Source organism: Heterodontus francisci, chromosome 1 (assembly GCF_036365525.1).
Source record: "Heterodontus francisci isolate sHetFra1 chromosome 1, sHetFra1.hap1, whole genome shotgun sequence".
In the NCBI taxonomy this organism is placed as follows: domain Eukaryota; kingdom Metazoa; phylum Chordata; class Chondrichthyes; order Heterodontiformes; family Heterodontidae; genus Heterodontus; species Heterodontus francisci.
This window is the reverse complement of record NC_090371.1, coordinates 273,585,736-273,702,934: the sequence shown is the minus strand read 5'-3', so window position 1 is coordinate 273,702,934 and position 117,199 is coordinate 273,585,736. Positions and strand designations below refer to the sequence as shown.

At 42.9% G+C, this 117,199-nt stretch overlaps 3 protein-coding genes across 4 annotated transcripts; all 3 read right to left on the bottom strand.

Moving 5' to 3' along the window:
- Nucleotides 1-20,215: 20,215 nt before the first annotated feature.
- Nucleotides 20,216-52,417, bottom strand: ppp2cb (protein phosphatase 2, catalytic subunit, beta isozyme). Of its 2 annotated transcripts, none has more exons than XM_068045295.1 (7): nucleotides 52,078-52,417; nucleotides 33,148-33,357; nucleotides 32,776-32,949; nucleotides 27,240-27,329; nucleotides 24,859-25,020; nucleotides 23,303-23,421; nucleotides 20,216-20,892 (listed from the first exon to the last, which is right to left on the bottom strand). In XM_068045295.1, the coding sequence occupies exons 1-7, from the start codon at nucleotides 52,177-52,179 to the stop codon at nucleotides 20,820-20,822; spliced, it is 930 nt and encodes a 309-aa protein (XP_067901396.1). In that variant the 5' UTR covers nucleotides 52,180-52,417; the 3' UTR covers nucleotides 20,216-20,819. The 2 variants fall into 2 exon arrangements, with proteins under 2 accessions (XP_067901396.1, XP_067901405.1); XM_068045304.1 differs by lacking the exon at nucleotides 52,078-52,417 and adding an exon at nucleotides 51,113-51,134.
- Nucleotides 52,418-58,225: 5,808 nt separating this feature from the next.
- On the bottom strand, nucleotides 58,226-76,870 carry LOC137376536 (serine-rich adhesin for platelets-like). The gene is made up of 2 exons (XM_068045281.1): nucleotides 72,746-76,870; nucleotides 58,226-58,306 (listed from the first exon to the last, which is right to left on the bottom strand). Exons 1-2 carry the CDS (start codon nucleotides 76,773-76,775, stop codon nucleotides 58,296-58,298), a joined length of 4,041 nt encoding a protein of 1,346 aa, XP_067901382.1. The 5' UTR covers nucleotides 76,776-76,870; the 3' UTR covers nucleotides 58,226-58,295.
- LOC137372743 (protein TASOR) lies at nucleotides 76,783-105,841 on the bottom strand. Its single transcript, XM_068036973.1, has 8 exons — nucleotides 105,692-105,841; nucleotides 86,860-86,979; nucleotides 84,694-84,859; nucleotides 83,323-83,560; nucleotides 80,772-80,918; nucleotides 79,479-79,638; nucleotides 76,905-77,050; nucleotides 76,783-76,788 (listed from the first exon to the last, which is right to left on the bottom strand). Exons 2-8 carry the CDS (start codon nucleotides 86,954-86,956, stop codon nucleotides 76,783-76,785), a joined length of 960 nt encoding a protein of 319 aa, XP_067893074.1. The 5' UTR covers nucleotides 86,957-86,979; nucleotides 105,692-105,841.
- Between the last annotated feature and the right edge of the window lie 11,358 nt (nucleotides 105,842-117,199).

Below are 117,199 nucleotides of genomic sequence, written 5' to 3'. Positions count from 1 at the left end.
AAACGGTGGCAATTCAGCTGAAAAATAATACACTCCAACCTTGCTTTTATTTGAAAATGCAACTAAGATTTACCAGGCCACTAGCCGGAATTTTACGCCCACCCCCAAAGAGCAGGCTGGGGGAGGGAGGAGGGTGCGTAAAATGGAGTGGGAGGCTCGGGTGGCCCTTCCCGACCTGCTTCTGCCTCCACCGCCACTTTATGCAGGGTGGCAGTGGCGGGAAACGTTCCACCCACCCCAGGCCAATTAAGACCCTTAAGTGGCCAATTAACAGCCACTTAAGGGCCTCTGCCTGCCACCACGAAGATACCATTGGCAAGCGGGCGGCCCAGGTTTGAGAAAAGCCGCCTGACCAAGGTAGGCGGCTTTCTGATGGGTTGGGCCCTCCTGATCAGACACCCTGTGCCCGACAGTGGGCCGCGCCCGATGCCCCAACCACCCCCAATGCCCAATACGCCCCCCCAATTGACTCCCCTTGCCTCGCCACTGCCGCTGGGACTAAGAGCTGCCTGCCTGCTGGTTGGCCAGCAACTCCATTAGGTGGAATTTGCTGCTTCAATGAGGTGGAAGTCCCGCCTAAGACCAATTAAGGGCCTGGGGACTGTAAACACTGGACTGGATCTCCTAGGTCCGGTGGAGGTGGGATCGTCACTGACTTTTCAGTCGGTGGATGACTCCCATCGCCATATAAAATATTCCAGCCAGTGTTTACATTAATGAAGTGAGATAGGTGCTACAATATTAGCCAGGGGCTCCCCAAGTCAAGGCTGGTGTGATTTCTACTTCAGATTTCATAAATTTTCCCCTCAGAATTAAATAGGATATTATGACAGCATTATGAAGCTTTGGAATTTGGAAATCAAGAGGTTAAATTTTACTCCTCACATAAATTAATGAATCCAAGTATTCTATGGCAATGTTTCCATTGTAGGTTCCAAAAAAGTGTCTGCGGAATTATAAGACCTTTTCTATGCCTTGAAAATTCACAGGTGTATGCAATGTGCCATAGCCTTTAAATGAACACAATAATTTAATGGTAAATACTAAAGAGAACTTGCATTTATATTGTGCCTTCTGTGCTCTCAAGCCATCCCAATATGCTTCACAGCAAAATAATTACTGTTGTAAGTGTACTTACTGATCTGTTGGAAAACGTGGCAACCGGTTTATTTGCAGCAAGGTTCCAGAAACAGCAATGAGATAAATGAACAAATGATCTGTATTTGGTAGTGTCAGTTGAGGAAGAAGCATTGGCCAAAACACCACACAATGGAGGTCCCTTTAACAGATCCTTATACTTAGCCTATGTGGGGGAAGAACAAGAGGCACGTTTGGATACCATGCAGGTGAAGTACCATTGGAGAGAAGGTGGACATCTAACCAGCCTTATCCAAAAGGACTAACTTATTGATTCAGCAGAATTTCTCTCAACCCTACAGAAGAGTAGTGCTTTCAAAGACTTGGATTTCCTACGGGGAGCTCTGCAATCTTTTGCAAGAGGATCTGCAGTGCACGCCAGCTCAGGCACTGCCGCAAATGCTAATTAAGGTACTGATTGTCTAAAATAATTTTGTGCCCCAGGATCCCGAGGGACCATTGGCAATATTAGTAACAAAAGTCATCAGGTGGGCATCATTGTATTCAAGAAGTGGCTAATGTCTTTCCTAAGGAGCCAACAATTAAATTGTTCCTCTCAGACTGCATGGAGCAAATACTGGACTTCCTCAAAGTGGCAAAATTCCAAAAAGTCCAGGGGATCTTCAGTACCAGCCATTTAGCCCTTAAGGCTCCTGCCAAAGGTGGTGCTCTGAAGCAGGTGTGTTTAACTTGTAGATTGAGTAGTACGGAAGAGTCACAGCAGCAGAGAAGACCCAGGAGATCAGATGGCAGCAGAGACACTACAGCGGAAGCAGCAGCTAGGTGCAGGATGGAGCAACAAGGATGTGTAATCATTATCACTAATGTTTTTCAGAGGGTTACTATTACTGTGGAATTCTGTTCTTTGTATAAGGCTACACACCTCCCTATTCTGTTTGACTTCGCAATGGTTTTATGTGCAAATGGTTTCCAACCATCAAATGTTCCTCCTTTGATCCTTCTTTCATGTTTATCCTGCTGCATTTAAAGTTGTGAATGTTTGAGAATAAAGTCCTATCCTGTCCTTCTCAAGTATTAGTACAGAAACATCAAAGATTTTAAATGTTTTTCTTTTTAAATTAAATATGCATGGCTGGTTTCCTGAGCAGTATTGCCATTTTCACTGTGTTTTCGAGGCCACGGGTAGGAATTGTGACATTTCATGTTCAGTCTTGGCTCCCATCTCTTTTCCCTACTCTCCTTTCTCTATATCCACACCCCTCATATCTAACTTTCTCCTCTTCTCTTTGGAAGGCATTGACTCTTTTTGGGCCACAATTCTGTGAGGACAGCTCCTGCTGCAATACAGCCCTAGCTATCTCCCCCTCCCCCATCTGACCCCACACTCGAAAGAAGAGATCCAGCACCATGAAATATGGAGGAGAATTATTTGACTTCTTAGCCCTCTAACCTCTGGGGAAGTACCTGATAGCTACATCCTCTTACACCCTCAATAAATTTGTCTGTTGAGGAACTCATCAATCAGAGACAATCGGGCTAGTCGGTTTCTTAGAATTTGAGCTGTTGCCTAGCACGCCCTGCTCTACTCCCACTGCTCTTATTCCCCTTCCCCTTAGTTCAGCCAGGTTGATTTGTTGGCCATGACATTAAATGCCTTGTGCATGTCAAGTTTCTTTAATAAGTTATCCCAGGGAACTTCTGTTTTGATCCATTTTGATCATTCTTTCCTGGCATTCATTTCGCTATTTTTCCTGTCAGTAAACAGCATCAAATTGTAATTTATTTTCTAGGGTTAACAGTATTCACTATGGACATGCCTAGACCCTTCTGGACTTTGGAGCACATCAAAGGAAACAGATGAAAATGCCAAACAGTTAACAAGGCCCCAGTCTTTGTTAAGGTATTAAAGTGTCATTGACATAGGTCAGGAATGGGTATTAGGTAATAACTGAGCCTTGTGGAACATCAGCCATTGGACAAAACCTGGTAAAAGTTGCTGAGCCTGCTCTGATGCCCAAGGTAAATTTTATCAGAATCCTATAAGGCCATCTGGCATCTGTGCCCAAATTCCTGATACACACTCTGGGCACAAATTTGTAAAATTTACCCTCTAGCTGTCTCTTTATCAGAAAACTAGGTATCCAGAAGATCAATTCACTGAAGACGTCAATCTGCAGAGTTGGATAGCACTGGCCTTTATGCCACCTCTCTTACCCAAGATACTTTGTGGGGTTTGTGTGTAAAATGGATGACATTGGATCATTACACATTACACATCTCTCACTGGAATAGAAAATGGGAAGAGATGTATAACGTGCAGCTGAGCCACTATAACCTAATTACAATTATGCCCAACATCAAAATTAACCCCTACTACTTCCAAGAAAACTGCAAGTGTGCACCCTTCAATTGAAACACACTCTAACAAATGGAGGTAGTTGTCACTTGTGCTTCTACTTTGCCTGAAATCTGCTAGCCTTGAATTGAGAAGGCTGAGATAATCAAGGTACTGTTGAAGATGGTAGGAGAAAGCTCTATCCAGGAGCTTTCCCAGACTGCTCTGTGAGTTGATGAAATTTTGGGCTCAGTATCTTTGTCGCCACTGCCAACTTCCAACAGCTGCAGATGTAGCCCAGCACTAGACTCTTTGTGAAGTCCTCAGCTAGCATGGTCGTAATCTGGTCAAGTTCTTTGCACAGACGTGTGCTTTCTAAAGCATGCTCCTTAGCATCAGCTGCAGTTCTGAGACAGTATTTTACTGAATTGTAGTGTTTACATGACCTTCTGCTTCAGATCTGCCTTGTTTGTGTGAGCTGTGTCTAAGCAGTTGGAACAGTTCTGGTTGGGTATTCACATGATCAGCTTCCCTTTCTCAGCAACTGTCATATTCTTTGTGGTTTGGTTCATTGTGAATGCTAGAGAGATAAATCTTTTTTTTAAGCCCTGCTTTCTGTGTGGTTATCACTGCAGTGTAGCCAAGGGTTTGTGTTATTGGTGTGCTTTGTTTTGGGCTCAGCCTGTGGCCTTGTGGTTTTGGTCAGGGACATTTCGGTTTCTTCTCTCTTTTCCACAAAAAGCGTTCACATTTTACAGATTCGATTTTTAAAGGTACAAGACCTTGGCTTGAAGGTAATTCATAGCCATTTATGTCTCTTTGAAACATTTTAAAATGGAATAATAATGTAGTTTGTATCAGCTTTATCAGGATATCACAGTACATGCTGTGGTATAGCCAGTGTTAGCCTTTTTGGCTCAGTGGTAGCACTCTCCTCTCTGAGTCAGAAGGTCGTGCGTTCATGCCCCACTCCAGACATGAGCACAGTCTAAGTTGACACTTCAGTAAGGTACTGAGAGAAGGCTGCACTGTCAAAGCTGCTATCTTTTGGATGAGATGTTAAAACAGAAGCCCTAGCCTAGAAATGTGCTGTTGCTGTGCCTGCTTTACCGCCTTAAAATGTCTACAGTGCCTGAGTGTCCAATAAAGATGGGCAATGAACATGTGCATTTTCTGTCCTGGAAGTGCACCAGTCACCATATTAGTAAAGGCTGAAATATGTATAATGTCTGTTCAAGGACCTCTTCCTGAAATTGGGCTGCATCAATTTAGCGGCGCCTGGCCAGTTGCGTTCAGGGTAACCAAGTCCACATGCAGTCTAACTGGTAAACCGAGAGCGTGGAGACAGGAGGAGCCAGAGTGCAGGCACAACAGTACAAAGACCATCCTGATGGTAAAGGTAGCAGTTCCAATGCAAAGGGTATCCAGTGTCAGATAGAAAGGAGGAACAGGTCCTCTCCTGATCACCGCTCCCTTCTAATCACCTCCCCGCCTCCCCAGGACCTACCAGGTGGCAGCTGCTGGCATTGGAGCATCCTGAAATTCACATCCACTTCATCGGCAAACTGGTTGGGGACACACTGTAGGCGTCTCATTTAAATTAGGGTGGAGGTCCAATATTAAGTGGGCCATGGGCCTACCTCCTCCAGTGCAGGGATCTTTCCCTGTGTCTAGTCCAGAGGTGCTATATAATTTCAGCCCCTCTGCCATCTGTGTCTCAGGTGGATCTCATATAACATTATTTGAAGAAAATCAGGATTTTCTGGGCAACGTTTATCCCTCATCAGCATCACTACCCGGTCATTTATTTAATTAGTTTATGGGATCTTGCTGTCCATAAATTTCCAACTATGCTGCTTACTTTATAACAGTGACTATGCTTCAAAAGTAATGTATTGGCTGTAAAGCACTTTGAGATTGTGAAAGGCACCATATAAATACAAGTTCTTCCTTTCTGTCATCACTGGTTCCATTGGCACTGCTACTTTCACTGCTAGGATGGACATGTTGGACAACCAATGGCTAGAGTGTGGTGGTGGGATGGTTGAGACGGGAAGACGTCTCGGAACACATCCAATCAGAGTTGTCAACCCTACTTGTATGACTTTGCCATGATGCAAACAAATGTCAGTATCCCTTTAAATGATATTGATAGCACTGGGAATTTATACAGCTAGTAACAATGAAGCTTGTTATAAATTCACCCCCTGTGCTCCACAATGAGATAGATGACCATTTAATATTTTACACACATTCTTTTCATATTATGGATGCATTTCAAACCTTGATCTCTCAACCTTTATTTTTGTATTTGCTGTAATTTAAGCAGTTGAACCGTTTTCTAACCATTTGCTACCAAAGTCTGCCATCATTATTTTATCCAGATTGGCTTTTTTTTTGCTTTACTGCACATCTCCCGGGTGCTAGAAGGGAGAGGCAGTCCTCTAGTGACTGGAAAGAGGAACTGCATTAATGTTTTACTATGTCCCAATTTTAATATTGTCACAAATTTATGCCTTGAATAATTTTGAAAAGTGTAGATGAACAGGGAGAGACCTTGGTGTCGACATATACAAATCCTTAAAGTTGGCAGGGCAAGTTGATAAGCTGGTTAAAAGAGGATTTGGGTTTCTTGGATTTATAATTAGAGGCATAGAATATATAAATGAAGAAATTATGCTAGAAGTTTATAATTTACTGGTTAGGCCTCAGCTGGTGTATTGCAGACCATTCTGGTCATCACACTTCAGGAAAGATGTAAAGGCCTTGGAAAGGTACAGAGGAGGTTTACCTGGGTGCTACCAGGGACAAGGGACTTCAGTTATGAGGAGAGGTTTGAAAAGTTAAGACTGTTCTCCTGGAACGAGAAGTTTAAGAGGTGACCTAATGGAAGACCAAGATAAAAAGAAGTTTTGATAGAGTAGATATAGAAAAACTATTCCCACGGGCGAGTGAGTCAATAACCAGAGGCATAGATTTAAAATCATTGACAAAAGATCTGGAGAGGAGATTCATTTCACTCAGTTAGCAGAATCTGGAATGCTTTACCTGAAAAGGTTATGGAAGCTGATTCCATAAATAATTTTAAAAGGGAGTTGGACAGGTGCTTGAGGATGAGAAATTTACAGGCTTATGGACAAAAAATGGAGGTGTGGGCTTAAGCATGACTGCTCTTTCAAAGCTCCAGCACAGGTACCGCAGGCCAAAGACCTCCTTCTGTACTGTACATTTCTATGATTCTATGAAGTTAGAAATATAATGTTATGATCAGATGAGGAGGGGTCACAAGGCTCCCTTCTTGTCCTTCCTCTTATTTGATCGCAACAGGGTTTATTCCTTTTTAAACAGTGGATGTACTTAGCACTTCAGTGAGTGTTTTACCTTTGTTGTGATTGTAAAATAACCAATCGGACAGGTTTTCTTGAGTTTAAACAAGAAAAAGAGGTGAGTTTATTACACTTAACAATCTAAATCAAATAATAAAATACGCAACTCATTCACACACACACTCACACGAGAATCATGCACACACAAGTAGACTACAAAGGGCTGAGGGGTAGATTTGTGGTTGGATTAGAATCCAGAAAAAATAAAAATTGATACACAGTCTGTGGGGTTGGATGATTCCGTTGTTTTCTGGCTGAAGTTATGTTCTTGACGTCTTTGGCTGGTAAATGTGCAGTTTGTGGCTGGCCCACCTGGTTCAGACTTTTCTTGTAGGCAGAATTGTAGGTGGCTTTCTTCCCCTGATGTCTTTGTCTGGGATCCAGAAACCAGCAGCTAGGCTTCGCACGAGGTCTTCTGGAGAGAGAGAGAGAGAGCTCCTGGCTTCTGCCCCGAATCAGTCGCTGGCTTGTCTCTTTTATCCAAGGGAAACCTCCCAGCTTTCACAGAGATGAACTAACGGTCACATGACTGTCTTGGTGTATTGCCTGGAAACATAGAAAATAGGGGCAGGAGTAGGCCATTCGGCCCTTCAGGCCTGCACCACCATTCAAAAAAGATCATGGCTGATCGTCTAATTCAGTACCCTGTTCCCGCTTTCTCCCCATATCCCTTGATACCTTTGGCATTAAGAAATATATCTATCTCCTTCATGAATATATTTAATGACTTGGCCTCCACTGCCTTCTGAAGTAGAGAATTCCACAGGTACACCACGCTCTGAGTGAAGAAATTTCTCCTCATCTTGGTTCTAAAAGGCATACCCTGTATCCTGAGACTGTGACCCCTGGTTCTGGACTCCCCAGCCATTGGGAACATCCTCCCTGCATCTAGCCTGTCTAGTCCTGTTAGAATTTTATAGGTTTCTATGAGATCCCCTCTCATTCTTCTAAACTCTAGTGAATATAGGCCTAGTTGACCCAATCTCTCCTCATTTGTCAATCCTGCCATCCCAGGAATCAGCCTAGTAAATCTTCATTGCACTCCCTCCAAGGCAAGAACGTCCTTCCTCAGATAAGGAGACCAAAACTGCACACAATATTCCAGATGTGGTCTCACCAAGGCCTTGTATAACTGCAAAACTGCAGTTCCTGCAAATCCTCTTGCAATGAAGGCCAACATACCATTCGCCTTCCTAATTGCTTGTTGCACCTGAATGCTTTCTTTCAGTGACTGGTGTACAAGGAGAACCCAGGTCTTGTTGCACCTCACCCTTTCCCAAACGACCACCATTCAGATAATAATGGCCTTTCTGTTTTTATAACCAAAGTGGATAACCTCACATTTATACACGTTATACTGCATCTGCCAAGCATTTGCCCACTCACCCAACTTGACCAAATCACATATTGGAGCCTCTTTGCATCCTCCTCACAGCTCACATTCCCCTCCAGCTTTGTGTTATCTGCAAACTTGGAAATGTTACATTTAGTTCCCTCACCCAAGTCATTAATATATATTGTGAATAGCTGGGACCCAAGCACTGATCCCTGCGGTACCCCACTAGTCACTGCCTGCCACTTGGAAAAAGACCCGTTTATTCCTACTCTCTGTTTCCTGTCTGTCAACCAATTCTCAATCCATGCAAGTATATTACCCCCAATCCCATGTGCTTTAATTTTGCACACTAACCTTTTATGTGAGACGTTATCAAAAGCCTTCTGAAAATCCAAATACACCACATCCACTGGTTCTCCCTTATCTATTCTACTAGTTACATCCTCAAAAAATTCCAGTAGATTTGTTAAGCATAATTTCCCTTTTGTAAACCCATGCTGACTTTGCCCAATCCCGTTTATGCTTTCTAGATGTTCTGCTATCACATCCTTTATAATAGACTCTTGCATTTTCCCCACTACTGATGTAAGGCTAACTGGTCAGTAGTTCCCTGTGTTTTCTCTCCCTCCTTTTTTAAATAGTGGGGTGACATTTGCCACCCTCCAATCTGTAAGAACTGCTTCAGAGTCTATAGAAATTTGGAAGCTGACCACCAATGCATCCACTATTTCCAGGGCCACTTCCTTTAGTACTCTGGGATATAGATTATCAGGCTCTGGGGATTTGTCAGCCTTTAACCCCATTAATTTCCCTAGCACTTTTTTTTTAATAATACTGATTTCCTTCAGTCCTCTCTCTCATTAGACCTCTGGTTCCCTAACATTTCTGGGAGGTTATTTGTGTCCTCCTTTGTGAAGACAGAACCAAAGTATGTGTTTAATTGTTCTGCCATTTCTTTGTTCCCCATTATAATTTCCCCCGTTTCTGACTGTAAGGGACTACATTTGTCTTCACTAATCTTTTTCTCTTCACATATTTATAGAAGCTTTTACAGTCAGTTTTTATGTTCCCCACAGGTTTACTCTCATACTCTATTTTCCTCAACTTAATGAACCTCTTTGTCCTCCTTTGCTGAATTCTAAACTGCTCCCAATCCTCAGACTTGCTGCTTTTTCTGGCAATTTTATATGCCTCCTCTTTGGATCTAATACTATCCCTAATTTCTTTTGCAAGCCACGTATGAGCCACCTTTCCGGTTTTATTTTTGCGCCAGACAAGAATGAATAATTGTTGTAATTCATGCACACATTCTTTAAATATTATCCATTGCCTATCTACCGTCAACCCTTTTAGTAAAGTTCCCCAATCTACCATAGCCAACTCGCGCCTCATACATTCGTAGTTTCCTTTATTTAGATTCAGGACCCTAGTTTTGGATTGAACTACTTCACTTTCCATCTTAATGAAGAATTCTATCATGTTATGGTCGCTCCTCCCCAAGGGATCCCACACAACAAGATTGTCAATTAATCCTTTCTCATTGCACAATACCCAGTCTAGAATAGACTGTTTTCTAGTTGGTTACTCAACATTTTGGTCTAAAAAACCATCAACAACACATTCCAGGAAATCCTCCTCCACAGTATTATTGTTAATTTGGTTTGACCAATCTATATGTAGTTTAAAATCACCCATGATTACAGTTGTACCCTTATTGCATGCATCTCTAATTTCCTGTTTAATGCCATCCCTTACATCTCCACTGCTGTTTGGGGGCCTATATACAACCCCCACCAAAGTTTTCTGCCCCTTGTTGTTTCTTGGCTCCACCCATACAGATTCCACATCATGATTTTCCAAGCCAATATCCTTCCTCACTATTGCATTGATTTTCTCTTTTACTAACAATGCTACCCTTCCTCCTTTCTCTTTTTGCCTGTCCTTCCTAAATACTGAATACCCCTGGATGTTCAGTTCCTGTCCTTGGTCACCTTGCAGCCATGTCTCCGTAATTGCTACTATATCATAACCGTTTATATCTATTTGCACTGTTAATTCATCTACCTTATTGCGAATGCTCCGCGCATTAAGACACAATGCCTTTAGACTTGTTTTTTTAACATTGTTAGTCATTTTAGCTTTATTTTGCACTGCAGCCCCATTTGTTTCTTGCCCTTGTTTTCTCTACCTTCCACTTTTGCTTCTTACCTTTCTGTCTTTCATTTCTAACCTTGTTTCCCTCTCCTCTGTCTCCCTGCTCAGATTCCCAAGCCTCTGCCATTCTAGTTTAACCCCTCCCCGACAGCACTAGCAGACAGACCCCCTCCCCCCGAGGAAATTGGTCCTGGTCCTGCCCAGGTGCAACCCGTCCAGCTTGTACTGGTTCCACCTTCCCCAGAACCAGTCCCAATGTCCCAGAAATCTGAATCCCTCCCCACTACACCATTTCTCCAGCCACGTATTCATCTGATATATCCTGCTATTTCTGCTTTCCCCAACACTGGAACCTTCTAATGAGATTCAAGTTTAAGAATTTCAGTCCCTTACGCCTCAGGATGTTAACGTTTACCGCTGGAAGCGTTGGCCCTTTCAAGGTTAATGTGCCACGAGGGCTTTGAATGTCCTGCTAATGAAGCAATCTCCTGTGGTTCACTCAATAGAGCAATCCATTGTCTTGGGTACAGCCTCATCAGACATGTGTCTCTTCTTTGAGACCTTGGAATGTGTAAGGCATTCAGATGCAAATTGTGGTGGCCACCTTGGCTGCCAGCAATTTTTTTTAAGTTAACTGTAGAATTCCAGCACTTTTTGTTTCATTAAAAGTTTAATGTAGGTTTCCAATCGATGAATTAAAAAAATCCCCCTTTGGCGTAGCAAGTTTTCTTGACAATAAGTAGTAGCAAGTAATGACAGAGCTGGTAAAACTGATTCTAACTATCTCAAAGAGATGGATGCTTAGTCTCTAAGTTGCATTTTATCTAAGGAATGTTTCAGCCTTTGCTTTTTCGCACATCACCACACACCATGCACCCTAGTTATAGATTTTATTTCTGCAAAGAAAGCATGTGAAGCCAAGCTCCAGATATCTGGGATAGTACTTCTGTACATTTTATCTTCCTAAAGCAATTGTTTCCTCCCAAATTCAGCCACGATTACACTTCTCTTCACCTTGCATGAGTTTTTGCACCCAATGGGGAACCAAGACCCACAGGCTGAGCAGAGTTTGATTTTAAAATCCTCATCCTTATTTTCAAATCCCTCCAAGGCTTGACTCCTCCCTATCTCTGTAACCTCCTGCAGCCCTACAATCCTTCAAGAACTTTTCATTCCCACAATTCTGGCCTCTTGGGTGCAATGGGTTCCTTATGTTGTCTGATGCAAAATAAATGAGATGTGTGGAGTCCAGTTGGTTGAAGATTGCAAACAGGTTTATTACAGCTAAACTATTATATACAGTACAGAGCTAACTATTTACAGAACCTTACTCTGGGTGTTACAGTTGCATAGTGACTCTGGCTTTGAGTCACATGACTATGTCCTGGTACTTTGCTCATTAGCATACTAAGATCTTAAAGGAACATCACTCTTAAAGGCAATCATACAACATTCGGCATCTCCAGCTCTCCATGCCATTGTTGGTGGCTGGGCTTTCAGCAACCTAGGCCCTACATTGTGTCCCTCCCTATACCTTGCTCCCCTCCTTTAAAGTGCTCCTTTAAACCTATATCTTAACTGTGCTGATGTCTCCTTCTTTGGCTCAGTGACAATTTGTCTGATTACGCTCCTGTGAGAACCTGGGGATGTTTTACTATGTTAAAGGTGCCATATAAATTCAAATTTTTGGTGCTGTTTCTCTTCCCAATACTAACTGGCCTTCTCTGTATTTCCAGTGTTTTATATTTTTTATTTTTCTCTCCACTAATTGAAGAACTGGTGCAGTAACCAGAAGCAACATGAAATCCTTTTGGACCACTGGACATCCTTATTGGCTGGACTATAGAAATCAAATTATTATTACACCTGTAAACAAAGTGATAGTCCTATCATAAAATATCAGATATAAAAGAAGTAATTTTGGTAATTTTGGATATGTATATATCATCACCCTCTATAAGAACAAGGGTGACCACGGTGACTGCAACAACTACCGTGGGATCTCCCTGCTCAACACAGTGGGGAAAGCCTTCACTCGAGTCATTTTAAACAGACTCCAGAAGCTGGCTAAGGGTGTTTACCCCGAGGCACAGTGCGTCTTTCGAGCAGAGAGATCCACCATTGACATGCTGTTCTCCCTTGGCCAGCTACAGGAGAAATGCCGAGAACAATGGATGCCCCTTTACGTTGCTTTCATAGTTCTCACCAAAGCCTTTGACCTCATCAGCAGACGTGGTCTCTTCAGGCTACTAGCAAAGATCGGATGTCCACCAAAGCTACTAAGTATCATCTCCTCATTCCATGACAATATGAAAGGCACAATTCAGCATAGCAGCGCCTCATCAGATCCCTTTACTATCCTGAGTGGCGTGAAACAGGGCTGTGTTCTCGCACCTTCACTGTTCGGGATTTTCTTCTCCCTGCTGCTCTCACATGTGTTCAACTCTTCAAAAGAAGGAATTTTCCTCCACACAAGATCAGATGGCAGGTTGTTCAACGTTGCCCGTCTTAGAGCGAAGACCAAAGTACGGAAAGTCCTCATCAGGGCACTCCTCTTTGCTGACACAGAAGAGTGTCTGCAGAGACTCATCGACAGGATTGCAGCTGTCTGCAACGAATTTGGCCTAACCATCAGCCTCAAGAAAACGAATATCATGGGACAGGACGTCAGAAATGCTCCATCCATCAATATCGGTGACCACGCTCTGGAAGTGGTTCAAGAGTTTACCTACCTAGGGTCAACTATCACCAGTAACCTGTCTCTCGATGCAGAAATCAACAAGCGCATGGGAAAGGCGTCCGCTGCTATGTCCAGACTGGCCAAGAGAGTGTGGGAAAATGGCGCACTGACACGGAACACAAAAGTCCGAGTGTTTCAAGCCTGTGTCCTCAGTACCTTGCTCTCCAGCGGCGAGGCCTGGACAACGTATGTCAGCCAAGAGCGACGTCTCAACTCATTCCATCTTCGCTGCCTCCAGAGAATCCTTGGCATCAGCTGGCAGGACCATATCTCCAACGCAGAAGTCCTCGAGGTGGCCAACATCCTCAGCATATATACCCTACAGAGCCAGTGGCGCTTGAGATGGCTTGGCCATGTGAGCCGCATGGAAGATGGCAGGATCCCCAAGGACGCATTGTACAGCGAGCTCGTCGCTGGTATCAGACCCACCGGCCATCCATGTCTCCGCTTTAAAGACGTCTGCAAACGCGATATGAAGTCCTGTGACATTGACCACAAGTCGTGGGAGTCAGTTGCCAGTGATCACCAGAGCTGGCGGACAGCCATAAAGGCAGGGCTAAAGAGTGGCGAGTCGAAGAGACTTAGTAGTTGGCAGGAAAAAAGACAAAAGTGCAAGGAGAGAGCCAACTGTGTAACAGCCCCGACAACCAATTTTGTCTGCAGCACCTGTGGAAGAGTCTGTCACTCTAGAATTAGACTTTATAGCCACTCCAGGCGCTGCTCCACAAACCACTGACCACCTCGAGGCGCTTACCCATTGTCTCTTGAGACAAGGAGGCCATATAAGAAGAATCTGTTATGAACTGTCTATGATTCCTTAACAAAATCCATGCAGTTTTGCAGTTTTAAAAACTGTTGGGGAAGACACAGTAAAAATTTAATATGTTTCAATGACCATGTTAGAAACAGTCATTAACTGATTTTGCTTTGCTGTAACTTGGATTAAATGACAAATTTTACAAGTATGTCAAATATCAGTAACTGCACTGTATGTCATTTACTATCCAGTTTGCAGACAGACAACCTGAGTGGCCAATGTCATTTGAAAGTTGTCTCTATCACATTACGTTAAAAGTGCACCTTTGCTAACAGTTAAGAGATTTGGCTTGGGCATAAATTGGTTAGTCTGGAGTACAATCCTACAGATATTGACTGAACATTTTGTAACTGATACATGCGGTAACAACTGCTCAACCTTTTGCAGGAAAGCTTTTTATTAATAATTATCTTGTCAGAGCTGAATCAGAATTTACAGTGATAGACTGAGATATAGACATAATTGAACTGAAGAGAATCATTTTATTGGAGGAACTGAAGGGTGCTTTTTATTTGTAATTGCGTTTACCTAATTTTGTCACTAGCTTTGGTGAGTATATGACATTTTGTCCGTGAGAGATGCAATTGTTGCTGTACTTTAGAATCTAGTTTAACAGCCTGTCCAGATGAATAAACTAGTCTTGGCTACCTACCGTTAATCTCTCTGTCCCTTCCTGTCCCACTATGCTTTTCTATTATACATGACTCTTCTGAAGTACAATCTGCTCCATCTTATAAAATTCTCCTGATTTGGAGATCACTGTCCTTTTGTTGGCTTCCCTGTCTTCAGACACATACTACAAGCAGGTGGAGAATTTGCACAAACATTGACCATCGTGGGTTAAATTGTCTTGTGACAACAGCAGAGTGAGAAATGGTCCATCTTCCTATTTCTTTTTTTTTTACTGCCTCACCTCAATAACCACAATCACAATCCTCTCCTTGAGTTTCATGGTTTAGTGGATGAATTTGCACTCCTGACACAATGTGAATCCACAAAATTCATCCGATAAGGTCCATCTATCACCCCATGACATGATGTAGTTAACTTTATTCTGTGAAAAAAAGCAATTCGCATTGGCATTGCGTATTATTTTGCTTGCTAGCTAGCTAATACAGTTGTGCTGCTCCCCATTGATGTTTGTAGACTTATCAGAATATCCATTATAAGCCCACTGACTCCCACAGCTACCTCAACTACACTTCTTCACACCCTGCCTCCTGTAAGGACTCCATTCCATTCTCCCAGTTTCTCCGTCTCCAATGCATCTGCTCTGATGATGCAACCTTCCATGACAGCGCTTCTGATATGTCTTCCTTTTTCCTCAACCGAGGATTCCCCCCAACTGTGGTTGACAGGGCCCTCAACCGTGTCCGGACCATTTCCCGCACCTCTACCCTCACCCTTTCCCCTCTCTCCCAGAAATGCAACAGGGTTCCCTTTATCCTCACTTTCCACCCCATCAGCCTCCATATCCAAAGGATCATCCTCCGCCATTTCCACCACCTCCAGCGTGATGCCACTACCAAATGCATCTTCCCCTCCCTTCCCCTGTCAGCATTCCGAAGGGATCATTCCCTCCATGACACCCTGGTCCACTCCTCCATTACCCCACCACCTCGTCCCCTTCCCATGGCACCTTCCCTTGCAATCGCAGGAGGTGAAAGACCTGCCTATTTACCGCCTCTCTCTTCACTATCTCAGGCCCCAAATACTCCTTTCAGGTGAAGCAGCGATTTACTTGTACTTCTTTCAATGTAGTGTACTGTATTCGCTGCTCACAATGTGGTCTCCTCTACATTGGGGAGACCAAACGCAGACTGGGTGACCCCTTTGTGGAACACCTCCGCTCAGTCCGCAAGCAGGACCCCGAGCTTCCGGTTGCTGGCCATTTCAACACTCCCCCCTACTCTCATGCTCACATCTCTGTCCTGGGATTGCTGCAGTGTTCCAATGAACATCAACACAAGCTCAAGGAACAGCATCTCATCTACCGATTAGGCACACTACAGCCTGCCGGACTGAAAATTGAGTTCAATAATTTCAGAGCATGATGGGCCCCCCATTTCACTTTTATTTTTAGTTATTTCTTTTCTTTTTCCTTTTTTTTATATATATTTTTTGTGTTTATTTTATTTTATTTCATCTTAGTTTGTTAAGTTTGCTTACCCACTGTTTTTTTCATGTTTGTACTTGCGGCTGTTCAATTTTCAGGCCATTAACACTTTATCTGTACTAATGCTTTGTCTTTCAACATACCATTAACATATTTTTTGCCTTTGCTCCACAACCTTCTGGTCAGCTATTCTGTGACCTTGTCCTATTTACACCTTCTCCTTTGTTATCTCTTGCCCCACCCCCGCTTTACTTGCTTATAACCTTTTACATTTCTAATATTTGATAGTTCTGAAGAAGGGTCACTGACCTGAAACGTTAACTCTGCTTCTCTCTCCACAGATGCTGCCAGACCTGCTGAGTATTTCCAGCATTTCTTGTTTTTATTTCAGATTTCCAGCATCCACAGTATTTTGCTTTTAGAGTCATAGAGAGATACAGCACTGAAACAGGCCCTTCGGCCCACCGAGTCTGTGCCGACCATCAACCACCCATTTATACTAATCCTACATTAATCTCATATTCCCTACCACATCCCCATCTTCCCTCAATTCTCCTACCACCTACCTACACTAGGGGCAATTTACAATGGTCAATTTACCTATCAACCTGCAAGTCTTATAGCTGTGGGAGGAAACCAGAGCACCCAGCAAAAACCCCACGGTCACAGGGAGAACTTGCAAACTCCACTGAACCCGGGTCGCTGGAGCTGTGAGGCTAACCACTGCGCCACTGTGCTGCCCTGCCAGTGCCAGTTTTATGTCAGTTTGCTTAATATCAGTCATAGGGAAAATGCTGGAATTTATTATTAAGGAGGATAAAGCAGGTAATTTAGAAAATCTCAATGCAATCAGGCAGAGTCAACATGGTTTTGTGAAAGAGAAATCGTGTTTGACTAATTTATTAGAGTTCTTTGAGGAAGTAACAAGCAATGTGGATAAAGGGGATTTCCAGAAGCATTTGACAAGATACTACTGCAAAGATTACTAAACAAAATAGCAGTCCATGGTACAGGGGATAACATATTAGCATGGATAGAGGATTGGTTAGCTAACAGGAAACAGGGACTAGGCATAAATGGGTAGTTTTCAGGTTGGCAAGCTGTAACTAGAGTGCCACAGGGATCAATGCTGATGCCACAACAATTCCAATTTTTATTAATGACTTGGATGAAGGGACAGAATGTATGGTTGCTAAATTTGCTGATGACACAAAGATAGGTAGGAGAATAAGTTGTGAAGAGGACATAAGGAGTTTGCAAAGGGATATAGATAGGTTAAATGAGTGGGCAAAGATTTGGCAGATGGCGTATAATGTGGGAAAGTGTGAATTTGTCCACTTTGGCCGGAAGAATAGAAAAACAACATATTATTTAAATAGATTGCAGAACTCTGAGATGCAGAGGGATCTGGGTATCCTAGTACACAAAACACAAAAAGTTAATAGGCAGGTACAGCAGGTGATTGAGGCAAATGCAATGTTGTTATTTATTACAAGGGGAATGGAATATAAAAGTAGAGATGTTTTGCTGCAATTGTACAGGGCATTGGTGAGACCACATCTATTGTGTACAGTTTTGATCTCCTTACTTAAGAAGGATATAATTGCATTGGAAGCAGTTCAAAGAAGGTTCACTCAACTGATTCCTGGGATGAGAGGATTATTTTATGAGGAAAGGTTGTACAGGTTGGGTCTATTCATTGTAATTTAGAAGGATGAGAGGTGATCTTATTGAAATATATAAGATCCTGAGGAGACTTGACAGGGTGGATGTTGAAAGGACGTTTCCTCTTGTGGGAGAGACTAAAACTAGGGGGCACTGTTTAAAAATAAGGGGTCTCCTATTTAAGAGAGAGGAGGAGAATTTTTTTCTCTGAAGGTCGTGAGTCTGTGGAACTCTTTTCCTGGAGAGCAGTGGAGGCAGGGTCATTGAATGTTTTTGAAGGCAGAGATAGACAGATTCTGGACAAACAAGGGAGTCAAAGGGTATCGGGGTAGGCAGAAAAGTGGAGTTAAGTCCACAGATTAGCTATGATCTGTTAGAATGGCAGAGCAGGCTCAAGGCGCTGAATAGCCTGTTCAGTCTTTCCATATGACCTTAACCTCTGTTCTTTTTTCATCCTCCTAAATCTTCTTTGCACCTTCACCAGTGCCTCTATATCCTTTTGTAAGATGGGAGACCAGAACTCTGCACAGTGTAATTGGGTCCTTGGTTTTTGTGTGTACTTATGAAGAAATTATGAAGCAACAGTGTGAGGAGCTTGAACAAACACAACCACCTAAATTAGTAATGACCAAAACATAGTATCCAACGACAAGGAAAACAGCAAAGCCCCAGATAAGGACACCACTTCACCTGTCAGTCAGCTTCTGTATGTCAGACAGTTCCCAACTAGAACAAATTGCAAATTGTCCCAGTTTTACCCAAGATCTCACTGGAAATCATTTAGCAGTACATAAGATACTTAACAGGATAAAGAAATAACTTGCATTTATATAGCTCCTTTCACAACCTCAGGATACCCCAAAGTGCTTCACAGCCAATAAAGTACATTTTGAAACAAATACAAGAAATGCTGGATTCACTCAGCAGGTCTGGCAGCATCTGTGGAAAGAGAAGCAGAATTAACGTTTCGGGTCAGTGACATTTTGAAGTTTAGTCACTGTTGTAATGTAGGAAACTAAAGGGCTTTCTTGATCTGATCCAATCTTGACACCTCAGTAATGGCATATGTTTCCACAGGTGCGGGTCGGTGTATGAAGGGTAGCGTTGGGCGATGTGGGCTGTCAGACAGAGTGTAATGTAAACAGGAAGGGACTTTTACAAGCAACAGCAATGTTTTCTTGCTTGCAATCTAGAAGAGTTGAACTAAGAGCAGCTGTTATCACACTCCAGGCCAAAGGCCAACATAAGGACTGATTTTAAATATGGCCACGAACAGGCCCTCAGGGCTGCAATTGGATCATTCAAGCAATATCATGGCCTATTGACTAAAGAGTTGGGATGAATGATCAGAAAAATTCCAGCCAACTCTGGACCCAAATGTTGATTTAACTACAGGAACTGAGGGAATATATGCTGAGCAGAGACTTGCACAAACCACATTCGCCAATGCTTTACTCACATTCATTTCATTGCTGTTCAAGGAGCATTTGTGGTTATGTTTACATCTCATATGTTCTGGCTAGGAACATTTGACAGACGTAGCCAAGTCATACTTCCAATTATGTCAGTAAACCTAAACATCGAGGTTGGGATATCTCAGTTGAGAGGCCCTTGTCTACTTCTGGTCTCCACTCCTGACCCATAGAATGTTATAGCACAGAAGGAGGCTATTGAGCCTGTTATGCCTGTGATAGTTGTTTGCAAGAGCCTCTGCTTCAAAACTTAAGCCAATTTAGTCTTAAAATTTGAAACCATCCTCTTCAGCAAAGCAATTTCTAACAATCCTGGGTAAAGCAAATTCTTAACAAGTGTAAGAGATTGAGGAGAAACATTACATGCTCATGTGAGTCCTATGAGAACTACAATAATTGTAGATTAGAAAGGTACGAAAATACAACAACTTGTTTTCCAACTCTCTTCCCCATCCACATAATCACCAATTGCATAGAGTATGGCAGGCTTTTACAATTATAAATATGAATTACAATAAATCCCAATACTGACCAAAGTACTTTAACTTTGGAAAGTCTTTAAAATAAGAAAAATTATTGCTTCTGGTTATTAAACACTAATTATTAGGCTTGATTCATCGATTTGCCTATTGATTCAGTCTATTGAGCAGCTTGGATAGACAGCCACAAAACCACATTTTATACCATTTTTAATGACTAACTTGAAAAGTGGAATGTTTCTGTAAAACAAATATAGACAGGGTAGAAAGTGAGGAATTTCATAAAAGAACAACCTTGAACTGATTCAAACTTAAGGATCTCTGTATTGGGAAGGGGGCAGAAATAGAAAATGATCCGAGAAGTTTCGGAAGCAGCAAGATTAAAAAAAAATCTGACTGGAAAGGTCAAAGTGTAAAATGTCTGGGAAAGAAAGGATGAGACCACATTAACCAGTCCAAGGTTTAAGTTTTATATTTTATTATTAGAGGAAGAAGAAATTCTAAGTGAAAAAAAATTAAGCAAGACATCAGAAAGTTTGTGTATGTTTACTCATAACAAATGGAGAGAAACAACTTTTTATTTCTTTATCTAAATTATCTTACGGAAACCCAGCGACTGATTATCTGAAGTAGTTTATTGTTCAAATACACCAAGTTAAGTTGCAAACACTTTGTCAATTATATACAGAAAAAGTACAGTAACAGAACAGTGATTCAAACATTGAAAAAGGGACATTTTCCTCTAACACTCCAGAAGGGGCATTGTGAGTCCCCTTCAAAAGTTCGTAGCATACATTCAGAACAAGTGTTGTGTGCCTCTTACTGAGAAAAAAAAAAGGACTGGAAAGCAATATATACCTGGTAAAACTACAACTAAAAATGTCATGACTGTTGCATTTGGACCTGTTTATTATACCATTTGTACATCAATACTTCACAGTCTCTGGGTAAAACAAAATGACAAGTAAAGCAGGCAAAATCTGACAGTTGGGACTGAATACCATATTTTCCATACTGAAACAAAAAATAATAATAAATCACTATTAAATTGTGCTCAATGCTCCAGGCATAAGACTGCCTTCAGTATGGCACATTTGGTCCATGTTAATGCTATTCAGTTGTGGCAAACAGAAGTAATTTTAGAAAAACATTTAAATTATTGTTGCTTTTTCTGTAGCAGGTGAACTGCTGGCGTGGTTGTAGTGTACAATTAAGAACTCTTTACAGGAAATAGTCTGGAGTACGGCGAGTGACATGAGGCTCTCCACGGCGAGGCGCTGGATCAAACTGAAGGCTGCGTGAGAGGAAAGGAATTGCATTTAGTACATGGAATCAAAAGAACACCAAAAGGCATCAAGATACAAATTTACTACTTGGCATCAAACAGGTCAATAGCGCTCAACAACAGTAAAACTGCAGTCACAAAAAAAACTATGAAAACTGCAGCCATAACTCATTAAATATCTGCTGCTATTCTAAGTGCTTTTGCTGGTTTTCAAAAGTTAATGTTTCATATCCTTCACATATTAGTTTCAATGAAAACTGAAAATCAAAAGTATTTTATATTCAATGCACTAGTTGTGAAATTTCTGCCGTGAAATCTTGGCTGGGTCAGTCTGCAGCATTCAACTCATCAGAAAAGGGAAGATCTTACAAGAAAAGAAAACAATTCTAAAACTAAAGTTACAAATGTACAAGGTTATTAAAGCAAAGAGGGTTTCCAAAATAGTACAGGACCAATAAAAGGAAGGAATCCGCCATTTCAGCAAAGTTTATAATATGGAGAGGGCAGCAAAGCCAGTCAGACCACTTACATTAGTATCTGTATCTACACAATTAACACTTATTTAAAAGTAAAATTAAATATCTAACTGAAGCTTAAAACCTAGTTTGATAATGTATTTAGAAACTGCAACAGTCAATAACCCTAAATTAAACAGGTTGATTTCAAGTTCAAGTCATGAGACGAAGACACATTAGAAACATGAGCAAGATTCATAATATTTGCAAGAAGCAGAGTTATTCAAAAATTATCCACCATGAAAATGCAGGCATGAACTGGTCAGTGTGAACTAAAAAGCACAAGATTCCTGATCTGAGCTGGTGCAGCAAGATGGGTAATCCATTTAGTTTCAGTTGTCCTGGACTACAAAAGCCAAAAGATTAGCAAGAGCACCTTGTCCAGCACACAGGGCAAGGTACTGCAAGCAGCCAATGCTTGGGGAACTGTAACCTAGCACAAGTCAGCCATCAACATTTTTTTTTTAAAAAAAGGAAAGCACTTGAGCTAATGTGTCTTTTGGCCCGGGGGGGGGGGGGGTGGGGTGGGTGGCAGGGGTAAAGACGAGGAGGGGGAAAAAAAAAAAAAAAAAGAGATGCATCTGGAATTTATGCACCTCCTCGCACTACAGGTCCCAGGAGAAAAGACAAGGTGGTAAATTATTCCCACTTTTTTCCTGTTACGGCATGTGGTGAAGCGTTTGGTGGCTTCCCTTGTTCAACTCCCACCTAACTGTAGCAAGTGTTTTTTTAAAAAAAGGGTTTAACCCCTTTGTGTTTTATTTGTAAAATATACAGACAGTGACAGTTTTTCTTGTAGGTTTAAAACAGAAAAATTGATCAATATGCCTTATCCCAAATTGTCACAACCGCACTTGCGCACACGCAAAGAGTCAGATAGAGAGGAAAAGGAATAAGTGCTTGTATGTGAGGTAACTATTGGGGGTCACGGCAAACCTGTTGAATTCTCTCCCTCTGGCTTGCTGGATTTCTCCCAATCCCTGAGCTGGAAACAAACTTCTTGCTGAGGCTTCTTCCTCAGTATCTCCCCCTCTCTCTTCAGGGATCTACCTTTAAGGTCAAAAATGATTTCACACCTTTGTCTCTGTTGGGTAATGTGGATCTCCCTCCCTGTGGTGACCAACAATGACCTAGGTTATGGCTACTTCACACCCATTCAATTCAAAAGTGTCTCTTGATGGGTTCAGGATGAGAATAATCAAGTGATGAGGTTTCCACTTTATACTTTTTGTTTCAGAAAATCCCATTCAATTCGGGAATGTTTCAGGGTGGGTGTAATTGACCCCTCCCAGCTCAAACATTTGTCCCTGTCAGACAGTTTGAATACAAAGGCTAGGGAGTTTTTAATAAAGGTAAAGTCAATTTTATAATGCTTCAGTTTTAGTTATTTTTTCCATCGTTGCTCTTCTTGTACACATGACACTTCTACATTACTCTGCCATTAGTTGCTTGGTGGTGCAGAGGAACTAAAAGGTGGCTACTCAATGACATTTACTCCCGCAGAGAAGTTCTGGACATGTCTGGTGTTGATCCAATGAGAAATGTAAACTTGAACATGCATCACATGTATGAAGGAGTATGACTCGATACATCCCTGGGCCATTGTGTAAAACGAAGTAAAAATGGGCACAAGTATCTAAAGGGCTCATGGGATTTACCTAGTTACCAGATATAAAAATGGGAAGCTTTTACTGCAAGAATATATGCTAAATATAGTGCTGAAAGATGCCAAGTTACACAGGAAGTCTGTTTAGATTTTCAAACCAAACTTTTTCAGCCTTTTGCTAAAACTGGACAAGTTTTATAGTGGGGGGGGGGGGGGGGGATCATTGATAATTAATGCACCGCCTGAAACACATGTGTATGTTAAAATATTCTTAAAATTTGGATTTCATTATACTTACAAGGAATACTTCAGTGTGTCATCTAGCTCCATAATAGCAGCTTGGTTACCACAGCGATAACAATAATTTGGAGCACTGAATATTGTTACCACATTTCGATCATGGCACCAGTTGTATCCCTGGGATTTAACAAATGGAAGATTTTTAACATTTTGCAGACACAATACACATAATTCCTTCTACAAATGATACAATAAAGTACCCCATTAAATGCTCAGAATTATCTCACTAAAGCTTTTCAGTTACAGGATCTGAATAATTCAGTGGATCTTTAAGAGTCCCATGATAACACTTCACCAGTCTGCTAAACCATGTCACGCATATAAAGTATTATGGGGGACACAAGAACAGCTATTAATAAGTCATTCATTTTATAAACAATTCGGCTAACTTTCCATAAAATACTAGGATCACACAAGGTACCCCTTGTAAATGGTAGTCTACCTACTACACAAGCCATCTAAATTGCACTGCTTTTCGAGAATACTCAGTTGTCTTAAGGCTAGAACGAACTCCATGTAAACGGTTTGCTATTACAAGACAAATGCAGCTTACTTTTCTCATATACGGACACTATGATGACAGTATGCACAGATGGATTTCTCAGTCTTAACCATCAATACTTTGCATTATGTACATTGTACAAGGATGTCAGTTTATTAAAAGATTTCAAAAATCTAAAGGAAGCATATTTTTCTCCCCTAAAACTCACTACTCTGTTTCATGGTTTAAATTATTAAACAAAATCACATTTAGATTGGTCAACAGTATTTATACACAGTGGGTTACACAGACTATGAAGAATCAATGAACTGTTCAATAAAGGCATCTGGTTCTCCTCTGATAAAAACAGACATTTCCTCTTCCTAAATTCAATGCCAACTCTGTGGCATTACTAACCAAGTCAACGGAGTCTGAACTCATGTTAGTTGGTGATTTCTGTAGTCCTATTTTAAAAATACATGAAGTAATATTGTTACATTTCATGAGTAATCTGGATTAAAGGGATGAATACAAGGTGTAGAGAATCCAAAAACCTTAGTCATAAGGATGACTGGAATTTTGCACACTATGTGTTCTATCTGCTCACAACACTTCAAATTATTTCATTAAGCTTTTATAATTTTTCAATTTGTAAGACCACACAACACATTTTTGGGTATTGTACCAGCTTTAAATTAATTCTAAAACAGAACCTTCAGAAGACAAAGATAAAAAGGAAAGCATTGAACATATTTAACTATATCAGCCAAATAGAGCTGCTCTCCTTTTTGAAGGAAAGATTTGATGCTTAGTTAATACAATTCCTATGATTTCAGCATTGATACAGAGCCAGACTAGCTGGAGTTAAATTACCAGGGCAATTATCTGTTTCCACTTTAAGATACATGGCTTTAAACCAAGTCTATACTGAAATAAGCTAGTTTTGAAACCAGTCCTTTGAGGTGCAGGATGCACAAATAGAATGCTAACCTACTTAAGTCTGAAAGCTACAGTTTGATTTGTTCCCATTTAAGCACACAGTACAATCTTAGTTTAGATATAGTTTCCCTCACCTCCATTACAAGTTGATGTGCCCGAGACACCAGAGTGAGCCCATTTGCATGGTTAAACGTTTCAGAAATATCTTGTCCAAATGTGTACCCCGCACCTCGTGGAGAAATCCCCCAACCGCCGCGGTCATCAGGATCCGACCACAGCAGATCGCACATTGGACCCTGATTGAATAGAGAACAGGACTCATACAGCCACAGTCTTACTAAAATCTTGTTGACAATATACACATTTGCTCTTCTGTGTAGCTTGTTAGCAAAAATCAGTTTTAAACTTGCATCTCTAAACAGTAAATGAGATGAAGTTAAGTGTAACTAATGTGAAATGCAAAAATACTTGGAGTTCACATTACAGCTGGAGGGTGTTACACTTGAAGCAATTTTCACATAGAGTGACAAGGTGAAAATCAATTTTAAAGCTCCTTGATGGCTCATTTGGTTGTCATCAGGTAATTAGCCATACACCGGGAAGATCACAGCTGCAATCCTTAGGCTGTGCAGAGTTAGCTGATATCAGAACTCCACAATTGGCTTGCGTCCGAGTTAGAAGGACAGTCATTCCTATACTTAGTGACCACTATACAGCGAGCTGCTGGAAGAGTATGGGCATTGTGCGTGGACATTGAATATAGGATTAAAGTTGGCTGTTTTGTCCCTTTTTAAAAAAAAAAGGGAGACCAAATGACACGTATAATGCCCACTTGGGCAAGTATCACAGTACACCTGGATGTGCATGCCAACAAAAGAGTCAAAGGAGGGAGGATGGAAATGTACTGAAGAGGAAGTTAAAAGCAAAGAAAAACCTGTAGAAAAAAAAAGGCATGAACAGAAGCAACAACACTGCTTTGCAGAAGAGGACCATCTTTTCTCAATAGCAGTCCCAGCATCTTTCAGGCTTGACAGAAGAAATCTCAAATAGCCTGGCTGGGGATCCTTGGTACATTTAATATATAATAACTTAAAAGGCATTTTAAGCAAATCTCCAAATTTGAAGATAACAATGAAGTGAAGGAAGGTTAAGTAATGAGCAATAATGCAACACTTATTTTAGATGACTGCTGTGGCAGATATAATTCAATGCAGATGAAGCTAGGTATGACAATGAACCAAACGTAAATGAAACCATTGTGCAATTTACAAAGCACAAGAGTTACAGTTACAGGGACAGTGCAGACTTTAATGAATGAGCTTAGCTCTAGTATTAAAACAAGGTCAATATAGTACCTAGTTATCTTTACAGATGGAAAAAGTTTAATCAAAGATATTGCTGCCTTTGAAAGGGTAGAGATGAGTGACAAAGATGATCTAAGTATTATAAGATAAAGAAAATTGGCTTCTTTTCTTTATAAAAGCAGGCCTCGAGGTGCTCACCTACTAGGTTTCAAACTTATGAAGGGAATTAAAATTGATCCAAACCAATAGCTTTCAGGACTTTAAAAAAAAAATCAATTAGGAACAGGAAAAATCATATGTAACTTTTTTTCAGCCAAATGGCAATAGATTTCGGGAATAAATTACAAGGTCAGGCAATATCAGCAATTAGAAGTGCCAGCTGGACAGGTTTCTGGGACTGAGGAATATGGTAAAAGCTGGGTTGGTGAGGTGGATCCATCAAAAAGATCATGTTATTGAGCCTAATAACCATTTCCTATTTATGATCACTATTGAAAATTCCATTAAATATAAATAACAGTGTCCACAATACAGGGAAGGTTATTCCCTTTCAAAGAAAAAGTGAAGCTTTTACTGCTGTGTTTCCTGTCAGCTAAACTCTACTGTGCAATAGTTTGTATTTTAATATGAGAGGAAATCCCACTACAAAACAAGACTTGGGGGATAATTTAAGTGATTTTCTTAATAGGAAAAACATTGTATTGCACTGGTATAATCCTGATATGTTTACATCAGTCTAAGCTTTGGCCTATCAGACAATATCTTTAAATATGATCAGAAAATTTATTTACACTGAGAAATTATTGTACAGCGACACTTTGATTTGACTACAGCAGAGGATACATTCAACATGGCCCAATTCAATAAACTGTTAAAAGTAAAATAGTTGCAAAGCATTGAGAGTTTGGACAGAACAATATGAAATGGAACATTGTTGAGTGTGGCTGCCCATACACACAGTGTTTGCAACATTCCAGAGAAAACAACAGTCCCTCCCCTTTCCTCCAAAAATGTGGCACTATCAAGTTAACACTTTCTCCACTGACTATAAAAGTGAATGTTGCCATCCATTACAATTGTAAGTTCTTAACACTGGGCCAAAGGCAATTAAGGAGGATGACTCAGTGCGCCAATCTTTCAATTTCTTGCAATAGTATTTTTTTTTGAGGTGGTGCATCAATGGCGACCAAACACCACCACAGGGAGCTCACCTCGTGAGGCACCTCCTGCAGACGATCCAAGGCTCGAATATGATCCAATGTGTCTATGGATGGAGAGAGGCCACCATGCAGACAGAATATCTGTGGATGCCAAATCATCAATAAGTGAACACAGTATTCATTTGAACAGGGTACACTGAAAACAAAATCCTATACAGAGCTGCAAAATAAAAATTTTCAAAAGTATACAAATTGTACTACACATACGGCCTTAATTTCCTATAAAGGCTGCAGAATGAACTGCTTTACCTACACCGTATTCAAATTAATTTTGATTGCAAGTTTGAAATTTCAAAAAGCTAGTCTTTTAATTGTCTTTTTTAAAAATCCTTCTTGGTTTTACTGCGTTTACAAGAACATAGAAAAAAACCTGTACAACAACTAGGCAAAGTTAAGCCTCTGGGCTCATTTACTCACTAAATGGAAACGAGAGTTGGGCACTGTTTCTTGGGCAACACCAAGCCGAAATGATGTTGAGGAGAACTTCTTCTTGAACCCACTTGTGCATGTAAACCTACCAGCCTACTTAAGACAGGGTGTTAGTTATTCTGTTGACTACTCCTTGAATGACACCTCCCAAATTCATATCCCTCTTTGCCTCCAATTAAAGTGCCAGCTGCCACCTCCATAACATCCCTTGCTTCTGCTCATATGCTGTTGAAACCATCACCCATGTCTTTGTCACCCCCAGATTCAAATATTCCAATGCTTCCCTTCCCCATCATCCACTTTTCAAACTCTGCAAAAAAAAGAAAACTGCTGTCCATATCCTATCTGACACCAAATCCTGCTCTAATATAGAAGCAAAATACTGCAGATGCTGGAAATCCTCAGCAAGTCTGGCAGCATCTATGGAGAGAGAAGCAGAGTTAACGTTTCAGGTCAGTGAACTGAGTTCTGATAAAAGGTCACTGACCCGAAACGTTAACTCTGCTTCTCTCTCCACAGACGCTGCCAGACCTGCTGAGTATTTCCAGCAGGTTTTGTTTTTATACCGAATCCTAGTCTCTCATCACCTGTCCTTGCTAACCGACACTGGCTCCAGGTCCCACAATGCCTCCAATTTAACGTTCTGATCCTAGTGTTTAAATCCCTTGTTGGGCTTTCCTCTCTATCAACCCCACACCACGCTCCCCTCCCCCCTAGAATCATAGAAAGTTTAAAGGCACAGAAGCAGCCACTTGACCCATTGTGGCTGTGCCAGCCATAAAACAACCCACCTATTCTAATCCCACCTTCCAGCATTTGGTCCGCAGCCCTGCAGATTACAGCACTTGAGGTGCATATCCAGACTTCTTTTGAATGAGTTGAGGGTTTCTGCCTCAACTACCCTTTCAGGCAGTGAGTTCCAGCCCCCCACCACCCTCTGGGTGAAAAAAACTGTTCCTCATCTCCCCTCTAATTTTTCTACCAATCACTTTAAATCTATGCCTCCTCGTCACAGACCTCTCTGCTAAGATGAATAGACCCTTCACCTCCACTCTATCCAGCCCCCTCAATATTTTGTACATTTCAATCAGATCTCCCCTCAGCCTTCTCTGTTCCAAGGAGAACAATCACAGCCTATCCAATCTTTCCTCATGGCTGCATTGTCCCAGTCCTGGCAGCAACCTCATAATTCTCCTCTGTATCCTCTCTAATGCAATTACATCCTTTCTGTAATGAGGTGACCAGAACTGCACACAGTACTCAATTGTGGCCTAACCAATGATTTATACAGTTCCAGCATAACCTCCCTGCTCTTATACTCTCTCTTGGTGAAAAAGGAAAAGATTCCATATGTCTTCTTAACCACCTTATCAACCTGTCCTGTTACCTTCAAGAATATGTGGACTTTCACTCTAAGGTCCCTCACTTCCTCTACACTTCTCAGTATTTTCCCATTAATTGTGTATTCCTTTGCCTTGTTTGACCTCCCCAATTGAATCACCTCACACTTCTCCAGGCTGAATTCCATTTGCCACTTTTCTACCCATCTGACCAGACCATCAATATCTTCCTGCAGCCTACAGCTATCCACCACATGGCCAATCTTTGTGTCATCTGCAAACTTCTTGTTCATGCCCCCTACATTAACCTTGCAAATTGTTAATATATACCACAAAAAGCAGGCAACACAGTACTGAACCCTGCGGAACGCCACTGGAAACAGCTCTCCAGTCACTAAAACACCAGTCAATTACCCTTTGTTTCTTGCCACTGAGCCAATTTTGTATCCACCTTGCTGCATTTCCCTGGATCCCATGGGATTTTTTTTTAAAAACCAGTCTGCCATGTGGTACCTTGTCAAAAGCCTTGCTAAAATCCATGTAGACCACATCAACTGCACTACCTTCATCTATCTTCCTTGTAACTTCTTCAGAAAATTCGATCATGTTGGTCAAACAAGATCTTCCCTTAACAAATCTATGCTGACCATCCTTGATTAACCTGTGCCTAAGTGACAGTTTATCCCATCTCTCAGAATAGATACCAATAATTTGCCACTACTGAGGTTAGACTGACTCACCTGTAATTATTCAGTCTATCCCTCACTCCCTTTTTAAACAGAGGTACAACATGAGCAGTTCTCGGCACACCTGTATCCAATGAGGGCTGGAAAATGATGGTCAGACCTTCTGCTACTTCCTCTCCCACTTCTTTTAACAGCCTAGGGTACATTTCATCTGGCCCTGGTGATTTATCAACTTTCAAGGATGCTAATCCCATTAATACTTCCTCTCTCCCTATGTTTATCACATCTAATACTTCACACTCCTCCTCAACTACAATATCTGCATCATCCCCCTCTTTTGTGAAGACAGATGCAAAGTATTCATTAAGAACCAAACCAACATCTTCCGCCCCTACATAAAGGTTACCTTTTACCCTCTGGAACTCCATGTTTCAGAGACCTTGCTGTCCTGTGTATCCTCCTCATTGGTGGCTACATCTTCAGCTGTCTAGGCTCTATGCTCTGGAATTCCCTCCCTAAACCCCTCCATCTCTCCTCTAAATAGACAGTTCTTAAAACCCACCTCCTTGACCAAGCCCTTTCTGGTGTCTCCTTCTTTGGCTTTGCATCTAGTTATCTGATTAAGCCTCTACAAGGTATTTTGGGACATCCCAAGTTAAATCCACTACATAAATCGAAGTGTTGCAAGGGAAGCGATTGGCTAAAATCCATATGATAAATTCACCTACTCTGAAAGCAAACAAAGGGCTTAGAAGAACTGTTTTCTTGTGAAAGCAAACATCCGCACCCTCCCGAGTAATTAGTTATACGGTACAGCTTAACCATTAAAGACATCAGAACAGTCTAGAACTATTTATTCCACGGCAGATGGTGAATTTTGAATTGGGGGTACTTAAAGTAATTAGGAGAGTGAAGAGGGGGCTGAAAAAACACTGGCGGGCAGGATAAAGGAAAATCCCAAGGCGTTTTATAAGTATATTAAGGGCAAGAGGATAACGAGGGCAAGAGTAGGGCCCAAAGTGGCAATCTGTGTGTGGAGCTGGAGGACGTAGGTGAGGTTTTAAATAATTACTTTTCATCTGTGTTCACTATGGAGAGGCATGATGTAGGTGTAGAGATCAGGGAGGGGGATTGTGATATACTAGAACAAGCTAGCATTGATAGGGAGGTGGTATTAGTGGGCTTAAAAGTGGATAAATCCCTGGGCCCAGATGAGATGTATCCCAGGCTGCTATGTGAAGCAAGGGAGGAGATTGCGGGGGCTCAGACACAAATTTTCAAATCCTCTCTGGCCACAGGAGAGGTGCCAGAGGATTGGAGGACAGCGAATGTGGTACCATTATTCAAGAAGGGTAGTAGGGATAAACCAGGTAATTACAGGCCAGCGAGTCTATCAGTAGTAGGGAAGCTATTGGAAAAACATCTGAGGGACAGGATTAAATCACCTGGAGAGGCAGGGATTAATCAAGGATAGTCAGCATGGCTTAGGGAAGAGGAGGAGGATGAGGATGATGAGATCATGTCGAACAAATTTGATCGAATTTTTCGAGGAGGTGACTAGGTGTGTAGATGAGAGTAAAGCAGTTGATGTCGTCTACATGGACTTCAGTAAGGCTTTTGATAAAGATCCCGCATGGGAGATTGGTCAAGAAGGTAAGAGCCCATGGGATCCAGGGCAATTTGGCAAATTGGATCCAAAATTGCCTTAGTGGCAGGAGGCAGAGGGTGATGGTCGAGGGGTTTTTTTTGCGAGTGGAAGCCTGTGACCAGTGGTCCACCGTAGGGATCGGTGCTGGGACACTTGCTGTTTGTAGTGTACATTAATGATTTAGACATGAATATGGGAGGTATGATCAGTAAGCTCGCAGATGACGAGAAATTTGGTGGTGTCGTAAATAGTGAGGAGGAAAGCCTTAGATTACAGGATATAAATGGACTGGTAAGATGGGCGGAGCAGTGGCAAATGGAATTTAATCCTGAGAAGTGAGGTGATGCAATTTGGGAGGACTAACAAGGCCAGGGAATATACAGTGGACGGTAGGGCCCTTGGAAGTAGAGGGTCAGAGGGACCTTGGTGTACTTGTCCATAGATCACTGAAGGCAGCAGCACAGGTAGATAAGGTGGTTAGGAAGGCATATGGGATATTTGCCTTTATTAGTCGAGGCATAGAATACGAGAGAAGGGAGGTTATGACAGAGCTGTATAAAATGTTAGTTAGGCCAGAGCTGGAGTACTGTGTACAGTTCTGGTCGCCACACTATAGGAAGGATGTGACTGCACTAGAGAGGGTGTAGAGGAGATTCACCAGGATGTTGCCTGGGCTAGAGCATTTCAGCTATGAAGAGAGACTGGATAGGCTAGGGTTGTTTACCTTACAGCAGAGAAGGATGAGGGGGGGGGGGGGGGAATCCTGATTGAGGTAAACAAAATTATGAGGGGCATAGATAGGAAGAAAAGTTTTCCCTTAGTGGAAGGGACAATAACCAGGGGGCATAGATTTAAAAGGCAAGGCACAGGGAGGTTTAGAGGGGATTTGAGGAAAAATCTTTTCACCCAGAGGTTGGAATCTGGAACATACTGCCTGCAGGGGTGGTAGAGGCAGGAACCCTCACAACATTTAAGTATTTAGATGAGCACTTGAAACGCCATAGCATACAAGGCTACGGGCCAAGTGCTGGAAAATGGGATTAGAATAAATAGGTGCTCGTTGGCCAGCATGGACACGATGGGTCGAAGGGCCTGTTTCTGTGCTATATAACTCTATGACTAAATAGTTAGGATAAAAACCTATCATTTAAAATTAAGCAGCATTTTAGGAGATTAGGACACCAACAAATGTACTGAATGAGCTGTCAGGCTAACTTAACAAGAATAGGAGGCACGTAACCAGATACCAAATCTCCAGACTCCCTTGAAAATCTATTTCATTACAGAGTCGTGGACCTTTATATTTGAATTTGTTATTGACAGTAGGAGAAAAGCACATCTGATTGTCACAGCATTCTCAAGGTAAAGCTACTTCATGAAACTTTTATGACAAATGGAAATGCACGAGAACAGATTTTACTCACTTGACCATCCACTAAGGCTGTCAAAGGGAGATAATCAAACAGATCTGTAAAGTATTTCCAAACGCTAGCATTTCCATATTTCCTTAGGCATTCATCGTAAAACCCATATACTTGTGTGATCTGTCTGCTTTCATGGTTCCCTCTTAATATTGTGATACGTTCCCGATAACGAACCTGTTTAAAGAAATGTAGTAATTAATTTTCAGCAATGTTCCCAGTGGCTGTATGTTAGAACAAGGTATAACTGAATATGAACAAGTTTTTAGTACTTCAAACAGGTCAGAGAATTCGCCAGGTGAGCACTAGGGAAGAGTCAACAAGTACAGAATACATAAGGCAGCCTACTGTAAGTAGGGAAAGGAAATATCATACCTTTAATGCTACAAGTAATGTGACAGTTTCAACTGAGTAATAACCTCTGTCAACATAATCTCCCATGAAAAGGTAATTGGTATCTGGGGATTTGCCCCCAATTCTGAACAGTTCCATGAGATCATGAAACTGTCCGTGGACATCACCACACACTGTGACGGGACATCGCACCTCCTGTACATTTGATTCTTTTGTAAGAATTTCTTTAGCCTATGGAAGCAAAAACAAGGAAGTTTCATTTACTAAAGCCAGGAAAACATCGAGTTATAAACTGTCTTATGTTAAAGCTAATTACTACAGCACATAAATAGTTTCTCTAGCACATCTCAAAGAACCACAAATCGAGTTGCTATTCCAATGAGGACCTTAGAGAATTATGCTTGATGTATTTCCTCTTCCGTGGAATCTAATAAACTAGCAACCCTTTTAAAAAAAAAGAGGGGAATAAACAGCTGTTGGTAGCATGAGAATACATTCACTTTTAACTACTTGCGAGTACAGCTGACATGAGTAACAATAAAAGTATCTGATCATCCAATATAAGCTAGTGTTAATCAAAACAATAGTTTAATGATTTTATGTTGTAACTTCTCCAATAAAGGTAGCCAAATGAAAAATCAATACAATCCTATTTAATTGCTATAAAATCAGCAGTGGACAACAAAGAGGAGCCATTTTAGAACTTGTACTGGATTTTAAAATCTCCCAATTTTTCCACTAGTTGTCAGCTCCATGTCTGCACCCTCGAGGGATATTATTGGGAGATGGACAAGGGCAGTCCTAGAAGCTGGTTTCTTCTGTGCAGCTCCGGAAGGCAACACAACAGACAAGGCCAGTAGGGGTGTGGGTACGAGGATGCAAGTGAACATGCTCCTTCCATTACATAGCTCAGGATGCTGATGTTCCAACAAGCCATCACACTTAAAACAGGATTTTGTATTGGGGCACGAGTGCTGGGGAAAATGGAAAACCTTCCATTCAAGGAAAATCGATGTCTGGTGTAGCAGTTAGGTGCAGTGTAAAGCTCCCTTGACTCTATCCAAATAATGCACCTTAGAGGGACCTCAAGAGTACCCCCACAATACTATATTTTTCTATTTTCTAAATCAGACAGCCTGTGGCTTGTAGGAGAAATGTTGCAAATCATGCACGGTTTTAACTGGTGAGTGCCCTAACCCATTTTGTAAGTTTTTTTAAAAATTCATTCATGGGATGTGGGTGTCACTGGCCAGGCCAACATTTATTGCCCACCCCTAATTGCCCTTGAGAAGATGGTGGTGAGCTGCCTTCTTGAACTGCTGCAGTCCATGTGGGGTAGGTGCACCCACAGTGCTGTTAGGAAGGGAGTTCCAGGATTTTGACCCAGCGACAGTGAAGGAATGATGATATAGTTCCAAATCAGGATGGTGTGTGACTTGGAGGGGAACTTGCAGGTGGTGGTGTTCCCATGCATTTGCTGCTCTTGTCCTTCTAGTCAGTAGAGGTTGCGGGTTTGGAAGGTGCTGTCTAAAGGAGCCTTGGTGCATTGCTGCAGTGCATCTTGTAGATGGTACACACTGCTGCCACTGTGCGTCGGTGATGGAGGGAGTGAATGTTTGTGGATGGGGTGCCAATCAAGCGGGCTGCCTTGTCCTGCATGGTGTCGAGCTTCTTGTGTTGTCGGAGCTGCACCCATCCAGACAAGTGGAGAGTATTCCATCACACTCCTGACTTGTGCCTTGTAGATGGACAGGCTTTGGGGAGTCAGGAGGTGAGTCACTCACTGCAGGATTCCTAGCCTCTGACCTGCTGTTGTAGCCCTGGTATTTATATGGCTACTCCAGTTCAGTTTCTGGTCAATGGTAGCCCCTAGGATGTTGATAGTGGGGGATTCAGCGTAGATTTAGATGAAGGACACTCAGCTCATTCATCCACATTACACCAAACACTGCATCCTGCTGGGTTTTTTTTTTAAAATAATGCAGACAAGGGTTTTTCCCCACATTCCATATGCTGTTTGTCCTGCATAAAAATGTTCCTTACATCAGTCCTAAATTTGGAGTTTACTGGTAAACCTGTCTGTCCTGGTCCAGCTGTCACAGTTTCGTTTAAAAGTAATATTTTGGAGTTTGTATTCTATACTGGTTATCATATTACACCTCTGTAAGGTCACCTTTCAAGGCTGAAATGGAAGGGAACTGGGATTAAAAAAAGACGACCATGAACAAGATGGTAGGGAAGACTTGAGGAGCTAAATGATTTAGTCCCATTCCAGAAGCCAAAGTTGCTCCAATCTTCACTCAATGCAGTTGTTGGACTCGAGGGATCAACAGACCAAAGGGATTTCCATCCCAACAGCCTAAATTGGATCTGAAACCAATATCCAGAGCTGAAAGGCCATTTTCTAAACCACCGTACCAAATAGCTCCATTAGCCTTATTTACAAGGATAATGATGTGCTCAACATATATTGCCTATATGTCACTAAGATTTCAATGAAGATTCAGGATGTTCATTTGAACTTTACTATGCTCACAAATCAGGGTAAAATACTGGCAAGCACTGAGGCTATATGCCCCTGACTGAGATCAGTTAACTGCGTTTAGACTGGGAGTAAACCAGTCACTGGTATTCACAGGGACAGGAGCAATTTGAGGTGGTGGATTAAGAATATTGCACTCTCAATGTATCAGTTGATTAAGGCAGTGAGTAGCAGAACCTGTGCTGTCAGACTGCTTGCCTGACATCCAGTCTTGGATGAAGTACACTTTCCTCCAACAACTTCTTCTTTGGCCTCCTTGTCTCAGGAGACAATGGGTGAGCGCCTGGAGGTGGTCAGTGGTTTGGGAGCAGCGCCTGGAGTGGCTAAAAGGCCAATACTAGAGTGACAGACTCTTCCACAGGTGCTGCAGAAAAAAAATTGGTTGTCGGGGATGTTACACAGTTGGCTCTCCCCTCGCGCTTCTGTCTTTTTTCGTGTCAACTGCTGTCTCTTCGACTCGCCACACTTTAGCCTTGCCTTTATGGCTGCCCGCCAGCTCTGGCGATCGCTGGCAACTGACTCCCACGACTTGTGATCGATGTCACAGGACCGCGTGTCGCATTTGCAGACGTCTTTAAAGCGGAGACATGGATGGCCGGTAGGTCTGATACCAGTGGCGAGCTCGCTGTACAATGTGTCCTTGGGGATCCTGCAATCTTCCAAGCGGCTCACATGGCCAAACCATCTCAAGCGCCGCTGACTCAGTAGTGTGTATAAGCTGGGGATGTTGGCCACCTCGAGGACTTGTGTTGGAGATACGGTCCTGCCACCTGATGCCAAGGATTCTCCGGAGGCAGTGGAGATGGAATGAATTGAGACGTCGCTCTTGGCTGACATACGTTGTCCAGACCTCGCTGCCGTACGGCAAGGTACTAAGGACACAGGCTTGATATACTCGGACTTTTGTGTTCAGTGTCAGTACACCATTTTCCCACACTCTCTTGGCCAGTCTGGACATAGCAGTGGAAGCTTTTCCCATGCGCTTGTTGATTTCTGCATCTAGAGACAGGTTACTGGTGATAGTTGAGCCTAGGTAGGTGAGCTCTTGAACCACTTGCAGAGCATGGTCGCCGATATTGATGAATGGAGCATTTCTGACGTCCTGTTCCACGATGTTAGTTTTCCTGAGGCTGATGGTTAGGCCAAATTCATTGCAGGCAGTCGCAATCCTGTCGATGAGACTCTGCAGACACTCGTCAGTGTGAGATGTTAATGCAGCGTCAAAGAAGAGTTCCCTGATGACGACTTTCCATACTTTGGTCTTCGCTCTTAGGTGGGCAAGGTCTTGTGTGGAGGAAAATTCCTTCTTCTGAAGACTTGAACGCGTGTGAGAGCAGCAGGGAGAAGAAAATCCCAAACAGTGTAGGTGCGAGAACACAGCCTTGTTTCACACCACTCAGTATAGGAAAGGGGTCTGATGAGGCGCCGCTATGCTGAATTGCGCCTTTCATGTTGTCATGGAATGAGGTGATGATACTTACTAGCTTTGGTGGACATCCGATCTTTTCTAGTAGTCTGAAGAGACCACGTCTGCTGATGAGGTCAAAGGCTTTGGTGAGATCAATGAAAGCAACGTAGCGGGGCAACTGTTGTTCACGGCATTTCTCCTGTAGCTGACGAAGGGAGAACAGCATGTCAATGGTCGATCTCTCTGCTCGAAAGTCACACTGTGCCTCAGGGCAGACACGCTCGGCCAGCTTCTGGAGCCTGTTTAAAGCGACTCGAGCAAAGACTTTCCCCACTATGCTGAGCAGGGAGATTCCACGGTAGTTGCAGTCACCGCGGTCACCCTTGTTTTTATAGAGGGTGATGATATTGGCATCGCGCATGTCCTGTGGTACTGCTCCCTCATCCCAGCACAGGCAAAGCAGGTCGTAGAGGGAGTGCTGAGAGTATGGCAGGCTTAGCACTCGATTATTTCAGGGGTAATGCCGTCCTTCCCAGGGGCTTTTCTGCTGGCTAGAGAATCAATGGCATCACTGAGTTCCGATTTTGTTGGCTCATCCAGCTCATCCATGACTGGCAGAGACTGGGCTGTATTGAGGGCGGTCTCAGTGACAACATTCTCCCTGGAGTACAGTTCTAGGTAGTGCTCAACCCAGCAGTCCATTTGCTTACGTTGGTCAGTGATTGTGTCCCCTGATTTAGATTTGAGGGGGGTGATCTGCTTGATGGTTGGCACAAAAGCTCTCCTAATGCCATCATACATTCCTCTGATGTTTCCGGTGACTGAGGCCAGCTGAATATGACTGCATAGGTGTTGCCAGTAGTCATTTGCGCAGCGCCTGGCTGTTCTTTGTGCAGCACTTCTGGCTGCTTTAAGTGCTACAGATGTTAACTCGCTAGGGGCTTTTTTGTAGTCCAGCAGTGCAATGCGCTTAGTGGCTATGACAGGTCCCAGCTCTTTAAAAAGTGAGATTGAAACCAGTCTGCATTCCGCTTCACACGTTTGCCATAGGTGGTCATGGCTGACTCATAGATGGTGTCTCTGATGTGGGCCCACTTGGTCTCTGCATCCCCTGTGGGAGTATTTTGAAGGGCATTTTCAAGTGAATTTAGAAATTTTTCTAACAGCTGTGGATAAGAAATTCTGCTCGTGTTGATGCGCGGGTGGCCCTTCTGCTTGGAGAACTAAACAGTTCCAAACAGAACTAAACTAAAAACAGTTGTTAAACCAAAGCTATTGTTCTTGGCCGCAACACAAAATCCATACCCTTGCTGCTGAATTCAGCCCACCTCCTCAGTCAGTCTCAGGCTAAACAATATTATCTGCAACCTAGCTTCCCATCTGACCCCATATCCTTTCAGCTCAAAAGATCACCTCCATTCATCACAGAAAGTTTACGGCACAGAAAAAGAGGCCACTTGGCCCATCGTGCTTGAGCCAGCCGAAAAACGTTCCACCCATTCTCATCCCACCTTCCAGCATTTGGTCCGTAGCCCTGAAGATTATGGCAACTGAGGTGCATATCCAGACTTCTTTTGAATGAGTTGAGGGTTTCTGCCTCAACTACCCTTTCAGGCAGTGAGTTCCAGACCCCCACCACCCTCTGGGTGAAAAAAACTGTTCCTCATCTCCCCTCTAATTTTTCTACCAATCACTTTAAATCTATGCCCCTCTAGTCACAGACCTCTCTGCTAAGGTAAATAGGCCCTTCACCTCCACTCTATCAAGGCCCCTCAATATTTTGTACATTTCAATCAAGTCACCACTCAGCCTTCTCCGTTCCAAGGAGAACAACCACAGCCTATCCAATCTTTCCTCATAGCTACATTTTTCCAGTCCCGGCAACATCCTCGTAAATCTTCTCTGTACCCTCGCTAATGCAATTACATCCTTTCTGTAATGAGGTGACCAGAACTGCACACAGTACTCAATTGTGGCCTAACCAATGATTTATACAGTTCCTGCATAACCGCCCTGCTCTTATATTCTATATGTTGGTGAATAAAGGAAAGGATTCCATATGCCTTCTTAACCACCTTATTGGCCTGTCCTGCTACCTTCAAGGATCCGTGGACATTCACTCCATGGTCCTTCATTTCCTCTACAACTCAGTATTATTCCATTAATCTTGTATTCCTTTGCCTTGTTTGACCTCCCCAAATGCATCACCTCGCACTTCTCTGGGTTGAATTCCATTTGCCACTTTCTGCCCATCTGACCAGACCAGACCATCAATATCTTCCTGTAGCCTACAGTTATCCTCACTATCTACCACACGGCCAATCTTTGTGTCATCTGCAAACTACTTGATCATGCCCCCCAAATTTACGTCCAAATCATTAATATACACCACAAAAAGCAGAGAACCCAGTACAGAGCCCTGCAGAATGCCATGGGAAACAGCCCTCCAGTCGATAAAACACCAGTCAACCATTACCCTTTGTTTCCTGCCACTGAGCCAATTTTGTATCCACCTTGCTGCATTTCCCTGGATCCCATGGGATTTTTTTTTTAAACTGCCTACCATGTGGGATGTTGTCAAAAGCCTTGCTAAAATCCATGTCGACCACATCAACTGCACTACCCTCATCTATCTTCCTTGTTACTTCTTCAAATTTTTTTGAAGTAACAAGTTGGTCAGACAAGATTTTCCCTTAACAAATCCATGCTGACATCCTTGATTAATCTGTGCCTAAGTGACAGCTAATCCTGTCTGAGAATAGATTCCAATAATTTGCCACTACTGAGGTTAGACTGACTGGCCTGTAATTATTCGGTCTATCCCTCGTTCCCTTTTTAAACAGAGGTACAACATTAACAAGTCTCCAATCCTCCAGCACCACACCTGTATCCAGTGAGGACTGGAAAATGATGGTCAGACCTTCCGCTATTTCATCTCTTGCTTCTTTTAACAGCCTAGGAAACATTTCAACTGGCCCTGGTGATTTATCAACTTTTAAGGATGCTAATCCCATTAATATTTCCTCTCTCCCCATGTTGATCACATCCAATACTTCACACCCCTCCTCCTTAACTGCAATATCTGCATCGGCCCCTTCTTTTGCAAAGACAGACGCAAAGTATGCATTAAGAACAATGCCAACACCTTCTGTCACAACACAGGTTACCTTTTTGGTCTTTCATGGGCCCTACTCTCTCCTTAGTTATTCTCTTACTCTTAATGTATTGATAAAACATCTTTGGGTTCACCTTGATTTTGCTTGCCAAAATTCTTTCATGCCCTCTCTTAGCTTTCCTAATTTTCTTTGATTTTACCCCTCCACTTTATATTCCTCTCGGCTTTCTGTAGTATGGAGTTCTGTGTGTCGGGCATAAGCTTTACTTTTCTGCCTTATCTTACCCTGCAAGCTCCTTGACATTCATGGGGCTCTAGATTAAGCTGTCCCACCCCTTTTCTTTGTGGGAACATGTTTATTCTGAACCCTTTGAATGTCTCCCACTGCTCTGACACTGATTTACCTTCAAGTAGTTATTTCCAGTCCACTTTGGCTAAAATCACTCCTCAGCTTAGTAAAATTGGCCTTGCCTCAGTTAAGAACTTTAACTCCTGTTCTATCCTTGTCCTTTTCCATAATTATGTTAAAACTAACTGAATTATGATAACTACCACTCCTTCCACCTGCCCATCTTAATTTCCCAAAATGAAGTCTAAAACTGCAACCTCTATTGTTGGACTTGCTACATACTGGGCAAAAAGATTCTCCTGAATGCACCTCAAGAATTCTGCTCCCACAATTTCTTTCACACTAAAACTATCCCAGCTAATATTGGGGTAGCTTAAATCCCCTACTTCTACTGCTCTATTATTCTTGCATTTCTCAGAGATTTGCCTACAAGAACTAGGAGCAGGAGTAGGCAATTCAGCCCCTTGAGCCTGCTCCGCCATTCAATAAGATCATGGCTGACCTCCTCTTGTCCTCAACTCCACTTTCCTGCCCATTCTCCATAACCCTTCAACCTATTTCTAATTAAAAATCTATCTCCTCCTTAAATTTACCCAATGTCCCGGCATCCACCGCACTCTGGGGTAGTGAATTCCACAGATTCACAACCCTTTGAGAGAAGTAATTTCTCCTCAGCTCTGTTTTAAATCTGCTACTCCTTATCCTAAAACTATGACCTCTCATTCTAGATTGCCCCACAAGAGGAAACATCCTCTTTATGTCTACTTTGTTAATCCCCTTAATCATCTTAGATACCTCAATTAGATCTCCTTTTATTCTTCTAAACTCGAGAGAGTAAAGGCCTAAACTGCTCATTCTCTCTTCATAAAACAAGCCTCCCCATCTCTGGAATCAATCTAGTGAACCTCCTCTGAACTGCCTCCAATGCAACTACATCCTTTCTCAAGTAAAGGGACCAAAACTGTAAGCAATGGTCCAGATGCGGTCTCACCAGTGCCTTGCACCGTTGCAGCAACACTTCCCTACTTTTATACTCTATTCTTTTAGCCAAAATTCCAGTTGCCTTCCTCATCACCTGCTGTACCTGCAGACTAGTTTTCTGCAACTCATGCACGAGGACACCCAGATCCCTCTGCACCGAAGCACTCTGAAGTTTTTCTCCATTTAGATAATAATTTGCCTTTCTATTCTTCCGGCCAAAATGGATAACCTCACACTTATCCATGTTAAAATCCATCTGCCAAATTTTGGCCCATTTATCTAATCTATCCATTTGTAGATTTCTTATTTCTTTATTGCAACTTACTGCCCCACCTATTTTAGTGTCATCTGCAAATTTGGCTATTGTACCTTCTATCCATGCATCCAAGTCATTTATATAGATTGTAAATAGTTGGGGCCCCGAGGAACGAACCCTGTGGCACCCCACTAGTTACATCTTGCCAACCTGAAAAACATCCATTTATCCCGACTGTTTTCTGTTGGTTAGCCAATCCTCTATCCAAGCAAATAAATTGCCCCTAACCCCATGTGAACTTACCTTGTGTATTAACCTTTTGAGCTGCACCTTATCAAATGCGTTCTGGAATTCCAGATAAACTACATATACAGGATCCCCATTATCCACTTTGCTTGTTACAGCTTTTAAGAACTCTAGCAAATTAGTCAATCGTCAATATCTGCTCTTCTATCTCTCTCTGTTTAGGGGTCTATAGTACACTCCCAGCAATGTGATTTTCCCTTTTTTGTTCCTTAGATCAATCCATATGGCCTCATTTGATGAGCCTTCCAACATACCATCCCTTGACACAGCTGTAACAGTGTCTTTGACCAAAATTGCCACTCCCCCTCTTTATCAGATCTGAAAACTCTATCCAGGAACGTTGAGCTGCCATTCCTGTCCCTCCTTAAGCCATGTTTCTGTAACAGCTATATCATACTGCCACATCTATCTGTGCCATAGAAACCCTATGCCCTCAGCTCATCTGCTATACTCCTTGCATTGAAATGGATACCCTTGAGCACTGCCAAACTTTATTTTCTAACCTTTGTTTCCTCGGTCTTCCAGACTCAGCCATTAATTTTCTACCTTCCATTTTAATTTTGTCCCAACTGAGTCTACTCTCGGGTCCCATCTCCCTGCCAAACTAGTTTAAACCCTCCCCAACAGCACTAGCAAAACATCCCAGCTCTGTTTAGATGCAACCTGTCCGGCCTGTACAGGCCCCATCTCCCCCAGAGCCAGTCCCAATGTTCCAAGAATCTAAAGCCCTCCCTCCTGCACCATCTTTCCAGTCATGCATTCATCTGTCTTATCCTTCTATTCTTGTACTCACTTGCATGTGGCACTGGGAGCAATCTAGAGATTACTACTTTTGAAGTCCTGCGTGCTAATTTCTTACCTAGCTCTCTAAATTCTGACTGCAGGACCACATCCCTCTTTCTAACTATGTCGTTGGTTCTGATGTGGACCACAACTGCTGGCTGTTCACCCCCACCCCCCACCTTTCAGGATGCTCTGCAGCTGCTCAGTGATATCCTTGAACCTGGCACCAAGGAGGCAACGCACCACCCTGGATTCACATCTTCGGCCACAGAAACACCTGTCTGTTCCCCTGACTACTGAATCCTGATCACTATGACTCTTCCAGTCTTCCCTATACCCCAATGTGCAGCTGAGCCACCTGTGGTGTTATGCACTTGGCTCCGGCTGCACTCCCCAGATGAACCATCACTCTCATCAGCATTCAGAATGGAACACCTGTTGGACAGCGAGATGCAATCGGGGGTCTCCTGCATTACCTGCATGTTTCTTTATGACTGCCTGGCGGTTGCACATTCCCTCTCCCTGCATAATCTTAAGCTGTGGGGTGACCACATCTATAAACATGCAATCCACATAGCTCTCATTCTCATGAATGCATTGCAGTGTCTCCAGCTGCCGCTCAAGTTCCAAAACCCAGAGCTCAAGCTGCTTTAATTGACGACACTTCCGCACAAATAGTTATCCTGGATATGGAAAGCATCCTGGAGCTCCCACATAGCACAGGAGGTGCACTCTCTAGGTTGAAGCAACCCCTGCCATAACTATTAGCTGACCCTTTGCCAATGCTAAAAAAAATTTCCCAATACTAAAACACCCGAGAACTATTAATAAAACCTTAGTAGGACTGATAAATCCTCCTACTAATCAATACAGTTCACTAGTTAAAATAAACTTTACTCAAAAAAAATACCAGCTATTCATCCGTTCCTATTAAGTAATTGTTTTCTCATTTTAGTCTGCCAGTTGTTGAGATGCAGTCCCTAAGCTGCAATACTCACCAGTCAATCACCTACCTGCTTCCCTGTGATGTCACACCTATTTGTTTTCTTTCCAAATGCGGCTCCGACTGGTTACAGGAGACAGTGAGCTCCGCTGATTCAGTGTTTAGAGTCCCGCTGCTCCGACTTGAGTGCAATCAAACTTACTCTATTAATTTATAGTTCCCCTCCTTACTGAACTCCCTCCTTCAGTCTGTGCCCAACAGTACTCATCTTCGTAACATCACCCACATCTATTGTAGCCCATCTGCTGCTGAAACCCTCATCCATGCTTTTGTCACCTCTAGATTTGATTATTCGAATAATCTCCTGGCCAGTCTCCCATCATCCACCTTTAGGAAGCTTCAGACTATTAAAGCTTCTGTTGCCCATATCAAATTCCACACAAAGCCTCAATTTAAAATTCTCATTCACGGATTTAAATCCCTTTATGATTTTGAGCTGCACACAAAGACGGGGTAGAACACCAAAGCGCTATTTCTCCAACTCTCACTCCCGAGTATAGCACCAGCAATTCCAGGTCTTATCCTCTTGGGCCACAGGTACTAGCAGTTACCCACTACCTCACCCAAGTGATAATTTTTCATGGGAGAGCTTATAATGAGTGTTGGCAGCCTATTTGAACACAGTGAATTAAGCCAAGTCTGTGATCCAGACCTCACAACGTCTGCAAACATATGTTTGGTGATTTTTTTTGTTCTTATTATAGCTATCACAAGAATTTGGAACACTGACCAAGTGTTCCAGTTTCTAGCTCAGAGGCACCAAGATCAATTACCATCTGTGATCGCCTGCCTCAGAAGATACTGCTAATTGAACCCAGGAACTTCTGGCCCATACGGTTTGTCACTATACCATTCATGGGAATTAGGAAACGTCATACCCATCGCTATACTATACAGAAATGCTGACATCACTGTGGCGCTCAATTATCACATTAATTCTGCACACTGACTGATAGAATGGAAGTTCCTTGACAGCAAGCTTGTTAAGTGAAGTTTGGATGGCCTGATTCCAGTTCCAATAAATGAGATTCCATAGCACAAATTGTTAATACCTCAAGATTAGCTGATAACCTTATTTACAAGAGCCACAAGGATGGGCGATTGGGGTGGGAGCAAATGTCACTCCAATGAAGACAGGGATGCACTTCAGAGATTGTGATCAAAAGATTTTTGGTCTCCTCTACATTGGTGAGACCAAATGCAGACTGGGTGACCACTTTGCAGAACATCTCCGCTCAGTCCGAAAGTATGACCCCGAGCTTCCGGTTACTGGCCATTTCAACACAGCCCCCTTCTCGGTCCTGGGATTGCTGCAGTGTTCCAGTGGGAGGTTTAAAGGGGATCAAAGGGGTAAATTTTTCACACAAAGAATAGTGGGTATCTGGAATGAGCTGCCAGAGGAGGTGGCGGAGGCAGTAACAGTAGCAACATTTAAGAGGCATCTGGACAGGTACTTGAATGAGCAAGGCATAGAGGGATATGAAATTAATGCAGGCAGGTAGGATTAGTATAGATAGGCATTATGGTCGGCATGGACGCGGTGGGCCGAAGGGCCTGTTTCTATGCTGTACGACTCTGACTCTATAATCAACACAAGCTCGAGGAACAGCACCTCATTTACCGATTAGGTATGCTACAGCCTGCCAGACTGAACATGGAGTTCAATAATTTCAGAGCATGACAGGCCCCCCTTTTTATTTTGTTATTTTTTCTTTATGTGTTTATTTTATTTTAGTTTGTTTCTACGGTGCCTACCCACTGGTTTTTTTTCCATGTTTGTGCTTGGGGCCAGGCACTCAGTTTTCTGTCCATTAACACCCCCTCTGTACTAATGCTTTGTCTTTCAGCACACCATTAGTCTTTGCTCCATGACCTTCTGGTCAGTTATTCTCGGTGACCTTGTCCTATCAACACCTTCTCTTTTGTTATCTCTTGCCCCACCCCCTGCTTTACTTGCTTAAAACCTTTTACATTTCTAATATCTTCCAGTTATGAAGGGTCTCTGACCGGAAACATTAACTCTGCTTCTCTCTTCACAGATACTGCCAGACCTGCTGAGTATTGTCAGCATTTCTTGTTTGTGTGTAATAGATTTTTGGGGCAGTTCAGAGGAAGCTATACTCTGCACAATTCACACAATGCAACCCAGGATCGGTTGATGCCAACACTGGGATACGAAGTAGAAAATATTCAACCCCGAGCATAAATATCCCCCCTCTTCACCCCCCCCAATGTTAAGTCAAAATATGACTGAAGTGGTTTTAAGAGACATCATAAACCCCAACTTCTAAATGAACAATTCTATAGACCTCAAAGGATTCACCAATTTTATTTATGATCCATCAAGCTGTGCTCTCATTTCTGGATACTGTTATGAAGTGACAAGAGACATAAGATGCTAGTCTTCTGCAGGTCAAGTTTATCCCAGTCTGAATCAAAATTCTTCACATGGAATAAATTTCCTTAGTCCCCCTCTGTCCACAGGAGTTAAACTAACAAGTGGTTGAGCTCTACCTATTTACAACAGATATGGGGAGAGGATCAATTTGAGTATAGCCAAATATATGGATTGCACCACTGGCCTCCATTTTCACCAACCCCCTTAATACTCGAACTCTACATTCAGCTCTGGATTCACCCCTAAGCAACTGCATCAGTAAGGTGACTGTGGAGTGCCAACCAGGCTACCATACCAGATATGAATATGAAATAGGACCCATCAGAAACTCTGTATATGCATGCTCTAGTCTATGAGATAATACTACACATAGCACATGAATTTAAATCTACTGTTGCCTCATCTGATGTATTCAGCATCTTTGAACAGATGCATGTATACCATGTTAAAATGTAAATGATACTGGTATCTCTACAGCAACATGCAAAGATGCGGAAACTGATCCTAATAACATCCCTAAATAAAGTTTTTTTGTTCCATAACTGAAATGATTAAGCATTTGAAACATTACACTCTAGTTCAGCATCTTTGCGTGTTGCTGTAGAGATAACCAGTATCATTTACATTTTAACATGGTATACATGCATCTGTTCAAAGATGTTGAACTAGAGTGTAATGTTTCAAATGCTTAATCATTTCAGTTATGGAACAAAAAAAAAAAAAAAAAAAAAATTTAGGGATGTTATTAGGATCAGTTTCCAGTCAATGTTGAGGCCACCATTCTGTCCACATGGTTCGTTCACCTCCCACTGCTTTTGGAAAGGAACTGTTGGCCACCATCCAGAAGTACCCTCCTACCAGGTAGGACACTCCACTGTAGGTGTTCCTGGACCATGTAAACTCAACTTTCTGCTGTATCAGACATTCAGCTCCATGGAATCAACTGAAAAGTACTTTAACCTGTCAGTAATTACACAAGCAAGCCACGTTCCCTGAAAAATGTAAACAAATTAATGGTTCATATGGCTGCCTGATTTAACCAGGATTTAGCTACAGCACGTTATGCTAAAGTCTTCCAGCTAGTCATGACTTGTTTTTAAGAAGGGTGTTTGTCCAGGTTTTAGGAAAGAGGTAGTGAGAAGATAGTATGCTGTGTCCTGAATGGATTTTTTAAAAAAAGGACCACATAATGGTTCAGAATGCTATGACTTACAAGCCCTGCAATTACAAACTCTAAAATTACTACTTTTGCTTTGTGTGCAGCTTTAAATAGCAGTTTAAGAACTGATAAAATTATAGGTTTTGCAGGAACCTTACTATGGGCGGCATAGTTTCAGCTTGGAGTGGAATGCAGTAATTCTAAAACAATGCAGTCAAACCAATCAAAAAGGTTCAAAGCAAGATACTCAGAATTTCTGTGTTGACACACACTGATGTTGATTCAAATCAAGAAGGCTTTGCTGCAATAAAAACAAAGCGCTGGAAAAACTCAGCAGGTCTGGCAGCATCTGTGGAGAGATAAGCAGAGTTAATTTTTCAGGTCAGTGACCTTTCATCACAACTGGCAAAGGTTAGTTTAGTTTAGAGATACAGCACTGAAACAGGCCCTTCGGCCCACCGAGTCTGTGCCGACCATCAACCACCCATTTATACTAACCCTACACTAATTCCATATTCCTACCACATCCCCACCTGTCCCTACCTATACTAGGGGCAATTTATAATGGCCAATTTACGTATCAACCTGCAAGTCTTTTGGTGGTGGGAGGAAAACAGAGTACCCGGAGAAAACCCACGCAGACACAGGGAGAACTTGCAAACTCCACACAGGCAGTACCCAGAATTGAACCCGGGTCGCTGGAGCTGTGAGGCTGCGGTGCTAACCACTGCGCCACTGTGCCGTTAGAAATGTAATAGATTTTAAACAAGTGGGGATGGTGGGGGGCGAGGCAGTGCAGTGCAGAAAGAGAACAAAAGGGATGATGTGTGATAGGACAGAGGGACAGGGACAAAGGCAAAGAGTGTGTGCTAATGGTGCGATGAAAGACAAAGCATTAGTGCAGAGGAAGTGTTAATGACAGAATAATGAGCAGTTCTAGCCAAAAGCACAAACATGAAAAATAGTAGGCAGGCACATGATTAAAAAACAAAATAAAATAAGGCTTTGCAGCATGTGTACACCTCCAGTTGGCATTTACTGATTGGCTTGTTAAAGAAATAGCTGACCAATGTGACCAATATAAATTAAATAGGTCCTTAGCACGTGCATAGATGCACCTAAACAGCTTTTTAGGAGTTACAGAAACAGGAGAAACTTACAATCACGTCCTGCTTGAGCATCTATCATGATTCCTTCTAGTATTTGTATTCTGTTATACAATTGCTCCCCTCTCCCCATACTGAAAATACAGTAAGAAACAGTGCCTTCTGGCTTAATAGTTATCTAGGTCAGTCTACAAAGCAGTTTTCACCACCAGAAATATCCTGTTCAATGCGATGCTATTTGATTTTTCTTGTGTAGTACCTTTAGCGAGTTAATTCTTTCTGGTACTGAATTGGGTTACAAGGCTCAGTTATAGTCTCCTGAGTGGATTAAGCTTTTTCCTTCTAAAGGTCACAAAACAAGGAAAAGCATTTTCTTCAGAAATACTGGCTTCTCACTGCAGTTGTGCCCGATTATAAATACTGGCTCTGAACACATTTCCTAAAGACCAAAAATAAACATCAATCTTGTCCTGCAGTATGATACCATAGCACACAGCCTGGATGATTGACAAACTAGCTGAACAGAGCAGTGAGGATTTACTGTCCCAGTTACATGAATGTTACTGCGATTGGTCTTAGCTGTATGTTATTTGGATAAATTTAATGTAAAAGCATGGGACAATAAATGATACAAAACATACCCCAAAATAAATGTCCAGAGACACAGATTAAGATTAAACTTGCGACAAAAAATCTTCTCCTTGGTAATGCCATCACCTAGTCGTTTACTAGAAACTGTGCATTCCTATTCAGACCAAAAAAAAAGTCAACACTATATGCCACTGCACCACGGAGTGATAATTTGCAGCTGCAATTTTCGACAGGATAGTCAGACCGATCAGAAATGCTGGATTAGTTTTTCTGCCCAGTGACCAGGATCAAGCAAAATTTACCATCTGATGCCTTCTCAGGTGAGGGGTTTTAAGAATAGCATCGCTCACAGAACTCCTAATGCGGAGTACAGAACTGCAAAGGGTTGGAAGCAAGTTATACAGCTACTGACTTGGTATTGGACAGTAAACCACCTAGCCAGAACTCTGAAATACTTTAAACACTAACTTAGTAAAAAAAAAAATTATTGCACATTGGATGAAACAAAATGCATCATTCTTCAGCAAAGCAAATTTAGTTGCCGAATAAAAGTGTATCAAAAGACAAAAACATAACAATGGAGTGCAGACATGGACTTATTCATATGGCCAAAATCCAGTCTCTGTGTTGCCTATAATTGAGGGTACCTGGGCAGGTCTGGAAGACTGCATAGCCCAGAGAACCAAATAGGAAAAAAAAAAAGTAGGGATAAAAGCTCCCCCAAATCAATGAAACAAGTATGGAAAAAGGGGAAGCACTGGTCAAACAGAAATAATGGTCGAGGGAATCGTAAGACCATTCTACCATCCAGTGATCAAACACACTGCAATTCAATATCCACATGAATACTTGTATTTTTGATGTTACAGAAACTGGAAAAACTGCTTTGCCTGTTTCTCACAGGCAGCACCTGGACAACATGTTCTTTAAAATATGTCTGGCTAAAACATCTGTCCTTTCACCTCTGGGTCCGATTCCAGGCCAGATTAATTGGATAGTGCTCCTTGCCATGTGCAAGGGTTCTTTATGGCCTATCTCAACTTAGTCCCCAGTAATGTGCACCTATGGCACAAAATTACCCATAATTTGACAATTTACCATCTGGGTCCAACTAACCTTTTGCTCTTCCCATGTCTCCTCCAATAGCTGTAGTTTATAGCCAGGTGTATTGTTACAAAGCATTTCCACCAATGAATGATTGATTCAGTGGATGGAAAATAATGTCAAAACATTAACAGAACAACAAGAAACTAGATACACAAAATAAATGATGCCACATGATTTGCAATTTTTATTTTCATTGGGCTTCAATAACAAATAACTTGTAAAAAAACTCCATAGTGCTTAGCAGAAAATAAACTTATTTGAGCTAAACTACAGCAATTCCAATCCATTAAAATCTCAATCCCAAGATGAAGGAAGCAATGATATATAATATAGCAACTACAGCTAAAATTAATTATAACTTTTCCTAGCAAAGGACAAATCAATGTCTGACTAACTGATGTTCTACCAACAATTGTAGGTTGCTGTTAAGAATAGGACAAATAGTGAAAACTATGGAAAAAATGTGCACTTCACTATAGAGAAATGATGGCACGAGACAAAAGATGATCAACCTGAAGCATTAACTTGTTTTCTCTCTGCAGATGCTGCCTGACCCCAGTAGTTCCAGCATTATTTGTTTTTATTTCAGATTTCCAGCATCCACAGTATTTTGCTTTAGCATTAACCGTTGATCTTTTAAATCGCTGATTAGCCCTCACAGAAGCTACAGAGGAGATTTACCAGAATGGTACTAGAGTTGACAGACTTCAGTTATTTGGAAAGACTAGAGAAACTTGGAAGAGGAGGTTAAAGGTAATTTAATTTTAAAATTTTTAAAAATCTGGAATTGAAAGCTAGTCTCAGTAATGGCACCATGAAACAATCATAGATTGGCATAAAAAAACAATCTGTCCTTTAGGGAAGGAAATCTGTCATCCTTACCTGGTCTGACCTGCATGTAACTCCAGACCCACAGCAATGTGGTTGATTCTTAACTGCCCTCTGAGATGGCCTAACAAGCAACTCAGTTATCAAGGTCAATTAGGGATGGACAACAAATGCTCGTCTTGCCATCAACACCCTCATCCCATGAAAGAATAAAGAAAATAACCAAAAGTTATTGGTGAAAGAATCAAAGGGGAGATGAGCATAAATCTTTTTAACACAGCAAGCTATGATCTGGAATACACTACCTTTAAGGGCAGTGGAAGTAAAATCAATAGTACCTTTCAAAAGGAAATTGGATATATATTTAAAGGAAAAAATTTGGTGAAAAAGCAGGGGAGTGGGATTAACTGGATAGATCTCTCCAGGGACCAGCACAGGTGCCATGGCTCGAACGGACTCCTATACTGTATCATCCTATGACTCTAAACAGCAGCAGATAAACATTAAAAAAGCAGATAGACATTGTATATTTAAATTGGTCTTCAAGAAGGTTAACAAACATGCAATGGAATGGGTAAAAAAAAAGGTTGTATTAGAGTTTGTACATAGCAAAGTCTACAATTTTCTTTAGAAGAGTCAGGTATGAGGAAGTAGCCCGGTACCGACATTAAAAATTCGCCAAGCAGCGAAGAAGGGTAGCACACAGAAAGATACAGCGGGCTGGGACTGGATTAAAGATCAGTTTCAGCCTCCCCACCCCCGCTTCCTGACAGGAGCGTCACAGGACCGGAAGTATCTCCCGCTAGACAGGGGGCGGGGCCAAGGAGAGCGGCGCGGCATCACACAATTTGGCAGCCGGAACCGGCAGGGCCCCGTCACCTAGTAGCGCAGTATTTGGCAATGCAAACGCGGCCTATCGGCCGGGTGTCATTTCGCACCGCGCACACAAACATTAAAACCGATAGAGACCGGGAGAAGCCTGGGCCTCGACTTCGTCCTCCCTTTGCCCATCCGCTCACCTTCTCGCACAGGGTCCGCACTTGGTTCTCGTTGAGTTGCTTGCACTCGTTTAGCTGCTCGATCCAATCGTCCAACTCCTTGGTGAACGCCTTACTGTCCATAACTGCCGGGCGCGGCTTTTTATCAAGAGGGGAGAATAGAAGGTGGGGGAGGGGTGAAGAAAATAAAAACCTTGGGGGGGAGGAGGGGGGTTTAAAATGTAATAATAAATAAGTTACATGGATTCAGAACCCCTAAGGAGCTCGGCACCACCCGTCACCGTACGTGTGGGGAAGGGAGAGGGCGGGCGAGATAACCAGTGCGCGCGGCCGTGGTATGCACGCGCTCGAGGCGCGTCGCTGGAGCGCGCTCATGCGGCGGCCCGTTGGGAGCGGATTTGAATGAGTGAGGGGTCGCGAGCGCGGTCCGTTTCGTTTGCCACGCCCCCAGCCTCGCACCTGACGTCACCGCTTCGGCCTTTGCTCCCCGCGTCCCTCACTCACAAAGACCCGCCCCCTCTTGCACCACGTGCACCGCCCCTCCCAACCTCCTGCGCCACCTTCAGGCTGGGAGGACGGTACAGCGCGCGTGCAGTTCCATTCAATCCTTCTCCCCTTCACTTTTTGAGAATCGTATAAGAACTGAAGGATTGGCTCTTTGAAAGAAGCAGGAGGATCCAGAACCAGAGAACACCGATTTAAAGTGATTGGCAAGAGAAGCAACAGTGGCAGGAGGAAAAACCTTATGCAGCGAGTTGTTAGGGTCTAGAATGCGCTGCCTGAGAGTGTGGTGCAGGCAGAGTCAATCAAGGCCTTCGAAAGAAAACTGGACAATTAATCTGAAGAGAAAAATTTTGCAGGGCTACAGGGAAAAGGCAGGAGAGTGAGACTTAGTGAGGTGCTCTTGCAGAGAGCTGGCAGGGATAAGACGGGCCGAATGGCCTCCTGCGTTGTATCATTCTATATATCTGATTCCCTTTTGAAATTTTCAAGCTTCCACTACCCTGTCACGTAGCGTGACCCTGATTATGACAACTTGCAGCAGAAAATAAATTCTCATCTCCCCTCTGGTTCTTTTGCCAATTACTTTAAATCTGAGTTTCCTGGTTAGCAGGCCTCCTGCCCAGTAGAAACAGTCCCTCTCTATTCACTCGATCAAAATGCCTAATTACGAATTTATATCAGGAAATTGTTCATCAGATTTTTGGATGATGTGCAAATCTTGTAACAAGGAAGTAAAAAATAGAATGAACTTGGCATTTATATAACACCTTTCATGACTTCAGAATGTCTCAAAGCATTTCACAATTATGTTTTCAAATATCAGTTTTGTAATGAAGCATGGAAGCCAATTTGTAGACAGCAAGATCCCACAAAAAGCAATGAGATAAATTACCAGGCAATCTGTTTTTGTGATGTTGGTTGAACTAAATAGAATATAGAATGAACAGCACAGAAATAGGCTATTCAGCCCAACCAGTCCATGCCAGCCTTTATGCTCCACTTGAACTCCCTCCCATCATTTCTCATCTAACTCTATCAGCATAATCTTCTGTTCGCTTCTCCCTCATATACTTGTCCAGCTTCCCCTTAAATGCATCTATACTATTCACTGCTAACACTCCCTGTGGTAGCGAGTTCCATATTCTCACCACTCACTAGGTAAAGAAGTCTCTTCTGAATTCCCTAATTGGTTTCTTGGTGACTATCTATTGTTTTGCTCTTCCCGACAAGTGGAAACACTCTCAGGGGAATTTTCACAGACAAGGGGAGGCGGGTTTGGGTGCGTGCAGAGGGTAAATCCCCTAAAAGTGACGTCAGGCCGGGATCACATTTACACTATTCACTATACTGTCCAACTTAGTTTTCTCAGCAAACTTGGACATGCGGCTGTCTATTCTTTCATCTAAGTTATTTATTGGTGAAGAGCTGAGTTCCCAGTACAGATCCCTGGGAGATACCACTAGTCACATCCTGCCAATGGAATACATGGCCATTATCCCTACTCTCTGCCTCCTACCTCCTAACCAATTCCCAACCTACATCAAAAAGTTGCCTCTAATTTCATTTTTCCTAACAGTCTCTTCTGTGGAACCTTATTGAATACCTTGCGGAAACCCATATAAATAGCATCCATAGATACTCTCCACTTGCCTGGATGGGTGCAGCTCCAACAACACTCAAGAAGCTCGACACTATCCAGGACAAAGCGGCCCGCTTGATTGGCACCCCATCTACAAACATTCACTCCCTCCACCACCGACACGCAGCGGCAGCAGTGTGTACCATTTACAAGATGCAGCAGCACACCAAGGCTCCTTAGACAGCACCTTCCAAACCCGCGACCTCTACCACCTAGAAGGACAAGGGCAGCAAATGCATGGGAACACCACCGCCTGCAAGTTCCCCTCCAAGCCACACACCATCCTGACTTGGAACTATATCACCGTTCCTTCACTGTCGCTGGGTCAAAATCCTGGAACTCCCTTCCTAACAGCACTGTGGGTATACCTACCTAACATGGACTGCAGCAGTTCAAGAAGGCAGCTCACCACTACCACCTTGTCAAGGGCAATTAGGGATGGGCAATAAATGCTGACCTAGCCAGTGATGCCCACATCCTATGAATGAATAGAAGAAAACTCCCTTATCTATCATGTTAGTGACCTCCAAAAATTCAACTTGTTTGGTCAGACTTGACTTACCCTTTAGAAGTCAATGCTGGCTTTCTCTATCAGCTCATATTTGTCCAATTGAACAGTAACGCTGCCCCTAAGAGATTCCAGTAACTTTCCCACAAATATTCCATGATCTTGACTCTCCTTGTGCAATGCAGTGGGAGATCGATAACAATGTATAAAGTATATCAACTCAGCATTGAAGAAAAACCGCATATGTAATTAAGCTGGTGTTCTTTATATGCAGAATTGATTTTACCAGACTACACAACTGAGTCATGACTTAACAATTAGCCAGTGAATCTTGTAAACCATAATGCAGCATAGGGTGGCGCAGTGGTTAGCACTGCAGCCTCACAGCTCCAGGGACCCGGGTTCAATTCTGGGTACTGTCTGTGTGGAGTTTGCAAGTTCTCTCTGTGACCGTGTGGGTTTTCGCCAGGTGCTCTGGTTTCCTCCCACTGCCAAAGATTTGTAGGTGATAGGTAAATTGGCCATTGTAAATTGCCCCTACTGTAGGTAGGTGGTAGGGAATATGGGATTACTGTAGGGTTAGTGTAAATGGGTGGTTCTTGGTCAGCATAGTCTCAGTGGGCTGAAGGGCCTGTTTCAGTGCTGTATCTCTTAAAAACAAATACAGCCAAGAAAAACAGCTGATTCTGTGCTTCAGTGAACTATCACAGTTCTATTCATAGAAATTAAGAGGCCCAATAGCCTTACAATTGAAAATACATTTGAATGTAAAGAGCTGAGTTACTAAATTAATAATGCTACTGAAAATTATCTCTTTTCATTATATTCCAGCCTTCCTCCCTCGTCAATATGAAGCCCAGATTGCAATGTGAGCTCAGAAGGTAATAACTAGGTCTGTCATAAAGAACTGCAACCACAGAAAGTCCTTAAATCTCAACCTGTCAGAAATTGTCAGTTTCTGAATTTATCTGGACATTAAAGAAAAAAACAAAAAGACTTGAATTTACATCTCCAGGTATCCAGTAAAGAACATACAATCTTGTGCAATTCATAGGAATTCTTTCGTGTTTTTGCAGTATATAGATTGTTCAGGGTCACCTTTTTGCATAGTGACTGATGCACTTATTTTCATTTCTGCAATGAAGCTGAAGACATGAAATGTTGGCATCTTACAGGAAGAATTAAGTTTGTAGTCACACAAAAGATGGATAATGTTTCAGTGTGCACAGAATAAAGAAACCCACCTGGTTCACATGGAATTCTTAGAAACAGTTCCTGAGATGCTGCAAAAGCTGACAGGTGTTAGCCATGGCTCATTCTCACCACTGAGGCTCTGGGGAAATGGTGGTGTAGTGTTAATGTCACTGGACTAGTAGTCTAGGCTGGCTCTCTGGCAGATGGTAAAATTTGAATTCAATTAATAAATTGGGAATTTTAAAGAAATGTTACTCTAATGGTGACCATGAAACCATTGTCGATTGTTGTAAAAACCCATCTGGTCCACTAATGTCCTTTAGGGCAGGAAATCTGGTCTGGCCTACATGTGACTCCAGTCCCACAGCAATGTGGTTGACTCTTAAATGGCTGAGTGAGCCACTCAGTTCATGGCCTAGCCAGTGACACATCCCATGAACAAATAAAAGAGTCATAAGCTCATGGCTTCAGGTGCCACTCCAGAGACTTGAGAACATAATCTAGGGGAACACTTCAGTGTAGTCTTGAGAGAGTGCTGCATTGTCAGAGGTGCCATCTTTCAGTTGAGATGTTAAACTGAAGCTGGTTGACATTTTGAAGAAGAGCAGGGGATTTTTCTAGGTGCCCTGGCTAATATTTAACTCTGAACTAACAGCACTAAAACAGATTATCTGGTTATTATCGCACTGGTGTTTGTGGGACATCAGTGTATGCAAATTGGCTGCCACTTTTCCTACATTGTAACAGGGACAACACTTAAAAAGTAGTTCATTGGCTGTGCAGTGCTTTGCAAAATCCTGAGTTTGTGAATGGTGCCATATAAATGCAAATTCTTTCTCTTTCAGTTTCAGGATTACGTAACTTCTTAAAATAGATATTCTAAGAATAGTTAAGTGTTCCTCACTGGTATAAATTAAATAATTTCTGCAGATCCTGTCTAAGGTGTGTATTTTACAGGCTTATGATAGACTTTCTCAGTCTGGACCCAATGAAATAATAGCTCCTGAATAACTTTGTGTTTGCTTTTCGAAAGGAGATTGTTTAATAAAGCACTTAACACAGGCACTATATCAAATGTGTATTTCCATCAAATGCAAAAACTTAGTAAAGTATAAAAATACACACCAACTCACATTTCTTATTGGTGGCATACATCACACTAATATGCACCACTAGAATCGTTAACAGTGACAATAGAATGAAAAAACTTATGCATCATTGCAACATCTTCACATTTATCTTGGAAACAGAAATATAATGAACACTCAAAAATGCAAATGGCCATGACAAGTATATCAGGAATTGTAATTTTCCCATGACTGGCATATACATGACACCATGTTTATTTTTGGCCTTTAAGAAATTAAAGAAAATTCAAGTGGGAACGGCAGACTTTTAAATGTCTTAGAAAGCTCTAGTGCACTTTTGCAAATGTCTGAAAAAAATGCCATTTTAGAATTTGTTCCCTCTCTCAGTTATAAAGAGAGGGAAGATCTGCTTGTTGAAAACATACCCTCAGACTGTTTGCAAATTCCAGCATCATGTTTCTTGAGAAACCACATTAGAAAAATCACCGCAAAATAAGTTTTGTCAAGATTTTTGGATTTTGTTTTCAAAGCCAACAAAAAAAGGAGCATTACATAATAAAATTAAACTCCAATAAATGTGGCAAAAGAAATCATGACATTTAAAATCCCTCTAAATTATAACATAAAACAGTACATCAGCAAAGAAATGTTCATGTTCCAGAGACTTAAACATCCTTTTGTGCTCAAGGAGTTGAGATTATTTCCTGTCGTCTTGCATCAAGTATACAGATTGCTACCAATTCCAAGACCTCTGCTATTCTTCAACAAAGAAACAGAATAAAATATTTTCTTACTAAAATAAATTAAAACCACTTTAACATATGGTAAATGCACTCCTAGTGAAACCAATGGAAAATTCAAAGCTGACATTTGCTGGACCTTTATCCACTCCTGTCTTTTATAAGACCTACTGGTATTATTTTAAGCCATGATTCCATTGATCAGACATTTATTTTGACCTGATACCAATTTTTCTGTTCATCTTTACGTGCTGTAATCTTTGCATTTATACACAAATATGAACCAATTTATACTAATTTTCACACATGCAGACTAACATGTAATTGGCTAGTTATTCACAGTGAAGAGCAAGTAAAACATGTAATGCTACTTCAAATATCAATCCATTTTACCAAGATTATGTTTGCTTGTTGGTTTATTTATTTATTTATCGTTAAAAAAAGTTCACCCTGCTACTTAGTTTCATGATAGTACTTGTCATTCCAATTTGATTACAGATCAGGAAGTGCACACAGCGGCTTGTAGTGTATGGGAGGATTTTCCACAGTCTGGATTCTTCAGGTTATTACCAGTGACCTGTAAATTTAAAAAGAATAGTTTATTTTGCAAAGTAAGGAAAACAATTTTAAAAATTGATTATGAAAGTAAGTACAGATCTGAGTTCATAGGGTCTAATCACGTTAACTATACTCACAGACCCCAAGGATGAATTTTAAAAACATGGGACATATTTTCCTTTTGTAATTGGGTTTCGAGGATAATTGGGGTTGAGGTGGGGGGCAATCATTATCTGTAAGAAGCATGCTCTATTTTCCTTCTATTCATCAAATCTTATGTCCCTGTGTCAGCTCTTTGAAACAGCTATCAAATTAGTCCCACTCCCCTGCTCTTTTATCTTATCTTAAATCTCTGTCCACCAGTTACCGCCCCTCCTGCTTGTAGAAGTAGTTTCTCCTTTTTTAACTCTATCAAAACCCCCTCATAATTCTGAACATTCCTAAAAGTCATCCCTGAACCTTTTCTGCTCTAAGGAGAACAATCCAAGTTTCACCAGTCTCTTCACTTTCAGCATTCATTTAAATGGGCCGAAAAGCAGATGGGCCGTTATGGGTGAGATCTATTCTGTTTGATTTTGTGCTAGGCACTCTGCTCTGGCAATCCCCTACGCCAAGTGCAATAAAAGTTCTGTAAACTCCCCAGTTCTCAATTTTCCCCTTTGGTGTCCCTGTATCATGACACCTTCCACCAAAAGAATGGACTTCAGACTTGCTCCAAGTACTGCCCTACATCCATGCCACTTTGATAGCAGCTTCCACTACTGAGAGGAACAAGAGCAGTAATGTCATGGCCCCACATAAACGAAGACAGATTTACCCACAGATTCCTCTTTGGCTGGACCGCCAGCTGATACTGGATGGAGCGCACACAACACACTTTGCCCAGTATTGTCCTTAAATGGCCCGACATATAGGGGACTACAGCCTGACTCAGCCACCCAGAGGTGGGTCCGAGGATTGCAGCGGTCTCAGCAGGACTGTGATTTTCGGGGTACCATTGCTCCGCTTCCATCAAATGGAAGACAATATTCAGGCCTGTTGAAATCAATAACCCACTAGCGCCCCAGATAGTGAAGCTAAATTAGAGGATCAGTCACCTTGGCTTATCTCATGCAACTTCTAGTAGCCTTTAATTTATTCTCGGGATGTGGGCATCACTGGCAAGGCCAGCATTTATTGTCCATTCCTAGTTGCTCTCAGAATGTAATGGTAGGCCTTCTTCTTGAATCACTGCAGTCCTTGTGGTAATGATCCCACAATAGTGTTAAGTAGATAATTCCAGAATATTGACCCAGTGACATTGAGGGAACAGTGGGGATATGCTCAAGTCAATTGGTGTGTGACTAGTGATTTCTATTGTCAGTATTAATTTCTGTACTTGTTGCTCAGTAACCCATTCAGACACCATACATTCTTAAATATAGTATCATGTCATGACAGTGTACAATCTTTTACGGCCTGTGAATATGAGGGAGTTTGCATTCTCAGGATTTTGAGGCCTCAAAGAGGGGAAGAAAGAAAAAGCATATTAAGTTTACATCCACACTTATATCTCACTTTGTGCTTGTGGCAGTCAATCAATATCTCATAGGACAGCCCACAAGATGGATTCCTTCATAGTTGCCTGCTCTCAGGGTCCAGAGCTGGCAATCTGTGAGTGTGATTGGCTTTTATGAACTGGAGGACCTGTGCTTTGCTTACTCGATGTCCTTATTAAAATCTTGATCCCCAATATTCTTACTGAGGTAACAGGGTTAATATATACTTATTTCCAAAGAGAAAGTTTGCAAACCATCTTTGGAAAATCTTTCATAAAGTTACTTCGCATTGGAGGTTTTTAATCTTGACATTTACACTTTATTCTTTAAACGTTATTTTTCTTGTTAATTTTTCCAGAGAATTTCATACAAATTACAATATGGAAACAGGCCATTTAGTTCAACCAGTCTGTGTTGGTGTTTATCATCCACAGTGAAATTCTACTTGAATAGTATGTAATTGAGCACCAGAAGGTTCCTTGGTGAGAGCAAACATACTGTAGTGTTTATCCTCCAGTGCCTCCTCTTATATTAAATATTATATCCAGAGAAAATGTTCCAGATAATCTGAAATAAAAGCAACCATTATATTACCACATCAGCTTGACCATTTAATTGAATGTAAAACAAACAAGCAGTAGTCCTAATCCCATGTTCCCACCTTGTTCCTATATCCCTTTATTCCCCTTTGTTTCAATCACCTGTCAAATGTTGACCTGGTCTCTGCTTCAACCACTTATGTAGAGCATTCCACAACCTCAATAAAGCAGTCTCTCCTTTCTGTCTGAAATCTCTTACATAATTAAATGTATCTATGTCCCCATTGGTCTAGGCAAAGCAAGAACTGGACACAATCTGTTCCTATCTCCCCTGTCCCATTCCTTCTGAATTTTAAGCACCCCAATCAAACAACCCCTTAATCTGTTCTAATTTTTAAAAAGCCTCAATTTATTCAATCTTTCTTTATATTTATATTTCCTCATATCAGGCAGTTTTCTGGTGAATTGTGCTGTACTCTCTATTGCTTCAACATCCTTCCAGTCGTGAGGAACCCAAAACTGCACGCTGTACTCCAACTGTGAAAGCAAATTACCCACATTCTTCCGCGTGCTTGGGCTCAATGCTGCTGCTACCGAAGGGATCGACGGATGGACCTGTTTCCAGCTCTTGGCCACTCATCTCCTTGATCAGCTGGTAGGAAGTTCACACCTCCACTGAGGAAATGTCCTCTGAAAGCTGGGCTCCATTCCACAAGAGAACACGAAGAGTGGCTTCACTCTATCTACTTTCTTCATGAAGGTGAAATGACCCATACCCAAAATCAATGGAGCACTCACTACCTCACTCATCAGCCAGCCACCTCACTCACCAGAAACTCCTGTCACTGCAGCAGAAGAAGAAAACCAGGATTGAAAAATGTACAAGAGTAGGTATCAAGGAAGAGGCATGGTGTTCCTAAAAATGGTAGGCAGGATGTCAGGTTTTCTGCCATTGAGATGTTTTTATCACAGATGTGATATGTGCAGAATGATTTGGAGCGATGTGAGGGACTCTTCAACAAGGCCAGTGTTGGTGATACAGTAGACAACCTGTCTCCCGCAAATGAAACCATTATTTGTTGCAGTTCACTCCTGTGAATGCTGTCTTAAAGTCAAATGCTTCCTTTAGGAATCTGGTTATAGGGAATTTATTTCCTTGACAAGTGAGAACTATTTTCTTGTGCTTGTTCTTTGGGCACTAAGCACAGGAAATAGAGGCAGAAACCCACAATGCAGCACACTGCCTCTTTTATGTTCATTAACTTAAATGGAAGGGAAAGAAGGTGCACTCCATAATGGGCAAATAATCCCCCCCCCCAATCCCACCACCGATTTTCTACTGCACTCTGCTCAGGCGATGTTCAACATCAAGATGGTCAAGATGAAAATCAATCCCAATGTAATGTACACCTCTGTGAAGGAAACATCCAAGAAAATGGCAAAATATTAATATTTAGGGCTGTACTTATCTAAACTGTTGGTTAAAAGAGGACTTTGTAGCCAGGTACATGTAATACAGGTTAGATAAATGTAAATCTTTATATTATTTGCAATGTTATTTCCTGAGAGACAGTGTGCCTTTTCTAAACAGCAAGTTAATCTGATATTACAGGTGGCAGTGATTAGCAAAGCTTCAATCAAACCACATTTGTGGATGAACAAAAACAATTTCTTTAACCACACCTGAATAATTCCTGCAGCTGATGCAAGAGCACAGTAAGAGAGACATGAATGTACATTACAAAGAAAGCACAGATACAGACACACAATGTGGATTAACTACGTGGAGGACCAAACAATGACGTGGGCAGGATTTTCTTAGGGAGTGTTTGGATATGGGTTTACCAGACTCAATAAAACTACTTCAATTAAAAAGGTCTATTTTTCTAAATAGGAATTTCACAGTAAAGTTCAAATAGAAACATAGCGCTGGATTTTACTAAGCCCACGACGTCGTGACCAGAAGATGGTTACGGCAGAGGCCCGCCATGGAGGCTGACACCGGGAGGGCCCGGTCAGCTTCTCCCGGTAGCGGCGATGCTCCATAGCGACCCCCGCTGCTGGGCAACGGGACCTGGATTTAAATATTTAAATTGATGAGATGAATAAATTTAAATCAACTCACTTTGAATCATCTGGGCCCACTGCGATCTTCGACACAGCAGCCGGCAGTCCTGCGCCTTCAATTCCCCGTCGGGGGAAAGCAGGCATGACACTGGTGGGGAGGGGGGAGGAGCTAAGATTTTTTGCTGCGGTGTGGGCGACAGGGTCAAATAAGCATCATCAGTGTCGGGGATGGTGGGTGTACTTTCAACTTTGTGCAGTCTTGGGGCAGGGGGAAGGTCTGAATTTAAAGGTAAGTGTTTTGCAGGGAAAAGGGCAAAAACTTACTGTAATTTTTATTGGGGGGGTTGGAAAAGTGGCATTACAATTTCATCTTGTAAATTTTGGGGGGAGTTCACTTTAAAAATTCAAATTTGCCAGCAGGGCTGGCTGCCCTTTAAAAAAGGGCGCCAGCGCCTGTGCATAGGCAGCTGACGCCATTGCCAGCAATGGACAGCCCGCCCCCTCCATGTGATTGGGGGAGTGAGCCGCCCTGGCTTTTTAAATGAGCTGCTGTGCGGGAGATCGCGGTGGCTCTTCGGCATGCAGCCCACATGTGTGGGCCTCCATTTTCTGAGCTTGCCACCGGGAGCGACGGCAGGCTTTTAAAATCCAGCCCATAATTTCTGTACTTCCCTTCATCTAACAAGTCAAATAAAGCAAATGGAATGCAAAAAAAAAGACTCGTTAGACACAAACAGTACAGTCCAAAGTCCGATTATATTTTCCAGTGAATAAATATAATCATGATATTGTGAAATAATTTAATGGATCTTCTATGGTGTTGCTCAAGTAAGCTTGGAGTTTACGGTATTGCAAGGTGGAGAGCGTATTGGCAGGAAACAAAGAGTAGGCATAAATGGGTCATTTTCTGGTTGGCAAGATGTAACAAGTGGTGTGCCACAGGGATCAGTGCTGGGGCCTCAACTTTTTACAATTTATATAAATGACTTAGATGAAGGGACCGAAAGTATGGTTGCTAAATTTGCTGATGACACAAAGATAGGTAGGAAAGTAAGTTGTGAAGAGAACATAAGGAGGCTACAAAGGAATATAGATAGGTTAAGTGGAATGGGCAAAGATCTGGCAAATGGAGTTTAATGTGGGGAAAATGTGAAATTGTCAAATTTTGGCAGGAAGAATAAAAAAGAAGCATATTATCTAAATGGTGAATCATTGCCGAGTTCTGAGATGCAGAGGAATCTGGGTGTCCTCGTGCAAAAATCACTAAAGGTTAGTATGCATGTACAACAAGTATTTAGGAAAGTTAATAGAATGTTATTGTTTATTGTGATTGGAATTGAATACAAAAGTAGGGAGGTTATGCTTCAGCTATACAGGGCACTGGTGAGACCACATCTGGAGTACTGTGTACAGTATTAATCTCCTTATTTAAGGAAGGATGTAAATGCATTAGAAGCAGTTCAGCCAAATTTTACTAGACCAATACCTGGAATGGGTGGGCTGTCTTATGAGGAAAGGTTGGACAGGCTAGGCTTATATCCACTGGAGTTTAGAAGAGTAAGAGGCGACTTGATTGAAACATCTAAGATCCTGAGGGGTCTTGACAATGTGGATGTGGAAAGGATGTTTCCCCTTGTGGGAAAATCTAGAACTAGGGGTCATTGTTTAAAAATAAGGGGTCGCCCATTTAAGACAGAGATGAGGAGAAATTTTTTCTCTCAGAGGGTTGTGAGTCTTGGAATTCTCGTCCTCAAAAGTGGTGGAAGCAGAGTCTTTGAATATCTTTAAGGCACAGGTAGATAGATTCTTGATAAGCAAGGGAGTGAAAAGTTATCGGGGGTAGGCAGGAATGTGGAGTTGAGATTACAATCAGATCAGCCATAATTTTATTGAATGGCAGAGCAGGCTCAAGCGGCTGTGTGGCCTACACCTGCTCCTAATTCGTATGTTCGTTTGTATGAAAGAAACTTGTGAAGGATTTGCCTGGAGACAGTGAAGGAAGTGTTTCTTTATATTGCTTCCGATATAAAATCATTTGTGTTCAACATCATGAGGGGTCTGAACAGAGTAGATAGAAAAGAAAAAAAGAGAAATGTTCCCATTGACGGAAGGGTCGAGAACCAGGGGACACCGATTTAAGGTGAATCACAAAAGAACCAAGGGCAACATGAGGAGAAACTTTTTCACAGTGAGTTAAGATCGGGAATGCACTGCCTGAGAGTGTGGTGGAGGCAGAGTCCAATCGTGGCTTTCAAAAAGGAATTGGATAATTATCTGAAGAAATTTGCAGGGTGACAGAGAAAGGGCAGGGGAGTGAGACAAGCTGAGTTGCTCTTGCAGACAGCCAGCACTGACACAACGGGATGAATGGCCTCCTTCTGTGCTGTAAATTTCTCCCTTTCGCATACCACACATACATAGCTAAATCTGTGCACCAATCATAGTGAACTTGGAATTACGTCTCCTCCCTCGAAGCACTACCATTCACTACTAAATACTAAGTGTATTTGGATACAGTGATGTAGGAAGAGGGTTATGGTGTGGGGGAGGGGGAGGCGGTGGGTGGTAGTGGATGTTCAATGTGGTCAAACACCACCAAACTTTCTAAGATTTTTTTTATTGAACCACTCCTTCCATCAAAGGTACATGCCTTAGATCACTTTATAGAAACATGGAAACAACTGATATTCTTCTTGAGCTGGTCAGTTCCACAATTCAGCTGGTTTAACAAAGGTTTTCGCTTGTTTTTTTTTGGGTTAAATATGTGGCACTGGTCTATCAATATCTTCCTCACTCTTCACTCCTCCATCCCGGCGAACATTTAGAAGCGCAAGGACCAACTAAGTACTTAACTTCAGATAGTGAGCTTGAGACTCTAAGGCCTTGATGGAGCAAACACGGAAGAGGGCAGGCGTGGAAATTCATGCAACCGGCTAGCATGCCGGCTCCATCCCACCACTGGCAAGATGATGGGGCGGCAAATGACAGGCAGCCACTTGAGGGCCCCGAAAGGCCTATTATCAGAGGCCAACTGAGATTTTCCAGTCAGCCTCTGGGCCCCCCGAGACTAGATCAGCTGCCTGGAGGCAGCCTCCCGGTGCAGTGCCCCAGGTAGGCTTTGAGGCCCGCCCTGCCTTCTTGGCCTCATCTGCAGCCGAAGAGGTTCTCCCTCCACAAGGATGGCGCTGCTGCTAAGGGCATTTCTTTATTTTAAAGTTTAAAAAGTTGGGAGAGAGGGCGTCTCCATCAACAGGTGCCTTCTCCCTCACTTACCTGAAAAGGCAGGCTGCTGCTTCTTCAGTGATCTTACTGGCCCACCAGCTTTGAGAGACCACCCACCTTTCTTAATTGGACGGCGTGCCCGCCCTCTGGCCGCTAATTGGCCAATTCGGGGAAAATCACTGCCAGGTGACTGTTCCCCCTCACAGTTCAGGCTCCTGACCCTTACGTCGGGGTCCTGAAACCCGCACGGAAAATTCTGCCTGAACAGTTGGCAAGGGTGCTGCCAATGCGACCATGATGTGGACTGATGAAGAGGGGGAATAGAACCACTAGCAGCAAGAATGAGCTGAGGAGGGAGCTGCAGGTGGGCAGCAGAGAAGACAGCAACATAGAACTCTTGCTTGCAGAAGGCCATAGCTACCCATCAGGGTATGCAGGCAGAGACTCCGTTTCCTTGCCTCTCGGAGGAGCAGTGCTCGAGGAGGCTCCAGATGAAACCACAGGTGGTCAATTGACCTCTTCAGCCTTCTACAGGAAGACCTTCTGTCCTGGAGCCATGCCGTGCCAGTTAAAGTAAACACCACCCTGAATTTCTTTGTTCCTGGCTTCTTCCCAGCTGCGACAAGAAGAATATCAAGGGCATCACAGTCAGCAAGACACAAATGCAGCTGACGGATAGATTATTTTCCAGGGTCGACAGTATATATAATGTTTCTGTGCAATGAAGAATGGCAGACAGGATGAGCATTGGGGGTTCACATCTCTGACAAGCAATCAGAGCACCCCCCCCCCCCACCCTCACCCCACCCTGACCAGCCACGCGCATTTCTGAACTGCAACAGCTGACACCCTACCAATGTTCAGTTTGTCTGCAACCATAAAAAAAGATGCTCATGCAGGTCTATGCACCATTCCCTGGGAGCTGCAATGACGCCATCAAGCTGCAGCAGTCAAATATCCCAACAATGTTATTACCAGTGATCAGCCCGACATAATGGCTGCTAGGGGGAAAAGGGATACCTCCTTCAACCGTGGCTCATAACACCTCTGAGAATCCCCTCCACTCAACTGCAAGACACGACTCAATGCGTTCACTCAGCAAGGCACAGGAATGCTGAAGTTAGGGATAAGATGCAATCACGGCTTTCAAAAGGGAATTGGATAAGCATCTGACCAGAACAAATGTGCAAGGCTACGGGGAAAAGGCAGGGGAGTGAGACTATCTGAGTTGCTCTTGCAGAGATGTGGCACAGATATGATGGACTGAATGGCCTCCCTTGTGCTGTAACCATTCTATGATTCGAAGTCTGGAAGTTCTCCACAGTATTTGCCAGCCAGGATATTGCAGATCATTACTGCACACTTCGTCCTATACAACACAGCACAGACAAGGTCTGGAGGTTCAGGATGAAGAAGGCAGTCACGAGACTACTCAACAAATAAGGAGAACTATGATAACAGAGAAGTTGAGGACCTTGAAGTACAACCACCAGAGTATATTGCTGCCCATGACACAAGGGATGCTTTAATGGCACTTAGGTTCAGTTTTATCAATAACTACTGCACCACTGTTGCCCTACCAACCGATATCCATCTCATCAAAGCAGTCATGTGACCCTCAATGCACTGGTCCAACATCCCCCAACTTGTTTGATTCCAATCATCTCTCCATCTTCCACATCCATTAAATTAAAACCTGATTGAAGTCTGCATTCAATAATAGTGAATTTATGGAATATATTTTTAATAGTGAACAAATTAGTAGGACCAAGTCAAAAAATGACACCCATGTATTAACCCTGTGATCTATATACTCCTTCTATTCCTACCACCTCTATGTGGTGCAGCCCTGTGGCTTCAGTAGAGATGGTGGAAGGCTGTTGCTCACCTTTCTCAGTGTTGTTCTTGGCCGATTTGGGTTTTGTAGCCCATCAGGGACCTATCACTGAATGCTCCTCTTGCACATATGCAGGGGGAGTGTGGGCTAGCTGGGCTGGAGACAGCATGCTGGGTATTGGTTTAGGGTGTGGTAATGGATGAGACACACAGATGTTCAGATGTTAAATTCCAGCTGTCTGCGGGAGAGCAGAGTGCAGGGATCAGCAATGCCTTGGAAGTTCCAACCTAACCCCCTAAGAATTTGTCAAGACTAGTGGAGGCACTCATGGTCAGCCTTCAGAGCCACTGTCTGAGCTTGCATGCAGGAAAAAATGGCTGTCAATACGTCTGGCTATAATTTACATTGAGGTCACCATATGCTCCATGGCGGATTGAAGAGTTGAAAAGCCTTGGGACATCACCCCTCATATTTCCACCCTATCTACTGCTGTAGACCGTATGCCTGGCAGGCCTGCCAAAACTTCAGACAGCTGCTACTGTGCCTCCAGCAATTCCCCTTTTCAGTGCTGGCCCCAGGAGTTTTCTGTATCACTGTCTTGATCAGCAGAGCTTGGAAAGGACAGGGCCCTCTGATGCATAATTTCATCAGCTGGCTGTTGCCCCACTCTCTGCTCTTGCTCACTTGTGCTGTGACAGTAAGCAAGTACAGTCCCATCTACCTGACTAAGAGACCAACTGAGGTGTTGATTTTGATGCTGGTGTCTGGAACACTTGTATCAGCATCAGGAGGTATCAGCTCTTCAAAGGCTTCTTCATCCTCTTCCAGCGGGGGCTTAATCTTTATGTGATGGAGGAGAGAAGGGATAGTACTAAGCGATGGCTCTTTGAGAATGTTGATCTGCACAGGAAACACATCCAGGTTGTCAATGTTTTGAGGCCTACTAAAGGTGGAGCTATTTTGTGGGAGATGCGGCTATGAAAGATTAATGTTGTCACCTTTCTCTGCTGGATTGTCAGCCTTGCCATCGTCAACGCTGAGGAAGTCTGATATCCCTCTGATCTCAATTCCCTCTTCCTGGGAAATTTTTGCTATATCTTACTGTCCTCCACTGGTCCTCACTTTCTCCCTCTCCCTGACATTTTGCACTCTCTTCTCCTGCAACATACCTATGAGCGGGGCTGAGGAACGCATACATCCAAATAGATGCAGTGCAAATGGTGCACATGCACAAGGAGTGTAAGTGAAACACCTTTAAGGATTGTGCCATATTAAGATGTAATGAGAGTGGCCACTGGCAGTGGTGGAGGGAGGAAATGGGAGACAAGCATGGAAAGGGAGTGAGGGTGATAGAAGTGCATTGATGCTGACTGATTGGTTGTGATGAGAGTGATGTAGGGTTAAAGAGTGGTGTGAATGGAGTAGCACTGGCAAGACAAAGTAAGAGTGGGTGCAGTGCAGGATCCAGTAAAATATAACCCTTTGCTCATCTTTCCTGACCTGGTCAGATCACTGAACCATTTGCAGCACAGATCTCTGGGTCACACTTCTGTTGCTGATCTCCTCTGCCACTTCCAGCCAAGCCTCCATGGATGTGGCAACCAGTTTCTTTGTTGCACCAGCCAGGAACAGGGCCTCCCTTGTGGTCCATACTCTTCCCAGCAGCACATCCAGAGATGTGTCTGAATATCTCGACACAGCCTTTCCCCGACTCCAACTCAGCTTCCTAGTCGTTCTTTTAAGCAAAACCATACAAAATACCTCCTCCATTTCATCTCTGAACTGGGTCTCTAAATAATTGAGGGGAAATTGCATCATGAGGGTCCACGTCATACCCATTTGCATTGGAGACGCGGAAAGCAGAAATAAAATGATAATGACGCATCCCTATTTGAATCTGACATTCCTACCTATCCCATAATTTTGCACTTATGTTGCCCTCTGCCTCTACCACTCCACTCCCATCTCTGCCTTAATATCAGGGCCAATATTAACCTTTAAGAATAGGCTGAAGGAAAGGAGCAATTGTAAGGATTTGGGAACAGGCTAGGCACATGGGGTTAGAATCACAGCTTGTGTGCGGAGGAGAAACACCAACATGAACTTGTAGGGCGGAATGGCCTGTTTCCATGTTGTAATTTGTGTGTAACTCTGTTGAAAATATTTCACAGTAATATAATCAACTCACTTTCCATAAGAACTAAAGTCACAAGACTCTGATCTTACCATCTTTCTCTTATTGGAGGGAGGATTGCCATCTTCGTGCTCTCCATGGTTTTGAACCAACGGGGAGTCACAAAGCCGTCTTTTTCTCACGCCAGTCAACTGTGCACCGTGTCTCCTGTAACCTGTAATGATGTTTGCATGTCTACTCCACTGAACTTCCCCTACACAATCCAGGCTATTCCCGATCTTTGGTGAATTCTGAACCATCTTGGAGTCCTCCAGCAGCTTCCTTTTCCTACTGTTTTGTTGCATCTGGTAGGTAAGAACGTGAAGGGTTGACGTGCTGTTTTCACCAGCCACTTGCCTCATGTCCATAATGCTCTTCATCGCTTCCATAATATGTGCCATCTTCCCCAAATCTTTCTTGGGAGCCTTGACTAGTGTCTCCAGAACCACCACTAGCTGCCTGTAGTTGTGCATCAAGTCCGCTTCAGTGTAACCATAGTTTATAGACGCTGCATAAGGTACAGCATTCACATATGTTTTCACACCCAAGTCGTGTTGCTGCATGTATTTTTTAACAGCCATTATTTCGGACAGCTCTCTTGACAGAAGCTGAACTGCGTAGGTATAGTTGGTACTTTGCCTGTACTCGAAGATTAAATCCAATTCTTCTTGTAGTGTAGAAATTGCACGTTCAAGTGCTTCAGCTGGGTCGTGCATGTATTTCTCACGGAATAATGAGAAGATGGAGGTGTCTTGCTGATTGTGAAGAAGTTCAGTAAGTAAGGCCATGTCAAACCACAGCATTCCTCTGTATGTTGCCTGGTTTACCCGGTGTGCCATCAAGTTTCTCAGGTAGTGAACTGTCTCATACATCATGATTAGCTCAATGTAGATCTCAACGGCTTCAGGGTTTAAGAGGACAGGGCTTGTATCGTGAGAAGTAGACCCAGCTAAAAAGCTGGCTTGAGTCAGCAGGACTTTCTCTGCTTCAACTTCTTGCAGTACTTCAAAAAGCTTTTTCAGCAACTCCAGTTGATTTTCACATTTGACCAGGAGCTGCTCCAGTTCTTCCTGCTGGGCAGCCCACGAGTGCTCAAGGATTTTTCCGACAGAACCAAATTGGTCCGAAAGAAGATGGAAGCAAGTTTTGAGACAATCGCCTAGTCTCGGAATTTGCTGCCCTGTGAGGTTACCCTCCACTGAACGGAGTGCAATGGTGCCATCAGTCCCCAGGAGCTTGTCATCGTTGTACAATGGGTCTGTCTGCTCGTCGCTGCTGATAGACATTCTCTCCGAGGCCAGGCTGCTGTATCTGTTGTATAACATGCACAATGCATCCCTGTTCAACTCCATGATTAGTTCTTTCGTCTTATTTTTCTGACCGTTGCCCTCTCCCAGTTTGGTTAAACCATAATTTAATTTTTCATGTTTTTCTCTCTTCTCCCAAACAAGCATCTTGGCAGCACTGAACTGAATGTGTTCTAGTCCAAACCACCAGAGTTCTTCATTCACAGTCAGGCAGCTGTGGATGGTACGGGTTTTGGCATTTACAAAATCGACAATGATCCATAAATGTACCAATTTAGCCACATCACGCTGGCTTTCGGGTAGGCTGGTGTATCTGTTTATCAGCGTCCAAACGCTTTTGCGCAGAGCTTCTAAATTTTCCAAATTATCCCCATAGTTAATACTAGATGTTAATGGGACAGAAAGACAAAAGTAGCAGCAGTCAGAGATGTTCTGCATTACTGCTGAGCACTCATTTAATTCTCGTCTGTGCTTGAGGTAGACATAGTAGGCATTTTGCCCTTTAGTTTCTGTTTGGCAGGATTTCAGTATCTGAACCTTATAGTCACTTAGCGCTTCTAAACAGTTATTTTGGACTCTTTCTTGGAAAGAAGGATATAATGTAGACTGCTGCTGATAGCCCACTTTCTCGGTCAGTAAGTCACTGTATAAAGTCTCATCGTACCACAGCAAGCTCCGAAATGTTGGCAGACCTCTTAGAAAGCTAATCTTATTTTCTAAGAATTGCACTGTTTCCATCATCATCTGGAGCTCCACATACGAATCTAGCGCACTTGGTTTTAATTGCACAGCCTTGATGGTGTTCTGCATGCTATTTCGCAAAAACCAGTCTCTACAAATAAAGGTTTCTGCAAAGGACTCACCCTGGGAGAGTTCAAAACTTGAAATAAATGGGGGAAGCATTTCCTCAGAGTTCAGTTTCAGCTTTTCTAAGTTGTCCAGTAACAATGTGTTGTTAGCTTGATGTAAAATCTCAGATATCTTAGCTACAAGACTTCCAGATAGTTGAGCTTCTTTTGCATTTTGTAACAGACCCTTTGTACTGCCTATTCTATCCATACAAGTACCTTGATCTTTGACAATGTACCCCTTCTGACTAACTGCTGTCTGTCTGCTTTCTACAAATTCAGATTCGTTGTCTGAAGCTATTTCTCCTTCCTCCCTCTCCATTTTGAGAGAAACAACATTTTTGGATTTGATTCTGGAATCTCCTCCTTGTAATTTTACCATGCAGGATCCATCCTGGAAATCTACTGTTCTAGATTCCATGTGGGCATCCAGCACTTGGGAATCGGCTGTGCCCTGCATTATATTGCACGGTACGGGAGACCCTGCAACCTGACGTATAGCAGGACATGCTATGTTTGTTCCATTGCTTTCACTGCTTGCTACTTGGGTTTCAATCTGAAATTCTGTCATAAACTCAAGTTGGGATTTGTGCTTTGGAATTTCGGCTTGGAATTCAGTTACTTTTAATTCAACACAAGACTTGGGTTTCTGATGTTCAAGTTGAGTTGCCATTGTTTGCAAAGCAACAGCACTTTCCATGCTTTGGTGTAATTCCATTAATTCTCCTACTTGAGAATCTACGGTGAAAGATTTAATGGGGCAATCTAACTTGACACATTGAAAATCACCATCTAGTTTTGTGTCAACGTGAGACGATTTCTCCATGGCGTCTTTCTGGAATTCCATCTGCTGGGGGTTAACTGGGTGTGGCGATGTACCAGACATTGTAGGCAATTTAGTTACCTTGAAGTTTTGAAATCTCATACCTGATCCACCACGTTTACTGTAGGCTGGTTGGTCCTGGGCTGATGATTTTGTTGCTTTGATTTCACACTGGGATTGCAGCCTCTGATTTTCAAATTGAGTCTCTGTTCTTTGCAGTTCAATGGAGGGTTCCAGAAGCTGGCTTTCACCCAGGGACTCCACTGTTTGGGAAGCAAGAGGAATTTTCACTTTGTGGGATTTGGTCAAGAATTTTGCCATTTGAGAGTCAACATAAGATTCTACTATCAGGCAATCAACAGGAAATTCCAATACAGTTTCTATCTGTGTTTCTTCCCCAACACACAACCTATGCGCTGGGAAGTCAATATGCAATTCCATTTGAGATTCCTCAAGTTTGGATTTAGATGGGATTTCCAATGGTTTTGGTTCCGCTGGGAGGTCCATGACTTCAGCAGTCACCAAATGACTTTCAGCAGGAGATTTAACTGATGTGGGCTCAGCTTGAGAATCAACAATAGGTGGCTCGGTCTTTTCAAATACATTAATGGAAAGATTCGCTTCACAAGACTTGTATTCTTGGGCATGATTTGGGTTTGAATGCATGATTTGTGCACAGTTTCTTTGCGTAATGACACAGTGGGAGTGAAGTTTTTTCGTGGTGTTTTGAAACCTTACTGAATTTGTTGTTGCTTCTGCTGTGCTTGTTACGGAGGCCAGTTCTACTTTGGCTGCTCTGCTGGACTTCTCAACACATGTAGTTTGCTCATTTTTCTTGGGTTGTCTTTTGAAATCTGCACTTTGCACACATTTACAGAGTTGTTCACAGCACTTGTGGGGAACTTCTGACCTCTTCATTTGTTTTTGCTTGTTAAGTTCACTATTTTTTGGGTGCGTTTCTCTAACTGATCGATACTGGTGTCGTTTATGATATTGATGACCATCTACATCACAGCTTTCCCAAAAAGTATTGCAGTTACTCTGGTAGGATTTTGGCAGCGAACTTTGGCTCATCCTCGTACCAATTCTTTTCACAATTTCTGAAGACTTACTAACTCTCTCATAAGCTTTGTTTAAGCTTGTCACTGCTTTGGTAAGCAGCTTAGACAATCGGCTGCTTTTGCTTAAGGAGGCTTCACTTGACAGAACACTTGCCACCTGCGCAATTTGTCTTTTACAACTGATAAAGGCACCAATACGCCCTTCATACAGAGAAGTAAGATTACCAGTAGAGCAGCCACCCCCTTGGATTTTATTTTTACTGCCATCTGTTGAACATATTTCCACATGTGGGACATAGTTTTCAGGTGTTGCTGTGTGAACCACAGCTAGGGCTTCATTGTTTGGGCGTCCTTGTTTTCTTAATGATGTCCTAACTTTATTATCAGGACCAAATGTGCCTTTGGTTTCGCCAGTAAGCTGAACTGAGCTGCCCTTCTTAATATGTTTGTGTTGTCTACTTCTGAGGAATGTTACTCCTTCATGATTGGGCATTCTGTTATCTAGTCCTCCTTTGTCATTATTGTTTTCAGTTGCAGTTACTTTGTTCACATGAGATTCACCATCCGCATGCTGAAGATTCGATGAAACATTGTAGTTTGAGGTAACTTTCGAATCCTGTTTTAAGCTGTTTATTTTCATAGAATGGGGTTTCAGCCCTTTCATATTCTTGTCTTGTGCTTTCAATGCTGATTTTTTTCTATTCTTTTTCTTCAACACAATTTCTTCACACAAGTTGCCACTTAATGTATTGGGATATTCGCCTTCTGATTTAGTGTGACACATGGAATTACCTGTGTGAATGCCCCCGGTACCATGGGATTCATTTAGAAACTTCACCTCTGCTAATCTGTCAGATACCTTGACCTTCTTGTCAGATTGTACATTTGCCAACTGTGCAACATACTTTGTTGTTGCTTTGTAATTGTGACTATTTGGACTCTGGGGAATGCCACGTTGTTCACCACCTGGAGGTTGTTTATGCCATGGCAACACACAGAGCAAACCTTCCTGCATACTGTTTTTGCTAGGCTGGGGACCTGGACAGCTTGATACTTCATATAATGTATGATGCAAACCATTTTTAGATATCAGTCCACATGTATCTAATGTATTTGCAAAAACTTGATTTAGTTCTTTGCTGCCTGTCTGCAATGCATCTTTTAATCCTAGATTTTCTGCTATTGGTGCAGTTTTATTAGTTTCTCCATCCAAAACTGCCTCATAGTCTTTCCCAATTGTTTTCAAACATCTCTCTGCTTTTCTTTCAGTGATGTTTCTTGTCTCTGTGTGATATTCTCCAGAGTACCCTAAAGAGTTACCATTTCTAACAGATGGCTCTGTCAGTGTAGGATGCTGATCATATTCTGCATTACTATCATTGCTTAAAGTTATTTGCAGATTGAGAATTGCTGTTTGACTGCCTGAGGTTGATAACTTTTCACTGGTTAATACTGAACTTTGTTGAATCCTTTCATCTTCACCATCTGCAAACTCTAAACAATGAAGAATCAATTGATCAGGTTTAGTTACTGTAGGAAGTGGAATTTGCTGACCAAAGCTCTTGGGATTTGTGGCTGCTGTGGCTGACTGTGGACTCACTTTCAACTCATTATCTTTTGACTTTTCGAACAGTTTTTCCCATTCAATCCGTGCTGCTAGGAAATGGAGCAAAGGGTCCACATTTGGCAGTTCCTCATAAGCTTTATCTGTGTATTTACTTGAAGTAACAGACATCTGTACTTCCTCCAGCTGAAAGTTGGGAAACAATCTGTCTTCAGCTTCGCTGAGCTCTCCATTTTCCCAAGAGCTCTGTATTTCTTCTGTCACCACTATTTCTTCATTTAACCCGACATTTCTGCTTCCCTCAGAGATTTCCATTACTGCAGGCACCTCGCATCTGTCTGTAATCTCTGTGTTTACCACCTTTTGATCAGATGAGTGATCAACAACACTGAAGAAGTTCAACTGCACTGACTGATTAGTTACCTCTGTGTGTTCATTGGAAGTAACAGATGAAGAGGCTACCTGCATCTGAGACTTCGTGACTACTGATACATCTTCATTCATACTTGTCGCTTCATTATCAAAAGAGCTTTGCGGATCTTTCTTCAGTCCTCCAACTGTATTGCTAGTCTCGGGGATATTTTCCCCAGTCACAACAAATCTTTCTGCAGTTACGTCCTCTGCTCTGTGTAAGATTTCGCCTTCAACACAACTCACATCACATAAACGATTGTTCACCACTGCAGTGAAGCTTTGCAAATCTCCCACTGATTTATCTTTTATCCCTTTTGAATCAACTAATGTGTGCTCCCGCCCCTTAGACTCTGAGAGACAGGAGGCAGTGTCACTAATGGTTAATTCAGTGCTGCAGCTAGATGAACCACTCCCGTGTGTCAAAACACACGAGCAGGATTTTGCAGTTGAGTTATATGAATAAGCAACATCATGAGATTTGGACACAATGGCACTGCAGCATTTGTCAAGGCCGAGCTCATTTTGATATCTTTCGTAATACTTATCGTATTTTTTAAGTCTGCAGTAAAAGGCCTTTCTATCTGTCCTGCTTAACTTCTCCAGTGACTGGATCTTCGATAGTCTCTCTTTATCACAAAGCACCAAATACGCGGAATACTTCTGCAACTTTTTTTTCACCTCACTTTCATACAACTTAATGTCTTCAAAAAAGGGTTCATCAAAGGGTTTGGTTGAGCTCGACTCGGAGGGAACGTTATTTGTTTGTATACTTGAGCATATTTTCACATTTACCCCTGATACCAAAGTAAGGCCACTGTTTTGTTTTGCTTTCTTTTGCTCATGGTAATTAGCAGCATCAGAAACAACGGCGGAAATGTCTGGGGTGTTCTGGAATCCACCACCGGCTGCATTAGCAACTGGCGTTGACACTCCAAAAGGCGCAAACTCCTCACGCTCTACTGTTGCGTTCTCCAACTTCTGACTCTGTGTTTGCTGTTGTACAGTTCTATCCAGTGCTTGACTCCTGTCTTCATTCACACACAGCTGCTGTGTAGGTATGGAGGAGCAAGCTTTCAGAAAGCAAAGAGTCTTCATTAGGGTATCAATACTGTAAAGGGGTTCAGTGGGCGATGAAATCTGTTTCGGTACTGAACATTCCTTTCCATCCTCCACGCAACTGTACCTCTTCAGCAGCCTTGGATCCTGGTTAATCTTTGATGTTACCACTTTGCCAAGGCTATTAGTAGGCGAGGACTGAACTGGAGGAACTGGAATTTCTTCCTTTTTACCAAAATGCTGGTAGACAACTTTGGCATTTTTTCCTCTGCCAAGTCTTTGGGCAACTGTACAGCTCTTCAGTTTGGACACTTCTGTTAATAATTTTATGGTTGGGACAATGGAAGAAATAAATTCATCGTTAGTTTGAATTTCTCAGTCTTGAAATTTCCTACCCTACTCAACAGCAATAAGTTACTACAATCTTTATTTCCAATAGAGTCCCAAATTCCTTGGGGCCCTTTGGGGTCACTTTTGCTGGATGTGCAGTGAAAAGGCTACAAAACAGGCTGGATTGCTGGTCCCCAGCCTTACGTTGGGGATTCCTGCAGGATTGTTTGATGGCGGGAGGAGGTGGGGTGTAGAAGTAGTCTCAGCCCAGTCCCCAAAAATGGCCAATGACATGCAGGAATCCAGGATTCCTTACACCAGGAACTCGCAAGGCTCCATCCTCTCAGAGACTTGGCTGGTCGTCAAAAGTCAATATGCCAAGAAGAGGCCTGAGACATGGATGACGATAGGGGTGCTGGCCACGAACAGTAGTCAGGACTACCAAAAGTTTAAGGTACTTTTTAAAATGCATTTATTTAATGCAGCCTCCTTACAAAGGGGCACCAGGGGTTTCATTTGAAGGGGATCCCCCAACACCCGTCTCATGCAACCCCACAGGCACGGCAGCTGTCACTAGACCATCTGGTCCATGCAGCAAGGCAGGTACCCTAAATGAGGTGACATCTCACCCCCTCATTTAACCCTGCATACGTCAGGTCACAACCCCAGTTGGTGTAAGTGCCAGGATCATGGCCCAGGCAACGTCAGGTTAAAGCTTTGACCCTTGCATAGCAGATCCAGAGAGGTTTCTGTATCCCTGTGACACCCATTTATAAAAATTAAATGGTATAGATACTGAGATGCTGAAACATACTATAACAGTGGTAAAGTTTCCCTAATGTCAGGAATATGTTTATTACTGGAAATAATTGTAAGTAAAAAACACTTTTTCAATCACTAACTCTGCTTCTTCTGTCTGTCTTTCCTCCAATTATCTCTTTCTGCTGCTCAGTTTCATTATTATAACTTTACTATTGACCCTGATTCTGGTACAGAGGTAACTGATCTCAGCGGGCCAGAGTGGTGATAATTGTATTGCAGTTGGCCGCAGTGCCTCTGCTTTGGGGAAGGTAAGATCTGCTGGGCTTCCTGCTCCTGATGGTCCTTCAAAGATGCTTGATTAATGTGCATGTGTGTGGGGATTCCATGTGAGAATGGGATAGGCTGCAAAGCACCAGCTGGCCAGAATAGCCTGCCAACCCATTGGTTAGCTGTCATACGAAGAATGACCCCTTGGCTGAGCTACCACATAGTGATCAGTACCCATAGAGCCAAATTCAGTGGCTTCAGGAAAGGAGAAGGAGGACGGAAGGGGAGAAATAAGGAGGAAGACAATATACTGGACTACAAGTTACTTCTGCACCATGCCCTCAAGTAACCTGCACCACTGACCCATCAGAGTCCACAGCAAAAGTTTGGGCCACTTAGACATCCAGGGCTGGGGTCCTGGTCTGGACGCACCTGTAAACTTCTGGCTACCTCAGTCACATTGAGCCCCATTATAAAAAAAAAGGCAATTTGGATCCTAGGAGCACGAGGAGGTCATACAGCCCCTCAAAGACTATTCTGCCATTCAATTAGATCATAAAATTGGATCAACCCCATTTACCTGCCAGTGATCCATATTCCTTCATACCCTTAACCAACAAAAAGTTGTTGATCTCAGTCTTGAAAGTTCAAATTCCAGCATCCACACTTTTAGGATGAAAGAGTTCAAGATATATGGTACCTTTTTGTGAAAAAGTGCTTCCTGATTTCATTCCTGAATGACCTAGCTCTAATTTCAAGGTTGTGATTCCTTGTTTTGGATTCCTCCACCAGAGAAAACGGTGCATCTCTTTATCATCTGATTAGATCACCTCTCAATCTTCTACACTCAAGGTAAGTATATGTGATCTTCCTCATACCTTAACCCTTTACGTCCTGGTATCATTCTGGTAAATCTACACACTATCCCACAAAAAATATATTTGGGAGCCAGTGGCACAGGCTGTCATTCTGTTTGGCTGGCCAGTGCCACTTCCACCACCCCCATTTCATGAGTCTCCACATGGCAAAGATGCCAAAAATACTTTCCAAGATGATTATGGATGCTCCAACAGAGTCGGGGCAGAGGCCAGCGGTGGAGCAGGATTAAGCCAGCACAGCGAGCCTAAGGGTTTTTGGGCTCAATGTATTTCCTTTGGAAGTATCTGCCACAGAAGGTGGTGGAGGCGGGGTCATTGAATATTTTTAAGGCGGAGGTAAATAGATTCTTGTTAGGCAAGGAAATCAAAGGTTATCGGGGGTGGATGGGAGTGTGGAATTCGAAACACAAACAAATCAGCCATGATCTTATTGAATGGCGGAGCAGGCTCAAGGGGCTGAATGGCCTACTTCTGCTCCTAATTCGTATGTTCGTATGTTCCTTACCAGGCAGTGAAGGGTTTGTTGTAGCAGAACTAAACCGCAAAGGTGCCACAGCAGTTTTCACCTCTTGACCTGTGAATCTCACTGCAACAAGAGCGTAAGGCAGGCATTGCCTTGGGCATTCCATCGTCTCACAAAACGCATTAAACTCATACAAGTACACCTAAACACAGTATTAAAATAAGGAGTATCATTAAATCCAATGCATCAACAACAAAGCTCTCTAAACTCAGGAACTGTGGCAATGGATTGGAAGATTTCACATGTCACCATTAGTTAAGAAGGGAAGGAGGGAGAAACTGTGAATCTACAAAGCTGTTGGATTAACAATAGTTATGGGGAAGATATTGGAATACATCATTTAGACAGAGTGACTGCTCAAAGAGAATCAGTATGGATTTGTGACGAGTAGGTCAGGTCTGAGTGATCTGGTGGAATTTTTTGAAGAGGTCAGTGGCACGGTGAATATGGCAGTGTCTACATCTATGTCTATATGGACTTCCAGAAACATTTGATAATTCTGCACAAGAGATTATCTAAAATGAGAACGGAATTAGAGGTAACCTTGTGACGTGGGTTGGCAATTGATTGAGAGGTAGGAGATACAAAGTAAGGATAAAGGGAACATTCTCTGATTGGAAAGATGTGACAAGGGGTGTTCCTCAGGGATCTGTACTCAGCCTCAGCTTTTACCTGATATATAAGCAACTTAGATGAAGGAATTTTGCAGATGACACTAATTTAGGAGGCACAGCAAGTTGTGTAGAAAAAAGCAAGATGTTACAGTTTAGGGGATACTTAAATTCCTAGATACTGTATTTCAGATGAGATGTTCAAATGAGACCACATCTGCCTATTCAAGTGGATCCTATGACACTACTTGAAGAGGAAGTGGGGAGGGGTTCTCCGGGTGCCTTGGCCAAGCTATGCTCCTCAATCAATATTCCATAAACAGATTAACTGTCATTTTAACTCATTTCTGTTTGTGGGACCTTGATGCGCAAATTGGCGGCTGCCCACAAAACATTAGATTGACTGGCAATAGGTCTGAAGCAGCTCAACCTCATCCGAACTATTGAGGTGTCAACTGGAGTAACCCAGCAGTGTCAGTTGGCAATTTGTTAGAAATACTTTGGGCATCGTTTGATGATAATGGTGCAGTGGGGCCCCTGCTGGTTTTGATTTTGGTATCAAACTCTGTATTTTAATGCAGTTGGGATGCGTGTGGGTTAAACAATCCTACATTATTCGCTGATAAGTCAATCATTCTTCAAATGTTTAGAATCAAAAACTCACCGCTGAATTGATGATCTGCATATCAATTGGGTCCTTGAGGTTGGGTGGAATTTGGGACATGTGGCAATCAAATTTTGCTGTAGGGCCTACATCAGTTTTTCTGTTTTTTATACATGGTGGAATTGTCCTCACTTTTCCTAATAACACCTTTAAAAGTGGGAGAGAATTTTAAAAAGTCACTTTGGATAAAACTACAGTACTCGCCAATGTCCATCTTTGACACATCCGTAACCTGCACAAAAAAATGTTCCTCTCAAGATCTTTTTCTAACCTGTAGGAACTAGAGCAGTAGCTTCACAACCTTGGCCAGACTAGGAAAGGGTTTTTAGTCAAAAAAAACCCAGCAGGCTTTGATTATCCATGATAATATAGAGATCACTTCCCCACAGTGAAAAATAGACACTGGCAGATAATTGAGAGCCCTAGATTGCCACTCTGCATTTTGAATGCCGTGCCTTTAAACCCTGGAGTTAGCCAAGGCTCAATGGTAGCACCCATGCCTCTGAGTAAGATGGTTGTGAACTCAGGTCCCTCTTCAGCACATAATCCAGTGCAGTACTGAGGGAGTGCTATATTGTCAAAGATGCTGACCTTCAGGTGAGATGTTAAACAACAGACCTGTCTGCCCTCACAGGTGGACGTAAAAGATCCCATTACACTATTTGAGGAAGAGCTGGACAATTCATCTGGTGTCCTGGCCAATATTTATCTCTCAAACAAAACAGATTATTCCATTGCTGTTTGTTTACAGTGCAACAGTGACTATACTACAAAAGTAGTTCATTGGTTGTGAAGTGCTTTGTGATGTCCTGAGGTAGTGAAAGGTGCTATATAAACGCAAGTTCTTTCTGCTAGCTTCAGCTCAAGCCAAAACTATCAACAAACGGAAAATCCGGGTGTGGCAGCCTAGTGGTTACGATTACAATACTGGACTAGCAACCCAGACTTCGTGAGTGCATAATCTCCCTGTGGCAAATTGAAAATTAGTCCGGTAATGTAGCAACCGAAAATTAATTTGTGGTGAAAATTAATGTCTGTCAGAGAAGAGAAAGTTTATATCCTCCACCTGGCTCAGCCTACATATGATTCCAGTCTTATAATATGTGGTTGACTCTTCATGCTGAACAAACCACTTGTACAACGACTGCTACAACAGAACAAGAAGAGAATTCACTATGCCATCACCACAAAGATTGCAGTGGCTCAGGAAGACACAATTCCAATTTCTCAGGTTACCTAGAATTCTACAACACAGAAATAGGCCATTGGGCTCAACAGGTCTTTGCTGGTTTATGATTCACACCAGCATCCTCCCATCTTACTTCACAGGAGCACAGGAACAGGAGTAGGCCATTCAGCCCTTCGAGGCAGTTCCTCTTTTTAAAGAGATCATTGCTGATCTGTATCTGAACTCCATCTACCTGCCTTGGCTCCATAACCTTTTATACTTTTGGCTCGCAAAAATGTAGCAATTTCAGATTGAAAATTATTAATTGAGATAGCATCTACTGCTTTTTGTGGGGCAGAGTTTAACAATTCTACCATCCTTTTGTGTGAAGAAATGTTTCCTAACCTCTCCTGAATGGCCTGGATCTGATCTTAAGCTTATGTCCCTTGTTCTAGACTTTCCCTCCAGCAGAAAAAGTTTCTCTCTATCTGTCCTATTAATTCCTTTCAAAAATGCCAAAGATCGAATTACCCCTTAACCTTCCATATTCCAGGGAATACAAATCTAGTTTTATGTGATCTCTAGTCCTGATCTAACACCTGGAGTCCTAGTAACACACTGATGAATCTGTATTGTACTCTTTCAAGAGCAATATATCCTTTCTAAGATGCGGTGCTGAGAACTGTACACAGTACTCCAGATGTGGCCTAACCAGGGCTTTGTTTAAGTGTATCAAAACTCCATTCTCTTCATATTCTATCTCTCTAGTTATAAAGGCTAACATTCTCATCCTATCAACATATCTTCTGTTCCTTTCTCCCTCGTGTGTTCATCTACCTTCCCCTTAAATGCATCAATGCTACTTGCCTCAACTACTCCATGTGGTAGCAAGTTTCACATTCTCACCACTCTAAATAAAGAAGTTTCTCCTGAATTCTTTATTGGATTTATTACTATCTTGCATTTATGTCCCCTAGTTTTGGACTCAATAGATGCATTGGCTGATCTGCTTGCTCAGAGACCCAATACATACCAGCTGGTGCGAACACTCACAAAACGTGTTCAGTTCACTGGCACAGAAGCACGTTTAAAGAAATTGGCTTTGTACTGATTTTGAAAGTTGGCTGCTCTGCAGAACGCTATCAACCAAATCTCTGAAGGTGAGTGCATAGGAACATAGCAGGTACAGCAGTCACCTGCAGAGCTGGGCTGACGCATGACCACTGAAAGACCAGTGACAGGGAAAAGAACGTTTTTTTTAAAGAAAAAAGGAGGGTTTTCCTAGTTTCTAAATAAATAAAGTTCAGAGGCTGTAGACCTTTATATCACACTGAAATCGAATTGTACACCACTGTGAATTTTCTAAAAGTCAAATAACCATACCTTAAAAAATACAATTGTTTCGGTGACCAGGTTGTTTTGCTGTTGGTACCTTAGAAGGACATCAATGTGCCGATGAAGATAAACGCCACAAGCTGGATTTCCCAGTGCCCTTATGGCAGAAAAGTTGATGTTTAGTCCTTCCTGATACAGTTTTAAAGCTGCACTGTGGGATGTCACTAAAAACAACGTGCTTTCTTCAAGTTCTTTCCCACGTCTACCATCTTCACGCATCTTAGCCCTAGTGTTAAAAATAATTATATTTAAAAAGTCTTTCCGTATTAAGAGGTGGGGTTGGATTTTGTGTAGGAGACGAGGCTCCTGGCACTGGGCCAAAAAGGCAGGGAAACTCCACCTCGGCCTTTTCCTGCACCCCACCACGCTACCCCCACCCCCCCCCCCCACACCCCCACAACCCCGGAACAATCCTCCGGGTGTTTTTACATCAAAGTTTCACGAGCCAGGATCCCCATCCCTTTAAAGACTGGGATCCTGCCTCCATGAGCTGTCAGCCAATCAGAGGGCCGGCAGTGCCACTGGAAGCAGTAGCCACTACCGGTACTGCAGAGGCCTTGGACCCAGGCCCAGCACTGGAAGACCAGAGGTTGGTAAGGCGGGGTCACTGGGATGAGTTCGGAAGGCCCCAGCACAACTGTGGGGGGGGGGGGGGGGGGCAAGGGGGTGATTGTGTAGTTCTGGGGAGAGGGAGGTCCCTGGGGTTGAAGTGGGTCCCGGCGGGGGCCCTCTGTGGGCCACAGATTGCCCACAGAGGAGGGACACCCCCACTAAGACCCCAGCGAGGGTGCTTCCGCTGCTGCTGGTAAGATCCCAGCAGCAGTGGGAAGAGGCCCTTAATTGGTCATTAATAGGCCACTTTTGGGCCTCAATTGGGCTCTGGGTGGGAAGGCCTTTGTCGGCCTATCTCACCCCCGGTAATATCGCTCGGCGACGGGCCTCCCATCATGATTCTCCGTGCATCCCCACACCCACTCAGCCTCCGGCCCTGTCTCAGTGGAGGGCACTCCAGCCCATGAAGTCAAATTGTAAAGAACTTCTGTACTTCCAACTCCCCATCCTCTTTAAAGGTTGCTGAGGCCCATTTCAATGGGCAATGGCAGCCCTATGGCCAATCACTCTAGTACCTTTCCTTCATGTAGAGACCAAGTCAATGGCTGTCAGATGGGCAGAAGAAGCACCCATCCAGTTTCCAGTCCCTCCCTAGCATAATGTGAACAGCTTTAGAGGGAAACCCATTGGAACCCCAACTTCTGCCCCAAACTTTACCCCGTCGCCCGCCAGAAGCGTGCACCAGTTTTGCCCAAGAATTGCAGAATATGCATGCTTTTTAAACCATAGCTTTCGTCTTACATGTACCTCTTCTCTGCAAATCGCTGCTCGAGGTTCCCATTGTGTATGAGCTTCATATCACCAAACTTCCATAGGGAGTTCAAACTGTAACTGCTGTCAAGCTTTGACCCATCTAAAGTTGAATGTATGGAACTGTACTCCCGCCAATCCGTATGGCAAATTTCTAAGTAAGCTTGGAAACATAATGTTATTGAAATTAGGGCACTAATACAGACAGGAATCATTCACTTGTAAGAAACCCATATCTCGCTATTTAATGGCATATTCTGTATGTTTTATATACTGTAATTGATTAATCCCGAATAAGAGATTGGGGAAACTGGGCCTGCATTCTCTAGAGCTTCGTAGAATGACAGGTGATCTCATTAAAACCTACAAAATACTTAAAGAGATAGACAGGGTAGATGCAGCTAAGATGTTTCCCCTGGTTGGGGAGTCTAGAACCAGGGGACAATTTCAAATTAAAGCAGAGATTGACAGATTTCTAAATACCAATGACATAAGGGGATATGAGGATAGTGAGGGAAAAGGGCATTGAAGAGGATTATCAGCCATGCTTGTATTGAATGATGGAGCAGGCTCGAGGGGTTGAATGGCCTACTCCTGCTCCTATGTTCCTAAACCCTAAATCACGAAATGAAATAGATATACAGCTGTAGCTGCAGTGAGTCTTCGACTTGGCGATCAGCATCCCATCCACCAGCTTAAACATTCACTCCCTCCTCCACCACCAGTGCACCATGGCTGCAGAGTGTACCATCTACAAGAGGAACTGCAGCAACTTGCCGAGGCTACTTGGACAGCACCTTCCAAATCAGCGAACTCTACCACCCATAAGGGCCAGGGCAGCAGGTGCCTGGGAACACCACCACCTCCAAATCACACACCATTCTGACTTGGACCGACAGGGGTAAGGATTTCTTTTCCGAATTCCCTGTTGTTGGCCCTGCCTGAATGTTTGATTTCAAGAGTTGAAAATTCGCTCAGTTTTCTTTTGCCAATTACTAGAACCATAAAAGGAGGCCATTCAGCCCGTCGTGTCAGCGCCGGCCGAAAAAGCTAGCCGCCCACTCTAATCCCACCTTCCAGCACCTGGTCCGTAGTCTTACAGGTCACAGCACTTCAGGTGCATATCCAGGTAGGTACCTTTTAAATGAGTTGAGGGCTTCTGCCTCCACCACCAATCCGGGTAGTGAATTCCAGATACCCACCACCCTCTGGGTGAAAAGGTTTTTCCTCATGTCCCATCTAATCCTTCTACCAATCACCTTAAATCTGTGCCCCCTGGTAATTGATTTCTCCAATACAGGAAACAGGTCCCTCCTGTCTACTCTATCTGGGCCCCTCAGAATTTTGTACACCTCAATTAAGTCACCCCTTAGTCTCCTCTGTTCTAAGGAAAACAACCCCAGCTGATTCAATTTTTCATCATAGCTGCAACTTTCAAGTCCTGGCAACATTCATGTAAATCTCCTCTGTGCTCTCTCCAGAGAAATTATGTCCTTCTGTAATGTGGTGACCAGAACTGTACGCAATACTCCAGCTGTGGCCCAACCAGCATTACATCCCTGCTTTCATATTCTATACCTCGGCCAACAAAGGAAAGCATTCCATATATCTTCTTCACCACTCTATCTACCTGTTTTGTTACCTTCAGGGACCTGTGGACCTGCACTCCAAGGTCTCTCACTTCCTCTACACCTCTCAATATGCTCCCGTTTATTGTGTATTCCCTTGCTTTGTTGGCCCTCCTCAAATGCATTATCTCACACTTCTCTGGATTGAATTCCATTTGCACTTTTCCGCCCATTCAACCAAACCATTGATATCACTCTGGAGTCTACAGCTATCTTCTTCACTATCAACTACACGGCCAATTTTTGAAATAGAATTCAATAAATTCGGTAATTTGTAGACTGGCATCATAAAAATAATCACAGAAGTCACTGCTTCACTAATGCCCTTTAGGGAAGAGCCTGCCATCCCTACCCAGTATGGCCGACACATGACACACACTATGTGTATGAGTCATAACACCCTCTTAAAAGGGGCCGAGCAACCCATTCAGTTGTCAGAACAACTGGGGATGGGCAATAAATGCAGCATCACACACATCCTGAGAACAATTAATAAAGTTTCACTTTTTGCACACATGTCCTTTTAGCCACTTACCTTTGTCAATGGTCTTTTTTCTGGGTATTGTGAACTTTTTCAAACTGTCTAGGTTTGGGTTGACATAGAAGATTTCATTCTTGCTGTTTGGCTCCATTCCTCATTATTTTTACATTAGCACTAAAAAAGAGGAACTCAGTGAAGAAAACCAATTGTGAGTAACGATCATATTTCACATTACTTTCCAGTACAAAATGTCTATATAACAGCAGTGACTGTTCTCTAGTGCACACCTTTCTTTCACCCCATCATTGGCAGCTGTGCTTTCAGCCGTCAAGGCCTCATACTCTCCCTAAACCTCTTCCAACTCTCCACCTCCTTTTCCTCCTTTAAGGCCCTGCTTAGAACCCACCCCTTTGACCAAGCTTTATATCACCCCTCCGAACATCTCTTTGGCTTGATATCCAATTTTGTGTGATTACACTCCTGTGAGGAGTCTTGGGGTAGTTTTCTACATTCAGGGCACAATGTAAATGCAAGATGTTATCACTGTTGTTTATTACTTCAAAATAATTCACTGTGCTTTAGGCACTATTGATTTCCTTCAGTCTTGAGAGACGTGATAAAGGTGCTTTACAACTGCAAGAACTTTCTTAACTTTCTTGGGCGACACAGTGGCGCAGTGGTTAGCACCGCAGCCTCACAGCTCCAGCGACCCGGGTTCAATTCTGGGTACTGCCTGTGCGGAGTTTGCAAGTTCTCCCTGTGATCGCGTGGGTTTTCGCCGGGTGCTCTGGTTTCCTCCCACAGCCAAAGACTTGCAGGTTGGTAGGTAAATTGGCCATTATAAATTGTCCCTAGTATAGGTAGGTGGGGTAGTGGTAAGAATATGGGATTAGTGTAGGATTAGTATAAATGGGTGGTTGATGGTCAGCACAGATTTGGTGGGCCGAAGGGCCTGTTTCAGTGCTGTATCTCTAAATAAATAAACAAACATAAGTCAGTGGACTGCAAGTAAAGGGCCTAAACACTCCTTCCAGGTGAAATGGCTTGTACTGCTTTCAACTCGGAATACTGTATTCACTGCTCACAATGTGGTCTCCTCTACACTGAGGAGGTCAAACGCAGGTTAGGCTTTGCTAAACACCAAAGTTCAGTCCAAAGCATGACCCGTTCACTTGCCATTTTAATTCTCCGTCCGAGTTCCACCCTGACCTCTCAGTGCTGGGCCTCTGGCACTGTTCCAATGAAACTCAAGGAACAGGATCTCAACTTTCGAATAGGCACTTTAGACTCAACATTCAGTTCACAATTTTAGATCATAACTACTCCTCCCACTTGTGTGGAGAGCAGGTGCCAGTAATGGAATGGAACCACTGACCTTGAGATTGGAGAAACAAGCCATTCTGATGAATGGGATCCTCAAATATACTAAAATATATAAATATAACCACTTGTACACAATGCATAGTGAAATGTATACAGAAAAGGGTGAAGCACATATATTATTTCAGAATCAAGACATATTTTTGAATCATTGCATCAGCTTTGCCTCAGTGGTAGCACTCTAGCCTCTGAGTCAGAATCTTGCATGTTGAAACCCCACTCCAGAAACTCGAGGGTGTAATCTGGACCTATATTGTGGCGCAGTACTGAGGCAGTGTTGCAGTGCCGGAGATGCCGTCTTTCAGATGAGGCGTGAAACCGAGGTGTTGCCCGCCCTCTCAGGTGGGTGTAAAAGATCCCATGGCACTATTTGAAGAACAGCAGGGGAGTTTTCCAGGTGTCTTGGCCAACATATCTAACAAAACTCCTTTCTCAGAACTTTTTGATGTCACATGAGCACCACTTCTGATATTACCTCGGCTGCCAACAATCAGTTAGGTTGAAATGTGTCAGGGAGGGCTTTTCTCTAGCTCAGCTGTAGATGTGCACGCACTCAGAAAGAAATTGCATCATTTAATACCCTCAGGACATCCCAAAGCACTTCATACCCAATCAATTACTTTTGAAGTGCTGCTACAGTTGTTATGAAGTCAAAGCTAATTTGTATATGGCAAGGTTCCACAAACACAGAGAGACATGTGGTTTTGGTGAAGTCATATATGTTGATCAGGACAACTGACACCCCCCCCAACCCCGTTCTTCAATTAGATATTTAACACCCATTAGAACAGGTAGATGGGGCTGCAGTTTAACAATTTATCTGAAACATGGTACCTCTGACAATGCAGCATTCCCTCAGTACTGCTGCCAGAGTTTCATAATACCCAACTGGTTCACTAATGTTCTGGTGTGGCCTATATGACTATATGACTCCAGTCGGCTTAGATTGTGCGCTCAAGTCTCTGGGGTGAATCTGAGTGTGTTACCATGAGCCTAGCTGACATTTTAAAATGGAAAAGTACTAGATGGAGCAGATGGTTTCTTTAAATTCAATGCTGCTGTGTGATAACAAACTCTCATATCCCAGCAGAGGTGAAAATTCGACCACACGCAATGTGAAATGTTTACATATATCCGTATACATTTATATTTCAATGACCCATACACTAATACTGGCAGGTGAACAGAGTTAGATTGTTACAAAAAAAAAAATGTGGATTTATTTTTCTAAATTCTCCAACTGAATTTAGTGATTTTTTTTCAACAATATCAACTTGCATTTATATAGCACCTTTAACATGGTAAAACATAGGAACAAGAGAAGGCCTGAATGATAGCTGGATTCAAAGGGTTAAATTAAAAGGAGAGATACATAAACTAAGGTTGTATTCCCTGGAATTTAAACGGTTAAGGGCTGATTTGATCAAAGTTTTCAAGGTATTAAGGAAAACAGATAGGGTAAAAAGAAACTATTTCCACTGACTGGGGAATCTAGGAAGAGGTGCATTGTCCAAAAATTAGAACCAGACCTTTCAGGAGTGAAATTAGGCAACACTTCTACACAGAAAGGGTGGTAGAAGTTTGGAACTCTCTTCCGCAAATGACAAAAGGTATAAAGACATATGGAATTAGTTTGCAGATCAGCCATAATCTCATTGAATGGCGTAACAGGCTAAAGGGGCTAAATGGCCTACTTCTGTTCCTATGTTCCTATAATAGTGCAGCACTCCCTCAGTATTGCAGTCAAGTGCTACTGACACTACAAAAAAAAGTCTCAAACATTAGGCCTCAAACTTGGTCAGGAGGAATGTGAATTCATTCCGGGGTGGGGGGGAGGGGGGGGGGGGGGTGGTCAGATTGCGCAATAGTGGCCAACTCTGTTCCGCTGCTGGTAGTAAGCAGTTTCTCCATATTTTATCTTCATCCCATTGAGTTCCTATAATCACAATAGTAGCATACTGCTGCAGTTTTCGAGGACCTCATCTAGTCAGCATGCTTGCCCGTGTCCCACCCTACCCCATCATTATCTGATATCTCTGTATCCATGATATGGGAGGATCAATGTCCTATTGATGCAGACACCCTGGAATTCCAGGGCCATTATATTTAGTTTGGCTACAGCCCAATTTTAGTCCCCACACGTGACATGGCATCACAACACTCGGGAGAAAGTTCAGAGCAGGATGACCAAAATGATACACAGTCTTGGGGTGCCTAGTTAATTTCTTTTTCTTCATTCATGGGATGTGATGGTTGCTGGCAGGCCTGCATTGTTTACCGATCCCTAATTGCCCTTGAGAAAGTGGTGGCGAGTCGCTTTCTTGAACCGCTGCACTCGGTGGTAGAGGTCGCGGGTTTGGAAGGTGCTTATGAACGAACCTTGGCGATTTGCTACAATACACCTTATAGATGGTACACACTGCTGCCAATGTGCATCAGTGGTAGAGGGAGTGAATGTTTAAGGTGATGGATGGAGTGCTGATCAAGTGGGCTTCTTTGTCCTGGATGGTGTTGAACTTCTTGAGTGTTGTGGGAGCTGCACCCATCCAGGCAAGTGGAGAGTATACCATCACACTCCTGACTTGTGCCTTGTAGATGGTGGACAGGCTTTGGGGAGTCAGGAGGTGAGTTACTCGCTGCAGAATTCCCAGCCTCTAACCCACTCTTGTAACCACAGTATTTATATGGTTGGTCCAGTTAAGTTCCTGGTCAATAGTAACCCCTAGAAGGTTGATGGTGGGGGATTCAATGATGATAATGTTGTTGAACGTCACGGGGAGATGGTTAAATTCTCTCTTATCAGGATAGGCTCGAGGAGTTGGGTCTATTTTCTTTAATGGAACCAAAGTTTAAAAAGAAATGGATTGAGGTTTTTAAAATGACTAAGAGTTTAGACTCCATGCAGTTGGATTGGTTATTTGAGATGCATGGGGATGATTGGGCTATGGGCCAACAATATAAAGCTCATAGGCAAAGAGCTAGATGACACATTAGGAAGTTGTCTTCTTCTGAGAGAACTACTGAAGTCACATATAGATAAGGATGACAGGTATGTTTCTCTAAAGGATATTAGTGAAACTGTTGGGTTTCGATTACAATCGGACAGCTACATGGTCATTTTTAATGATACCAGCATTTTATTTCTGTAATGTATTTGTATATTATGCTAATGATGTAATGATGTAAACAAACATTTCCTTGAACTAGTCCTGCTTGGTGACCATTTTCTCTGCTCGTGTCACCCGAATATATTATAGAAAATGGCAACCTGGATGAGGTCAAAGTCCAAAAAATATACACTGCAAAGAGCAGCAGGGGCTGCAGTGAATAAGGTCAGCCAGGTCCTGATGACCTACCTGCTCAGATTGCAGAGATTTTGGCTGGATTGTGTGAAACTGAGCCTCATACTCTCTCCTCTGTTGAATGGTATGTTAAAGGGTCCTAATATACATCAGATTCAAAGTGCTCATTGAGGTAAAAGAATATTTTCAGCCACAGACTAGACTGGTTTTAGGTATCACTGTTACGGACAGCCACAGTTGGTGTTTACTGGGTTGCTGTGAATTTAGAAACGAGCATTTATGGCTGTGCCCAGGGGATACAGGGGAAGGCTAGGAACATATGAGAGGGCACAAGAACCATTCAGTTTGTATATTGAAAGAATGGTCATGTTTCTCAGAACTAATAACATTTTGGAACTTGAAGGCAAAAGTGAAGAGGTCAAGACTCAGAATAAGGCAGTTCTTGAACGCAAGAAAGCAATTTTGCTGACGGAAATTGGCCCGGAAATATATGGCATGCTAACAAACCTTCTTGTTCCCAACAAGGCAAAAGATGTAAAAGCAAAATACTGCGGATGCTGGAACTCTGAAATGCGAACAGAAAGTGCCAGAAATACTCAGCAGGTCTGGCAGCATCTGTGGAGAGAGAAGCAGAGTTAACATTTCAGGTCTGTAACCCTTCATTAGAACTAGAAAAAGTTAGAAATGTAACAGTGTTAAAAAGGCTCAATGATCACAATGTGAAGTTGAAAAAGAGCAATTGTGCTTTCATGCAATCTGAGATAGTGTACCTTAGCCAGTGAAAGAGAAGAAAGAGGCAACAGTCAATGTCCCAAAGCCAAAAGATGTGTCTAATCTCAGATCTTTTCTGGGCATGGTCTAATACTACTCACGATTTCTGCCTGAGCTTGCAATGGTGTTAGCTCCATCACATGATTTGTTGAAGAAAGATGTGAAATGGGAATGGTCTGAAGCACAAGATGCTTATGATGCATGTAAGAGAAGCTTAACCAGTGATGCACGACTCGTTCATTGCGACACAAATCATAACCTGAAGCTAGCATCTGATGTGACGCTTCAAACTATTGTGTTGGAGCAATGATCAGTCATGTCATGGATAATGGTCAAGAAAAGCCAGAGCATTGCGTTGCATACCCTGACCAAGAGTGAGCGCAACGATGCACAGATAAACAGCTCGCGCTTGGAATCATCTTTGGACTCAAAAGGTTTCACCAGTTTTTGTTGGGTAGAAACTTCATGCTAGTTACAGATCACAAACCCTCAATAGCTTTTCAGGGACCAAAGTCTGCACTACCGACGATGGCAGTGTCAAGGATGCAGCGGTCGATTATACTTCTCTCACAGTACAACTACCGCAGTTCAAAAGAGAATGCTATTGTTAATCTGAGTTCTTTTTGCCTTCAGTCTGGTTCAGTAAATATACCGAGTCGGATGTGTAGGTAAAATCAATTACTTTATTTGCGCAGTCGCCAACGGACTTACTCTGAGAACAGCGGCACTGACTCTACCAGAGTCTGTCGGGTCCCCCCCCCCAGAGTAAGTAAAGTTTGTGATACAGGTACTACTGTTTATACATTAAGATTCATGCTACACCTCCTTGTTTAACCAATCAGTGCGATACAATTCAACTTCACCCACGTGGTGACATGCAGTACATCTGTTACTGAGGTTACAATACACTCCATTCTCAATACATACTTGTAACTAATAAAATATTGTTTTGTACCAGCAAGATAAAACAAAGCAGACAAGCAAGCTAATTAACAAGAGCATAGGAATCATCAATAATCATTCTAGTCTCACTCCCTACATGGATCATGAGTCTGTCTCTATCCTGTGACAAGTAATTGCGGCGCATCCTGCTATCTCTATTAGGTGTACATTCCTGAGTATTTCGTGCAGTCTGCAGCAACATCAAGTAGTGGCAGTTCACGAAGATAAGAGGGGCCTAGCACTCCTTATCACTCACACAGGGATGGACATCATTTGATTCATATGAGTCCATCAACTTCAAACCACAGGGAGTCATACACTCAGGCCATAAAGAACAGATGTCTTTGCAATTACCAGTGTCGGCTAGTCTTTACAGTCTCACACGCTCTGCCTTTACTTTTAACTATTTCATTGTGGTTTCTGCCACTTAAAATCAAAGCTCAGCAAAGCTACTATTCCTAACTTGGCTATATTTCCCATTAAGCATAGTGCCATGCCTTTCTGCTCACTTCCACACCATCACTGACGCACTGTCGCGTTTGCCACGTGAGGACTCAGAATTAGGCTGTGAAATTGCAATCTTCACAACAGAAGTAGTATATGATGATTTTCCAATTTTTGGCCTCCTTGTCTCGAGAGACAATGGATACGCGCCTAGAGGTGGTCAGTGGTTTGTGGAGCAGCACCTGGAGTGACTATAAAGGCCAATTCTAGAGTGACAGACTCTTCCACAGGCGCTGCAGATAAAATTGGTTGTCGGGGCTGTTTCACAGTTGGCTCTCTCCTTGCACTTCTGTCTTTTTTCCTGCCAACTGCTCAGTCTCTTCGACTCGCCACTCTTTAGCCCCGCCTTTATGACTGTCCGCCAGCTCTGGCGACCACTGGCAACTGACTCCCACGACTTGTGGTCAATGTCGCAGGACTTCATGTCGCGTTTGCAGATGTCTTTAAAGCGGAGACATGGACGGCCGGTGGGTCTGATGCCAGTGATGAGCTCGCTGTACAATGCATCCTTGGGGATCCTGCCATCTTCCATGCGGCTCACATGGCCAAGCCATCTCAAGCGCCACTGGCTCAGTAGGGTGTATATGCTGGGGATGTTGGCCGCCTCAACGACTTCTGCATTGGAGATACGGTCCTGCCACCTGATGCCAAGGATTCTCCGGAGGCAGCGAAGATAAAATGAGTTGAGACGTCGCTCTTGGCTGACATACGTTGTCCAGGCCTCGCTGCCACAGAGCAAGGTATTGAGGACACAGGCTTGAAACACTCGGACTTTTGTGTTCCGTGTCAGTGCGCCATTTTCTCACACCCTCTTGGCCAGTCTGGACATAGCAGCGAACGCCTTTCCCATGCGCTTGTTGATTTCTGCAACGAGAGACAGGTTACTGGTCATAGTTGAGCCTAGGTAGGTGAACTCTTGAACCACTTCCAGAGCGTGGTCGCCGATATTGATGGATGGAGCATTTCTGACGTCCTGTCCCATGATGTTCGTTTTCTTGAGACTGATGGTTAGGCCAAATTCGTTGCAGGCAGCTGCAATCCTGTCAATGAGTCTCTGCAGACACTCTTCTGTGTGGGATGTTAATGCAGCATCATCAGCAAAGAGGAGTTCCAATCACTGCCACTGAAATTGCTGCTAAAACTTGGAAAGACTCAGTATTGAAAAGAGTCTATGGACAAACATTGAATAGATGGACAGAATTTGACCAGTGTATAGACGGGGAACTGGAACGGTTCCTGCAGATTGGAAGGTAGCAAATGTAACCCCACTATTTAAGAAAAGAGGGAGAGAAAAGCCGGGGAACTACAGACCTGTCAGCCTGGCATCAGTAATAGGGAAAATGTGAGAATCTATTACAAATGGGTTGATAACTGGACACTTAGAAAATAATTGTAGGATTGGGCAGAGCCAACATGGATTTATGAAAGGGAAATCATGTTTGACAAACCTGTTGGAGTTTTTTGAGAATGTGATGAGCAGAATCAATAAGGGAAAACTAGTGGATGTGGTGTATTTGGATTTTCAGACAGCTTTTTGATAAGGTCCTATTCAGGAGGTCAGTAAGTAAAATTAGAGCACTTGGGATTGGGGCTAATATACTGGCATGGATTGAGAATTGGTTAACAGACAGAAAACAGAGAGTAGGAACAAACAGGTCATTCTCAGGTTGGCAGGCTGTGACTAGTGGGGTACCGCAACGATCACTGCTTGGGCCCCAGCTATTCATAATCTATATCAATGATTTGGATGTAGGGACCAAACATAATATTTCCAAGTTTGCTGATGACACAAAACTAGGTGGGAATGTGAGTTGTGAGAACATACGAATGAAAAGGATGCAAAGAAGCTTTAAGGGGATTTAGACAGGCTTAGTGAGTGGGCAAATGCTTAGCAGATGGAATATAATATGAATAAGTGTAAAGTTATCCACTTTGGTAGGAAGAACAGAAAGACAGAGTATTTCTTAAATGGTGAGAGATTGGGAAGTGTTGATGTTCAAAGGGACCTGGGTGTCCTTGTTCATAAGTCACTGAAAGCTAACATGCAGATGCAGCAAGCAATTGGGAAGGCTAATGGTATGTTGACCTTTATTGCAAAAGCATTTGAGTACAGGAGTAAAGATGTCTTGCTGCAATTTTACAGAACCTTGATGAGACCGCACCTGGAGTATTGTATACAATTTTGGTCTCCTTACCTAAGGAAAAATATACTTGCCATAGAGGGAGCGCAACAAAGGTCACCAGACTAATTCCTGGGAAGGCAGGATTGTCCTATGAGGAGAGATTGAAGAGATTGGGCCTGTATTCTCTAGAGTTTAGAAGAATGAGAGGAGATCTCATTGAAGCACACAAAATTCTTACAGGGCTCGACAGGGTAGATGCAGGAAGGATGTTTTCCTTGGCTGGGCAGTCTAGAACCAGGGGACACAGAATAAGGGGTAGGCCATGTAGGACTGAGAGGAGGAGGAATTTCTTCACGCAGAGGGTGGTGAATCCTTGGAATTCATTATCCCAGATGGCAGTGAAAGCTCAATCATTGAGTATGTTTAAGAGATTGAAAGATTTCTAGATATTAAAGGTTATCAAGGGATATGTGCGGGAAAATGGTGTTGAGGTAGATCAGCCATGATCTAGTTGAATGGTGGCGCAGGCTTAAGGGGCAGAATGGCCGACTCCTGCTCCTATTTCTTATGCTCCTATTTCCTATAAACCATTCCACAATCGTCACAATGAGTCACAGGTGAAAAGGGCTGCATTAAGTCAGGTCGTACAGTGGTGGAACCCAGTTCCTTGAGAGATGGCAGAACCCCATACTGAACACACAGGAATAGTCAGTATGAAATCCATAGCAAGAGGTTTTGTTTATTGGCCTCGTCTAAGACAGTGACCCACAATCACTGGTTAGCGAATGTATTGTCTGCCAAAATTGTAGAAATAAGATGCCTAAAACTCCTTCGCAATCATGGTCACGGCCAACTCGACCACTTCAAAAAATTCATGTAGACTTTTGTGAAAAGGAAAATGACAATTTCTTAGTACTCACCAATAACCACTCGAAGTGGATCAAATTCAAGCGTGTGGGTCAAAACACCAATGCTGAATGGACAATAGACAAGTTATGGTTCATTGTTGCTTGTAATGGTTTAAAAAAGAAGCTTGGCTCAGATAATCATCCTCAATTTCATTCTGTTCCATTCCAAAATTTCATGAATCAAAACAGTATCAAACATATCCTCACTCCTCCTTACCATCCTGCATCAAATGGAGCAGCTGAAACATCATTAGGATAGTGAAAGAAACACCAAGAAATAAGTGCTGCATGGGTGTTCAAATTTCAGTATGAAACAACAGTTGGCTAATTTCCTGCTGAAGTGTAGAACAACCCTACAACAGGGTATGCACCTGCTGAGCTTTTGATGAAGAGCAGCTTAAGGACAGGGTTGAGTCTGGCCCCACCAAAATTGATTGCTAAAGTTGAACACAAATAGCTCAGTGAAAAATGTCACTATGACACAAACAACTGAAAATGCAGTTTCAGGCAAAATGAGCATGTTCATGTTTTGAGTCCCCTCGAAAGGCACACAAGTGGGATGAGGGAAATGTAGTAGAAGTGTGTGGAACCAAAACTGACGGAAAGGTGAGAAATGTCCAAGTCAAATCACATGATCCCAGGAAGGAATGAACCGAAGCATGAGCATGATCTCCTGGGTCACAAGCTCATGTCAGAATTTGAACCAGTTCAGAGTTCGGTGTGTGAAGTACCAATTTCTGAGAAAGAAACAAGATTTTCTTTAAGTGCCGAACCAAAAGAAGGCAGTCTAAAAACTGATTTTACACCAAAACTTGACTCTAGACCAAAACCTGTAAGGAGATCAGACTTTGTAAACCAGTTATTAAACTTGATTTGCGGATATATTCATTGAAGAACAATAAGAAGAGTTTTCTTTTGAAAAGGGAAGCAGTGTAATGTATTTGTATATTATGTTATTGATGTAGTGATGTAAATAAATACTTCCTTGAACTGGCCATGCATGGGTGTCCATTTTCTCTGCTAGTGCCACCCGAATATATTACAATTTCCAGATTTTTTTTGAAATTGAATTTTAATTTTCAAACTACTATGAGATTACAGCTGATATTCAGGGGATTATTAATCTAGCCTCCTGGATTACTACACTACCGTATGCCGATTGCCTCCAAGCAGTCAGTTGAACAAAAACAATGGGAAAGTCCTGCAAGCCAACTGACTGACCACCAGCTTGGCTGCAAGAGGTAGGAGATTGAGGGACCTAGAGAAGCAAACGAAAGAATCCCCACATATAAAAAGAAACTCAAGTTAAATCTAGTACCTACAATTTCCAGATTGTCATGCAGAATTACAGGGCAACTGCAAAACATTGCTACCACAGCAACCATACCACAAACCAACTGTAAAACGGAAAGCATGAATAGAAGCCTACACAGATTAACAAAAAAAAACTGTACATTGCAGTCGGTATTCTGAGCTCGCCTATTTCTTCTTAAGTCATTTCTTAAAGTGAAGACTCGCAAAGTTGCCATGAGGCCCCCCATTAGATGAAGCTACATACAGTACACAGAAGAACTTCAGACCTACAACCTCCAGAGAAACTGCAATGATTTTTGTTGTTGGCTTTCCCTGAAAGAAAAAAAATGATGGAATTGTTTACCCTGGGGAACAACACCTCTGCCACATGCTGTGTGGCATTGCAGAGAAGAGCTACGTGGCTGATTATCCAGTATCAGGGGTCTGACTTTGAGAAAAGCCACCTGACATTGGCATCTCCAGCTTTTAATGGGTTAAATTCTAATTTTGGAATCCTAGCTTTTGGTGCTAGTTATTAAGATTTATCCCTTAAATCAGAAGCTTTACCTTCAGATAAGGAACTATTAACCTTTAAGAAAGCGTAAAATGGGACAAAAACACTGCCTGGAAGTGAGCCAATAGATCAGATAGTTACACGTTGCTGTCGGTAGCCAATTAGACTGCTCCACACTCATTGGTTACTCATATAAAACTGCTGGCACGCTCATCAGAAATAAATATTGCAGAGAGTCAGCAGAGAGACTCAGCAGGGCACAGAGCAGTTCAAATATATGGGTAACAAGAAATCCCATAATAATTTTACTATCGCTAGCTCTGGCAAGCGGTTGTCGATAACGAAGCTGAGAGAATCAAACCTTTCACCCTACGAAGCATTAACTCAGCCAGCTTCAAATACCATATTCCATTGCACTATTTAACCCTTTAAAATCCAGTTCTCCTGCACTATATATCTGTACAAAACAGACTAGTTATTACAAAGCAAAATGTGTCTTCTGTTGAACACAATTATTATAATATACAACCAATATCTCAAGTCTTTATGTCATGCAGGGCCCCCAAGAGTGAGGCACATTGGTTTCCTCACATGAACATTGATTTTGAACTGTTGCTGGAACGGGGAACTGACTTGTTGAATAGGTCAGCCTTGGCTGGAAAAAACATTTGCATACTAACAGACGGTGCTTGTGTGGACAAAGGACCATTCACTGACACATTCAACCCATAATGGATGTTCATAACTGGACAATGAGGGGATGGGGAAGCACATTCCAGAGCCTGCTGGGGTAATGCAATCTACAAGGGCCAGGACTGGTTGGACCAGCTGGTCACATGTTTAACTGGCTGTTCCAGGGGATTTCTGAACTAGCCACAGAGAGTTTAAACTGAGAAAGACTGTTTGCTCCTAGACTGAGAAGATCTCTCCTGTCTGCTCCCATCTCTTTCTCACAAGCCTCTGAATTCACTGAAGACACAAGAACCCCAAGGGCGAAAAGTCTCCTCCAGCAAACAAAGTTCAAGAAGAATACTGGGCCCCAACGAAAAGCAAGATTTACCTACAATCAAGGACTCTACAGCGAGCCCAAAGAACCGTAGCAAAACCTCTTCAGATATTGCCTTAAACTTTTCCACTTTATTTTTCTTCTGCTCTTTTCTGTCTCTATTTGCATGTGTGTATCACGTATGCATGCGAGCATGGGCGTGTCGTGTACCCGTAGGTGTCAACCGAATTAGAGTTTAAGTTCAAGTTTAATAAATTTCAACTTTTCTTCTTTAAACCTAAGAAAACCTGTTTGTGCTGGTTTCTTTGCCTTATAATTGAAAAGCGGTGAACAAGGATTCACCAAGGGAGAGCTAAAAACAGTGTGTTTAAAAATAATACCCTGTTATGGTAAGGCCAGGTGAAGGCTGAGAGGAACCCCTAGACACCTTTCTCACCTGGTCGTAACACTTTATTTTAAATTTCAGCTCCCTCATGTTGAAGAAGGGCTTATTATAGCATTTTTTGATAATGTGATCTTATATCACAAAGCCAAAATCAAAAAGTAAAATTATAAAACAGTTCACTGTTCTCCCTATCTCACAGTACTTTAGTTTATCTTTTAGTTTTTACTCACACATCATTTATGGTGATACTCATCAGATGCCCTCTGTTTCAAGGGAGATGCTGAGGTTTTGGAACAGAGGAGAGGTGTCCCTCTCCACTGAAGGGATTCCGAAGAAAGCTTGCAGACGATCCCCTCAGAATCAATGAAAGGTCTGTATTTTGATGGGTGTGTGGAAATTGTACAGATGTCATGACTTCCTGACTGGAAGGTGTATTTGGAGGGGCGGGACTTCCAGCCACTTGGATCAGGTGACTCCCTCAGACCCCAGGTGACTTCCTGACCCAAGGGGCTCTTCCCTACAGGAGGCAACGACTTCCCCAGACTGCCCTGGGGAATAATGGGGAACTGCAGCTGGGAGGAAGAAGACACTCACAAAGCTGTCTGAAAAAAGTTGAATAATTTGCCCAAAATCCTGGCTACTATGCAGGTGTGTGTTTCATCCCCCTTGCACTGGCATTTGAATAGTGGCGTTAGGCTCTAACAGGTAACCCTGGCATCCAGCATTCCAGCAGTGAAAATGGCAGGAAGCATGTTGGATGCCCTATTTGTTATCTGTTTTTATTGCCCTGTCCACCTCCTGAGAATAAATTTTAAAAATATACTGGAAGAGAAGTCAACAAACAATTAACATAAGCATCAAATGCTGAAACGATTGTACTGTTCAACTGTGAAGGGAGGTTCTGAATAAGAGACTTACAGAACCTTTCAGTAAAAGTAAGTGCTGGTATTTTGACAAAGAAGAAAAGGTGACAATTACTTAATCTTTTCATAAAATCATACAGCACACAAATAGGCCATTTGGCCCACTGTGCCTGTGCCAGATCTTTGAAAGATCTGTCCAATTAGTCTCACTTGCCTTGCTCTTTCCCCACAGCTCTGCATATTTTTCCTTTTCAAGTATATATCCAATTCCCCTTTGAAAATTAGCATTGATTCTGCTTCCACCACCCTTTCAGACAACAATATGATTGAATTTTACATCTAGTCTGAAAGAGAGAAGAGTGGGTCTAAGAATAGTATTTTAAACTTAAATAAGGGCAACTATATGGGCATGAAAGCTGAGCTAGCTGAAGCGAACTGGGTTACTAGGCTAGGAGCTAGATCAATAGAGAGGCAGTGGCAGACATTTAAGGGGATATTTCTGAATACTCAGTATATTCCTACTGTAAAGAAAAATTCTAAGGGGAAGACCCACCATCCGTGCTTAACTAAAGAAGTTAAGGAAAGCATCAAACAAGGAAAAAGCATATAATTGCGCAAAGATGAGTGCCAGGTCAGATGATTGGTCAAAATATAAACAGCAGCCGAGAATGACTAAAAGGTTAATCAGGAGAAAGAAATGAGAGTATGAGAGGAAGCTAGCTAGAAATGTAAAAACAGATAGCAAGGGAAACATCAACTGCTGCTGGAGGACCATCAATTCGGTGAATGACGCCCTTTGCTCTGCCCGAAACCTGCTGGTCTTCCAGCGGAAAGGGTTGTCCACGACCGAGTGTTGCAGACTGGCACATTCCAAGGTCCAGGACTGCATGCTGAGGAATGCACTAAAGCTTGGGGCAGCCAGCCACTGAAAAGGCTCAATGGGGAAAGACCACTGTGTAAGGTCCTCCCACCATAGTGAACTGAGGGGCTGGACCCTTGGAAAACCCCTCGGGCTGTATACACCAAATGTGGGTTTACTGTAAAATGTACATGGCATATAAAATGGAATGGAAGGGTTATGAGGCAACTCACTCCTGTATTGAAGAAAACAGATTTCCTTTGCACTTTTTGGAATGTCAACTTGGTGCTGTTTTGAACTGTTCTGCAATATTTTTTTTTTTTAAATTTAGGAATAAAGTATATTTTTTGGGGAAAAAAGTATTTAAAAGGAAAAGAGTAAGTAAAGTGAGTATTGGTCCTCTAGAGAGTGAGAATGGGTAGTTAATAGTATATAATAAGGAAATGAACAAATATTTTGCTTCTGTCTTCACTCTAGAGGATACAAAAAACTTTCCAGTAGTAGCTGTAAATCAGGAGGTGGAAGGAAGAGAGGAACTTGATGAAATTACAATCACCGGGGAAACAGTACTGGGCAAACTGATGAAGCAGCGGAATGACAAGTCTGGGGTCCTGATTGGCTGGAGTCTTAAAAGAGGTGGCTAATGAGATAGTAGATATGTTAGTGTTAATTTTTCTAAATTTTCTGGATTCTGGAAAGGTTCCTTCAGACTGGAAAGTAGCAAATATAACCCCTCTATTCAAGAAAGTGGTGGGGGGGGGGGTGGTGCGGAGACAGAAAACAGGTAACTACAGGCCAGTTAGCTTGACATCTGTCGTGGGGAAGGTGTTAAAATCGATCATTAAGGAGGCTACAGCTGGGCACTTAGGAAAACTCAAGGTAATCGGGAATAGTCAGCATGGTTTTGTGAAAAGGAAATCATGTTCAACCAATTTATTGGAGTTCTTTGAAGGAGTAACATGCGCTGTGGATAAAGGGGAGCCCGCTGACGTACTGTACTTGGATTTCTAGAAGGCATTTGACAAGGTGCCACATAAAAGATTATTGTTCATATTAGGAGCTCAAGGTGTATGGGGTAACATATTAGCATGGATAGAAGATTGGCTGGCTGGCTGGCAGAAAACAGAAAGTATGCTTAAATGGGTCCTTTTCTAATTGGCAGGATGTGACGAGTGGAGTCCCGCAGGGGTTTGTGCTGGGGCCTCAACTTTTTACAATTTACATCAATGATTTAGATGAGGGGAGCGATGGCATGGTAGCTAAATTTGCAGATGTCACAAAGATAGATAGGAAAGTATGTTGTGAAGAGGACATAAAGAGGTTGCAGACCGACATAGATAGGTTGAGTGAGCAGGCAAAAATCTGGCAGATGGAGTATAATGTGGGAAAATGTGAAGTTGTTTAATTTGGCAGGAAGAATATAAAATTAGAGTATTACTTAAATGGAGAATGACTGCAGAATTCTGAGGTGCAGAGGGATCTAGGTGTCCGAATGCATGAGTCACAAAAAGTTAGTATGCAGGTACAACAAGTAATAAAGAAGGCTAATGGAATGCTATCCTTTATTATGAGAGGAATTGAAAATAAAAGGATGTGATGCTTCAGTTACACAGGGCATTGGTGAGACTACATCTCGAATACTGTGTGCAGGTTTGGTCTCCTTATTTAAGGAAGGATGTAAATGCGTTGGAGGCGGTTCAGAGAAGGTTACCTGGATTGATACCTGGAATGAGCGAGTTGTCTTATGAGGAAAGGTTGGACAGACTGGGCTTGTTTTCACTGGAGTTTAGAAGAGTGAGGGGAGACTTGATTGAAGTGTATAAGATCCTGAACGGTCTTGACAAGGTGGATGTGGAGGGGATGTTTCCTCTTGCGGGTGAGTTCAGAACTAGGGGACACGGTTTTAAAATTAGGGGTTGCCCTTTTAGGACAGAGATGAGGAGAAATTTTTTCTCTCAGAGGGTTGTGCGACTTCGTAACTCTCTGCCTCGGAAGGTGGTGGAGGCGGGGTCATTGAATATTCTTAATGCAGAGGTAGATAGATTCTTGTTAGGCAAGGGAATCAAAGGTTATCGGGGCTAGATGGGAGTGTGGAATTCGAGACACAAACAGACCAGCCATGATCTTATTGAATGGCGGAGCAGGCTAGAGGGGCTGAATGGCCTACTTCTGCTCCTAATTCGTATGTTCGTATGTACAGCACATTCCAAAATGTAACAACTCACTACATAAAGCAACTTCTCAACTCCCCTACACTTTAGTTTGGTTTTAGTTTAGAGATACAGCACTGAAACAGGCCCTTCGGCCCACCGGGTCTGTGCCGACCATCAACCACCCATTTCCACTAATCCTACACTAATTCCATACTCCTACCACATCCCCACCTGTCCCTATATTTCCCTACCAACTACCTATACTAGGGGCAATTTATAATGGCCAATTAACCTATCAACCTGCAAGTCTTTTGGCATGTGGGAGGAAACCCACGCAGACACAGGGAGAACTTGCAAACTCCGCACAGGCAGTACCCAGAATTGAACCCGGGTCGCTGGAGCTGTGAGGCTGCGGTGCTAACCACTGCGCCGCCCTTTGTTTTACCAATTCCTTTAAATCTGTCACCTTTGGCAATAATTTCTCCTGCCAGTGAAAAAGTTACTCCTTGACTTTATCAAAACCCTGCATAATTTTGAATGACCCTATCAAATCTCCTCTCGACCTTTCCTGCTCTAAGCAGAACAATCCCAGCTTCTCTAGCCTTTCAACAAGATCTTTTAATATAGTTAAGCAACCCAAGGCATTTCACAGAAGTGACTATCAAGCAAAACTTGACCCCGAACTACATAAGGATTTATTAGGGCAGGTGGCCCAAAGCTTGATCAAAGAAATAGGCTTTAAGGAGCGTCTTAAAGGAGGAGAGAGTGGTAGAGAGGCGGAGAGGTTTAGGGTAATATTTTCAGAGTTTAGGGGCTAGGCAGCTGAAAGCATGGTAGCCATCTGAATTAAAAACTTTCTGCCACAGGTGGAAATAAATTCAATAGCAGCCTTTTAAAAAGAATTGGAGAAAATCTTGAAGGAGTAATAATTGCAGGGATATGAGTAAAGAGCGGCAGATTGGGACTAACTGGATTGCTCTTCGGAAGAGCCGGTACAGGTTTGATAGGCTGAATGCCCTCCTTTTGTGCTGCCTGTTCTATGATTATATACATAGCAGTTAAAGCACAGAAACAGGCCAACAGAACCAACTGGTCTATGCTGGGGTCAATGCTCCAAACAAACCTCCTCCAGCCCTCTTCATCTTACCCTATCAGCATAACCTTCTATTCCTTTCTCCGCCATGTGTTTATCTAGCTTCCCCTTAAATGCATCCATGCTCTTCACCTCAATTACTCCTTATGGTACTGAGTTCCACATTTTAACCACTCTGGGTAAACAAGTTTCTCCTGAATTTCCTACTAAATTTGTTAGTGACTATTTTATATTCACGGCACCTAGTTTGGACTCACCTACAAGTGGAAACATCTTGTCTACGTTTACCCTATCAAACCTCTTCATAATTTTAAGGACCTCTATCAGGTCACCCCTCAGCCTTATCCTTTTTTAAGACAGAGGTGCCCCAGCCCATTCAGTCTTTCCTGATAGCTATAACCCCTCTGTTCTGAAAAGGAAATGACAATCAAAGTCGACAAAAAAACTTCTTCCCTGATCTTCTGTCTACAAATTAACAGTTACTTTTAGTTCTCTCTCATTTTCTCCCAAGTCTTATTTTCCACTTGTTTTATTACACCCTGTTCTCTCCATTTCTTTTCTCCACTCTCAGCTTCTGTACTTTATTCACGATTTCTTCTATCCAGATATTTCTTTGACTGTTTGGCTTTTTATCCTCTCTCATTCTCTCATGTTAGCTGTTTAGACATTCAATCTAAAAGATTACAGGGGTACACCATAAAGGTACTACTGCATTAAGTACCTGCACCCTCTTACACTTTAAAATTCACATTACAAAATTACGTCTACTCAAGATTAATTTAGAACTCACCAGAAAAGTGGGCACTGTACGCTGTATTCTTTACTGAACTCCAAGCCTTTTACAATGCACATCAGATATATAAGCAGAACGTTCAGCATCTACACACCACACAAACCTAAACTGTCCAGATTCCTTGACTGCACAAAGTACAAGTAGTCTGTCCCTTTAATAGTGGAAGAAGAATCAGTGGTTTCTCTAACTGTTAATCCAAACACAGCAACAAAACCACATCTTTCCTTAAAAGGGGCAAGTACCGGAACATTCTCAACTTATATCAACAAATCAGCATTTTCCACGTCTGTGTCAAGGCTCAAAACACTGTCACATTCAAAACAAAGCAAGCAACAGCTTCACGCTCATAGAAAAGTCACAAAAGTGAAGGAAGACAAGGCAGAAAAAGTTTCAGTTTATTTTATGTATATACTGTTCTCACTGTTTACTTTGGTAGGAGCTACAACCATTTGACAGCAGCTGATGTCATATTTTATCATGATGTTGCGATACTCTAGGAAGACCCAGGGCTCCATAATAGTTCTGGAAGGAGACGCAAGGGGTGGAAGATCTGAAACTATGGAAGTTGAGATCCACCATGAGCTTTACCCAAATGCACAAGGCTTGTTGACTGCCAGCCATACCTCACCAGGAAGTCAAATTTAATTGAAATCAATCTATATTAAGATATCACAATAATTTTCCTGTTCCTCTGCCCCATCCCCTCCAAGCACTGATGCCATCCATTTGCCTTTGGCCACTGAAAAACAAGGCCAGGGTTGATGGACTTCTGTTATGTCAAGAGATGAGAGAATCTGGGATTGTTCTCCTTACAGCAGGGAAGTTTAAGGGGTAGTGTTCAGAGTTATGAATGGTTTTGAAAAAATGAGAAAAAGTTTCTACTGGCAGGAGGTTCAGTAACCAGCGGACACAGATTTAAGATAATTGGCAACTGAACCAGAGGGGAGATGTTTTAGCCATATGCATTGAGTTTTAGTGGAAAACCCCTTACATACATACACACACACACATAATACAGGTAAATGTACTTCACATGTGTATATTTACTTAATAAACATCTACCACCATTCAGTAACCAAGGAAGTAAAGCCCTCACAACCATCAATAAACACTTGTACGCTCTGCGTTATCACATGCCCAACAACAATGCATTTTTGATTTACTAATCAGAAATGCAATTAGCCACATCTGGATTCCCAATTAGCCACATGTGGCTAGAGGCTAATAAATAGGATAAAACTGCACTAAAACAGCAGGCAAAGCAGTGTCAAATATTTGTCTGCTAAAACGGCAACATTAGTTTGCAGGCTTGTTCCTTGGTTTTCCAACTGATGAAATAAGGAAAATGCTTCCATTTGGATGGTGCATGGTGCCACCTGGTGCCTGAAATCATTATTTGAAATTAGCAGTGACTCTAAAATAGTTTGTGTTATGTTTACCATTCTAGTATTGCCAGCTGTTTACATTTTTGTTCCATTTCAAGTGCCAATTCTTCAGTTTCAGGCTCATCGCTTTGTTCATTTTTCTTCTCTTTTAGATATCGGTAGTTCAGATTGCAAGAAGCAAATGGAGTGTAATGTCAAATATAACACAGAGAGGTGGCTCCAGGGCAAAGGGCTAGAACAAGTCAGAGAAGTGGCCAAACATGTCAGGACCATAATAGCAGGGGAAAAGCACAACAGTCGAGAGGAATAGGAGTGTGAAAGGCATGGTGTTGTAGTGATTATGTTACTGGACTAGCAGTCCAGAGGCCTGGACTAATAATCCAGTAGAATGCAAACTCAAATCCCACTGTGGCTGTTTGAGAAATTGCTGGCATCATTAAAAGTGATCATAAAACAGTTATGTAAATCTGAGTTCTTTTTGCATTCAGTCTGGTTCAGTAAATATACTGAGTCGGATGTGTAGGTAAAATCAATTACTTCCAAGTCTTTTGTCCCCCCTAAGGGCCATTGGTCTCCTAATTTTTTATTTAAGGCTGCCGATAATTGTTTGAAGTCTTTCCCTTTATCTGGATATTTATCACACAGTATTTGTAATGGACAGGATGGATCACTTGTATTATCTAAACAGTTTCCCATTATCACAACTATTACAAACTATTATCACAAACTATTATTACTTACAAATTATCTAAACAGTTACTCACAATAAAAAATAAAACCTTAATCTCAGTCGTTCTAAAACAACCTCACATAACCTTCAGTCGCGACCTACTTTAACCTCAGCCGTTCTAAAACGACCGACTCCAACCTTCAGCCGTAGCTTAATACGACCTACTTTAACTTTACCTCAGATTTACAGTTACACTATCATTAACCCAACTGGTTTGCTAAAGTCCTTTAGTGAAGGAAACCTGTTGTCTTTATCTGGTCTTGTCTATATATGACTCTAGTCCCATCGCAATCTGGTTGGCTCAACTTCCTTCTGAAATGGGATAGCAAGACTCAAACTACTACCTCGCACCCTCTCACCCGCCAAACAGCAGTTTGTGTCTTCACCATATGGACGACAGTGGTTCAGAAAGGTGAACTTCCACCTTCTCAGGGCAACTAAGGATTCTTATCTATGGTTAAAACAAAATTGTAAAAAATGCACACACCTAAGCAGCTCACAAAGTCAAAAGATATTCCGGCATTACTATGAAATTCCTCTGACCAATGTTTAAACAGAGAGAAACCTATCAAACCTTTGGGCCAATAATACCATCCTAGGTAGGTCAAGACCACGACTGCTGAGGTGTTAGTCTCATCTATCCTTGAATGAACTGACCTCTTGTCCAGAATCCAAAGTAGGCACATGATCATATTTTGACAGCTCCCCAACTGTGTAATGGATGATGAGCTGGGAGTGTGTTGCTGGCGGGGGAGAGGGGGTGCATTTCTTTTGGCCCCACCAGTTCCTAAAGTCCTGCTGGCTGCTCTTGAACTTCTAACTGAACAACAGCAAATGATGAGGGCAGGATGGTAGCAATGATCTGGTGCTGGAGATCCAGCTGCCAGTGGTGTTGTAGTCAAGGGTGGACCTATTTGGAGGAAAGAGTGACCAAGCTGTTCCAGTACAGCTACAACACTGGCATCTACTCTGCAATGTGGAAAATTGCCCAGGTATGTCCTGTACACAAAAAGCAGGACAAGTCCAACCCGGCCAATTACCATCCCATCAGCCTACTCTCAGTCATTAGTAAAGTGATGGAAGGTGTCATCAACAGTGCCATCAAGCGGCACTTGCTTAGCAATAACCTGCTCAGTGACGCTCAGTTTGGGTTCCGCCAGGGCCACTCAGCTCCTGACCTCATTACAGCCTTGGTTCAAACATGGACAAAAGAGCTGAACTCAAGAGGTGAGGTGAGAGTGACTGCCCTTGACATCAAGGCAGCATTTGACCGAGTATGGCATCAAGGAGCCCTAGCAAAACTGAGGTCAATGGGAATCAGGGGGTAAACCCTGCTGGTTGGAGTCATACCTAGCGCAAAGGACGATGGTTGGGGCTGTTGGAGGTCAATTATCTGAGCTCCAGGAATCACTGCAGGAGTTCCTCAGGGTAGTGTCCTAGGCCCAACCATCTTCAGCTGCTTCATCAATGATCTTCCTTCAATCATAAGGTCAGAAGTGGGGATATTCGCTGATGATTGCACAATGTTCAGCACCATTTGTGACTCCTCAGATACTGAAGCAGTTCATGTAGAAATGCAGCAAGACCTGGACAATATCCAGGTTTGGGCTGATAAGTGGCAAGTAACATTCGCGCCACACAAGTGCCAGGCAATGACCATCTCCAACAAGAGAGAATCTAACCATCTCCCCTTGACATTCAATGGCATTACCATTGCTGAATACCCCACTATCAACATCCTAGGGGCTACCATTGACCAGAAACTGAACTGGAGTAACCATATAAATACCATGGCTACAACAGCAGGTCAGAGGCTAGGAATCCTGTGGTGAGTAACTCACCTCCTGACTCCCCAAAGCCTGTCCACCATCTACAAGGCACAAGTTAGGAGTGTGATGGAATACTCTCCACTTGCCTGGATGGTTGCTGCTCCAACAACACTCAAGAAGCTCAGCACCATCCAGGACAAAGCAACCCGCTTGATTGGCACCCCATCCTCAAACATTCACTCCCTCCACCACCAATGCACAGTGGCAGCAGTGTGTACCATCTACAAGATGCACTGCAGCAAAGCACCAAGGCTCCTTAGACAGCACCTGCCAAACCCGCGAGCTCTACCAACTAGAAGGACAAGGGCAGCAAATGCATGGGAACACCACCACCTGCAAGTTCCCCTCCAAGTCACACACCATCCTGACTTGGAACTATATCACCGTTCCTTCACTGTCGCTGGGTCAAATGCCTGGAACTCCCTTCCTAACAGCACTGTGGGTATACCTACCCCAAATGGACTGCAGCAGTTCAAGAAGGCAGCTCACCACCACCTTCTCAAGGGCAATTAGGGATGGGCAATAAATGCTGGCCTGGCCAGCGACGCCCTCATCCCATGAATGAATAACAAAAAGTAATGAGGATCACCAGAGCAGCATGGAGGGAGGGGCAGGGAGTACATTAATACAGTCTCATCTGTGCCCCAAACCTGGAAGCCGGGAAGGAAGACATTGCTTTGTCTTCCACAAGGTTGCCAAGTGTGCAACAATATGACGATGTCGTAATTGGATTATCTTGCCAAGCTTCTGTATTGCTTCTCACTGTAAACTTGGCACACCATACAGAATACAGGCAGTTTCCTCAACAGGCACACTCTTTTCCTTCTGTTTCACTGGGCTGTTTTCCAATTCTCAGTGCTAACCTTGTTGGCTATTAAATGGGTCAGGCTCCATATCAAATGCTAACACAAGAGTCATTATATGTTCATTCACCCAAATAAGGCGACTGTTCGCTTGCAGATTTATACAGATATCGTCTTTTCCCGTGCCGTCATTTGTCTTAAGTGTCCCTTTCGTAGTTGCTTGCAGGAAAAGGTTGCACAGCCATAGTGAGTAGAAGATTAAAGCCCTGGCCCCTGAATACTGGGTTGATATCCAGCGGGGTCCTCGCATTTGGTGGGAGTGGAGTGATACCCCTCACCCCAATTGTATCTCGCTGCTTCTTCTGGTAAGGGGGCTGTGAATCAGGTTCATGACCTGTCCACATACAAAAAGAGTCTTTTTATTACAGACGCAACTCAGGTTGCCATGTGCTGGCTACAAAACAGTGGAAGAAATGTTTTGTGTGCCACTTGACATGCAAGAGGAAGAAGAGCGGGCAGCTTCACATAACAAGTATCAGCATGTGCAGACAGCAGGGGAGGTCCCTAAGTTGCAATCGTTGGCATCTCATAAAGAGAGGACAATGGAGGAGACAACAATAATTTTAACCCATCTCGGTGGGTGTGAAACAGGTGCCTTTGGGTCCAATTTACATCCCATCCGATTTTACTTTACATTGGACTTCAATAAAGAGTTAAATGGAGCAGGATACAAAACAGGTGGCCGAATTGACTTCACCCACCACCCCACTCCCCCCAACTGCTTCTTACCTAGCCGTTCAGGTTAAAATTACCCCACTCCCTGCCATGTGTCCTTCTGTATTATAAAAGATGTTCTTTTTGAGCTTTTTAAGTGACCAAGAACAGGCGACGGTTTTAGCACCTCACAGCACCCTGCATTGCCCACTATGATATGCTCAGAGATAACCACTCTGGGAGGCACTGTTAGTGAATTCCAGGAGGGAGCACTCAGGGAAGCACTAAACACACATGAGGGGAAGTCAAGCTGCTATCTTAATGTGTCACTCAGCCCTGGGGATCTGGAACCCACAGAGCCTCCTACAAACGTTTCAACATCTGTGCTTGATGGAGTCAGTTGGGTTCCAGGTTTCTCAGCCTCCCCAGCAGCCTAGTCCCTCCAGGAATTCCAACTCCATTCCTTTCCTTTCCACTCCAGAGACTTGAGCACAAAATCTAGGCTGACGCATCAGTGCAGTACTGAGGAAGTGCTGCAGTGTCAGAGATGCCATCTTTCTGATGAGACGTTGAACCGAAGCCCCATTTGCCTGCTCAGGTGGACTGCTGTATCCTGGCCAATATTTAGCCCTCAACCAACATCACTGAAAAAAAAGATTATTTGGTCATTTAGCTCATTGTTGTTTGTGAGTTCTTGCTGGGTGCAAATTGGCTGCTGTGTTTCTTACATTACAATACTGACGTTATTGGCTGCAAAGCAGCTTGGAACATTCTGAGGTCGTAAAAGGTGCTATACAAATGCAAGTCTTTCTTTTCCTTTTCTGAAATTGCACAGGGCACAGCAAGCAATCACAATGTGACAGACATGCTTGGTAGCATACTGCATACTCCCTCCTGATCTATCAAGGCTCCGGAACCTTCCCTTCAAAATTCAAAGAGTTACCTAAATGACCACTCCAGTTGATGAGTGTGCCTCAAAGTACAGCTGGCGAGGTAGACACTGGAAGTGGAGACATGTGCCATGCAAGTTATTTCCTAGATGCTGTCTCAAGACTTGACTGTCTTTCCTGAAGAGCTGGGAGCTTGGCCTCCCTCATGACAAAGGTTTCAGGACAACTTGGTACTGACATGGAGAAATTCAAAGTTGCTGGTGACAAACTATGTGATCATTTAGGAAGCAGACCTCCCTTCTATTCTGGAAGAAAAATGGGCAAAATGAATACTCCTTGAATCGCGGTAGTCCATGAGGTGTAGGAATACCCACAATGCTATTAGGGAGGGAGTTCCAGGATGTTGACCAGCGACGGTGAAGGGACAGCAATATAGTTCGATGTCAGGATAGTGTGTGGCTTGGAGGGGAACTTGGTGGTGTTCTCATATATCTACTGCCCTTCTTCGAGGTCGCAAAATGGTCTATAGACTTTCAATAATAAATTGCTAAAGATATTTGAGGCCATCAATCAATAATAAGCAGTCAGAAGAAACTACCAATAGACAAAGTGAGATCATGAAATTGTCCAGAATATATTTTGGGGAATCCTCTTCAGAAAGGGCTACCAACCCTCTGGATTGTCTGGGACTCTTCTGGAATGGGCCATGAAGCTACGGGGTGAAATTTCTTGCCACAGTAACAGCCCTCACACTCCATGATGTCAACCGGTAGTCGCAGCAGAGAAGCCTCAGGCTCGGTGACGTCAGCCCCAGCCTACCACTGTAGACCCCCGCTTGGGGGTGACCGCAAATGGGACCAGCTGGTGGTGAAACAGCAGGGAGTCTGCGGGGAGAGGGAGAGATGCTGTGGGTAGAGGTACGGGGCTGTGTCTGAAGAACAGAAACTAGGGGAAAGACTGGTTGACCAGGAATTGGGGGCAGTAGGGAATTGTGGCTCAGAGTGGGGGTTGGGTGGGAGGACGGTGGAAAGAGAGTGACTGCAGACTGGAAGCAGTTACAGGAAGAAGACAGGGGATGTGGAGTTGTTGGATGGGGCTCACAGAAGAGAGAGCCAAAGAGACTGCGGAATGGGGATGTGGGCTCGGTCAGGAGTAGAGAAGGATCCTGGAGTCTGGATGTTGTGAGGACTGGGTTCGAAGTTGTGGCGAAAGGGAAGAGAGTGGCTACGGGGGTCCAGAATCTCCAGGACAGCAACATGATGAGTGGGAATGGCATCGAGATAGGAGCAGCCAGCAATGGGGTGAGTAATACCTGGGGACCTTTACTGTGGGTATACAGTGAAAGAGTATTTCCACTGGTGGGCGAATAGGAAACAAGCGGACAGAGACTGATTTCTTCCCCATCGTCCCTGCACCTTTCCTTGGCCAGGCTTCCAGCCCCAACTCCTAATGGGCCTCTACCTCCTCCCTGAATCTTTGTTTTCCAAGTCAGTTGTTACAATTGAGTTGGTAGGATTGTACCGTTTATTCCAGTTCCACTTCTCCACGGATCACAACATATATTTAAATTTTTTCCCACTTACCGATACAGCCAATCATAGACTCTATTTTTATCCCAGAATAAAACACACCAACTATGTTTTTTAATAAACAACAAAATTATCAGTTTATTATAAAATAAGTCTTAACCAGTAATGAAGCAAAGCATAAACACACAGATTGAAATATTAAAGTTCCCTTTTTACCTTAGCCCCTCACACTCACACACATACACTGGTTAACTGGAAAAATAAAGGGATTTTTGTTTTTAGAGCTCTGTTACAGACACAAAACACTTGGGCTGAATACTTGCTCATTTTTGAAGAAACAGCAGAGGAGATATGTTGTGCTCCAAAATTGGCATATAGTCTGGCTTCCGAGTACACATAGACGGGTCACTGGCATCTTTTAGAACAGTTCTTTTCAAGCGGTGTTGAGAATTAATTTAGCAGTTTTTTCTTCAAAGACAGGAGACGAGATGAGTTGATAGTGGACTTCTCAGGGTCTTTTAGAGAGGTGCTGGAAAGCTGAGCTAGGTCGTAGTCTTCTCTTCTTCCTTGAGAATTCTCTTCCCTCCTCGGAAGTTCTCTCCCTTTTTATACAGTTCAACCCCAACTCAAAACAATTCAAAAGTGAAACCAACAACAGGAGGTCAACCTTTTGATCTCCATCAATCTTGACCTGTCACTTCTTTGTAAACAATTTCTCTAGGTGTCCAAAGTTCTCTGTTGTTTATTGAGCTGGAAGTCAGGTGGTTTCCTGGAAAGGCTTGTTTTCCTCACAAGACCTCTCAGTGCCCCTTTTAAAAACATTTCCAGGGACTGTTTTTCAAAGTCAAGTGGTCTTTAACATAACCATCTTTGAAAACCCCAAAGTTTAACATTTCTTCAATCTTTCAAAAATGAATCTTCAAAAAATATATTTAACAAAACACAGAGGCACTTTCATAACACAGTGTTGTTGCAAAGAACATTTTTTAAGTTTTGGGTCCCAAGTCCTGCTTTCCCCGGCCACACTCACCCCATCGGGCCATCACCATCCCACTGCTTGTGTCACCACCAATAAAACTGGTGAGATAGGAGCACCCCTGCTATTTTACTGGAGGCATCTGGCTCTCAAAAACATCCTGTTAAAAAGAATATAGTACTTTAAATTAAGGGCTTCGGGGTCAAGCTGGGGACACCAGGTTTCAGACAAAGGGGTGGGAGTCGGGGTGGGGGCCAACCAGAAGGAGGGATCGGGCTTGCTGGTGTAGGTTCGGGGAGACAGAAGAGATAAGAGGTGAAGCAGAGATAGTAGAACAGAGAGAATGGGATTGGGTGGTATCAGGCAGAGACCAAACAAACGAGGGATCTTTCAAGGGAGGAGGTTGTTGAGGGGATCAATGACATCATAAGATATAGGGATGGAGGTTAGCTGGAAACAGAGGGACAGGGCAGTCAAGGTGGATGGCTTTGGGATTAACTTAGAGTGAGGGGTAAAACCAAGTGCCATCAAGTGCCACAGATCACATAGTTAAGTTTCAATGTCATATTGATTGCCTGTCTAGGAATATAGGAACATAGGAGCATGAGTAGGCCATTCAGCCCATCGAGCCTGCTCTGCCATTTAATTCGATCATCCACTTCAATGCCTTTTCCCACACTATCCTCATATCCCCTGTCTCTTATCCAATTCTCCAATTTTCATCGGATTACAGCCAATGGAGTGAAAATTGGACAGATTCTATAATGGGCGACCAATGTGTTCCACCACATCAGTTCCCAGGTAACCAAGTTAACAAAGACCCCTTTCCAACCACATCTCCGCATTTCTCCTAAAATAAAAGCAAAATACTGCGGATGCTGGAAATCTAAAACAAAAACAAGAAATGCTGGAATCACTCAGCAGGTCTGGCAGCATCTGTGGAAAGAGAAGCAGAGTTAACGTTTCGGGTCAGTGACCCTTCTTCGGAACTGACAAATATTAGAAAAGTCACAGATTATAAGCAAGTGAGGTGGGGGTGGGACAAGAGATAACAAAGGAGAAGGTGCAGATTGGACCGGGCCACATAGCTGACCAAAAGGTCACGGAGCAAAGGCAAACAATATGTTAATGGTGTGTTGAAAGACAAAGCATTAGTACAGATTAGGTGTGAATACACTGAATATTGAACAGCAGCAAGTGCAAACCTGAAAAAAAAACCCTGAAAAAAACAGTGGGTAAGCAAACTGAACAAACAAAGATGAAATGAAATAAATGCAAAAAAAGATTGTAAAAATTGTAAAAAAAGAATGTAAAAAAAAAAGGAAGAAAAAAATAACTAAAAATGAAAGTAAAATGGGGGGCTGTCATGCTCTGAAATTATTGAACTCAATGTTCAGTCCGGCAGGCTGTAGGGTGCCTAATCGGTAGATGAGATGCTGTTCCTCGAGCTTGCGTTGATGTTCACTGGAACACTGCAGCAATCCCAGGACAGAGATGTGAGCATGAGAGCAGGGGGGAGTGTTGAAATGGCAAGCAACCGGAAGCTCAGGGTCCTGCTTGCGGACTGAGCGGAGATGTTCCGCAAAGCGGTCACCCAGTCTGCGCTTGGTCTCCCCAATGTAGAGGAGACCACACTGTGAGCAGCGAATACAGTATCCTACATTGAAAGAAGTACAAGTAAATCGCTGCTTCACCTGAAAGGAGTGTTTGGGGCCTGGGATAGTGAGGAGAGAGGAGGTAAATGGGTAGGTATTACACCTCCTGCGATTGCAGGGGAAGGTGCCCTGGGACGGGGACAAGGTGGTGGGGGTAATGGAGGAGTGGATCAGGGTGTCGCGGAGGGAACGATCCCTTCAGAATGCTGACAGGGGAAGGGAGGGGAAGATGCGACTGGTAGTGGCATCACGCTGGAGGTGGCGAAAATGGCAGATGATGATCCTTTGGATATGGAGGCTGGTGGGATGAAAAGTGAGGACAAGGGGAACCCTGTCACGGTTCTGGGAGGGAGGGGAAGGGGTGAGGGTAGAGGTGCGGGGAATGGGTCGGACATGGTTGAGGGCCCTGTCAACCACAGTGGGGGGAAATCCTCGGTTGAGGAAAAAGGAGGTCATATCAGAAGCACCGTCATGGAAGGTAGCATCATCAGAGCAGATGCGTCGGAGACGGAGAAACTGGGAGAATGGAATGGAGTCCTTACAGGAGGTAGGGCGTGAAGAAGTGTAGTCGAGGTAGCTGTGGGAGTCGGTGGGCTTATAATGGATATTGGTAGACAACCTATCCCCAGAGATGGAGACAGAGAAGTCGAGGAAGGGAAGGGAAGTGTCAGAGATGGACCATGTAAAGGTGAGAGAAGGGTGGAAATTGGAAGCAAAGTTGATAAAGTTTTCTAGTTCGGGGCGGGAGCAAGAAACGGCACCGATACAGTCATCAATGTACCGGAAAAAGAGTTGGGGGAGGGGGCCTGAGTAGGACTGGAACAAAGAATGCTCGACATATCCCACAAAAAGACAGGCATAACTAGGACCCATGCGGGTACCCATAGCGACACCTTTTACTCGAAGGAAGTACGTGGAGTTGAAGGAGAAGTTGTTCAATGTGAGAACAAGTTCAGCCAGGCAGAGGAGGGTGGTGGTGGATGGGGACTGGTTG

Coding starts and splice junctions, on each gene's coding strand:
- ppp2cb (XM_068045295.1), bottom strand. CDS start 52,179: ATGGACAGTAAGGCGTTCACCAAGGAGTTGGACGATTGGATCGAGCAG. Junction 23,422..24,858: donor CACATCAACTTGTAATGGAG/GTGAGGGAAACT, acceptor GTTAAATCCCAG/GGATACAACTGGTGCCATGA. Junction 20,893..23,302: donor GACACACTGAAGTATTCCTT/GTAAGTATAATG, acceptor CCTCTCACGCAG/CCTTCAGTTTGATCCAGCGC.
- LOC137372743 (XM_068036973.1), bottom strand. CDS start 86,956: ATGGAGCCAAACAGCAAGAATGAAATCTTCTATGTCAACCCAAACCTA. Junction 84,860..86,859: donor AAAAAAGACCATTGACAAAG/GTAAGTGGCTAA, acceptor TATGTTTCCAAG/CTTACTTAGAAATTTGCCAT. Junction 79,639..80,771: donor TGCAGATCATCAATTCAGCG/GTGAGTTTTTGA, acceptor TACTGTGTTTAG/GTGTACTTGTATGAGTTTAA.
- LOC137376536 (XM_068045281.1), bottom strand. CDS start 76,775: ATGAAGACTCTTTGCTTTCTGAAAGCTTGCTCCTCCATACCTACACAG.